General features: G+C 40.1%; 2 protein-coding genes across 7 annotated transcripts; one reads left to right on the forward strand and one right to left on the reverse strand.

Moving 5' to 3' along the window:
- Positions 1-45,303: 45,303 nt before the first annotated feature.
- Positions 45,304-91,858, forward strand: tp63 (tumor protein p63). 4 transcript variants are annotated; one of them, XM_072682994.1, is made up of 13 exons: positions 45,304-45,398; positions 45,782-45,911; positions 70,465-70,713; positions 81,425-81,611; positions 81,710-81,825; positions 81,948-82,057; positions 82,520-82,656; positions 83,508-83,590; positions 83,859-83,983; positions 89,089-89,239; positions 90,196-90,380; positions 90,808-90,901; positions 91,556-91,858. In XM_072682994.1, exons 1-13 carry the CDS (start codon positions 45,319-45,321, stop codon positions 91,856-91,858), a joined length of 1,950 nt encoding a protein of 649 aa, XP_072539095.1. In that variant the 5' UTR covers positions 45,304-45,318. The 4 variants fall into 4 exon arrangements, with proteins under 4 accessions (XP_072539095.1, XP_072539096.1, XP_072539093.1 ...); XM_072682995.1 differs by having other exon boundaries at positions 89,089-89,234; positions 90,233-90,380; XM_072682992.1 differs by lacking the exons at positions 45,304-45,398; positions 45,782-45,911 and adding an exon at positions 61,707-61,745 and having other exon boundaries at positions 82,520-82,644.
- Positions 91,859-92,882: 1,024 nt separating this feature from the next.
- On the reverse strand, positions 92,883-115,609 carry tbc1d23 (TBC1 domain family, member 23). 3 transcript variants are annotated; one of them, XM_072684125.1, is made up of 19 exons: positions 115,524-115,609; positions 109,202-109,316; positions 108,628-108,733; positions 107,098-107,302; positions 106,721-106,844; positions 106,060-106,184; positions 105,864-105,910; positions 105,618-105,721; positions 105,224-105,346; positions 104,853-104,945; positions 103,709-103,879; positions 102,531-102,573; positions 102,148-102,254; positions 100,835-100,974; positions 100,432-100,476; positions 98,375-98,463; positions 97,000-97,135; positions 96,330-96,524; positions 92,883-94,647 (listed from the first exon to the last, which is right to left on the reverse strand). In XM_072684125.1, the coding sequence occupies exons 1-19, from the start codon at positions 115,559-115,561 to the stop codon at positions 94,563-94,565; spliced, it is 2,091 nt and encodes a 696-aa protein (XP_072540226.1). In that variant the 5' UTR covers positions 115,562-115,609; the 3' UTR covers positions 92,883-94,562. The 3 variants fall into 3 exon arrangements, with proteins under 3 accessions (XP_072540226.1, XP_072540227.1, XP_072540228.1); XM_072684126.1 differs by lacking the exon at positions 115,524-115,609 and adding an exon at positions 115,453-115,481; XM_072684127.1 differs by lacking the exon at positions 100,432-100,476.
- Positions 115,610-144,179: the final 28,570 nt, after the last annotated feature.

Genomic DNA, 144,179 nt, shown 5'->3' on the forward strand with positions numbered 1-144,179 from the left:
CCTCAGGTCAGTCGAGTGCCACGCCGTCCTCTCAGTGCCTCTCAGCGTAACTTGTTTATTCAGTAAACACGAGGCACCTGTTGGCGGAATGCAGGTTGCCAACTAGACTAGCCCAGCGGTATTTATTACTCTTAATGACCCCCCAACCCAAACACCTCCCGTTTTTATTTTCCCCTTTCTACTCTTTTCATCTGTCAATCATACAGCTGTGTGTAAGTATGAGCATGTGTCTATGAGCGTGTGCATGGATGCGTGTGTGTTTGTGTGAGTCTGTGTGCAGACCTGCGACTCTGATGCCAGGCTGAAGGGAATATTTTGTTTTTATTTACCCCTCATTGGCTGTTTGTGCCTCAGCTGTCAGTGTTGTGTCTGGAGCTTGTGTGTTGAACTTGGAGGGGAATTGTGCTGCTGGAAACAGCTCAAACTCTCCAGGCCTCCCAGCTATGCAGAATGCAGTGGGGGGAGAGAGAGGACACGCCCTGGATTCTGCTGCTGGAAAACAATAGCTATGGCGAAAATGCGAAGACGCTGTCCCTGTTAGCCGTCATCACCGCAACATTCTAAGCTCGGGTCATCTCGTTTTTCACCAGGGAGGTATTTTAAATGATCCCAAAACCCTAAATATCTTTCTCAGAAAAATGACAGTGATTTTTGGCATGATTTGACCTGTATCTGCTATTGTTTATCACTCAATATTTTTATTTCAAACAACTGACTGAATCCTGGTTAAACTAGTGCACATATTCATAGTAAGTGGGCTTCTGGGCTATCTAGGACTTCCAGGGTGACCTGCAGGCCTAAAGTGATGTTTTAGGCTAAGATAATTATTCAGTTATTAATCCTAATAAGAAATTACTATGCATTATTTGGGAAAAACTTTAGTTTAGCATATCTTGTGGAGTCCCACAGGGTTCTATTTTAGGGTCTATGAAACTGACAATTATGACAGTAATGTAGTTATTAGAGTGAAGAACTGGAGTGTGGGTTTACATACAGTCCCTAATGGGATTTAACCTAAAACCTTAAGGGGGGGGGGGGGGGGGGGTCTGAATGATTTTCTGTTGAGTGCTTTAATATTTTTATAGTTTAAAACAGTCCTGGCAGGTTTTAAATACAAGCATTTTTTAAAATGAAATGATATCTGAATGCCTAAAAAACTCTGATGATTCTTCCTAGAAGGCTAGAAGAATGGCTCTATGGTTACAGCGACGAGTTATTCATCACAGGGTTTTGGCTTCAATACCTGGGTTAACCCCTTTACTCAGAAAGGCTTATTACACATTAAAGTATATTATTCAGTGAAGATTTCAGCCTAAATTATTTTTTATCCTCTGCCCCTGGTTTATGCAAATAAAGGTTCCAAATAACTTCCTGAAACTGCATTACATTTTGCACTACATTATATCCTACACACAACAGAGCATTATAATGTGCTTGATCGTAGATCAACTCAGCAGCTTATCTGATACACGAAAAAGGATGCACCATTCCCTTCTCCTTTTTTTGTTTCCAGAGACACAGCCTCCTTCTCCACCTGAATGAACCAGAAACAAAACAGTTCCCAATCAGCAGGATCACCAACCCAGTGATTATTCTGAGCTCATTCCGAGTGTCCACTGGGTGGTAGGTATGCAGTTGTGTTTGTGTGTGGTTTATTTTGTCACGGTCTTTTTTATTTGCTGTTGTTGTCATGGCCAGATTTACAGTTTTGTTTTGTCATGGACGCGTCTTTTCCCCCCTCCACATTATTGCAGCAGGGAATGATGATAGCACAGCAGCTGGGAAATGAACTGAAACAGTTCCATCTCATCTTGCTTTGCAGAATTCTTCCTGTAATCCATACTTGGGACAGGAGATAACTGATCACATGAATCACGGCAGCTTGCGTAACCTGTCGACTCAGGTGGGGGTGCAAAAGGGGTGAGAGATAAAGAGAGAGAGTGTGGGAGAGAGAGAGAGATAGAGAGAGAGAGAGATAAAAAGAAAGGGAAAAAAACACAGACACACTGTGATTAGATAAAGATCTTCTCAGAGTTTGAGTGTGTTTGTCATTGAGACAGCTGTAGCTGTGTTCTGCAGAAATCATACTCATCTATAATAATAACACAAATAAGGGCATTTGTGGCTCATTTCCTTATGCAGACATTTCTCATTTGTGCCTCTGCAGTACAGTGTGCTGTGGCAGCCTGGTGATCAGGCAGTTCTTCATTAAACTAACACACCATTTATCTGCTCGGTTCACACAGTTAATCTTATAACCTCTCATGATACCTGGTAAACTGCAGATATTAATCTTGCAACTTATTCAGTAACTATTATAAATGAATGAATCAGTAAGTGCTATCAAGCTGAGGAGCTGAAAATACAGACACACATTCAGAACGTAGGCTTTTAAGGGGTTTACAGTGAAATTTGGCAGCCATTAAAATTAGTTTAGTAATTATGAATCATATCAGTCTATTTGTTTTGCATAACAATGAAATAATCACTGACAAAACACTTATTGATATGATATTATATGTTATGCCGAAAGTATAAGATCCTTGAAGAACTTTTTGAGGTTCTCCAGTGTGAAACTGTCAGGGAACCTTTTAAGGTGCGTTGAGGAACCTTCAAGGAACCTTTTTCTTCTAAAAACTTTTTTGTGAAGGTTCCTCAAAGCACCATAAAAGGTTCCTATACAGTTTCAAACTGGAGAACCTCCAAAAGGTCCTCAAGGATCGTATACTTTTAGTATATCACTGTGTAGGTTACAGGAACACAGGTAGAAGAACCCAGGTGAACTCCAGACTTTGTTTAGACAGAATTCATTCAGTTCCACCAGCAGGACGGATTAGATAAACTACTGGGCACCTTCAAACACTCATATATGTGAATGTATTGTTTATTTATTTGTTTGTTTGTTTATTTATTTAAAGAAATAAACACTTTCTGCCCACAGGAATATTTTCTCATATCAGTTCACATATAATTTTCTCAGATGGCTTAAGCCTGTCATGCCATGTATATGTCATGTTATAATACACTACATGGACAAAAGTATAGGGACACATCAAGGGTAGTAGGAAGACATTTCATCTTGCTGTTGCTGGAGTAACTGTCACTACTGTCTAGGGAAGTCTTTCTAATAGGTTTTGGAACATTGCTGTGAGGATCTGACTGCATTCAGTGACAAGAGCATTAGTGAGGTCAGGATGTTGAATGATCACCACACCACCTCATCTCCAACTTATCCCAAACGTAGTGGATAGAACACCAAACATCATTCCAGAGAACACAGATCCACTGCTCCACAGCTCAATGCCAAAAGGATTGTGTTTATTTGCTCCTAGACAAGCTGTGTGTGTGCATTTGCACATCTGTGTCATTCAAATAAGTTCAAGTTCAAGAGTTTTATTGTCATATGCACAGCAGAAACAGACAGTTACGCTGTACAATGAAATTCTTACTTTGCTGTCCCTCCATTCACCAATAGATAAAGATAACAAAAAAGAAATTAACAAATAATAATAAAAAATATGTATATACAAAGTAAATAAAGTATAATAATATAAGTTGAAGTAAAAAAATTAAAGTAAACTTTCCTTTTTACAATTAAAAAAATGAAAATAAAAGTTACATGTGCTAATAAAAGTTACATGTGCTTGAAGAGCAGCAGCTATAAAGTGCAGGTTGCAAGTAAGAGATGTAAACAATAGTGTGCAAGTAGCAATGTAAACAGTGTTCTGACTGCAGCAGTACAGTGAGTGTAAGGTGCAGTTAAAATCAGATAAGAGTTTAAAACCAGTTCAGATAGGAAGGGTTGGAGAGGTAGTGCGTGAGGTGTTCACAAGCCTGATGGCCTGTGAGTAGAAACTGTTTGTGAGTCTTGTGGTCCTGGACTTCACACTCCTGTAGCGTCTGCCTGAAGGTAAAAGTGTGAAGAGTGTGTGCTGGGGGTGTGTACTGTCCCTGATTATGTTGTGGGCTCTCCTGGTGACTCTGTTATGGTAGATGTTCTGCAGTGAGGGGAAGGCTGCTCCTGAGATGGACTGTGCGGTTTTGATCACACGCTGGAGAGCCTTTCTGTCCTGGGCAGTAGAGTTTCCATACCAGACGATGATGGAGCTGGTAAGAACACTCTCAATCATACTCCTGTAGAAGGTGCTGAGAATTTTGGCTGGCATGCCAAATTTTCTCAGCCTTCTCAGAAAGTATAGTCTCTGTTGGGACTTCCTGATGATGATCTGAGTGTTGTGGGACCAGCTGAGATCCTCACTGATGTGAATGCCAAGGAATTTGAAGGTTTTCACCCTCTCCACCTTAGTCTCCCCTATGTACAGGGGTGTGTGCAGCTCTCGCTTCCTCCTTGGATCGACAATCATTTCCTTGGTCTTGTCTGCATTCAAGGAAAGATTGTTGTCATGACACCAGGCCACCAGCTCAGCCACCTCCTTCCTGTACGCTGTTTCTTCCCCACCAGTGATCAGTCCAATGACTGTAGTGTCATCAGCAAATTTGATGATGCTGGTGTTGTTCTGGGAGGCCACACAGTCGTATGTGAAGAGCGTGTACAGAAGGGGGCTCAGCACACAGCCTTGAGGGACCCCTGTGCTTACTGTTCTTGTGCTGGATGTGCGGCTGCCCACTCTGACTGACTGGGGTCTGTCTTTTAGAAAATTCAGCACCCAGTTGCAGAGGGCTGGTGTCAGTCCGAGGATGAGGAGCTTTTCTGAAAGTCTGTGTGGGATGACCGTGTTGAATGCTGAACTGTAATCAATAAAGAGCATTCTGACATATGTGTCCTTGCCCTCCAGGTGTGTGAGGGCTTTGTGAAGAGCAGCGTTGACTGCGTCGTCTGTGGACCGGTTCCGACGGTAAATAAGTAGTCACTATCTGGGCTATCTAGGAGTTCCAGCCAAAAGGGATGTTTTTTACTCATAATAGTAGTGGTCACATCAACCCCTTGAGATCCATATTTTGAAAATTAAAATGCTAGTTTTAAACAGTGCTGGACCCACTCAGTAGCTTGGCTGAGCCGTACCCTTCCACTGACATCCTTTGATTTGTATTTAAAGGACCCATTTCTTAGAAATCAAACTTTCCTCACTTTATTGAAATACGTGTTTGATGTTGTGTGTAAACACTGTCAAAACTTTTCAACTGACTATTCACTTCCCAGTCCATACAGACCATACATGAAAACTGACAATTTGTAATTCATAGTTAATAACACATTTATCCACCCAATGAGTCAACAGCAACTACAGCTCTTTGTCTAGCTGCTTTTCGAATGAGGCGCAATAGTCCAATATGTCCAAATGTTTGTAGACACCCCTTTTAATGAATGCATGAAAGCTACTGTAAGTTGCATCCATTGCTGACACAGAGTGTGCAAATGCACACACACATACAGCTTGTCTCTGTAGAGAGGTAGTGTCAATAGAATAGGATTTTCTGCAGCAGATAAACATGAACGGCATGCCTAAAGCCAGGCGTAGGCTAGAGGTGTAAAGCCCCCCAGCATTGGGCTGTGGAGTGAAACTATGTTCTCTGGAATGATATTTAGTACTCCATTCAATACTTTTGGGATGAATTGGTGAGTTGGCCATGAGGTGGGGTGGTGATTATCCAACATCCTGACTTCACTAACGCTCTTGTTGCTGAATGCAATCAACCCTTCCCTGGACTGTAGAAACAGTTACTTAAACAAAAGCAGGATGAACCTTTTATTTCCCTTGATTTTGGGCAGAAACAATGATGGAAGATAAGGAAGGATTGATTGCATTTAGCAACAAGAGCGTTAGTGAAGTCACATACACACACACACACACACACACACACACACACACACACACATATATATATGCAAATGCATATATATATATATATATATATATATATATATATATATATATATATATATATATGCATATATATACAAATGCAAAACATTGTGCCTTGGGTAAACTTACCCAAACGTACACAAAAATACAAGAGATTGCTTTACATGGGCCTCTTGAAATAAAAATTAAAATACCATTTTGGGTTAATAATATCATAAGTATTGATTGGCTTAAAATGTTTTCACACAAAAGCTAATAAAATCATCCATATTGTTTAATCCAAACTGAATAATAAGCTTTGAGTTCAAGTGACTAAAAAATCTATATTTAAAGAAAAACTACACAAACTTTGCTAGGTCTGACCCGGCCCTGAAGCTTGATGACAGGCGGGTTTAAGGGGGGCCTATCAGGGAGAGAAAGAGCAGATGCTTCTCAGGGGCCCTCCTTAAGCCCTGGAGGTGCGTTCACTCTCGCTCTATCCCTCCTGTGACTCCCAGCAATCTCAATCTTTTTCCCCCCGTGTAACTCAAGCCCTGAAAATGCCCCCCGTCGAAAAACCCCTACATGCCCGGCTGGCTGGAGTGCCTGGCATTCTGCAGCTAACGAGCGGATTGCAATGGAAACGCATTCCGCTGTGATCTCAAACATTTTTGCAGATGTGCAGTGCTGTAAATATAGAGGTTGCATGCCGTGCAGCGCTATGTGTATGTTGTATTCACGGCTGCAGTGTCGTTCCTAACACCTGCATTTTGTGTGGCAGCTCTGCAGCACATCCTATAGCTCCCACTCTTATCCTATGTGAAGTGCCACATATCAGAGTTTCATATATATATGACTGTTTGCCAACAGGGGGCAATGCATACCTTCATCCCGAGCACTGTAATGCAATCCCGTGCAATGCAATCCGGCAGCCGCTTTCTGTTTAGTCAGCAAGAAGCTGACAAGCTCTGTGCCCTCAAGTATTTAAACAAGCACTTATTCTCTTTCACTTTGTCCATTATTCTTGACACTAATATATCTGTGTGTAGAGAAGCTCACCATTTAAGAATGTTCTGTTCACCCTCTGAGAAACGATAGTAAAACTCAATCTATCATCTCCTAGTTTTCTTCCCCACGTAGTTTCAGCATTACACAAGCAGGACCTACAGCCTGTGCATGTGTTAAAAAAAGCCCCTAACTGTGAAAACACCATCCTGCTAACTTAACACCTAAATCCTCTCACACTTTCATAAAACAAAAAGCATACTTTATAGACTTGTTTACATTGTTTACCAGAAAGTTATTGCAATGGTCAAAAACCGATCTGTACCAAGAGTCCTTCCAGCTTCAAGCATGGCTCGGCATGATCCAAAGAAGACAAGCATCCAGGCTTTTTTCTGACCTGGCACCGAAGTGGTGAAACGAACTTCCCCTGGGTGTCCGAATGGCAGAGCCGAAGATGATGCCCAAGGGCCTTCTGGGGTTCTTCAAACATCAACTAGTCTTAAATAACCAAAGCCAAATGTATGCACTTACCTCTAACTTCACTGCATAATCTATAAAATGGACAATGGTACAAGTTTCGACTGCCTAAACACTGGCACTATCCTTAGCAGTTCAATCTCTGGTGACACTATGGTCGTTGGTGGATTGGAGTCCTGGAAAGCATAATTGGCCTCAGTCTCTCTGGGAATTGTTTGACCCCATCACCCAGCTTAGAGCATAGGCAGAAGCTAGCCAACATAGGCAGAAGACCTAGCAGTTAGCATACTCCTCTAAGCTTGTACTATCCAGCAGCAGTTTGAGGTAGGTGTTGTTTTTCTTTTTGGCAATTTCTGTCATACATACAGTATGACTCAAATCATACATATTGGCAAAGCTATTTGATGTCACGCTAACAAGCTGACATTGTTGTGAAGATACAGGCATGCACTTTGCAAAATGATGAACACAGGTGGCTATGAGGTTGCATTATGTATTAGCTATATTAGCGATATTGTAGCTCCACTAAACATCTCTGAGCTGACTGACTGCATTTCAGGTTAGCGGAAGCTGTGTAAATTAGATTTTCGGCTGGTATTCTGGGCTTGCTTTTAGGCAGGTATTTAGTGTTTAGTGATTCCGGCTGGTGCGATGGCTATCCCTGCCCTCTTCAGGTCTAGACCCCTCAGGTCTCAATCCTCTCCTGACAAGTGGAAGAGTTTATGAGCGAGGTCAGGCTGAGTGTGAGTTCAAGCAAGGCTAACCTCAGAGCTCGCCCTGCCACACCCCAACACCCTTACCCTCCCCTCCTCCTGCCCTGGAGCTTCTCCTACTTGACCTCTTGAAGCGGGGCAATAATTTGATGGGTTGCTGCTTAAATGAGCCCCATAGTATACTCACCTTTCTCTCTCTTTCCGTCTTTCTCTCTCACACACACACACACACACACACACACACACACACACACACTGTTACTCCAAGCCTTGTATACCCAATGCAAAACATGTAGGCCAACTTGCTCCCTGAATCACTCTCGCTTTCCCTGTCTTGACCCCATCAACCTCCTCAATCTAGCACAAACTGGTTTTCATCCTTCCTCCTCTCTTTCTCTTTCCACACCCTCTTTTTCAGCTACTGCGCCCCTGCCTTAGTGTCCCCGGCAACCTTTTTTTGCAACTCACACAGACATGTCCTCCTTGAAATGGCTGGCATGTCAGTCGCAGATGTCAGGGGACAGGCGACAGCTGTGGTTTTATGGTTTCACCAGATGTCCGCTGGGTGCTAACCCCTCACTGGGACGGGGCGCTGCCCAATCGTCCTCCTCCTCTGTCCATCTTTGTGCTCACTTAGGACACACTGTAAACATTTCTTCTGCACGGATGGACGGAATGAGGCAGGGACGGGAGGAGGCAGCCTTGACACATTGTGAGCTGCGATGATAAACTGTACCCTCATAACTGGCATTAATGACCTGGGTGGTGCAGAGAGACTGAGGTGCCTTGTTTAAGTAGAATCACATCTGTAAATGACGGGGATTGGGGGGGGGGGGGTGTTGTGGGGTCTTTCTATTATTAGTCTTCTCACTAGGAGCCACCTAGTGGAGTCTGGTCATAGTTTGGCCAATTTGACTTGCACAGATTGCACAGCCTGGCTTAGTTGAGTCGAATCAAATCACCTGACTATGCAGGCATATATCACTGATATAAAAACTGCATAGCCAGCAGGGTCTATATATATATATATAATATTCAATGGCTTTAAACCTTTATGAAAGTATTTGTTGCATGGAATAGTCTATCGGCACTGTCAAATGAAAAACATCTCCAAAATAGCAAGGAAAAAACCTTCTTAACTTTCAATAGAAGTCAATGTAAGAAAATTTTACCAAGGCCTGACCCAAGGCCTGACCCCTGACCTGATTTTACCATTTTACAAGAAGTCATTTTGGAGCATTTCTGTTGGTCCATTTATTTAGAATTAATCACACAGTGTACAGAATATGATATGTGGTCAAAACCTCCATTGAAGTGAAATACTTACTTAGAAGTGGAATAAATTTCCAACACAAAAGCACAGAAGCAAACAATTATACTGGATAATTTATAGAACTGCTGTGACTTCTATGTCCAGCATCTATGAGCAGAGCGGCTGCAGTTTATAGCCTATTACACTTCATAGGCCTATTAACCATCATGGCTTGTTAGGCCTCTTTGTAATGTTATTAAGGTCTAAAATAAAATCTTTGACGGAACTCACACCCTCTTTGACAGACATTTCCCATTCATGTAGTTGGAATTTTGGCTGGTTTAAGATGTGTCCACAACTTCTATGATGATCTATGATGTTTAGGTCAGGGACCTGTGAGGGCCATCCCATGTCGCTTTAGGTAGCAAAATAGTAGATTTGTTGTTTTGTTTGTGGAATGGTTTGCATAATTATCTTGTCATAAAAGCTATTCTCCTCTCAGCTTCAGCCTGTTCACTGATGGTTTGACATTTACATACAGTATTTGGTGTAATTTGTGAAATTCATTTTTTCCTCCTTCTTTGCAATATTGCTATTGCCACTGTCAACAGCACAACCCAAAGCATCACCCCCATACTTCACAGTTGGCAATGTGTACTTTGTATGAAATGCAGTTCTTTTCCTCCTAATGTACCTTTGCCGATTGTAACCAAACAGTTCACAGCACAACACAGCACCCATCTAGCTTTTTTTTTCCCAAAGGATGCAGATAAGTTCCCTTCCTATGGCTCTTTAATGAAGTTAATGTTTGTGCAACATTGCAACTGTGGATAGATGCACCACCCTCTTGACTCAGCAACTTTAAGACATGTTTGTGCCAGTCATCCCCAAGAGATCCATTACATTTATACAAATTGACCAGTATACACAACTTTATTTGTGTACATTATATATGTATATTTTGGTAGGTCTGCCAAGATTAGTTGTATTGATGACGCTGATGCTGAAAATCTTTTTAACATTATTTTAGTTTTTCTGTTTTTCATTAATTGAGCTTCTAAGGTTTCTAAAACATGTTAGTTCAAACAACAAAGCTTTTCTTTATTACCACTACAGAACTGCTCCAATAGGTCAGTCATTTCTGCTTCCAGTCCCATTGGCTCCATTTAAAGCTACAGCATTAAAAACAACGGTGGCTGCAGCACAGTCTGAATCATTTGCGAAATAGGTTTTTTAAAGTTTCCAAAGACCTAAGACATTGAAAGTATGAGACAACCTGAAATTGTACACTGGGTAAAGTTTAGAAGGCAGCCTTTATTAACCAATGGTAGGGAAGCTTGGTAAATTCATCAATCTTGTAGCCGCTAAATGCTTTTGTTATTAAAGCGATATATTCGCTTGTCTGCTACCTTAGAATTTCCAGTGAATACGTGACAAAGAGAAAATGTTATATTATGGAATCTGAGCTTTTATGTTGAATTATGGTGGCAGAGTGTGTGTGTGTGTCAGTGTTCTTTGGGCTTGACTGGATGTAAACCATATCAAATTACTCTATTCAGCCATGATTTTAAGCACATTACTTTGTGTAGGGAATGGCACAAATAAAATACATCACATCCACTTTGATAAGGGGTTTAAAACCCCGCTGCACTGCTGACTGTTCTGCTAAGGTTGTTGTTTAAACCTCCAGTGTTGCACTTAATCTGCAAACCATTATTTACAGTTTTGTCAAAACAAAAGAAATTTAAATGCTCAATTTAAACTTTTTTGAAGAAAAATGAATCATTTTGAATAATCAACTCACTGTTAAAAGTAATCTCTAGATTAATTGATAAGTAGTCGTTGGTAAATGTTGGTTATAACAAAAAAGTGGAAAGTCAGAAAATTTTTATGTCAAAGGTGTCTTAAAAATGTCTCTGGACCAGGCAATGAAGTAGTTTGTGATTAATTGTTGGATTAATCAAGTGATGAATTTATTATTTTTCTCACTAATACACTTGAGTAAAAGTGAACGTGTGAAGATTTAATATTCAGAAAAGTCAAAATTGCTCTGTATTACTGAGTAAACGGAACTAGCTTCTACTCACCTGACTTCCATAAACCGTAAACAAGTCTTTTACTGCTGTTCTTTCACTACTGCAGAATTTTAAGGAATTCATCAGTCTGGTGGTTCTCGCGTTAGTGCACTACCTGATCCTGGTCGTTCTGAGATGACTCTGATAAGTGTGAGAAGGCTTGTTGAAATGCAGAGCCGCTTGATTGATGGCTTGTTTTTTGTCACTGCGAGTAGCACAATAGCAGCAGGCCGGCGGTTCCTGGTGACTCGCAGCACCGTGGGGGCAGCGGTGTGATGACACGAGAGGTCAACTCCTGTCTGCCTGATTCTCATCACCCTCTCACTCCTGTCAGCTTCGCACAATAGCCACTGAGCTGCGCAGGATGGAGAGCATACACTTTCTGCCATACACACCACTCACTGCATGTCAATAGTACATGCACCTATCACTTTACACAGATTGAGCTGAATGAGTAATAGCCGGCACTCCACACAGACCTTTGAAGGGATCTGTCCCGTTGTTTTTTTTTAGTGCATAACCACAAAAATGACTTGAGCTGCCACCAAGACAACATAATGAAAATCTTTGTTTTGAGATGTTTGTGGCGGTGCTGCTTGTTGCTAAAGGCAACCTGTGGATATTCAATGAACGGTGCCTAGGTGTGTGTGTTTGATTCTAGTAGTCAGTACATAAAACACACATTCCCTCTTCATCTTTTTTGGCAGAATGGATGTTGTAGGGTTGACGGCATGTTTTGTTATGAATAAAAGGCTGACTGTAAGTGTTTATGTTTTGTGCTTAGACTTAAACGTCACGCCATTTTGTTCATGAACACGCCACCTGGATCAGGGCATACTGAGAACCACTTAGTTTCCGTGGCAAAAGAACAAAAAGTTGCAAAATCAAGCTGATGGTACATGGAGGTTTCTTGAAAGCTTGACATTTGCATTCATTGCACTCATTCTGACATTCATTCAAGGATGCCAACAATTCGGGTTAGATTTAGCTTGAAGGGGTGACAGTGTTAGTATTACTGCAGCATTGCTTATTGCATATTTTCACCTGTTCACTCATATATGCTCACTGCTATATAGTCCTGTTCATTTTTGGTTACGAACCCACCTTGAATGCCATTTTACAGCAATGTTTAACACAGAAATGCTTTAATTTGCTATGTGGATTGTTTATTCAGTGAACCGTTTTCACATTTGGACTCTGAAATACGGAGAATCGTTGCAGGAGGCACATGGGCTCACTTGGACATTACCAAGACTTTGTACTAGGGGGTAGACACAATAAAGTCTGAGTAATGTCTGATACAACTGACATTTGCATTTGCACGTACAGGACAGAAAGGGGCTTTAATAATACAGACACCAAAACTCCATCTCAAATATTATTGCATACAAGCTGAATTAACATCAAAACTTCGCCATGCTCAAAAGTGTATATGATCACATCATGGCTACATAGATTTATTTAAAAGAATCAGATTAAATGTAATTAAATATAATATATAAAAAGGTTTTAAACAGAACTGGATTAAACCAGAGTCATTTAGCACTATAATTGGTTAAACTTATCCTTATAAAGGTTCATCTAGTAATAGACAAGGAAGGGAGAGCAGAGCACAGCCTTAAATATCAAGTAAAACATGCTTTTAATCACCTTTTTGTATTCCTAAAGCACCAAACTGAAACAATTCCCATCGGCCCAAGTGGAGTTAATCTACTAAAACGTGTTAAACTACGTTAGTATGTGTAACTTTAATCATGAGTTAGTCTGGATCATTATTTAACAATTGTCATGTTACTGATCATGTTTAGTTTACTGAGCAAGCCTTCATATTTCCCTTGTACTTCAGTTCTCGGCCTTGTTTAGTGAATGTTACCTTGACCTTCTTACAGACTGCACATGTGAGTCCTGATCTAATGTACAAATGGGCCGATTGTGACGGACTAGCTAGTTATCCTTACCTCCTTTAGAAATCTGCAAGGCAAGATTCTGTCAATTATTTGTGCTGATGGTTATTCTCACTTATTCTCCCACGTCTACACTGGGTTTTTGTTGTCTGGTATAATGTGTTTTGGTATGAGTTGAACTGAATTGAACTGAACACTACTGCCACATTTCTTGCTTAATGTTGTCTGCTATACCCAATAAGGTTCATTCATTCACATACAAAGACTATATTTACAATACAAATGTGTAGGATTCTCTGTCTGCAGGACACCAGAATGAACCCCCAACTCTCTTCCCCAAGTTTACTTCTTGAGTCCTAGAATGCAGTGACCATCAGAACAGCTCTCCTTTACCAGTTTTAAATAGGATGCTTTTTAGCACAAGTAGCAGCTAGCTAGCGAACCAGAATGCTGAACAACCGTAATGAGGTATGTCTACTAACTTAAGCTGGTATTAGCTATAGCCAACATAGTATGTTTAGCCATTGTAACTCAGAGCGGCAGCCGTATGCAACTTCATCAGTAGTGAAATTCTTTGGTAGGTTGTTTTGGAGGGGAACTAGGGTTGTGGTGAGAGAGTGTGAGCTTTAAGCTATTTGTGTGGGTCTCAATGTATGAGAACTGGCTGCCCTGAGTCATTGCTGCAGCCTTCCATTAACCGTCATTTTGTGTGAAAATAAGCATTTTCATTTCTTCAGTCTTTTCCTTTTCCATGTCCTCATTGCTTCACATGTCTATCTGTACCAGGCATCTGTTCTCTGACATTTGATGATTTACGGACATATTGTGATCCTTCAAACCTGCAGCCCCACTTTTGTTTTTTCCACCGTACCTACATGCTTTTCTCTCTTTGTCTCTCTCTCACACAAACTTATGCAGCCAGACACTGACTCACACATGCATGTGGGTAGTATACACACCAAAGACATTAACACATGCTATGACTCTCACACCGTCATCTCATCACTGGTGCATTCCTACCTTGTCTATTCAGTCAGTGAACCGAACCCCAGTGACAAACACCTTCAGGCCACTCCCACAGCAGAACAAAACGATTTCCACACTTTAAACAAGCCGACTGGCATAGCTGGCAGCATTTTGTAGTTTCTAGCAGTCATTCAAAGAATCTCAGCTGCCACTGACTGGCAGGGGTGGGAAGCACCAAAGTATTTGTACTTTATTATTGTACTTAAGTAAAATTAGAAGTATCTGTACTTTACACAAGTGTTCCTGTCACTTACTACCTTTTATTTCTACTCACCGGGAAGTAAGGGTCCTAAAGCCAAGACCGAAAGGTTAGGAAAGCAGGCTTGGGACCAGAAAGTCACTGGTTTGAGCCCTAGGATCGGAATCCATGGCCTTTCCAATGCCATTGAGCAAGGCACCTAACCCCTAGTAGCTCGCTGGGTGCTGAGGTGGCTGCCCACTACTCCAGTTGCATGTTCTCACTGCCCTAATCAGTGTGTGTGTATGTGTGTTCATTATGGGTTAAATGTGGAGGTGGAATTATGTTGTACTGCTGTACAATGGCCGTAAAGGATGAGCTTAATCTCAATTGTTTTTACTTACTACATTTTCGCCAGGGTGACATGGTGGCGCAGCAGGTCAGTTTTGCACAGCTCTCTTGGGAGCTGGCTGCCGATGGCAAAGCGACATAGCTTGACATTTGAATTCGCCACCCCTGGGCCACAGTGGCAGCACATTAGACCGCTGAGCCAGTCAGAGCTCTGCATTATGACATTTTAACAAATTAGCTAAATGTATTCATTATGCTTCTACATTTATGTAGCCCGGGTTAGGTATGTTCCACATAAATCCATAAATGGATTTTTACTCAAATTGACACATAGCTACCCAATAGTAGTAAACACTAGTTGCCAATGTTTATTTCATGGTTTTTCAGGGTTTCTGTTGGTTCTGTACTTGTGCATGGCATCTTTTGTTCTTATGCTGAGCACCTCCAAAGGTGATTAGAATGATCCGATTACAGTCTCTGAGACGCACAGTACTCAGTACTGTTCACACTTGTATTTAGAGATGGCTATTTATGATTGGATCACCCAAGACACTTACAAATGCCAGGTGTCACTCAAGCCCTCCACGGGATGTAATCTGGAAATCAAGGCTATTTTAGAATTATCTTAGGAATGCAAAGAATCATCTAGTAATAGACAAGAAATGGAGAGCAGAGTACAGCCTAACATGAAGTAAAGGATGGATACTTCATGTAATGTAAACTAATTCAAGTAAAACATGCTTGCAATCACCTTTTTGTTTTCCATAGCACCAAACTGGAACAATTCCCATCAGCCCAAACAAATCTACTAATCTACTAAAACATATTTGTGCCACCAACACACTAAAATCTGAATTTCTCCCCTGTTGTATCTAGGTAGGTACAGCCAGACTAGATCTCCCAAACCAGATTAACCACCAACAGAATTAGGAAGTAACAGAGGAACCTGTTGTGTGATTGACTTTTTTTTATAATTTTTTTTTTTAATTTTACCCTATTTTCTACCCAAACTGGAAGGCCACTTCCCCAATCTCTGTTAATATGAACTCCCCCTATCAGTAGGAATGCCCCAAAACTTAAGAGTGTAAAGACTAGCTCATGTCTCCTCTAGAACACGTAAAGCACAAATGTTCCACTACCTGCTGTCTTGTTCCATCCTGTTAAAGTGATGGTTTGGCCAAAAATCGCTGCTTATGCAGCTTTGAGTAAGACAAGAAAGAAAAGCACGGCTCCCCAACTCTAATACCTGTCCAACATCTGAGGAACATTACACTAGGAGTGATGTGGGAAGAAAGTGCCATCAACCGACTCCTGAAAGAGCCAGGCCAATTGTGCTCTCTGACCCTGGCTGCTGATGGCAAGCAGCATGACCTGGGATTTGAACAGTGACTGTCAGATAATAGTGGCAACGCCTGAGCCCACTGGAGCACTCGAAGCCCTGGCATTTTTGATTTTCACAGCAATCAGCCAGATATGTCACCTGGTTTTTGATTGACTGGGTTGTGTATAACACTTCACTTACTGCTGAATTGTTCATGAACTCTAGGACCTGGAAACAAAGCGTTGCTGTCATGCAAAAAACTTACATCTTTATTTTTCACATTTTTCACATTTTTCTCCAAAATGATGTAAAATGACATTTTGTTCCATTGACTTCCATTGAAAGCTAAGTTACCATTTTTGGAGATTTTGGAGGTTTTTGCATTACAATGCAATAGTTTACATTTTTATTAATAGTACAGATTTTGTACAGGTTGCTTGCACAAAAAGATCCTACCCACACACTACTGCAAAAAAAAACAAACCTAAATGTGCTGTCTCCTGCACTCCCCTACCAACCTTATGTCAAAATAAAATTCTCACTATATCCTAATCCAGAACCAATCACAGATATGTATCTTATCGGGTAACAGCAAGTCATAGCCTTCATTACTTTCTGCACACAAGCTAAGATTCTGTCGTTAATAAATGCCACCAGCCATGACTGTTGTTTGCATTCCTCCACCATAAGAGCCCATATATTCCCACAGCACTCTTTACTGCTGTTATCTCTGATCTAGCTATGCTATCCTGACACACCATGAGTTCAGACAGCAGGCTGGTGAGCTAGATCCACCTCATTTATTGATTCACCTGATTAGCAAGAAACAGAGCGTGTGTTTTTTCCCTGACTGGTATATTATATATGTTGCCCCCTGAGCTTTCTATGTTTGACTGTTTCACGATAATAATACACCCCTCCTTGCCTCAGGACTTTTAGGGCTTTGGAATTATGAGTAACTGTATTTACTGGCTTGAACACAGGGAAATAACGTATGTGAAACGTCAGTTAGTGTATTACGAGGAAGTTAAGATGAGACTTAAGCCGTAAATCTAATTGGAATGTATTAACCCTAGCCAAGACCGTTTTGATGTCATCATATTTGCCACAAAATTGTTACAATCTGAAGATACAGTACCCACAGTAGAAACTGGTGGGGCTGTTGATACAGTATGACATACTGTCCAGATCTACTAGCTATATTTTTAGATAACAATATGGCATGCATTGTCAACCACATAAGTATGTTTGGGATTACCTAAAACCTTAAAACACCTTAAAACACCTAAGGACCATCGGCCAGCCTAAAGTGTTGTTACAAAATTTTATTACCAAAGAATAGCCCTACCAGTTTGTACAGACGTCCCTGTAGTTACTGAGTAATACATCTTAGCATGCAATAAGCCTTGATAACCTAAGGGGTTAATAACAAAATGCAGTTTGCAGCAAGTGTGTGATTCAGGCAGTGTTTAACATGTGGGACTGTATAGCTTTTATTTCTTTCTATTTTCATCTTTCTCCATAACTTTCCCACTAGTTAGTCTGTAATTTTAGAGTTACTTAATAGAATCATTATGTTTGCTGTATTAAACCAGTATAATCATTGCAACTACAGTCCTACTTCATGTTTCAAGTTATTTATTGGAAACAAAAAAAAAAAAAATCTTGAAAGGGACAAAGGAAATTTGTCCAATCAGAATATTTTTAGATACAGCCAAACAAGCTCTCTAATGGGTTAAGCCTTTAGTGGCTAAACAGAAGAGCTCTTACAGTAGATTAATCACCAACACAATTATTAAATGACAGAGGGATCAACTAATCATGTTTTGATTTCCAGTGAGAGAGACCAATCTTTGAAGAAAACAAAATGCCACTCTAAGTCTTGAAAGTCATTTAAGTCAGTGTTTGGGTAGTTAATCCAAAGAATAATCCATTACAATGATTATTACAATTGATAATTACTTCTCTTGGACTGTAATGCCAATGTAACTATCTGTAAACTTTCTGCATTACTAAATATCACATCTAAATGTAATCACGCCTGAACAAGGTTTAAGACATTTGATTAACACAAGTAATGATCCGTTATGAAGATATCTGGTATTTTAGGGGTGGGATGACCTAAACTGCAGCTTTGTGCCATAACTATTTATTCTTAGAAGAATGTTGAATAGTATTGAATAGTAATGAATACCAGTGGTTCACAAACTAGTTGCACATGGGTGAATGTGTTAAAAATGTTTATTTGCAATTAGCACACAAATACTATCCAATTACCATAATCCACACCCATGAATCACAAATGACCACCATTTGAGAAGGTCTTGGACTGAGAAATTTCAGCAAAAAGCCTTCAGCAACAAAAAAAGCCAAAGCAAAAAACTAATTTGTTTACTCGCAAATCTGCACTTTTTTTTTCATTCAATTTACTTGTTGTTCACTGTAGGGGAACTTTATATAACAAGGCATTAGATGGATTATGTTGTTTGAAAACTGATTTGATAATTGAGGTCTCAGAGATTCCTGATATGTCAGGAATCTCCTACTGGATCTTTCCGGTTTCTAAGAGCCTAAGAATATCATCTGGCTCTAAAATTTTGCATAAATGCAAAAGAATGGATCTCGGCAGTTGAAAGCGACTAACTAGCCAGTCTTTACTTTCAGCTAATAAATCTGTATGATCTCTAAAGGTGCTAAAGTTCTCTCCAGAGTTCTGTGTGCCAAATCCAGCAGCAGCGCTAGATCAGCCATTCCCACTGGTGACTATTACACACTTTAAACTCTTTTATAGTCAAATAATCTTCATTATTAACCTGTGCAGGTTACTGAAAGCTGTACTAAACAAACAGGCTAAGTTGTTTTGTGTTTATTTTGGGTTGCTGAGCATAATTTAATTTACTTATATTTTGTGTGTATATTTGTGTATATTTTTTGTTATATTGTTTAGGTAGTTAGTTATTCACACTTTATACATCAGGAGCAGGTGCATATTCTGTTCAAAAGAATAAATACAGGCTTTTCCAATATAAAAAAAGTGTATTACAAGCAATGCCATGCAAATTCACACTTCTTGCATTTTATGAATGAGGCCCAATGTCTTTCACAAGCTTCTACAGTCTACATAAATGTAGCATGGTCAAAAATGACAGTCTGCACCAGCATTAGCATAATGCTAACATTAGGTCTTGTTTTTGACAGAGTTTAGTCATTTAAGGTCTGAACTGAATGCTAATGGGAGTGAATGCAATCATCTGTTCTCCAAGGACTTGAAATGGGACTGCAACATCAGCACCATCATTAAGAGAGCTCAGCAGAGGCTGTACTTCCTGCGTCAGCTGAGGAAGTTCAACCTGCCCAAGGAGCTGATGGTGCAGTTCTACACCACCACCATAGAATCTGTCCTCACCGCATCCATCACAGTGTGGGGCAGCTCAGCCACCAAACATGAAACCCACTGCAGCGCATCATCAGGTCTGCAGAGAGAACCATCGGTGTGAAGTTACCCTCCCTACCGGACCTGCACACGGCCAGAACCAGGAAGCGTGTAGAGAACATCATCCGTGATCCGTCACACCCTGGACATCACCTGTTCCAGTATCGTCCCTCAGGTCGGCGTTTCAGCCAGTTGAGGATCAAGACCTCCAGGCTACAGAGAAGCTTCTTCTCACACACCATCACACTCATAAACAGCTGAACATTACAACACTACTTACTGTATACAGTCTACTACATACATACATCCTATCCAGATGTTCTCTCACTCTCCTTTCTCTGTACTGCACTTTATTTATCTGATAGTGTCTCAGAACAATCTGTACTACCGTCTCAACCAGTGACTCCTCTGTTCTCCATATTTATATCTATTTAATTCAGTCTGCACTGTTCTTTACTGCTGCACTTAGCACTTTACTTTAAATATACAACTCTGCACATGTTAAGTTTACAGGTGTGTCTGTGCATGTATGTCTCTCTGTGTGTGTGTGTGTGTGTGTGTGTGTAGGTTGGGTGTGTTTGTTACCTCTGTAATGTCAGTTATTGTGCACTCTAAGCTACTGTAACCAAAAACAAATTCCTTGTATGTGTAAGCATACTTGGCCAAGAAAGTCAGATTTCTGATTCTGATTCTTACTGTATACAATAGCTTTGCAGCTCCCAATGTGGAGGTGTGCACATCTTCACCTCTGCAAGCTCTTCTTATCCCAAAACATGTTGTCCTTTAGCTGATCAACTATAATTAGGGTTAGGGTACATTTTGTGTGCATTTCATTTAGGCCAAACCATCACTTTAACAGGACTGGACAGGACAGCAGGGTCTGTTGTGGACTGCATGAACCCTAAAGGACCCTGTTTACCAGGTGAGACGGGCCATGCTACTGAGCTGTGGTGTAAATTCAGTAGCTGACGTGTTTATTACTCTGAACTTTGAATTCATCATACCCCCTTTAGGGTTCAGCCTTCGTTCAACTGAACCCACCCAGCTCTGTTCGCCCAAACCAGCTCCATCTGAAAATCAATCTGAGCAACGTCTGAAACATGGCCTGGCTCAGCGCTAGCCTTCTGGATAAGGGGAACGCATGATTACCTACACCAGGAATGTGTTATAAACAGAAGAGAATGAGTTTCACAGCTTGTCCCGTGTCACTTGGAAACTCATACACCTACTTACACTAAGCCAACTTCTCGCTCCCCCCCCCCCACACACACACACACACACACCTACACACACTTAGCTGGCAGCTGGCTATGCTGACTGACAGGTGACGTTATCTGTTAGAAACCTGGCCCACCTAACACTACATACATACAAAACACACACACACACACACACACACATCCTACTTCCCCAGATCATCTTTCCTTCGCTGTTATAGTTACGGAGATTTCTTAAGCTTAGCCAATTAAAATCATGAATTACGTGGCTTTTGCCTCTAATCGAGTCAGCTCTTCTTAGATACAAGACGTGTCTGTGGAGAACAAATGGAAACAAAGTTAGTGTTAACCCTGGTGTGTCCTCTTTTCTTACCTATGACTCATGTTGGAACTTTAACAAAGCAGCATGGGCATCTTTCACAGTAATCCTTTCAGCATCTCTCCCGCCAACTGCATGTGTATTCCTGCGGACACATGCTGTGTAAACAGTGAGTAGTGTTTACCTAATAGAATCCAAGCAGCTGCAATTAATGTTCACCTACTATGACTTGAATATGGATCAAGTGAGGGCACAACTTAATCTATGTGGATCGTTTTGGAAACTTGATTATTAATAGCTGGAATGCACTCTAACCACTTGCAAGATGGTTCAAAATAACATAATGTCAGACCATAATACTTCATTTGACCTCCAGGACTTTACCTTTCAGATAAGGTCTATAAGTCTTAATAAAATACTATGATAACACTTCCTATGAATCCAGTATTCAGAATACATCATCAATGTATTTCTAATGCATTAAATGGTATACATGATAACCCATAAGACTGTCATAAACCTAAGGGTGTGACTTTACAAAGACAGGTTTCATAATGCTTTATAAGATCTGTTCATAAGAGTGTTGTACATACCAATGTTGTAATGCACTATAACACAGGTTTGGTGTGCTGTATTGTTACAAATAATGCAACTCCTTAAAGAAAATCTCAAATTATTGAATGAGAGCACTGGCTTAGTGGAACGCACACATATGGGATCCTTGGAAATTTTTGTGACATTAAAAATGTCTCAAAACATCCAAGAACAATTTACTCATAATTCAAATATGGACTGAGAACATACCAGTTCTACCAAAAGACTCTAAAACGGTTGAATGTTTTTGTCATGGCCCCGTCATCAGCCCAGTTCAACATCGGGACTCTTGCATCAGTATCAGTATCAGTTACAGCATCAGTGTGTGCAATGCTCTTATAATGATCTTATAAAGCATTATGAAACCTGTCTTTATAAAGTTACACACTCATACTATATAAAGTGTTATATATGTTGCTATAGGTGCTTATGAGCAATTACGGGCTTGATGATGCATTATGAATACTGGGTTCATAGGAAGTGTTACCACTACCACTTATACTGTTTTTTAACACTCCTAATGGTCTAGATCTGTCAAGACATATTTGGTGAGCCTTTGTAATAAATTACATTAAGCTGTTAAATAATGTAAAGTTGGCTTGCTTTTGTGGTTTCTGACACTATGTAAAATTCTATTATCTTTAAGCATGGACAAAAGTACAGAGCTAATTTAGACTTGACAATGGCTGTGACTACTAAGGCCCGAAATTTTTGTTGTGTTTTGCATTGTAGCGCCAGCGTGTTTAGTAGTAGCGTAATGTAAGAACACATGTTGAGTTTGTATAGCAGGACTGTACGCTTGCAGAACATTGGTCAGGCATTGCAATTTGCATTCTTGCGTTGAATATGTTTCTGGCCTAACAACCAATGCACTGTCACTATTGGAGCTGAGCCTTCAGTTCTGTGTAATTATGTGGATGGTCAAGCTGATGCGTTAGGTCTTCAGTTCTACCAGTACATTTGCTTAATACCAGTATTAAAATGCAATTGGACACAGAACCCCACCAATTTCCAGAGTTTTGAAACCCTGTCTATTAATTATTGAAGAAAATAATTAGAATAATCTATAATGAAAATAATCATCGGTTAGATATGAAAAAAAAAGCTTTACCTCATAGATAGATTTCTAATATATTTATCTATTTTGAATGAATTTATTTATTCATTCATTTTATTATCAAATAGGATACTTTTGGTTTATATATAGTCATTTCTTTTTGTGTATTTGTTCAATCAAAAAAAACCCTGTTTTTATTCACCAGGTCATTGTATCTGATATATTAATCTGATTGTATCTGGAATATTAATAATGGAGGAAGAAAGAAATTATACTGTGATATTTTCAGAGGCAGTTATCATGTCGTAAATCTCATACTGTTACAACACTATATGTTAGGTACACTGGCATTATAGCTTGAGGGACAACCCAAGAAGCAAACTGTAGACACTAGACATGTCTTGACTGATCAGCAATACTTTGGATTAGTGTAAAATTATGGAAATTGGATTTTGGTCAAACTGTTACATTAACATGACTGGTGATATCAGAGCTGGATGTGTTGTAAACAGAGTGTTCAGAACTGTACTCAAATTGACCCTCAGCATTGTTCCCAGAGTCTAATATAAAATCTCTCAGCATCAGTGCTGTGACTGTCTGTTTCTTTTAGAACTCATTTCAAAATCTGTACAGTGGTTTTAAGGGATTGTGGTGCGTCAGCACCTGCATACTGTGTTTCAAATCAGGTCCTAAAATCAAATATTGGTTTATTAATTGGTCCAAAGATTTGTAACTGTTTACTGCTTAAAGGCACAATAAAAACACTAGCTTAATTGTAAGAGATAAAGAGAGATTAGAAAACTGACATGTAATGAACTATCACTATTTTTAAATGTGGCTTGGAGACCTTATCAATACCTGGAATTCACTCGGAATGATTTGCAGGATGTTCTGAAACACCACAGGCTGAGGCCTCAGAGCTTGATCTCAGGAGACTTCATCTTGTAAGCTTTTACTTCATCTTGTAAGCTTTTACTAGCCACCACAACAATTTGTGACTGAACTGCAAATTCCTATTTGGTTTCGCAGGCCCTCTGTGAACTATTTGCTTGGATTCAAGCATCCCTTCATATCATCTCACCATGTTTTATTTTTAAAACCTATCCAGTGACAAAGGGCACCTCAGACCCTCTCTTAGATTACCCCGGGATGGGTGCTGGTTCATGGGCCTGGGATAAAATGTCGTTGGGATGCCACTGAACATCATAATGTGCTACGCATACGTCCACTTTAACAGGTTGAGGGGCAGACCAATCACACTTGTCACTCCGTTGCCTGGATACGGCTCTCCTGGGTTGCTAAACACCAGGCCTTACGTTTTACATCATGGGCTATTTTTCTGAAAGTTGGAATATCAAAGATAGGGTTACCTCATAGAAGTGCTGAGCTTGGGACACCTGCTCAGATGTGTACGAGAGCTGTTAAAATAGGCCTCTCTTCACACTCTGCACTGTACTCACCCCCAGAACATATTAGCCTGCTCTGCTATGCTCAGCTCCTGCTGTTGTTTTACACCGTCTGCAGTTATTGCTGATACAAATGTTTGCCAGCAAGTGTGTATTGGTGGAATCAGATGTAACATTTATGAGAGTTAATTGAGCTTTTGATGTTGAGGCCTTTGACTTTTTTATCTGATTGGAAAATGTTGGCATTAAACTGAACATATTTATTCAATTGGCTGAATTTAGCAGAGATTCGCTGGTATTCCAGGGAATGACAGAACCACAAACAGCAATGTGCTGCCAAAATTTATAGAGAGATTAAAAAGTGAAGTAAACCAAATCAAAGCCGAAGCCAAATTGGATTTCTGTGACTGATAGCTCGTGGTTGTTGGGCTTTTATTGTACAGTGGGAAACTCAAATGTTCCTTCATGTTTACTGATTGCTAACACACCATAGAAAAATGTCATTAAATATAAGTATTATTATTAATATTATTCAGTTCATTACCTAAAAGCGAGCTGCTGATGGAATGGAGTGAGGTGTGCAGAGAATACAGCAATCTGTATTGTTCATCAGATCAATAACTTTACAATGCATTCTCCTGGATTAGCGAGGGTGGCTCATTTCTCATTTGAGGTAAAAGGCCTTAAGTTATACACAGTCCAGTGTCAACTGATTTTTATGGGAAAGCCTGACACTGTTTCAGCGTCCTTTGAAAAGAGGCATGATGGTCTGAGTTTCCTAAAAAGACTTGAATATCATTAGCACATTTTGGCTAAAGTGTACAAGCAGAACAGTGAATAACTGACTGACTAACTGACAAATGACAACTTTCTCTGACTGATAAAAGACAACTGGGCCTCTGACTAACACTAAATTTCATCTCTACATACTCTACAGTCTCTGTCAGAGCAATAATACAATAACATGTCCCAATAAACCTATTTATGAACAGGGTGAGTGCTCAGTGTTTGTTTTGACTGTGCAGGTTCACACAGTGCTCTAACCAAGGGTGTGGGGATGATAGGGACATGTCCCTACCACATGTTCTTACCAATATCCAGCAATTAGTGAATTGCCCCTGGCAATAATTATGGTCAAAAATGAAAATACAATGGCTCATTAGTGTCTAGTCAATGTACTTGGTACAGGAACAGATAACAGATCTTGTTCCCGCCTCCCTAACCCTCATCGCTACCAGGACTAGCTTTTCCTTTTCTGGCTAAGGTGTGAGAGGTTGTGTTTGTAAGGACCGCCAAAGCTCTGTCTACTAGAAGTGCAAGTAGGCTGAGTGAAAGATGCCATCTAACAGCTGTGTGATCAAACATTGCTTCTCATATTGATTCAGTAAGGGACAGTGCATTTTATTTTTTATTGAGGGTGATTCCATGCGCTATTATAAGGAACTGTTACCAACCCTAAACGTTAGTGTGTGTTAGTCAATTAGAGACATTAGAAGCTACTTTAAGTCAAAATGTGAGTCAAATAATAAAATAAAAATCGAATGTGCAGAGTCAAGGATAATGGTAATAATAATACTCAACAAAACCATAAATGTTTTTGCTCTTTGTTCATATGGCGTTCATCAATGTGTGTATTTTGTCAGGTGACAGAAGCCATCCATGAAAATGCTTTTTAAGTGTGGAAGCAGTAAAAAAATCCTTTGACTGACATTTAGTAAACTCCACACAGTGCAGAACAGGTTTGGCCGCTGACTTTGACTCTTGTTGTTTCGCCCTCTAGCTAAAATAGAGATTCTGATTGGTTCGGCTGCTGAGTTTGACTTTTGTTGTTTCGCCCTCTAGCTAAAATAGAGATTCTGATTGGTTCGGCCGCTGAGTTTGACTCCTGTTGTTCCACCCTCTACCTAAAATAGAGATTCTGATTGGTTCGGCTGCTGAGTTTGACTCTTGTTGTTTCGCCCCCTAGCTAAAATAGAGGTTCTGATTGGTTCTGTCTCTGAGTTTGACTCCTGTTGTTCCACCCTCTAGCTAATATAAAGATTCTGATTGGTTCTGTCTCTGAGTTTGACTCCTGTTGTTCCACCCCCTAGCTAAAATAGAGATTCTGATTGGTTCTGATGCTGAGTTTAACTCTCTCTTTGTGTTTATGCATAGAGGCAGGGACCGGCCAGAGTAATCATAACGCTCAACATGGCATCTGTGAAGTCCCGCCTTTCAACAGAATGAGCCATTCAGCATGCTGGTTACCCAGTGCCTTTTTGAGCCAAATGCTACAAGCTATTCATGGGGCATGTGTCAGATGTTATCAGTGATTGTAGCGATAAATTGACATTCAGTTTCTTACATTTTGATCTCTCCCCATTTATAGAGATAGAGAAGTCTTATATGGCTGGAAATAACTGCCCTGGGCAGCTGTGGACACACTTGCATGTAAGGGCTTTGATAGACGTCAGTGTCAGTAAGGCTTATGCTTAATTCATTTGAAAAGTCGACATTGAAAACATGGTTTCTAAATCAATGGTTTCAAATCATATATTTACATACATCGAATCATACATTTGTAAAACACATAAATACAGGTGTAAGTAAAAGTTTGGCAAAATTCTATATTTTGTTGACTTTTGAGGTAATCTCTACAGCAAATGATTATTTTTAATTTGCAATACTTAAACACCTTTATGTACTTTTTATGATGCGGACATACAGTAGCATTAAATTAAAAATTTATAGTTATATTTGAACTAGGGGAAAAAAAAAAAAAAAAAAAAAAAAAAAAAATATATATATATATATATATATATATATATATATATATAAGTAGTGTTGGCATGTACACATAGGAGTCATTTTGGCATGCAAACAACCCTAAACAAAATGTCAGAACTTTAAATTAACTTGTTTGACCTTAAAATACTCATTAGGACTGGTTAGGCAGGTCAGGAATTATCATTAGGAGCTGATGATAGTTCCTGCTAACACTAAACAACCTTGTTCTCCTCTGAAAATTAAGCTACATTATGGCTGCAAAGAAATGCAGACTGGAGCTTTAGGAATGGCCCTCACAGACCCATGTGCTGTCCATGCAAGACAGTCCACGAACATTGCAGAATTATACATGAAGCTTCCTACAGCTAGCACAGAAAGACTCCTAGCTGGTTACATTTGCAAGCTGCCAAATGGGCTGTTAATGACTAAACTTTTGCACATGCCACAATTGCTATTTCATTTTAGATCTTTTAACGTAAATAAAATAGAAAGTACTTGTGCAACCAGCAGTTGCAGAAGTGTTGTTCTTCAAAAAGCTTGCTGCAGAGCTTGTTTATTTCAGTTTGCAAAGTGAATACCATGTTTTGACAGCCATGGTTAAACAGTTGACCTACAGCAGCAACCAACAAACAGCCTGTTCCTGTTTACGCAGTGGATTAACAGCTATGATCAGATCTACAATCGGAGCACAGTAACTCAGGGAAAACCTATAAAACCAGTTCATCCTTCTTGACAGATGTTCATCCTTCAAGTTGGATGACAAACAAATGACACAAGAAAAAAAGCACACAAACAAGTCTTGTTCCCACCAAATCTTGGCTTTGTGCCTCATTTGGTTGCCAAAGGCAATGTCAATTTTCCCAGAATCAGAGTTAGGTGGAGAAGTCATTACACACCATTGTGTCTAGATTGATTCACAGCAGTGAAAAGGTGTAGTCACAGGTTCATTCAGCTCGCAGATGGCGACGGGTAGAAGGAGGATCTCATACTTATTTGTGTATCTGTCATGCCTTTTTGAATTAGATTCGGCAGGTGTTTCCCACATTGAAAATGTTGATTCAGCAAGTGTTGTCATAATGTGTGTGGTGGTACTGGATTTCACATTATCAGGTGCGACAACCAGCATGTCTTGAATAACAAGATTTACAATCATATTTTTTTTTCAAGACCACAAAAAAAAAATAGTTTTATTTAAATATATTTTCAGGAATGCAAAACGAAGCACTATTTAACGTAATGATAAACATTAAAGTAATAGTAAAAACTATGTAGAGTACTGTGCAAATGGACTGACTGACTGGCCCTGATAATTCTTATATTACTTTAAGTGTCATTAAAAGCATATTTTAGGAAAATGAGTAGCTTAAAGTATAAGTTTTAACTGAAAGTTAAATAAATAGTTATTTTATATACATCAATTTGCAGGCCTCTCTTTGCAGATGCCCAGTGTTTGAGAACTAAAATGAATAAATGCTTTGTTAAGTGCTGTTGAACAGATCTATGCAATGGTTAAGGGCATGTCAGAGATATTTAGTACCAAACCTGTGCGATTTAAACTAAATGATTGTGTTGTTACCTGTTACTGCTTTATTGTGTATTTGCGTTCATTATATTATATTTTGTACAAGCAAAAACACACATTGCTCATATAAATATTTTAAACAGTTTGCTTGGGTACAGTAATGTATGTCTTTTGTGCAGTAATGTATGTCAGTCAAATGCAAATAAAAGGTTGTAGATATTCTGTCTGAATGACTGAATAAGTTACAAGCCAGGACCATGAGGTGATTTACATTTTATTAGTGCCAGTATTTTTTTTTATGTACATATTTTTAGTCTGGAGCAGTTCCGCTCCACCTTTTTGTGATAAAGTTTTAAGAAGTTAGAACGAGTGTTTTTACCCCAAACTACTTTTTAAATAAAGCACAATATGGAAGCCACAACCAACCCACATACTAGAAATTTTCCACCCCACAACACACTACCACACACCCACACACAAACAATGTGAGCAATATGAATAAGACATTTCTTTATATTCTTTTTTACATTTTCTATGCAGTTTCTGTTACTTAATTATCTGTCTAGATCAACATAGAACCTCTGTAAATAAATAAAAATGTCTATACAGTCTTTTAAGGAGAAGAGGTGGTGGGCAAAAAAATAAATAAATAAATTAAGGCACAATATTGGACAGCCAATCAGAACAGAGCTCATTTATGTAAACAAATCTTAGGACATATTAACAAAAACTGTATCACTAATTATAATTGGAAAATGGCCATGCAAAAATAATTGTTTTGTAGTGTGAAACCTCACAAATTGTCGTAAACTGTCTTAAGTGTTTATGGTTATGGGACATTATATAAATATAGTTATTTTATGTGATGTTCAATAAATATAAATAGAATTGCATTCTAAACCTGTATGTAAAAAAGGGTTGTTCCAGATTTCTCCTGAATGTTCCCAACCAGCGTTTGGGTTTGTTAAATTTTATTATTGAACTAACCTGATTTAATCTCATCAGTGCCTGATCTTTAAGCACTGAATATGTGTACTATATATAATATATAGTATAGTTATGTACACTATATACAGTATATTTATAATTTATTGTCTATTATTGCTGTTATTGCTCTTTCAAAATGGAAAGAAATAATTTCATAGCTATTTTCTTGGTCAGGCAAACGGAATTCACTCTCCTCATATTCAACCAGGCGCGTTGCTGTAAACAATGATGGGTTGCTGGGCAGTTTTGGGGTCGTCCAAGTGCCAGCGGCCCATGAATTATCACCCCTTGAACACTGTACCATACAGTGGACTTTGTGACTCATCTGGACATCCCCTTCGTTAATCACAGACAGAAACATGCACACGACACCGTGCAGGTCATGAAGGCTGCTAGCTGGTGTGTATATCGCAAGCTTGTGTATGTTTGACCCCTGTGTTGCGAGGCAGGCCAGACTCAAGGCCCTCCTCTCCAGCTGCCTCCGCGACAACTGCTTGGTGGCGTCCCGTACGTAAACGCCGGACTGTAATAGCCAGTGGCTGCAGTTCACACAGGAAGATGGGGGCATAAAGACGAATTAAGGAAGATGATGTGTTTAATGGCGCATGTGCTGTGTTCGTTGCAGGCCCAGACTGATACAATTACAGATTAATGTGGGTTTAGCACCCTGGCATGGTGCTATGATGCCCTGTGCAGGGATCACTAGTGTATTAGAGATGCGGGTTCTGGACACAGTTCTGGATGTGGGCAACCGCTCACAGTGGAGCCTGACGTAACTGCCAGTGCTCTAAACGAGGACACGCGCCTCGTATGAAGTAATAGGAAAAGGGTGACAGATATCCTACGCCTGCATGTTAAAAGCAATTAACAGCGTAGTGATGTAAGGGTCTCATGTGTCGTTATGAATATCAGTTGTAATCACTTCTGGGCAGCATCAGTGGGTTGAAGGTGGCATGACCTTGTGCTAGAAGGATGGACGTGTATGGTCTCATCCACAGGGTTCAGCTTCAGCCTTGTATGTTGATTGATGTGGCTAAAATGGGCATGAAGGCAAAATCAGAACTGATTTAAAGCAACAGTTTAATAAACAATTCAGAATTTAGCCATTTCCCACAGATGTAGTCAGCTATTTAGTCAGGTTACCAAAGTCTAGTTCTTTACTTTTTGGAGCTATAGGAATAATAGCATTGGTTAGAATCATACAAACTGTGTCAGACTCAGTGTGTTGAGTAATCCCAAATAGACATGCATATGCTGTTTATCATACTGTTAACTAAACAACATGATATACAAGTGTAAACATTTGATATGTATGAACAAATGAATGTATAAAATTCAAGATGACGGCTTCTACTGTTTTTAGCTATGCAGTGTATTAGCTCAAAAGCTCTGGTGCTAAACAAAAATATCAGACTCTAGACACCAAACATAGCTACATTAGGCATAAGAGGTCAGTTATATAGTTGCATTTTTGTCAAACTATACCTTTAAGTGAGGTCTCAGTTTTTTTTACTATGCACAATTTGATTATGCTAATTTCACAGTACATGATTTTAGCCCTGATTCTCAGCTCACAGTCTTTGGAGACTGCCAACAATAGCCTTAGATCAGAGGCAAATCGACATTCACTCAGTGATTTGGGATCAGTTAATAGATTTAATCCGGCAGCTTTCTGATGCCTCTCAGGTGCACAAATATATCTAGCAGGCTAAAAATCTGGACCCATGAGGGAGTCCAAATCTACTAGTATGAAAAGTGTTGTGACCCAGTTGTGACTGGCAGTGAGTGCGGCAACAAGCTCCAACCAACAAGAGCGCATGACATAGGGTGAGGGAAAACCTGTTGTATGTTGTAATTTGTAACCCTTTGTCGCTGATCAGTGTTGTAATGTGCAAACCACAACGACTTAAAGATTCTCGATTACAACACGACAAGTTGTGTAGTGTGTACCACTTTGTATGTCATGTAGTGTTTAAATGGCATTAGCAAGCATAGCAGTTAATGGAGATGACGCACAAGGACTATACTGAAAAAAAAGATATGCTTTATGGACTAAAGTATTGGGTCACATGCTTATTCATTGTTTCTTCAGAAATCAAGGGCATTAAAAAAAGTTATCCTGCTATTGTTGGAGCAACTGTCTCTACTGTCTAGGAGCAAAATCATTCAAGGGAACACTCTACAGTTCCATGCTGGTAGGCTTTACACCCCTAAAGCCTACGCCTGGCATTAGGCATGGTGCCCATTCTATTGTCAGTACTTCTCTTCATACAGTGAGTTGACAAGTTGTGTGTGTGCATTTGCACATCTGGGTCAGCAATGGGGACAACTTAAGTTAAACTCAAGTAACTGAATGCATGAATTAGGAGGGATGTTCAGAAACATTGTATACATTATATTATATACAATTATTATTATTATTATTATTATTATTATTATTATTATTATTATTTCTAGTCATTTTACATGCATCTGGCTAAGTTGACAAGAGTTTGAATCCACAAGGGTACCAGATCAGACACACAAAAACAAACAAAAAAGGGTGGGTCATTGCTGGTCCGGTGTGTTTAATCAGTGAAATCCGGAGTGGCAGCTGTTCCTGGGAACTATCAGTGGTCACATTTATCCAGAGGTTGTTTTGGAGGGGAATGAGGGGTTGTTAACAACGCATCAAAAATTGCAATTACAAGTGTGAAGTGAGAGTGTGAGATTAGAGTAAGTCTTTGAGTAGGTCTCTCGGCTAATGCATGGGGGTTGGCAACCCTGACTCAATGTCTTATTTTTTAGGAACACAGCTGCCTTCTCGGTCCACTCATACACGCTCAACACACGCCTGACCTCCATGATTTACCATCCATCGTCCATGCTCCTTTTGATGTTGGATGGACATATAACAGTTGCTTCGTAAAAGCCATGTTAGTAAATCAGTCACATTCATAAAGCCCTGTGGGAAAGCAACTGGAGATATCCAGAGACAATGACCTCTGAATGATGAAAGGATTACATTATAACCACAGCTGACAGAGAGTCTATGGTTAAGAAGGAACCAAGGAGTATAATGCTGCTGATTGGATTCAAAATCCTAGGTATAAATGTCAATTTTCCATAAACCTTTTAATTATACTGACAAAAAGCACACTGAATCAAGGTGGTCCAGATCTGGTTCTAGTTGGCCAAAGTGAGTTGAATCAGGTGTGTTAATCAGGTGTAAATCAGTGTCTAGGACTGGAGCTGGACACTACTGCACTTTGCACCTAAACAGTAAAGATTGTAAAATAAAAAATTACAACATTCCAGTAAAATAACAACTTTTGGTTCTCCTGTAAATCTTTTAGTGGGTGATTCTTTAGTTTTCTTAGAAAATTGACCCATTTCTCCTGCTAGTTTGCTCAAAGGTAAACACTGTAAACAAAGCTAAGAGGGTGATGCACCACTGTATCTATCTTAGCTTTCTGCAAAATTGGATCTTTTTAATGTAGTTCCGTTTGTTTTACACAACTAGGAACACCGAAAAATGCATGTGTTAATCATGTCCAAGCCATGAACCATTTAGGAAGCTTTTGAGACAGCTGGAGAGCATTATAGCTGTACTTGAGGTCCAGTTCTATTCTGTCTATGGCACAATGTTGGTGGTGTAGCAGCCCAGCCTTTTCTAATTGCTTTTTTAGAGGACAGTACATTCTAGCCAATAACCACTAAAGAATCTTCAGAGTATGGGGTCTACATGCTTACATGTCTTTGCACTATTCCAGTTTTTCTCAATGTTTTCCATCCAGTCATTTAATATCAGCAGTGCCGATATGCACTTAAAAAGATTCTGAAAAGATTTTTCTTTACATTGTGTGAAGGTTAGCCTTTAAAAGGGTCTTCACACTCACACATATCAACAGGGTCTTCAGGAAGCCAAATATGGTTCTTCTGTGTCCTGGATCTTTCTATCAGCATATGCAGTGCTAATGAAGTATTTGGCAGAGTTACTTCATGTATATATAGTGTGCTTGCGGATGTATGGGAATCTGCCACTCTCTAACGAGTGCAGTGGCGGCGTACAGTTCAGCACAGTAGAGCGCGCTGCTTGAGTTGGACTGAATTCAAGAATGGCACTTCCAAAATGAGGACGCACAATTTGCAGATGTTAGTAGGGCTATCTTATCTCCCTTGGCGTGGGCAGTGTGTTAGTGTGTTCATATGTGATGGGTGGGAGATACGAGGGGTCGGACAAAAATAACTCTCTGCTGCCTTGGCATGTGGGGGAAAGATGAGGCAAAGTAGATGTTAGCTGGTTGGTTACTTGGGGGGGGGATTTTTTTTGCACGTCACTTTCCCTCTGAATAGGCTATTAAAAAGACACAGCCGGCCTGCAGCCTGATCTCACTGCATCGGTATACGATGCTGACATCATCAAGGCCGCCAAGGTGCGGTGTGGGTGGCGTGGCACTTCGAGTGAAGGGAGGGCACTAGAGAGACTCTCTGTTTCTGAAAAGGTACAAAAGTCCTGTGTGATGGCTCAAGTTCCCTGGATACTCAGAATCTATTTATTATCTTTCCCCCTCTGTGACCCTGCCAGTTAATTTAGGCCTCTGATTCATCCGCTATTCATTTCTCAAAAAATGCTAAACGCTCCAGCAAGACAAGAGGTGGAGAGGGACTGAGATAGAGGGGGAGAGAGAGAGGGACAGAGGAGGATTTGGAGGTACACAGCTGAGCAGTTGCGGAAAGTTGAGGCCTCCATTCAAACATATAACACCATCCTGTATGAAACCCATATCTGCCCATCAGCACCAGCTTGAAATCGGTCTTTAGAAATTGCAAAGCCTCACAGCAGCAAAGTGTTGTGGCCTATCCACTACGCAATTGTCAGCGGCAAGAGGAAAGAGGTAGATGAATGGAGCTAAACCTTCAGCCCTGGGCTTTAGTCCTAATGACAGATAGACAAACCACCCTAGGCACACTGGGCTGTTTGACATGATCATTTTTTTTCACCTGGTCGCCAGGAATGGTGCTGTAGTAGCTCGGGTGATGCAACTGCAAATGCCTGGTTGACAGCTCTGGGGATTGCGAGGAGAAATTCAGGCAGCAAATGGGTCCTGGAGTGAGTTTTTCAGTACAGTGCTTAGACAGTCATCACTGGGGACATGGCCCAGGAATGGAGTGGGTGGGGGACAGTTTAGGGGTGTTGCTTCATATCAATATCCTAGCAACTGAGGGAGCATGATATCCTGTCCAGTTGTTGTTGTTGGGGATTGGTCAGCAGGCTGGCACTAACGCCGCCCCCCCAGCTTGTATCCTGTAGAAAAAATAACCCATCAAAGCATCCTCCACACTTGAGCCACTCCTGTGCACTTGATCTATCTGCACTTTAACCTGTCTGAAGCAACTTTTTATCGTTGATGTTTGGTCATTTTTTTTATTTATCATATCTGTTGAACGTAGATCTGACCATCACATTGATAGATGTGCTTGGGCCACTTGCTGACAGTTTTCGAGAAGACCACCGTCTGGCAGTATGACGTCCCCCTATGCAGCCGTACAGTTCTACCCAGAGCACGCCTTTCAACGGTAGGGCAGCACCTGTATTTCTGCATTTGTTTCTCCTATTTGTGGCCTGTTGCAAAGTTGCTAAGCTTGAAGAGTTGAAGACTACAAGTTCAGCTTGCATGCAAGGTGGATTTTGAATGCATGCTCAGTTTAGTAGTAGTTTAGGAGTTAGAGGTAACCAGTGTAGGTGGTTGGATGATGGTCTAAGTGAAATGTCTTGTACTTGTGCTTCAAAAAATACAACGGCATTGGCCTGGCAAGCACCTCAGTCCAGAACTGGGGCAGCCCCATGTATTACTTTTCTAGTTCTGTTCTATTTCTGTGTAAAGCGGAAGCTATAGCTGTCTAGTCTGAGACTGTGGAGCAGTGTCTGAAGATGCAAACAGTTTAAACAGTCGTATCTGCGCCTCCAGCTGCTGCCGGGCACTGATATTTATAGACGCATGTTCTTATGGTAACAATGCAAGTGTATGGGAGTGTCTGGCGTTTTGGGCAGTTGGACTAGATACTTGAAACCCCGAAGCTGCTGGGCTGCTTACTGTTCAAACACCCCTGGACATTTTGCCGCAGAATTGACCAGAACAGAACAGCAAGCACAGTTGTGGTGTTGGCCAAAGTGGCCCATTTCTCTAATAGTCTCTAATGCAAGATTTGGGAGGCCTCTTTACATAACTCCTTTTAGATTAACTTGACTTACCTTCGACATGTGTAAAAGCATCAAAGAAGGAATTACATTTATGTGATAAAAAGTGTGAAATAGCATTGAAAGAGAATTGTCCACACCTAAATACACACATGATTAACTGAAATCTTTTTGGGTTCATGAATGTTCAAGTATTATAAATGTGTAATGTGTAAACGTGATTTTTACCTCCTCTTTTCTCTTACACAGATTTGCCCTTTAACTGCTAGTAGCTAGATAAGTTATATAATATCTATAATTATATAATAATATAGTATAATTAATATAATAATAATAATAATTTCTTATATCTTATATCTATATCTTTGCAGTAGCATCAGAGAAAGGGGGACAGATAAAACACCATCTGCAATCTAACCTGGCAAGCTTTTTTTAGGCTAATCAGATACATTACAAACAAAACCAGAATGACTAAAAGCCTATTGGAAGCCCACTCACTCCTGTGCACTGTGGATTGTGGAGGAAACGGACACAGGTGTGTTTTCCGCTGTGTGCTCACACTGTTGAGCATACTTGACCCTGATCACAGGTGCATATACCTGCCGTAGTTGTTTTACTTTTCATTCCAGTTCCAGTGCAGCTGAGTTTTGTGAAAAGAGACCAGCAGACATACACACCCACACACAAGCTGATTTCAGCAAGTTCATAAATAAAAACTGTGTTTATCACACTTATTTATTTTACAGAAGTTTTATTTCTAATAAAGTCATTATTTCATTAAAATAACACTACTGTTACTCACATAAGCTAAAATAGTGTTCAAGGAAGCCATGTGAGTTTTCAAGGAAAATGTTTGTGAGTCAACTACAAAAGCTCAGAAATTGAAATGTGTCATTACAACAAAGCTTACAATTAGTCAATACATGTAAATATCTACATTATTTAGTTGTTATTACATCAATAACTTTGATATGGCACAAAAAACATCTATATTTAAAATAAAAACTCATGTAACGGTATATAACAGGTAATATAGAAAGTCTACATTGGATTTATAATGAATCAATTAACTGGTTGTCTTATTCTTGTAAATTTCTTTATTATCTTATATTTCTTGATATGTTTTATTATTATGTATTTAGCTAGTTCATTAAGGTTTTACAATATTGCATATAAAAAAAACTGTTATTGTTCACAAGGTCAAATCTTATAGAATTTGAAGGGCAATGCACTATGCAATGGAACATATAAAAAAAAGTGGAATATATAAAAAATATTGTTAAAGTTGCATGTTAACTGAATTGCCTCAGGATAAGACCATAGCAATAATAGCCATGTTTTAGGTAGATACACAAAAGTATTAAAAGCGTGGAGAGTGTATTTGACTTTTTTTTTAACCATGATATATAAAGCATCAGAGGAAGGTCTGGATAAACACCATTAATCAGACATGAAGTGGTGTGGCAAAGAGAATGGACTGAATGGATGTGGCGGAGTTGCCATTAGTCTGAATTCATTCAGATCTTTTTCTCCACCTCAGTCAGTAGAACTGAGCCAGAATGAAAGCACGCGACAGAGGGGAGGAGAAACCTTCAGGGCTGCTCTCCTTTTGTTTGAGCCTTCATGTCTGTCCTGCAGCCACTGGTTTGAGGGATTGAGGAGAGGGGGAGCGGTGTGTGGGGGGGTGGGTGAAGTCTTTGAACACACTACCTGGCTTTTGATTAATGAAGTCACAGGAGAAGGCCACCCCCCAACCCCCCAGATCGCAAGGCTCTGTTTGTTTTGATTGCATTTTCATCGCTGGATGTGCCCAACCTGCCAGGAGACAATGGGCGGCCCTGTTTAGCCGCGACCCTTGACCCCGTCCCGTCTGCGAGAGGCCCAGACTGCATTTAAGTGGACGCGGTGCACCTTCCCCCTTAGGCTGAATACATAACTCCCTCAGTAACCGGACACCGGCTGCCCACAGCCCCCACAGCAGCTCCCACTAGAGATCAAACCCACCACACACACTAGAGCTGTGCAGAAAATAACCACAATGAAAAAATAGAGATGAGACCACTATTGTCTCCAAGGAAGTTTTCGGGCTGTTTTGAAAGTGGAGGCCCAACTCAAATCAAACCTAATCGGAACATTTAAACAGCTTCACATGGATCTCATGATTTATTCCACAAACAACCTTTTAATCTGTCCTGTGCAAGGAGGGAGCGGAGGAGTTTGCCTAAGCTATCCGGTTTGAGGTGATGATGGATATGGCTGTCATAAAGAAGCCAAATTCACTGGAAACTGTAGTTCTTTGCATACACAATATGACTCATAAGCAGGGTTTGATCTGATTGTTCTCCCTTACTTTTAGGTTGCTTGCCTTTTTAAAGTCATATTAGTATATAAATAATTCAACAATATGACCTCAAACAAAGCAAACATGAATGTTGCACTGTTTTATTAAATACAATGATGTACTGTCAGTGACATGTAGCCTTTTTGCCTGCCAGAACGCTGTACATCAGATGTGACGTGATTTGCTCCACAGCCCTTAGTGAAAATAGGTAGTTGCTATGCCAACTGGTGGAGAGAGTTTAGATCAACCACAAAGGTTTGCACAGGGTAATGTGAGTAATGCGGCAGTCTGAGAAATTGAGGTTGACAGCTTGAGCAGAACAGCTACATTATTGTAAAATACCTGCAATCGAATGGCTGATCTGATCTCTTTTATCTGTTACCGTAATGGCATTACATCCAAATTATGAAGCACAGTTGTATTTTAATGTATTTTATTACTAGTCTTCTCATAAGCCCCTTTCACATACTTTACCCTGACAGTTTAACTGTAAATAAACTGGAAGGGGTCAAAATCTCCAGTCAGTCAGTACAATTTCGAGAAAATTACTGGGAAGGCTCATTTTTGAAAAGCAGACAGTGCATTCCAAGAGAATACAGCAAAGAGGGACATCTGTGTGACGTGGTTGTGTTTTCAGTTTAGTTTTTAATGTAGATATGGGACATTATTGTATTTTTTGAGTGTATTTTGAACATAATTGAAGTAAGAAGCAGGAAAAAAAACACCTTGCTTGAGAGTGACCGATTTTGTGCAAAAGTGGCAGAGTACAGCCAGCAAAGCAAAATGATCCTGAGAAGCCTTTGTTTTCTCCAGTTGAGTTTTCAGTTCTTCCTCAGAGATAAAAAAAAAAAAAAACACATCAGTGCCATTTTGCATGCGGCTAAGAAATGCTGTTGGACATTTATTCTGAGGATGTCACATCCTGTTTACCAGTGCTTTTATGGTCAGTATGAATCAAGCATCTTAAAAAATAAATCAGTGCACTAGTGATTTCCAGTTGGTTTACTTGCTTTGACTAATGTACAAGGCTTTACCAAGGCTGTGTTGTCCAGCTATACGCTTTTACACATGACATGTCAAAGCCAATATAAACTGAAGACTATCTGTGGACGCCCATGGCAGAGAACCTGGCCATACACTTCTGTCATTTTGCTCTTGTAAATCACACAGTTCGACACATGGATCATATGAAAAAAGGCCTGGATGCTTCTCTGTGTGGGTGCTGTACCTTTTTGTGGGACCATGATGTAGTTCTTGGCCGACACTCCTTGTCAACTGGATTGTGTTTTTGGCGTCTTCCCAGCACTGCGAGGGCTAATCGGGTCGGCACAGGACCTACGCCTCCTCCTCCCGCCTGACTTTCTCTCCACTCTGCATCCTTCCTTTGCTTTGATTGGAGCCCCGTCTCCATCCAGGGGCGATGATGATGATATCATGACACTGGGCTGTCAGTCGAGCTCTCGGATCGCCAGCAGTGAATCTGAAACATGTCCCCCCCACTATGTGACCTGAGAAAGTAGCTACTCAGCACCTGCTAGAGACCTATATAATCCTCATGTTGTCACTGGCCTGAAATGTTGACAATATTAAATGCAATAACATATAAATGAGAAGGACAGACATCTAATCTCTGTGGAGATGGACCTTAGGCCATTTAATAGGCATTACATCCTGTGATATATAAGTATCATTTTGTTTTGCGGTACAGGACACTGTAACACATGGCAGATCCGATTCAGGGCCCAGATCAGGGCCACTCAGGAGTCGCTCAGTGGACTATAAATGAAACCCTCGGCTCCCTGTGATATAAACACTTTGCTTGAATGTCTTACACCTGTTTCTACCCTATGATTGAGACGTTTACTAATGTAAAAGGTTTAGGTGGGTAGTTTTTCAGTTCACTCAGTTTCATGTAGCATGGATTGGTTTGATGGTGCATTGTAGAGAAATGCAGTAACTCTGATGTGATGGGAGCCAGGGGTCAATATGTCTAAGATGTAAATTTGGCATTTTATTTACTTTCCAAAACCAACAGTGGATCTAAAGTTGTATGTGGTAAAATAGTGGTAAATATACCAGAAAAAAAACATTTATTACACAATTACTATGGGGACTACTTTACCTTACAACACCCTTACAACATGTGTCCCTCCACCAATAACAGATTTTAAAAACCTGAAACACTGCCCATGGGCATCATTCATTTAATTTTGTGAGTAAAACACCATAGGAGAGTGTTTTGCACATGATTCTAGAGAAGCATCAAAAATCTACCCTGCGTGAACGCATGGCCACTTTTGTGGAATGTGCATCATGTAGATAAAGTACCTTAGTAGGAATTGGGGAATTGTTCATATTGTTCTTCAGGGATGGCAGAAAGGCTTGAGTAAAGTCAATAAAAAAGCCAAGGTTTGATTTCTGATTTGCTAGTACAAAAATCATGTTATAGTTTAGAACCTTTAAGTAGTTACATCCCATAAGACTAGGATATAACCTTATTTACCCAGAAAACCCTGTGCAAGTCTGCCAATAAACAATACTAATCTTATAATGAAAGAAAAGTGAAGAAAGATGGGGACTGTGGATGCAGTATACTTACTGGCACTGGCGACACTCCTCTGTGCTGCATGACAATATCTAACTGAGGCTTAGAGCACACGTTAGGACTATAGGAGAGATGCTTTCTCTCCCATGACAGGCTTGGCAGCACAATGTTATCTGAGTAATTCAACCCCAGCCTTCACCTTGTGCCGCACCTCTTTGGCTGAGCATAAAAAAGGGGGGATTGACCACGCTTTTCTCCTTGAGCTGTCCTTTTTGGGGAACCTTTTAAGCAGAGAAAGAAGAGTTCTCCATGTTATTGAAGCTGCTCTGCCAGTCTTCACCCTTCATCATTTAGGAATTAGCGCTAATTCTGTGGTATTTCCAGTCTTAGGCCTATCCCTTAATGCTTATTCTGTTGTGGCGTTCAGAAGCAGGAATGACTGCATGTCAGACCAACATGGATTCAGAATCCATGTGTGCATTAATGGTAGTTCAGTAGTTTAAGCTTGTGCCACACCTACCTTTTTGGCTGAGCATTAAAAGAGGAATTGAACACGCTTTTCTTGTTGCCTCTGCCTCCTGCCAAGTCCGGATTGGACAGAGCATGTGCTCTCTTTTGCAGCTGTAGCATAACTGCATCACGTGGGGATGTTTTCCTTAGTAGCCTGCTCATAGTTTGACAGAGTACTAACTATGTATATGGTATGTATGCAAGTTTTTTAAACACTGCATCACATCCGGACACTGCTATTTTGAGAAAGTGTGAGGTTGCGTCCAAAATCACATAAAACCATAGTAAATAGTGTATCAGAATAATACACTGGATCTGTTCCTCAAACCACACCCTTTATGCTTTACAAAGTACACTCTCTAGTGGTGGTGTGCTTTTTTATACATAAAGTGTGGTAGTGGTAAGTTTGAGACAGGGCCTTTGTTAGAAATGCTTTTAATTACTAACCTGGTGTTCTAGTACATAAGTGTGCAGTTTTGGACACAGGAGTATATGGCAACGTAGACCTGCAGAATCGCAATTTTAACTTTTTAAGTTTTTAACTTAAACTTTAAACTTTTAACTTTAGAAGTAAAAATACTTTAGTATCAAGTTTCCCACCATATTTCAGTTCATGATAATGTTCGTTGTTGTGCTTGTTGGTTTAGAGAAAAGAAGTTTAGGAAAATTGGACTGAAAGCTTAAGGACGGATGGGTTAGTGGGTCTTTTTTCACTGTATAATTTTAATATCAATAAAATTACCGTAGAAGGGATAATATTACAATATTGGAAAGGTGTTTTACTATGGTATCTTAGCCAAAATTCACCAGTGTGTCTTAACCAAAAGCTTACTGTAGAAGCTTGATATACATTGTCATGCAAAAGTTTAGAACTTCTATTGCTGTAAGTAGTTCTGTGACTAGAAAATGAACTGATGCTATTTTTTTAAAATAGCTACTTTGCTATTTTAAAAATATAAAAAATGTCAATTAAAAAAGCAATAATCCGCTTAAAATGTAAAAGATCTTTTACTTGTTTAACTATTACAGTAACAGAAATTTCAAACAGAGCTTCATGCCACTGTATATCTGTTGCACAAGCTCTAGAACCTGAGAAAATATTTCTCACCCTAGGCAAAAGACATGTAGCAATGTACGCTTACCCATGATTACCCCTATGGCGAAGCTTGTAGGGTTTTCGAAAGTTGCCGACTTAAAGATTTAAGATTAAGATTTAAAGGGACAGTCAGGAGCAAGTGTCAGTGCACATTTTAGCAGAGATAGCTGACTGCTCTACTGCTCTTTCAGTATAGTGTGAATAATTCTCTAGAAGAAGTGAAGCATTCTGATTCAACACTTTCAGTTAAATTAGTTGAAAGCATGAAAGAGCTCTTAGATTTGAAAAAATTATAATGTGAAATAATGGAATTCAAAAATTTCATTTTCCACTCATCCCAGATGTGGCTACATTTTTTAAGGCAAAATTTTCTTTCTTAGTTGTAAACTGGAGCTCAGACCCTATTCAACTCTTCAGTCACACAGATTTACTGATGAAGTTTAAGGCACAGTGTGACTTACGGTTTGACTGTCTACTACACTGTAACCAGTTTTATAAATGTTTATAGTTGCAAGTTCGCTTAATAGGTACAATTAATGCAACATGCTTTGTTACATTTTATAGTTATTATAAAGTAATTGTTTACTATATGCTTACAGCAAGTGTACATGACCATAATGAAGACCCGGGTTTTGTTTCAGTGGCTTGAGAGAAGTATAAATGACAACTCCATTTGGGGTCAATGGGAAATTGTGAGCATTAGATTTTTCACAGAAGCTTTCATTTAAGGATTTCTGGTCTCTTTCGGGTGCTTTGCATTAGCATTTTCAGCGGGATCGGACAGTTGGCCCACTGGTCTCGAACTCCCTGTGGTTGAGTTTCATCCTTAGGCTACAGTAAGCTGACATCCTGCTTCAAAGTTACTCATTAGGTATGCCTGCATCGTGCAGTGTATTAATATCACTCCCACACAGAATGTGGGGGAATTCCAGCCCTACACCCACGTCCCTGCCTCAGATTATGGCTTGACACCCCCATTCCCAGTGCCCCACACAAACACGCACACACACACATACACATGTACACAAACATTCTACCTCCTGCCAAGCCCAGTTCAGCTGCACACACACTGAATGCTGCAAATCACAGTGGTGGTGTTGCTGTCATATAGCTGGTGGGGGGAATTCCGCCCTGCTCGGGTCGACAGCGTGTGCCGCTCTTCAGGAGAAACAATGAGACGCTGGCCTGTTGCTCGGTGTTTCGTTTCAGAGGGAGAGGGGTCAAGACGTCTGCACTGACAGTCATCCTCTCTTTTGTCCTTTAAAAACCCTGCATTCAGTCTGATTAGTGTTAGAGAGGGGTTTAGAGCTCTAGAAAAATGCTCTTCTTTTGGGTAAATGGAAAGCTCATCTTGCTTTATGCTTGTTTTAATTCTTAAAGATTTAACAGGTAATAATGTAAGGAATATCCAGCAATGGTCAAAGCCAGCTGGTATTTGATGTTAATTGTTTTTGTTTTTAGCTTATTAAAACAGTTTATATATATATATATATATATATATATATATATATTATATATATATATATATATATATATAGTACTGTGTAAGGTTTAGGTACCTGTGTAAATTAAAAAAGAAAAAGCTTCTTCTCTGAGCAGTAGGTGTTTACTTGCTCAGTAAAACACTGATATTAGAATAAACACTAATAACATTCATACAAAATGTAATAATTGTGCATTACTGTATTCATTAAAACATCTCCAAAGCTCTCCTCAAAGTGATCTGATATTCCTTATAGTTATAATCCAACACCTGTTTTGGTAAATCAGTGCTTAAATCTGGTGCTACAACTAAACAAATCGACATGCTAGCTAGGGCTTCATAAGAATAAAATATAACACTTAAGGTGTCATAACCTTTGTACTTGGCTTTTACATGTTTAGATTTATTCTAATATGTTAAATGAAGGAAATAAACATGTGATTGTGATGAACAAGTGCCCAAACTTATGCATAAAACGATGTGCATAATAAATAAAGAAATTACAAAATGAAATAAATACCACAGAAATAATGTGTTTTTTTCTAGCTATTTTTGTCAGCAGTCCAGTCTCAGACCTGTTGATACACAATGTAAAAGAACTGTGGTAAATTTGCTAAATGTGTAATCAATGTAATTACTTTTAAATACATTTCGCAAAAGGACAGTAATACCTTGAGTCCTCTGAGGGATTCAGGATGTTTCCAAGACCAGGTTCTAAAAGTTCCAGGACAAAAGAAAACTGCTACTGCGGTTACACAGATTGTGATGCTGCAGCAGAGTCTTAAAAACTGTACGACTTGCTTGCGTCAAGGTTAGTTTCCTGACAGTCCAGTTCGTCTACATATTGCATCAATACAGTGTTTACTGAGCACTATGAGAAGTCTGTCCTTTCTTCTTGCTGGATTAAGTACAGTTGTTTTTGTAGAGGAACTACTCTTACCTCCTACAGGCAATTAAATGAAAGCAGCCACTGTCGATGGGGGTGTTTGTTGCCTCACTCTTCTCATTCTTGCACTTTCTGTATTTAAACCTTGTTACTAAAATCCAAGTTTGTGTTCTGAATGACAATGGCGTTGGTTTGTCTATTGGTGCGTAAGGTTTAAAGTGATTCCCCCTTAACCCCAAAGGCCAGCCATCCAAGACAATTAGATTCTGTAGTTTTAGCTAATCTAACTGTGGTCAACAGTTTTTGGAAGATTATACTGCTCCAAACACACCTCAATCCCTGTTGAGTCAGTAATATGACATTCTGTTATATTCATAAGTAATGAACACATGAACAAGGCTTTAGGATGGCTGTCAGCATTGCTTTTAACATTGTGACATACTCACATATATGGTATTTAGTTGACACTCTTATCCAGAGCGACTTACAAGGTTACTCATATCACAGAGGTTACATTAGAGGTGGGCTAATGTAGTGTTCCGAGTCTTGCCCAAGGACTCGTATGGGTGTAGTGCGGCACACAGACCAGGAATTGAACCCCAGTCTTGCACATGGTGTGGTAGCTCACTGGCAGGTAGTGGTATTATCTGTTAAGCCACACCAATCACATGTGTGGGTGGTTTGGATGGGTGGCAGCATTTAACATAGGAGCATAGTTGTGCAAATGTACACTTGCACATGCATACGATTCAATCATCTCTGTAGAGGCCTTATACTAATGCTGTATTTCCTGTGTAACATTTTCTTTCAGGAGATTGAGGGAGCCAGCAGCTTGTCTTTCATGGGCTGAGGGTTCGTTCTTGGCATCCATGTCTCAGACGCCAAGCTCACAGGGAACTGACATCCTCGGGCAGGATGTCTTCAACCAGCTGCTGGAGATGCTGGACCAGTGCGTACAATTACACACACAGACACACAGCTTTACACTCAACTACACTGCCGGTCAAAGGTTTTGGGACAATTTCACATTTCGAAACAGCTGTTTACTAAAGCTCTACCACTTAAAAGGTTCTTTACCATCTATTACAAACCCCGGTGCTTCATTAAGCCACAAGCGGTTGTTCTATGGCACCATATTAGCCTTTTAACCATTTTTAACCAAGCACCTTTTTCAGGAGAGTATATTAAAAAATTCCAAACTGATGAAGAAAAATGTAAACATTGCTGTACATGGAGATTTATACTGGTCAGCACTGTGTGAAAGTGAAATAAAAGACTGTAGTTTATGAACTGCCCTGAAGGTTTCCCCAGGTAATTTTTATCTTTTCTAAGGTCTGCGTTCCACTCGGTGCAGCCCATTGAGCTCAACTTCTCAGAAGGTTCAAACGACAGCTCTCCATCCAACACCATTCAGATCAGCATGGACTGCATCACCATGCATGGGTCCGAGGAGCACCTTGCAGTGAGTGAACTCAACACAACACGCTACAGACTTTTTACAAACCTCTTTGCTGCTGATGGGCTTGAACTTTCAACATAGTGAGCCTATCACAGATTTCCTTTTATTTGAGCTAAACTGCTTTATTTGAGGCAGTCTTGCCCGACATGAGTGAAGCAGCAGTATTTGTGGCCTAATTCCTGACACAGCAGCTTCGCTAAAGCCTGCAGCTTTGCAACAAAAAGATTTTGTAAGGCGGGAAGTGGTGGGATTTTTGTTGTTCTGACAGATTGGCAGCTACTGAAGAAGTTGGAAAATGGAAAGAGTGCTAAAGAGCTCGCTTGATAAAAGAATGGCCTTGAGAAAAGTGACTCAAGTGAAGAAATCAGTGCTGATGAATGTTATGATGTCCTTCTTTATGGCACAGTGTTTCACAACTTCAGAACACACCTGCTGTACTTTTTAACCAGACCTTTTTTTTTATATAAGTCATATTTACCCAAGGCATAGTCTGCATTAAGCTGTTTAGAGTTGAAGTTGTAAGCAGAACTTTGCTTGTGTTAAAAAGTTTTTGGGGCATTTATATTAGAATTACCTCATTTTAAAGTGCTCCTATAGGAGAAAATGACTAAGGCAATTATTCCTTTCACTTTTTAAAACAAAATGTGGTCAAAAAGAAGTCCAAAACAGCATCATTTTCTGACAACCTCCCACTCAAACAGATTTTCAGTGGTTTTCTCATCACAGTAATAGCTGTGTTGTGAAAAAAAGAAACACAAAGAAAAAAAGCTCAGTGTGAATAATTTTACATATTTGGTGTGGTTTACAAAATAATATGACTGGTATTTGGTAAAAAAAAAAATATATATATATATATATCTATATATATATATATAGATATATATATAGATGGATAGATAGATAGATAGATAGATAGATAGATAGATAGATAGATAATAATTAACAATAATCCCTCTGTGAAGGATGTGTGTGAAACTTGTGTGTGAGCCTTGTTTGGTGTAACCAGTGAGGTGCATCATTCTGTTTCTGGGGAATTCAGTGGTAAACTCCGGTAAAAGTCGTTATCACCCACATGCACATCTGGGGGCGTTGGTGTTGGTTTGGGGATCCCCTTGTCTGCAAAGCTACCCCTGCCTAGTAACCACTTTTCTGATTGGATTCAGTGGCAGTTACGTTGAAATGTATGAAAGGGGACCAATGACAACTCCTGGAGATAGACAGCTATGTCCTGTTGTCAGCCTATTTATGTGTTTGTCACCATGGACATTTTTAAAGAGCAGCAGAAAATGTTCTAAAATAAGGGTTTAGCTTATGTATCGTACAGCTGAGACAGGTCCTGTGTAGCTTGTAAAATCGTTACAACTTGGGTGGCCAGACTGGATCGATGCACTGTGAAAATGGAGACGATTTACTACAAAACTATCAATCTGACATTTTCTTCATTGATGTAAGTTTTTTCTTCATTTCATTTCAAACCACACTTGAGAAAAGCAACAGAAATACAAGTATTTTTTTATTTTATTTTAATATGGAGACAAAATTTAACTTAAGTTAAATTTGAGAGAATATGAGCAGTCTTTATTTGTTATTCTTGTTTGTTTTTATGATGCCTATACCTGATCTCTGTTCATTTGCCAGCAACCTTTTGAATACTTGTTCTCTGAAAAACATGTGTAGCTTCTTCCAGTTGTTCTTTTCCATAAATACTAGGTGTGAGACTCTTTCCCTAAGGAGAATTCCACTGGCACCTGCTGTTACAGTATTATTTTAGCACATAACTGGAAAGAAGTGGAAAGTGTGAGTTGTACGTGTGTGTAGATAGAACTGCAGCCCAGTCGGCACAGTGTGTGAGCAGCCAGGCTCAGGAGGTGAGTTGGTGGCTCCCCTCCCAGCAGAGGAATGCTGTTGTCCAGCAGTAAAGAGGGAAAAAAGGGAGAGACTCACTAAGCAACGCTGTGATTCTGTACCCTAAGGTGTTGGGCGGGTGGGTGGAGGGGGTTGGGCACTGTCTTTTCTCTTGAGCTGGTGATTAATGCCCCCTTTAGTAAAAGCACCACCCTCATTCCGCCCACTCCCGTCTTCCTTTCCTGAAAGGAGACAGTGGCACGCTAATACTCCAGGCTGCTCTGGCTAACGCATGTTGAGTCCAGAAGACGGCAGCCATGGCAGTCTGCTACTGACTAGAGCAATGATACTTATTTAGCCCTGGTTGTTAGGGACACTTCCCCCCGCAGTCCTACCTTCAGCAGACCAGGTTTACCACTAGAAATGTGAATTCCAATTTACCATATCATGGATACTGTTATGTTGTTGTAATGTGGAGTAACGTGAAGCAAACTCAAGTGTAAACTCAGGCGTGGGCTAGAGCAGTATAAAGCCCCCCAGCATTGAGCTGTGGAGCAGTGGAACTGGGTTCTCTGGAATGAATGTGCCCCATCCAATATTTTTGGGATGAGTTGAGATGTTGGGATTGAGGTGGGGTGGTCCAACATCCTGACCTCACTAAAGCTCTTGTCACTTAATACATTTAAATTCTCACAGCAATACTCCAGCATCTAGTAAAAAGTATTTTCTAGACAGTAGAGACAGCTCCTCCAACAAAAGCAGGATCAACTTCTTTAAAAAATACTTGATTCCAGAAGAAACTATAAATGAGCAGGTGTCCCAGTACTTTTATAATGTATTTAACATTTTTCAAAACTTTGCATTTTCACAATAAGGGAGGGAAGCCTTCTTGATATTGTGATATCGTGATACATTATATTATTCTATTTTTTATTATTTTGTCATTTTTAACAAACGAGGTAACATATTGTGTTATTTAATGTTCTGTAAAAAAAAACCCTGACAACTGAAAGAGCCATTTGCATGTTTAAATGGTTCTTTCCTTGGTCTAAATGTTAGGAGAAGAACCGAGTATTTGCAGCAACTTTACAGTTTGGGTTTCCCCTGGCTCCCTCCCCCCTACCAAAAACACACATGATAGGTTAATTGGCTCTGCTAAATTGCCCCCGAGGTGTGAGTAAATGGGTATGTGTGGTACTTTATATTCTATCTATTCTTATATTCTACATGTCTGTCTTTTTATGTGAATTTACCAAACAAAAACATTTATTGTCCATTTTTCAATGAACCTTTAAGACATATACGGTATGTGTAAACTATGACCTCTATTCTGATTGGCTGCCCTGGCTTGTTGTGTCTCATTCAAAAAGCAATCCAGGCTAAAACACTTCTTGTTCATTCTTATTCACTTTATTTAGCCACACCCATCTTTAAGAAAGCGGCCCTTTCACTTTCATGCTCTGTAAGCTTGCCTGGCATTAGAAAACAGCGAGTGTTTGTCAGTATTCATTTCAGTTTTACGGACTAGACAGGTCTACAGATGAAAATTAGCCCATACGCTAACTTGCTAAACTGTTCTGTTGATCAATTAACAAATGAAGGAATAAATGAAAGGAAAATATCACTGACAATAAAAACTGACACATTCTTTTTAGCATCATTTTTGACAAAAATCCAGCTTAGACCTAAAGTTCCTAATATGACTGTAAGACCGACTTACAGAATAACACACACCTTTATGGACTGAATGGACCGGTGGAGGTTACATTTTGAGTTCTGAAACTTGTAAATAGCCACATTTACATACAACTCCAAAATGCCCAAATCAAATCTGTCCCATAGAGGAAAAGATAAAGATGCCTCCTGGACGGTTCTCACTTTCAGCCTACTTAATCCACCTTTACTGAGAAATCTCGGAAAGCCATGGCAAAATGGAATACCCCCCATAGCGGCAACCCCCTCCCCCCATCTGCCGTCAAATAGACCATGGCGCCTCCTTCCAGAAAGGCGTGCCTGCCTGATGAGTCATTAGACATTGCGCAGCCTCTTTAGCACCCTCAGGGAATGCTATTTGCATTGTGGAGGGGTTTTATGTTTAAATCTGAAATTCCTTTTCTGGAGGTGCGTTCTTTTCTCTAGCCGGAGGGCAACGATTTTGAGCAGCACCTGCCTCATACAGGGCTGCGGTCTCTCCACACCACCCTCATGCTGGGGGAGGAGCAAAGAGCAAAGAAGAAGAGGTGTGGAGTCAGATAACATGGAGGAATGTGACGAAAACAGTGACAGGAAGCGCTGTATTCCAGCCCTGAAGAGCTGATGTCACAAGACTGAGCTGTCGATCAGCTGAGCTGAGCACAATGAGCTTACGGTTCATAGAAAGACGGAGATAGGGTTGGATCATCAGGAACCATTCTGAGGTGTAAGGGTGACACATTGGTATAGGAGAAGCTGAGTGTGCCCTAATTACATGTTTATCTGCGCAATTCTGTGGAATTTCTGTTGTTGTGTTTTTCCAGCTTTCCTTAACTTCCCTTATCTTGTGAACGCTGTTTAGATTGCATCTCATCTCCCTAAAAAGAGAATGCATTGTTCAGTGTGTGTTTGCTTTAGAGTTCTAGCAGTTTAGGAAAGATTTATGTGGGAAAATCCTGTTTGGATCTCACTGCTTGTCATATTTGTTCAGGTTTGTTCTCGAAGGGCCCAGCCTCATGAGCTTCTTCTAGTTATGTCCCGCGCAAAAGCAACATCGGAAATAGGTGCTGACAGATTGGATAGGGAGTGAAGCTCCTGATTGATACGTACATTTAGGGTGTGCGTTTGAGTGAGCTGGGCCCAAAATGTTTTGCCTCAGTATACAAGCTGTGAATGTTTTTTCCTGGCATCGTGTGAACTGTGAAAAGTCTACATAGCGTCTCTCCTGTTGTTTAGTCATTTGCCGTGCTCTTTTCAGCCAGGGCCTGACTCAGCTTCAAGTGATTACAGAGCATTAAGAAGGTGTGTTGCTTACTTCTCGCCACCCCTTTCAAAATTACTGTCTGTTTTACCCACCTTCTGCCCTGAAATGTGCCTTTTCTTCACAGTTCTGCCAAATGGAAGTGCCACAGTACGTTCGTAGTTTGTTTGAGATTTGCTATTTGGCAGGGGAAACCGGTCTCAGATAAAAAAAAAAAAAGCAGATTTAACCTGGAGCTATGTTCCAACTGTTTTCTGGCACTCTCTCCGGCTTGAATCTCAACTGCTAAAAACTGCGGTGACTCTTTTTCACCCCACCAGTTTGCCGGTAGCAACATTAAACAGAGCTTCAGAACAACACTGATTTAGAGGGCTTTGACAGCTGTTCAGTATCTACCGTATGTTCTGTTACTCTTTGCTTGAGGAAGTTAAGATCAATTGTTAAAACATTTATTTAAGTTTTCATACATGTTTAGGGAAAACACTGTTCACTGAGAACTGATTCCCCAGACAAGGATTAAGGCTAGTTCACAGATGTATGATAACTGTCTCAGAAAATTTTATATAGATTTTTTATAGTTTTACGGTATTGCGTTATATGGTATTTGACTATTCTTCCCCTTGCTCTTGTAGTAGTTCTTCTTATTATTATTATTACATTGACCCTCGAAACCGGTTGAACAAAATATTTACTATAGTTACAGCAATTAGTGTATTACTTTATTATTATTATGTTTTTATTATTACTTTTTATTACTATGTTTTTCATAAATAAAACTATATTGTCACTGTCCATTGAAAAACATGTTATCTCCAAAATGGTGACTTTACAGGAAAAGGCACAAATGTTCTTTGTACTTTGAATGAAAAATAATGTAAAAAAAAAAAAAAGTAATTTAGATTTAGATTTCTATTGGTCAGTTCAAACATAATTATTCACACAATGTACAGAGCATCTGCAGGAGAAAGCTGCAGATGAGGTCAAGCTCTTTTGAATTATTTAGTTTCCAGCTAATGATTAATTTTGGATTATTCTGCTGATTATTTTCTCCCTTAATTAATTGATTGTTTGGTTTTTACCACTCTGAAAATAAGTAAGAAATTGATGGAATTTTCTGTTCGGTTCAATGTGTTTTCTAATACCAGTATAAAGCAAATGTACACAGTATGATAACCATCCATTTGCATACATAAAACCGGTATACCACTGCAACCGTAGAGTAAATTTTGCTTTTCATGGGGAATCAAGAATAGGCTTGATCTCTGTCCAGAAAGCCAACCCTAGATATTTGTATTGTGCAAAGTTTATTCCATAGATTTTGTGGTAAAATATATGATCATTTAGAATCAGAAATGCTGTGAAAACAGATTAGAGTAACAATAATAACATAACAGTACACAATGCACAATTCATCAACACAAAGTAAACAGTTGGAACAGCAAATCTAAATGCTATATGGTGCATCAAGGAAACACATCAGTGGGAAAACCTCTTTGGTGCTAGCTTTGATTAATTGCTTTTTAACTCTTCCTTCTTTATGACAAGACAATTACATGTCTGGCTTGGTAGGAATGATGTGTTTGTATATATGTAAACTTGAAGAAAGTTTTTGTTTGTTTACAAGAGTTTTGCCTTGTGAGAAATTGCCTAAAGTGTTGGTGAAGTACTGTTATTATTATTACTATTGATGATAATGAACTACAGTACTGGCCAAACAGGCATCCACTTTCACCAGTTTAAACCATTTCTCTGGAGCCTTATTGTCTTTATGACTGTAAAAACACAACCCAACATTAGAATAAATGCAAATAAACATGGAGGTAAAAATAGCAAATATTTCTTTGTGTGTGTTTTTTAAGTTGAGATGTGAGCAAGCGGAAAGAACAAAGATTTGGTTCGCCACTTCTCCATAATGGCCCCAGTCCATGCATAGATTTGTTTAAATCCACCAGCAGCATCTGTGATTTAACATTGCCTCTTTCCACAAGCCCCCTACTGACCATTCTGTGGATAGAATGGAAATTGACTGGTAGCATTTTTTAATTGATTTAAATCTGCCACCAGACGAGTCATGGTGCATGCATAGTGAAATAGGTCAGCATGGAGAATCAGTGCTTCCCCAATGCTACCATGAATTTTGGGCTGCGTTAGATCATGTAAATTCGGGGTATAAGGGCACACAAAAGTCACAGGTGTGTTTCTCACTGCTGTTTGGTCTTCTGTGCGTGGTCAAAGTAGAGCACAATAGAAAAAAGGCTAAAAACATGTGACTAACTCAGGTTTCTTTTCATTTGATTTGAACAGACAGTTCTGCAAATTACAGTTGGTTCCATCTAGTGTTGTATAGCGCCCCCTGAGGTAGCCAGTGCAGCCACAGGGTGTTAATTAAGCTGTAAAGTGTAAAAGTTAGCATTTTAGCATGTTAAAAGTAGCATGTTTCCACACACACACAAAAACACAGACCCTTCATCCTCGTCGAACCCACCATGATTTCATGAGTTGAAATGAAAAGTTAATGAATGCCAGAATGTCAGTTAAATGCTGGATTATTCTCAGTCATTTCAAATCCAAATTATAAAAGGTGAGACATAAGGAATCAAGAGGGATGAGTCTGAGTCACTCTCTCTACACCTGGCAGTGTACCTGTACCTGACTACATGTACCATTGCACCCCTAATGTTAATGCAACATTCATTACGCTTCATGTTACTAATAGACAGTCGATTAAAGGGCAGAAATGGCAGTCACTAAGGGTACTGCGGAATGGGGTTAATGGCTGTATTAGGTGATAACTGGAAGAAGGATTTGCATACATGTAATATTATTGTTCTGGACAAAGAAGAGCTTACTGCCTAATTACTTTACTTGTACCTCAAGCATAAAATTGCATTAATTAACATATTCTTTTCTTTAGATAAAGTTTTCATATATTTCCTCATTTTCATGAAAGAATGTGAGAATAAGCTTTCCATTTCTGGTAGAATTTAGCTCTACATCATACAATTTCTGAACCTGGCTTTGGTCTCCATGTGTGCACCTAAACAGGATGGAGAGCTTCTAAAGCCAATTATGCCATAAAACAATTCCACACCAGTTTGGTGTGCAGGTGTGGACTGCCCTTTGTGTTTAGTCCACAGGTGTCTGGCCCTTTTAACAGTACTAACAGCTTATTATGTTGAGCTATAACACTGTTCCTCAAAGATCTTGAGTAGACAGCTCCAGAAAGAATAACCTACTTTCTTCCACGAGTCTTCCACGAGATCTCACTGAACAATTATGCTTATTGATGTGTGTTAACCTTCGTCGTAACCAACCTTCGTCACTCTTACACCTCAGTAACCTTAAGTTGCTGTATAAGAAGCCTGAGGTCGTCCATGAATATAAAGGGGTTAAATGCTTCAAAATTCAAATCCGGTCCAGTTAGATCCCCAAGCTGATGTCTTGTCAGAGACAGAGTGCTAGCTGTGTAGAAGGATGTGTTATGGTAGCTCAAGGCTAGTTGCCCTGGCAGCCTCTCTACCTTTGATTTGCCCCGCAGCACTCAGCAACCGTCATCAAAGAGCAAATCCCCCTTTCACAGCAGAAAGAGGAGCACAAAAGCCACCTCATCAATTACACACTAAGCAGGCCATATTAAAGAAAATGACTCATCTAATTCTCTGTCTCTTCTTTACCTCCTCCCTAGCACAAATTATTCTCTTTTTCAGTCACACAGCCGTGCTGTTTTCATTGAGACGATGAAGTCAACAAACGCTGACCTCCTCAGCACATTAAAGTATTTGGTGGCAGGTGGCAAAGCTGAGCCAATGGGACAATGTTGACCCCCCATAGGTAGCTAGGAAAGATTTTTTCCAGTTTTTTTTTCTCCTCTCCCCCTCAGCAGGGGGGTGATGGAGGCTGTCAGCTCCTTGTATAGGTATCTTCCCAAACCCCAAGCACCTGACATACGATACCCCACTAATCCAGCAGCCCTAAGCCCAAACACTCCTCAAAGAGTTACTGCAGCCATCTAAGTGCAACATCTTTTGTGTGAATTGCCGAAAAGCTAACTTTGCCCCCGTTTCCTCTCTCAGAGCTGAGCTCATGTTTATTGCCTCACGACCGGCGCCTAATTCAGCCACTAATGTTTTGTCTGGTTGGGTGTGGATATTCTCTACCTAATATATCTCAAGTGCAGAAATAGGTGTTGTACCACCAACCAAGTGCAACTATGATCACTATTCAGCTCCTCTCTGTGGTCAGGTATTAGCTATCATAGTGCATTTCACACTGATACTAGGAAGTTATTTTTCCGCACATAACGTTATTACTGTATTGGGTGGCCCGCCAAGCAGAGACTGCTGGGAACATTTAAAAATAGACCAGACAAGATAATGTTCAGAGTTAAGAATCACTGCAGAGTGCAGATCTCAGTAGAAATAGGGTAAATCCTCTCAAACCATAAGAATGTAAGCCATTGCAGTAGAAACCACATGAAAATGAAACCTTGTTTAAAATGTTGGCTGTGTTTAGTTCTGTCAGTCTTTCTAGGGTTCTGATATTAGCTTTAAAAATCCTTAATCTGTGTGGAAAATATTCTTGTGGAAATTCCCAAATGTCTCCAGTTCATTCATTTTATGGTTATGCAGTATGTTGGGACACGGAAGTCTAGTAAGGGGCTATTTTTGTGTGTGTCTCTACAGGAAAAGCCATAATTCTGTGGCATACATTCATACAGAAAGTAAAACTATCTGAGGATATTAATTTGTTTGTTTTTGTTACTAAGGCTGCAGTTTTTTTTACTTTTAGTTTGCTTGAATTCCTGAACTTTTATTTTATTTTATCTGTTAAAAATGTTTTTGTATATGTACTTGCCTCTACTGATGACTAGTATTCCCAAGTGCTTTCACTAGTATTTGTGGCTTATACTTAACTATAGTTTCCAGAAGGGGTGCACTTATGTGGGTCATGTTTATACAAAAGCCATGAAATGAAATAAAATGCAGATTTTCTATTACACTAGTTCAGTGCCAACTAACCATTTTAAAATATCCGTTTGATACTAATTGTATTAATAAGTTACTGTGTGTGTGTGACATGATGCCATTGTTATTGTGGGCGCCGAGTTTCCAAAACATTTGGGTGCAAAATACTTGATTGTATTTCTTTTTCTGTCCTTAAGTATTACTGTATTATTATTATTATTATTATTATTGTATTAGATAAATAAATACTGTTTACTCTTGATTTTTTATGTTACTGTTGTTTTACAAAGTTTATTTTTTAAAATTGCTGCTCTTCTTCTTCTTCTTATTATTATTATTATTATTATTATGCAATTTAATTCATATTTTAATATAGTTTTAAAAGAACCTGCCCACAGCTACCCTAATTTATATTTGTGAAAGCCAGGAGACGCTGAGTGCTAATGAGGAAGATGAGGAGCAGGAGTGCAGTGTGTTAGTGAGGAAGAGCAGAAGAGCAGTGTGTTATTGAGGAGCATATGGAGCAGGAGTGCAGTGTGTTAGTGAGGAGGATATGGAGCAGGAGTGGAGTGTGTTAGTGAGGAGGATATGGAGCAGGAGTGCAGTGTTTTAGTGAGGAGGATATGGAGCAGGAGTGCAGTGTGTTAGTGAGGAGCATATGGAGCAGGAGTGCAGTGTGTTAGTGAGGAGCATATGGAGCAGGAGTGCAGTGTGTTAGTGAGGAGCATATGGAGCAGGCGTGCAGTGTGTTAGTGAGGAGGATATGGAGCAGGAGAGCAGAGTGTTAGTGAGGAGGATATGGAGCAGGAGTGGAGTGTGTTAGTGAGGAGGATATGGAGCAGGAGTGCAGTGTTTTAGTGAGGAGGATATGGAGCAGGAGTGCAGTGTGTTAGTGAGGAGCATATGGAGCAGGAGTGCAGTGTGTTAGTGAGGAGCATATGGAGCAGGAGTGCAGTGTGTTAGTGAGGAGGATATGGAGCAGGGGTGCAGTGTGTTAGTGAGGAGGATATGGAGCGAGGTGCAGTGTGTTAGTGAGGAGGATATGGAGCAGGAGTGCAGTGTGTTAGTGAGGAGGATATGCAGCAGGAGTGCAGTGTGTTAGTGAGGAGGATATGGAGCGAGGTGCAGTGTGTTAGTGAGGAGGATATGGAGCAGGAGTGCAGTGTGTTAGTGAGGAGGATATGGAGCAGGGGTGCAGTGTGTTAGTGAGGAGGATATGCAGCAGGAGTGCAGTGTGTTAGTGAGGAGGATATGGAGCAGGAGTGCAGTGTGTTAGTGAGGAGGATATGCAGCAGGAGTGCAGTGTGTTAGTGAGGAGCATATGGAGCAGGAGTGCAGTGTGTTAGTGAGGAGCATATGGAGCAGGAGTACAGTGTGTTAGTGAGGAGTATATGGAGCAGGAGTGCAGTGTGTTAGTGAGGAGGATATGCAGCAGGAGTGCAGTGTGTTAGTGAGGAGGATATGCAGCAGGAGTGCAGTGTGTTAGTGAGGAGCATATGGAGCAGGAGTGCAGTGTGTTAGTGAGGAGGATATGGAGCAGGAGAGCAGAGTGTTAGTGAGGAGGATATGCAGCAGGAGAGCAGAGTGTTAGTGAGGAGCATATGGAGCAGGAGTACAGTGTGTTAGTGAGGAGTATATGGAGCAGGAGTGCAGTGTGTTAGTGAGGAGGATATGCAGCAGGAGTGCAGTGTGTTAGTGAGGAGGATATGCAGCAGGAGTGCAGTGTGTTAGTGAGGAGCATATGGAGCAGGAGTGCAGTGTGTTAGTGAGGAGGATATGGAGCAGGAGAGCAGAGTGTTAGTGAGGAGGATATGCAGCAGGAGAGCAGAGTGTTAGTGAGGAGGATATGGAGCAGGAGTGCAGTGTGTTAGTGAGGAGGATATGCAGCAGGAGTGCAGTGTGTTAGTGAGGAGGATATGGAGCGAGGTGCAGTGTGTTAGTGAGGAGGATATGGAGCAGGAGTGCAGTGTGTTAGTGAGGAGGATATGGAGCAGGGGTGCAGTGTGTTAGTGAGGAGGATATGCAGCAGGAGTGCAGTGTGTTAGTGAGGAGCATATGGAGCAGGAGTGCAGTGTGTTAGTGAGGAGGATATGGAGCAGGAGAGCAGAGTGTTAGTGAGGAGGATATGCAGCAGGAGAGCAGAGTGTTAGTGAGGAGCATATGGAGCAGGAGTACAGTGTGTTAGTGAGGAGTATATGGAGCAGGAGTGCAGTGTGTTAGTGAGGAGGATATGCAGCAGGAGTGCAGTGTGTTAGTGAGGAGGATATGCAGCAGGAGTGCAGTGTGTTAGTGAGGAGCATATGGAGCAGGAGTGCAGTGTGTTAGTGAGGAGGATATGGAGCAGGAGTGCAGTGTGTTAGTGAGGAGGATATGCAGCAGGAGAGCAGAGTGTTAGTGAGGAGCATATGGAGCAGGAGTGCAGTGCATTACCTCTGAAGGGAACAGTGTGAATGCTAATGCTAATGCTAAGTACAACTGTTTCTTTCCCCACTCTGGGGTCTGACTGACTAAGAGAGTGACTGCAAACACAGTCCGTGAAGAGTTTCTTCAGATCATAGTCTGTACAAACAAGCTAAGCTAAGATATTTTCTGAGTAACAGTGAAGCAGTTTTGTAAGTCGCTCTGGAGAAGAACATCTGCTAAATGCTGTAGATGTAAATGTTAAAGTATTTCAAATGTGCTTGAATGTGTGTTATGTAGAGACCTTTACACTTTTACAAGTGTATTTTTGCCTCCACTCCCTTTTAATTGAGCGAAATTTTAATGCGGTACCCTTCCTTTACTTAACGGATAGCTTTACAGCCCTACTTTAAGCCCTGGAAAAATCTCGAGAATCTGATTAGACTTCACCTTTTCTTCACTGCTGTCGCAAAGCTAGTTGTTTCACAGTAGCAGCAAAGGCTCTCCAGTGAGCACCCTATCACCTCCACCACCAGTGTTGTTTTAAGTTCATTAGAAGTTTGTTTAGCTAAACTAATTGCCCCCCATGAAAAGGGCTGTGAATAAGCACATCCAGCAGCCCCAAAGTGAATGCAGGAGTGTTGGCTCGTTGATCCAGCCTTAGACCAGGTGACCTGAGGCTAAATGCCCCCCAATATCGAGACAGGGTGTGGGCCACAGCTTGGAGACGATAATAGTCACAGGTAGTGGAGGGGGTTTGACTGTCCTGACAGCTCTTTATTGGTGCCGCTTGGCCTGAAGGCATTAGTTTTCTCCTTCTTGACCTGGGTTAATAGAATCCCCACCCCAAAGCTATACTCAGACCTTACACAGCTCTGTCCAGCCGCACCTTTCCGGGAGCTAAATAGGTGTGAAATTCTTGTGCTTTGTGTTTTGTGCCACATGCTAAACATGTTGTTGTTAATGATTACCACTACACGCTTCCGAACTGGTATTTTCATGTACTTTAATTAAAGGTGCTTGTGGATGTAGAATGTAATGTTTGATAAAGCTGAAAAAATATAAAATAGCATCAAGCATCAGAACTGCATTTTTTATGCATTGTTTGGGAGGTTAGAATTTTTTTTTTTTTTTTATTTATGTATTATTTATTTATGCATTTATGTATTTATTTACGTATTTATGTATTTATTGCTGGGTCTAAAGAAATAAATCTGCGCAATCATATTTTTTTTTTTCTTAAAATGTGAAATCTAAATATCAGTTCTGGCCCAAGCATCCTCTGGTGCATGATGAGGATGCTGCATTCCATTCCACAACCTGCTGTATAGAACCCTTTTTAAAATGTGCTACATAGAACTACTCACAGGTTTTCCACCAAGCAAAATAACTAATTGAAGAATGGTAAAATTTGGTTCTGTATATCATCATTGGCCTTAAATACCTTCACCATCATCAAGCATGAAGCAATCGCTCCTCAGGAGACATGCAATGACTGATGGGTACTTTCCTGCAGTTCCACTGAATTGGCAAACCGTTCCCTGCTTCTTATGCAGTTTGAAGTTGCTTTCTCACTGAACATTTGCACACTGTATGATTTGGAACCACCCCTAATGTTCATGAATACCCTGCCTAGCCCACATTGCAGGAAACTACTATGGCGAATGCATATCTAAAATTCTATAGAGCTAAAGTGTTTTCTAAGTGTTTCCAAAAATTACTGCAAAATGATCTTTTTCAGGGTCCTGATACAAAACAAGAGCCATATTAGTGTCAACAGAGTGATCTGGAACTTGGATGTATTCTTTAATGTCAGCTCAGGTTGAATTTGTTAATTAACTACACCAAAGCAAATACTGTACTTCTAATAGCTTTACAATAGAGGCATTTTTGCAGTGCTAAAATGTAACTTACATTTGATATAATTTAGAGCATTTCTTGGGTCCATTTATCATGAAATATTCATAACAATGTAAAAAGAAAGTATGATTATTATTTAAATTATGTATAAAAAATAAAAAAAGCAAAATCCAAAAAATGAAGATGCTACTAATATGGTGGGATTTTGTATTTAGTTACTCAGGAACCTATAATACACATCACACATGCAGATAACCATCCATGCCTGCATTAACAACTGCAATCACGTAATTTAAAACGTATTTAAAGTGCAAAGAACAGCAACCAGAAAATAAAATATAATATAAAATAAAATAAAATGAAAAGGGTTAAATACACAGACTCTTATAGGCAACTGTTGTTGGTGATAATTTGGGGCAGAATAATAAAATTTATTGCTGATTGGTTGCTGATTGCTGATTCATTTAGTTCCTACCTTTAATTGTTAGACATTTTAGACATGTTATGTTTGACCTAACTTTGGAAGTTCAGGTTTGCAAAAAAACATCATTACAGTAGAAAATGCAGTAAAACGCTTGCTCATGGTAGGCCTCTTAGAAATGAACATAGCATTTTCAACCTGAGAAAAAATCTGGATTTCATAAAAAATTAACCAAATATCAACTCCAAAACGATAGGGGTCTCACAGGCCTTTATCTGATAATAACAGAATGACTGACAGACTCTCTCTTTCTCTTTCCGTCTCTCTGTCTCCTTGTCTCTTGGGTTTATTCACCACAGCCCTTTTGACATGTAAGTATGGTTACAAAAGAGAGAGGCAGTTCCCCGCTGTCTGAACCAACATTTATGTGTTCAAAACAGATCTACACCAGTCATCTCTGATAGATACAAGCAGTCTACAGCCCCCCTTTTGTTTCTGGAGGGACACTAATAGGGGCAATGCCGGGGGCATGTTGTGGGTGGGAGTGGGGGAGTCCATTCTTATGTAGATAAGGTCAGAAAATGCTTGAGGTGGTCTGAGCCTCCTCTGTGATCTAAATTTTATCCTCTAAAGCCTTGTGAGTGTAAGAATATACAGTATTTTAATATTTTCTGTCATTTGGAATCTGAAACCTTTCAAAATAGTTATTGAAAGAAAATGCACAACTGCAGGGTGTGAATGAAATGAAATAGTTGGGGTTCATTACGGCAAGTGCTTCTGGCTAAAATATTGCGTTTTCTTAACATCATCCAAAGAATTAAAACAGTCATTTAGAGGAACTGCTGTCTTGAGCACTGCTGGCCATTTAAAGTGTCAGTCTCCACACTTATTTAAACCAAAGCTTTGAGAACACAGTGTGGAATATGTTATCAAAGCGCTTCCAAAATTTTTAAGATGTATTGCTTTTTTGCATTTGCGTTTTTAGCTTGTTTTGCATATGACGTGAAACAAAGTTTTTCTGAAGCTTGAATGAAGCGATCTATCAACGCCTGGTGTGTTTTTAAAAGCACTGCAGGGTTGTCCTTGAAGGAAGAGCTAGAAGAAGCAACACCTTCCCAAAAAAAAAGGTGAAGGGTGTGGATTCAGGTATTGGACAGGTACTTTCAGGCCCTCCCCTTTGTAGAGCTTGGTATATATGGCAACCCCATAGAATTCCTATAGAGTTCCTAAGCCTGTCCTTTTCACATTTGTAGCCCACACCACTGTTTTAGGGGACCAAAGGGGAAGAACAAGGGGTAAGAATCCTGGAGCCCGTTGAGCAAACAGCGGCTGCACTGCTCAATCTCAGCGCCAATATGTTGTACCTGGAGACCAGTAACCCATCGTACAGTGAGGTGAGGCCCAATACCGTTCTTTTGGCTTTTCTGGGGATGATGTTACCCAGTCTTGGGTTTGGGTCATTTGGGAGGATCCCACGGAGCGACTGGAAACACTGGACCCACTGAGGCCCGACTTTCTTTGCAACTGTTTTTCTCCAATAATCTGCATCTTTCGGTGCCTGTTCATAGCAAAACTGTTTATCTTTAATAAGTTGCATTATTCTGTGTCTGATTGTAGCAGAATTGTTATATTTGTTCAGTAATTTGAAGCTCAAATTGAGTAGTGCTTGAGTAGTTGGGTTTAATGTAGCTATAACATAAAAGAAAATATGCCATGGCTGTTTGTGGGCAGCATCATTAATCTCTCCATTTGTATTATTTAATTTGTTATCTTAATTCACTTTCATTAATGCAGTTGCTGGCTTAGCGGTTGTAAGCATTTACTTGCTTCTGGGAATGTTGTGTGTCAGTCTCCGAGACTGTGTGCTGAGATTTTCCTTTCTCACACAGATCTCAGTTAGTCCTTGTTTGTGTTGTGACTGCTGACGGAGAACGAATGTGTTTGTTCAACTGCTGTTATGTCTGTTGGTTTATAGCTCTTGTGTTGTCAAGTAAAGGCAATGGGCAAATAACGTGAGTTTGTTTAAGATAGCTGAACCTATTTGCATAGAACAATTGTGCTACAGTCTGGCTAATCTTCTGTAGAGAATGCTAATGTAGGCAGCTCAACTGCCTGTATGGTTATCTGCAGTAGCTCAGGCAAGTAGAAAAACAAGTGTGTGGTTTTGCGTCAGGGGTGTTTACCCCCCACGAGAAATTAGAACAGCATTTATTTTTGAATGCTTAAGCTCTCCCTGACCACTCTGCAGGATCCTAAATCATTACACTTCATTTACAGTAGCTATGTGTGGTAGAATCATATTACCAGATGAAGCTAACAAAGACATTTACCACAAAATTGGGGGGGTCTAACAGCACATAGAACGAGGAACGTGGTTTCAGTTCTATGATATCTGATGTTGTGAGAGATGATTTACTTCGGGAACTCCTTTTTTTAGTAAACGACAAAATTCGGGTTTTTTTTTCAGTAAATGTTCAGAAATTAGTTGCGGTTCAGTCTATTCTGTTTTTATACTTCCAATGATTTTACAGATTTACATCCTTTGCATACTAATTTGTTTTTATTTGTCATATTTCACTGGACAGTAATATCTTTTTTAGTTTTGTGAAGTGATTGCTAGATGGTCTAGGAGGCAGAATGTTAAAGGAGACTAAGTTTTTGAATTTGTGCCTTTTGAAACCCCCCATTGCAGTTGAAGACGGTGAGCGGATCTGTGTGTTTGTTCTCCCAAAGCCCCTCCATTCTTTATTGGCAGGTGGTAGTTGAGTCTGCTGACTTCAGAGCCACCAATCTTTGGCACAAAGCTGTTGTCAACACAACACCGTTAGCCCAGACTCTGACCTGCGCGCCGTTAGAATCGCAGTGCAATCCTCTCTCCCTCCCACCCTCCCTCACGGTTTTTAAAACTGAGCTCAGGTAACCAATCCACAGTTCACACAGCTTTGATTAATGCTCTTAAATGCTCTGTCTCTCTCATCCTCTCTCGCCCTCTATAATGATGGTAGGGGTAATGGGTCCAGAGACACCCGTGTTTGGTGTAAGAGGAGACATAGAGGTGGATAAAGGGTGGATGAGGTTTGTTTCTGAGGAATGTACCTCAGTGTTGTGGGGTTGTGCAATATACCTGGAAGATAACTGGCAGATAAACCTGGCAAAAAATGTATATTTCCAAAGTAATTGGACTTCACTGGTGTAATGCATCAGTTAACGTGCTGAGTTGCAGATGTGTTAGGGTAGTCAAGTAGAGGTTGGTCTATGAGTAGTGTCCATCTCTCTCTCATCAGGGGGATGGGGGAGGGTTTGTGGTAAAACTCCCCCTGCTCTCTGCAACGCTTGGCAGAATCTCCTCAAAGAATGTGTCCATCGAGGCCCTGCAGAGCAGTCTCGGGCGTGAACGGTTAATTGCTTTAACGGTGTTTTGATACAGATACAATCACCCGCTCTGCCTAGCCCAGTGGGCATGAAGAGAACGAAGACACCCCACTCCCCCCCAACCCCCCCACGACCCACCCTATCCACCCCTCCTCAATTAAGTGCCTAATGGACTCTCGCGACGTGGTCACTTGAGATCGTCTCAGAGACATTCTCAGTACCCAGCCCAAGTTACACACTGCCCAGGTCACTGGGACACTCCCCAGAATGGCAGCTATTGCACCCCCAGGCTAGGACTCCCCTTGCTCCTGCGGCTAAGAAAACCTGGTCAGTTGATCTATCAGGTTATCCATATCTGGATCTAGACAGAGGTCAGAACGATTAATTGTTGACTGTAGCCATAGGAATTTTGGCCCAGCTGGTTAACTTGTATGATTGTTATCAGAGACGTGAGCCAGAGATTAATAGCTGTGCCGATTAGATTTTTGAGTGGAATCAAAGGCTGTAATTATGAGATCTGGAGTAATCCATGAGAAGTCTGCCACACTTTTCGATAGCGTACTGTTATAAAACATTCAGAGAAAAACATCAACTTTGTTTTACAATCACACTGAGCCATTTTACACATTTCTTTTTATTATTTTTTTCTTTCTTTGTAACTATTCTAAATATAAGTAATTATGCATTGACATCTTTGCAAATCTAATAAAATGTAAAATGTAAAATGTCAAGTGTTTAAAACAATGTCCCGTTTTGAATGAACCCGTTTTTATACTAAGTAATTAGATTTTATTGAACTCAAAATAGGGTCTCCAGGGTGTAAGGCAGTGTCTATGCGTTTAATACAGCATAGAGTAGTTAGTATAGTCTTAAGCTAATAAAAAAGGCCAGTCTCAAATCTGTATGTAAATCCCATGTATGTACAGTCTGTAGCTATATAACGTCTGTTTAAACAAACTCAGCTCTCCTAAAGCCTGATACAAACGTAATTAGCTCTTGTCACCTTTCCAATGGCCATTGACCACTATTAGCTTGTTAACGTGTACAAACCAGTAGATCACTTATAGGAATATGTAAATGGAGGCTCAAAAACAATACATTTAAATACTTTTTGAGACATTTTAGTCTGCTGTGAAATTGCAGGCAATTGGGTTTTTAAATAAAATACATTTAAGTTACTTTTTTAGCAGGTTCTACTTGCCCCAGCATCATGGAGTGCAACCAGTATATTAAATCCATTATAGAAAACCAGTATAAAGACTAGAAAGGACTATTTACAAAGTTAAAATACATGTGTGCTTCCACAGTATTTAGCATAATCCTACTCTCACCATATATATCATGAGCTTCATTATATGCAAATCACAGCAGCATTAGAAAAATGTTCAAATCCAGCATATGATGTACATTTTAAGCCATTGCACTCAACCGTTATTAGTTTATCCTACATAATAAGGTAGAGTGTTTATTATAAATACCATGTATGGTTAGTTTAGTTTCGTTTATTCAATTTCGACAATGCACATTAATCAACATTTCTGTAAAGGTGATAAAAATATGTAAAAATGTATCAATACAACATATAGAATATAAGAAAACAAAGCATGATGCCAGCAGTTATAATGATTAGCACTATGATCACTATGATTTTTTTTTTTTTTTAGATTACCCTCTAAAAAGTAAAGGTGCTACAAAGGGTGTGTGAAGAATCTTTAAATTGGTAAACATTTAAATGTTGCTCATACACATCTCTATTTTATGGAACCAAAAAATGTTCTTCTTTGGCATCTTATTTTTTGGATCTTAGTACATTATATTTCAGAGTGTAGCTGAAAATAGCTAATTGTAGTGCATTCTCTTATAAGTACATATGGTATGTAAGTTTGAAAATGTAATCTAAGACCGTGTTCTGACGTGTGCCTTCTTTGCTGAAAGACTTGAAACAGTGAGTGTGGAGGTACTTTCCTCTACAAAGGCTAAGAATAATCCGGAGTCTGCATTTACGTGTAAGAAACACGAGTATTGTAACTTCAGGACTAATATGCTAGAAGGTTTTGCATGTTGACAGAAAAACATAGCAGTAATTGATTCACTCCAAGAGTTATGCCAAACCAAAATATACTCAAAGAGAAGCTCAGCCAGAATTGATTGCAACATTTTAGCCGTGGCGCTGTTTGCATTTCAAAAATCCTTGCAATGTGCTATTGCGTTATTGAGATTCCAAGGATGGCATCAACAGGCTATCACTCCGAAGGTCAGTTACTTTTGCTTCTTTCACTCCATCCATCCGTTGGATTGATATGCTTACCCTAGCATCTGTTCACGGTCAGAGAAATGCAGGCTGGCCTAAAGCAGGCCGTTCAACCTTTCACCGGCGTTATTAAAGGCCGCCAGTCCCATCGTGGACAACTGATTTACGGCAGTTCTGCTTAGCATTCTGACATCCCAGAGGTCTACACTCTGAGGAGGCTATAAACAGAGAGGTATTTTTAAGAGCAGCTAAAGTAGTTGTTAGATGACTGTTGTATTATGGAGGATATCATCTAATTAAAGAGAAGATGGAAGAGATCAGGATCTCTCGTTTCTCTGTCTCACTCTTTTCCCTAACGATAAGTGTGCGGATTGTGCACACTCAATCTGTCATATGTACTGTTACTGTTTCACGATTTCTCGTGTTGCATTTGCTTGACTGAATGGTAAGCAGTCTGGCTATGGCTATGGCTATGGTTAGCAGTCTGTAGTAGTCTTTGCCTATATGAAGGTCTTTTTGAATATCATTGGCTGTCAACTGTAATCTTTCCTCCTTTGAGCGTTACCAAATAATATTTTTCTTAATACGTTTTCATGACAAACCATTTATTGTAAGGGAGATGTGTGAAGCACCTTTTGAAGGTTTAAATAAGTTGATGTAAAGGTTAGTTACCAATGTGAAGATTCTCTTTTACAAAAACTAAAAGATTCCTCATGGAACCAAAATTGGTTCTTCAATGGTGGCACCTTTATTTTTAGAGTGTGGTTCCAAATTCACTTGTGAAGTAAATGACTTGACTTGAAGCTTAAAATAACAATTTATGTGTCTTCAAAAAATTTATTTCAACAGAATCTATAGAAAAGCATATATGTCAGGTCAATCCCACATCCATCTCTCTCTTTCTTTGTTGTTGAGAGGTTCATGATGGATGGACCAATAGAAAGGGTCTGAAACTACTTGGAATAAAAACCCAAAAACAAAAAAAAAATGCATTTTACTTTTATTTTTATTTTTAAGTATTTCTTTGCTTTTGTTTGAGTATTAATTTCAGTTTTGTCAGTTATTGGGGGCTTTCCTAATCAGATAAGGCTAATCAGATAAGAACATGAACTGAATTGAACTGATAGTAGAGTTTGTGTAACTCTACTATACACCAACCTGCAGCCTAGGACGTCATATGGAATGACTCAAAGTGTACGGGAAAAATCAACCCTCATAGCGTGATTTAGACTAATTGAGTCAGAGCACAGTTCAATGTCCGCTATGTTACTCTTAATTTGTCAGAAGGTTTATGGCTACCTGTCCACACAGCTTAGAGAAGGGGTTCACATTGCGCCTTCTTGCCTTGGCACGCCTCTACCACCTTAACCTCTTAAACTGTCAGGGCCGTGTGTGAGCTCACTCTGAAGTTTTTCACTCTCTGAACTCTTGTATTAAGTAATAATAGTAATCATTAAATAATAAGCCTGCAGTTAAAGGTGTTTACAACACACCTGAACACCTTGTGCCACAATTTTCTGATTAGCATTTGGTGCAACGGCCCTTCCATGCCACAGCAGAGCTGAGAGGCTAGAAAAAACCCACTAGTGTGTGTGATTAGATCACAGAGTGTTACCAGGTGGGGCATTCCCCTGCACCTTCATGGTGGGATCACACACACACATAGGGCAGTTAAGCTGGCCCCTCTGTCTCTAGAGGACTCCATTATGTTCTAATTGCTCCATTGTAGGAGCATGTGTGTCAGAGAGGTGTAGCTGTGTGGAGGCCGGAGGGGGTGACTCCTCTTTGTGTGAGTGTGTGAGTGTGTGTATTTCAACAATTTGCCCCTTTTTCGTGCACCTGCTGACTTGCTGTGTTGTTCTCATAGACGAGGTCTTTAAAACTGGGGTCTAATTGGTTCTTTGGGGCTGAATAGGCTCATGGCACACATACACAATGACCCCTGTCTGCACAGGTGAAATGCATCACTCTTCCTCCCTTTCTCTCTCTCTCTCTCTCTCTCTCTCTCTCTCTCTCTCTCTCTCTCTCTCTCTTTCTCTCTCAATTGGATCCTCATACCACTGTGGGAAAGGTATGCTGAGGTCAGTGGAACAACCCTCTTTCAGGTGTGCTCATCTGTGTTGGCTGACAGAGTGGGTCTGTGGGCAGTGTGGAGTCATGTGCAAAAGTTTGGACATTCAAAGTAAAAACGTTGGGAAAAAAAATCTGCTATTTTTTTTGTACTGCCTTACAGAATATAACTTAAAAAATAAAAAAATAAAATAAATAAATTAACTCTACCCTACGCTATGCCCTAACCTTCATTTCATCATATGTTCAAGGATAAATGAAGCAAATAAAGGGTAATTCTTTATGACATTGTGCAGAGATGTGCTCTCTGTGGTGGATTTGTACTAATTATAACTTCCAAAACCAAGCAAACATGTAATTTGATCTGGGATGCCCATACTTTTGAATACTACTTTTCCTAGTATTTACCTAGGTACGAATTAATAATCTGGACCGCTAGTAGCACCTGACATGTCTGTGTAAGTGTTATTAAGTTTGTGTGTATGCAAAGTAAGAGAGAGTGAGAGAGAGAGTGAGGGACAGAGAGCATACATGTGAGAAGCGGACAGCTGACTCCGTCCATGCCTGAAATAAACCAGCACTCTAGTAGAGATTAATGACGGTTTGAATAGCCACTCAGCCGTGCTCCCTCATCCAGGAATGTGGCATGTATAAAGGGAAAGGAATTGACAGGGCAACCAGAGGACTGGGGCAGGAAAAGGCTGGCCAGGTGCCAGAACATTCTCCCCCTTCTCAAATGACAGCCATTTTAATTCCTCTGTGCGCCTCTGCAAGAACAACGCAACAGGAGCTGTGTGAACCGCATAGCATCCGTCCGCTGCCGGCCGCTTGCTCTAACCCTGCCGGTTAGTCCAGAGACGAGATGCTCTCCCGTTCCTGTACTGTAATTCAGGATTATGATGCTGTTCAGCATGCTCCACATCCTTCAGCCACACTAGAAGGTCAAACGCATACAGTAGGCGGTTTGGTAATTAAGTTTAGTCATTTGTGGTAATTGGGCCTATACTTTTCAGCTTAGATAGCTCAGCTTTGTCTTCAGACCTTTAGGCCTGAGTGCTTTTCTAAGCAATTGTGGTTCTGCCTTAAGGCTGACAATGAAGTGTAAGGAGCTGCGGTATACGTGCCGGTGGGAGAACTTGTCTTGCTGGTACAGAGGTTGCTCTAGTGTAGGGACATCTGGAATGTATGTACCTGTGTATTAGTTGAGATCCTGAGTGCAGGGTACAGGACAGTTAGCCTAGAGGAATTTTCAAGGTTTCAAGGGGCTCCAGTACTGCAGGGCTTCTTTAGCATGTATTTAAACTGTTTTTCTTTAGATGTAGGAAATTTGGAATATTTTGAAATCACTAAACTTACAAGAATTTGTCTTGGTGAACTTGACAATGAGGTCCATACAAATAGGGACCAAATCTGCAAAAATGCTCGTCACTCTTTTATGCAAATAAAATTACTCAATTACTGGCTTTGATGGAAACCACTGGCTATTAGAGTAAAGTAAAGAGCTTATACATCCTTAAGGTTGTGATTTATGGGGTTTATTTTGTTAGAAGGATTTTTTGAGAGGTTAATTTCCTAGATAGACGGTGCTATATCATCTCTGTCACAATGTCAAAATGGTAACATTACAAGAGAAGGAACTTTCATGTTTTTTATTTTCTCCCCAAAGTTGGATAGCCAAATACCCGACCCACTCGTTAGTACTCTTCCCCATCACATGGAATGCTCCCAATGCTGGGTGAGTGAGGACTGACACATGTCTTCTCTGACACATGTGCAACCAGCCTCCACCTCTTTTCGAACTGCTTCCAATGCAACATCACTGGGCAACTGATGCACTTGGGGAACAGTGCTGGGTACCCAGCTACCATTCCTTATTTTTGCTGTATTGCAGTCAAAAGTATTGTGTCGAGACACCACTGGATTATATTAAAATCTGATTTTGATAGTGTCTCATTACACCCCTGCTTTGAAGGCCAGTGTGTTCCTGGTGTTTGTCTGTTTTTGTCTTGCTTTCGAGTGGACGCTCTACCAGCACCTTTCCTGATACAGATACATGTGTGCAGCCATTGTTTGCTGGTAGAAATCATTACAAAAGAGTCTGTGATTTGCCTTTTTTTACAGTAGCAAGATGTAGATAAACAGAATGACCTCTTGTGTAATTTGTCTTTCTGACTTATGCAAACAAAGACTCATTCAAGCCAGCCACCCAGAAAGCAGGGCTTCACTAAGCCCACCATGACATCATCGTCTGATGTACCAACATCAAAGCTCATCAGACTGGAGGAACAGCTCATTAATATTTTAATATGCATTGTTATATGTCTTCTTATGAAACATTGTAATAACATAGTTTTGTCTTGAGATGGTTTTGCCTTCTAGCATATACAGACTTTTGTTTGTCTTTTTGTTTTGGTTTTTAGTCACAGTACACAAACCTGGGGCTTCTCAACGGCATGGATCAAAATGGCGGCTCCACCTCCACCAGCCCCTACAACAATGAGCATGCTCAGAACAATGTGACAGCGCCATCGCCTTATGCCCAGCCGAGCTCCACCTTCGAGGCCCTGTCCCCATCACCCGCCATCCCCTCCAACACAGACTACGCTGGACCTCACACCTTTGATGTGTCCTTCCAACAGTCCAGCACAGCCAAGTCAGCAACCTGGACGGTAAGACACAGAAACCGTGTTCATGTCTAAAATCTAATCTGTGTGAGATACAGAAATTGTTGTCACTTGGGAACATGTTAGCAGTATGTGACTCACTCAGTATTAGGAGCTACAAAATTGTGTCCTGTATATCACTGCAGTATTGATATGTGTATAAAACAATGTGTATAAAACAAAAATTATTTTTTTGCACTACATAAAAATCTCATGACAAATTGACCAATAGAAAAATAATTTTTTGTTTTATACACTAGTTTTATACACATTTTGGAGATATTCTGAAAGTAGAGCATTTACAGGAATAAAAGAGTTCCACGATTCCCTCTTATGTCCTATTTCAACTGAATTATTTTTACATGGGGGGGGGGGTGCGAAAATGTAATTATTATATACTGTAGTTTCTTTATGTTTTTAGTCCCACCTGAAAGCACACGTCAGTCATTTTGAAGGACTGTGAGCTCCCACGTCCCAGTGTCTTTTATCTTCTGTAAAACAAGCTGTAAAATAACCTCAGGTAATGCTGATCCTATGCGACTCGCCATATAGGTAAATATTCTGTCAAATCCTGTGGAAAAGGAGTTTGAAGAGTTCAAGGAGACACTGGCACAGATACCTCGAGTCTGTGGCAAATGTCAACACTCAAATCCAAAAAATGAGCCAAAGGACGCTTCAGCGACGCAAGACTTCTGGCAAGATTAGTCACTTCATTGTGTAGCATAGGTTTTAGCTTACATATGTGTTATAACCATGTAGCTGTTGATTTTCAAGCTAAAAATGTATTGTTACTATAAGTGGGTAATAAGATTGGTTAACATCCTGTAATCCTTCATTTGGGGACGTTATTTTTGAGGTTATGGCAGTGCGTAAGTTGAGTAGCCACTCCCATCCCAGTCATTTATGCTGAGATTTTATTTTTTTTACAAATTTACAATTGTCCCGACATTACATTACTTCACCTCCCCATGTAAAACTAATCCCATCCAAATAGGGCTCTAGGCAGTAAAGGGTTAAGTGCATAGCTTAAGGGGTACAACTGAAGTTCTCTTTGCCAGGAAATAGAGCATACTACCCTCCAGCCACTCACACAGGCTACATGTGACGTTCCTCCCATTACCCACAGTCTGGTTTTTGAATGCAAATGTTTGAATCTGGACACTTGTGGTATGCAAGGGCTATAGTTTTCTGTTCCTGACCAATATAATGAAGCATTCATCACCACAGTTGATTTACTCTGCCTGGGCCTCTCATGCTTTGCTGAAGAAGAGGATTATTCCTTCTGGAGAAGTGTGAAGTCTTTATCTGTCTGATCTCAGCTTTAGGCTCTTCTGTGATCTGTATGAAAGTCTTCAATTACTGAACTGCACCTGGCAGAGGGAAAAGACCCCTGAGGTTCAAACTGGCTTGTTCTTAGTATGAAGTGTGAACTGCCACCTCAAGTCTCAGGGCTGGCCACAGCTTCAGTTCTAGCTTCCTTGTGGTTTTGCGTAGAGATCTGTAATCAGTATTGGTTGATTATGATCCAACATTTTGACAGTTGACAAACTTCACATAAGATCACCTAAAAGTGGGCTATCATGCTCAAACTGCTCAAACACTCAATGCGCAGCTAATACTATGACATCACAGTGTGATTGAGTGCAGTTTCTCTGAGTTCTGAAAAAGCCTCAGCATTTTGTAGACATCTTCATCAAGCCACTGACATTTTTAACAAAGCTTCTTGGAACCATGTATTCTAGGATTTTCCCTAAGCCCTACGTTAAATGCATCAGTGCAGCATGGGCTATATACATGTGCTATAACGTGTTTATTACCAGAAGGTTCCTACTTCTTGGAGATGTTCGTAAGACTCACAACTGACCCCTGCTGGTCAATTGGCGCCACGCGCATTAGCGGATTTTGACAGGCAGGTTTGCTACGCTATCTCTGTTTAGTGGCAATAGTATACACGAGTGATCATTAAAACAGCCGCTTGTCTGGTTCCCATTGTGGTGTCATTGTGTTTTGCTCCGAATGGTGTCACCGTAAAAACAGACAACCGAAAAAACCAGCTAGTCAAGTAGTGGCTCACAGGGGTTGCCCCAAGGAAGGACCAAATGTTTTTGTCCGCATGCCACACAATGTACTGTTCCATGTTGTTTTTCAGGCAGATTGAACAACAAGGGTCTTTTTAAGGGACAGCGCACCCCAGCGGACGACTGTTAGCACTGTGTTAGCGCTCACCAGTAGGTGGCGACTGTAGTTTTCAGATTTAATGTACCTCATTCATTTGTAAGCTTTTTAAAGAGCTGGATTTTAGTTTGCTTGGTCAGGGTTAACTTAGTGCAGATCCAGATTTTCATGCAGATCCAGATTGTCATGCCATTTAATCATAGGGGTTAAGCTGGAAAACAAGCATCCGATTCTATGGGAATTGATTTTCGTCATTATAATCCTGTGAGCCATTAGTCTCGAATTTGGCACGAGACGGTCTGGAAAAACCTGTGTTTCTGTTGCGTCTATGATAAAAGGGTAAAGCTGTCTTTAAACAAGTGGAGGAAAGGTAGGTTTGTGAGACAGTCCCTTCATGCTCATTGGCTGCGGTGCTCTGTGGGATAGTGACATTTATCCGATTCCCACAACGGCCCTTGTCATCCTCACTCGTGTCGCATGCTCCACCAAAAAACAGCAAACACCTGACTTCACTATTTAAGTGAGGAGAATATGGGTGTGAGAAAAACACGCCCCATTGGCTCATTTCAGGCTGTTCCCATCTATTGGTGTCCCAGTCACCTCTCCAGTCTGCACTGATTGCGGTGAGAAGGAGTTCTGACGCATTCACTCATCACTACCTATAGCGGCCCACTGCAGCCGGTTTGTGGTTATGATATGTAAGCAGAGTATTTGGACAATTTTCTCTCAGAAATCATTAGAGCCAGGATAACACAAGAACACAATCATAGTTCTGCTCATCTCCAAACTTCACGTCATATCCATCTTCATAAGTGTTCCTACTTCAGTTGTTTTTTGTTTTTGTTTACCTACATTCTTAAAAGTAATATTCTTTGAGATGAATCACTTGAAATCCTACCAAACCTGGTAGTAGAGAGAACCAAACAAATTGTTGTTAATGGAACCAAAAGTGATTCTTTTATGGAATTGCTCGAAGAACCTTTTGTAGCACCTTTACTTTTAAGAGAATAGAAGGTTCACTTGTTTAAAATGAGGACATGCTGCTTATATTGGGTAAAGCCCTTCTCCTTACAGACACACCTTTCCACAGGATAGATCTCACTGAGTGAGGCTTCGTTGACACACACAAAAACACAGACATTTCCTGGTATTGCATCCAACCACTCCTCATTTACAGGAACACTTTTGCAATCGTGGCTGTCTTTGGTAAGATGACTCCAGAGATGAGTCTCCCGTCTCACTTTCCAGGTTGGAGAGAAGAGAAGGGATTGTTTGCTGGCCGTGACGTATAGTGTGCATGATATTATTTAAGTGTAAAGTCTTCCATTCAAATTCACCATCAACCCTTCAACAGTGCTTTTGTGTGCTGAGCCATCAGCTTTGTATGCTGCTGACTTGTGTGTGTGTGTGTGAAATACGCCCATCGGACCCCTCTGTAGGCATCCCAAGTAGTCTCCGCCAAAGGACAAGGGGGATTAGGGGGAATGGATTGATAATACTCGTGTAAATACTCTGTGCCTCTTTTCTGAACCCTATCGTGCTTAAGGGCCAATCACTGCACCCTGCTCCCTGATCTCTAAGTTCTCTGACTGCATGTGTTACTGTGCCGGAGGAGAAGGCCGGGGGAAGAGGAGGGGGTGGTTGCGGGAGGGGGGAGGGAGGTGGGGCTGGCAAAAGAACTCAAAGAAGCGAGTGTTCCAACGAAAGGTGGCAAGATACAGCTTGTCCAAGAAACATCTGTAGGCCCGTCCCATGCCTCGTGAGATGGAGCCACGGCTTGTTTGTGTCAAGATGCCTGTCGAGACTCGTCCGACTTCACAGCGTGAAGCTCTAAAACCTACTGAGGAAAAAAAAAGAAAGTAAAGGAAGGAGATCTTCGCTTTTTTCGTTTTCAAATGAGCTGTGGTTGACAAGATTTTTGGCCAAGGAATTAATTTCCAAGTAATTTGGATTGTGAGAAAAGGCCAGTTCTCAGACCGGTTTTGGTGAGAGAATGGGTTTTCTTTTTCTGCATTTGGCCACTTAAAAAAAAAAGGCAGACTGCGCCTGACTGGGAGCATTCAGGCAGCCTGCACCACAGTGGAAGCTGTGTCTGCTTCGGCTCATCCAAACAATCCTAATCTCCATCTCCTTTAGCTGCCCTCTCAAAACAAAGCACTAAAGGTTTCGGTCCAGCTTCTCGTCCATGGCGGAGGCTAGCCATTTAAATTCCCCACCTTTTCAGGAGCTAAAACCTGTCTTTTGTGTGACACGTTTTCTTTTTTTTGGGTTTTGTTTGAATGAGCACACAGATGCAGAAGAAAAGCCCTAGAAAAGACTTGAAAAGGGGCTTATGAGATGGAAGAATTTGGCAGTGCTCAGGGCGACCATTCAAGAAAACTCGGGGAAATCCAGTGTAATTACACTGAAGCTGTCACACATTTCTGGGTGGGAAAGATCACATTTCGAAAGCATATAATTTAATAAAAAGGCCATTAAGCAGTGCCAGGAAGCGCCAGTGGCTTCCGTTTACAAGGTACGAGTGTCATGAAGAGTGTGATGAAGGGCATCTGAGGAAAGACCAACCAGAAGAAGCAGGCTTGGTCTTTGTGGAAAACCCACTACACAAGCTAAACTATTCTACAGCCACTCAACCACTCGCAGGCGAACCTTTGGTCAAGCCATTCGAGCGCCATCCCTTTTTATCTGTGTGGCGTCATCATTAATCACAGTCTTATTTTTGCTTTCGTTCCGCCTTTGTCAGACACTGAAAATATAAACACATGCTTACACCAAGCCTGTTTACACATTTAGAGACGTGTTCAGGTGCTACCGGGCGGCTCTTCCTGATTGGCTGATGTTTGTGGTGCAGCATCCGCCATCTGCTTACAAGCAAGTGTCCTGCAAGATAGGGAGTATATGTAACTGTACTCATGCAAATACACACTTCATCATTGTGCAGCATCAGCTCACTTTTCCTTGGTCAAGCTGATCGTGCATTGATTGAATATGAACACACACTCATCCTTTGCTGCGCATATTTTATATTAAATAACTAAACACTACTTTATGCTTTTCTCAGTGTATCAGGGAGACCATCGGTACTTCTAGAGCACTGACCAACTACCTGTTTCAGTACAAACAGCTCAATTAGTCCTACTGCAGTGGATTTAGAGCAGTTCAGTCAGTGACTAATACTGCAAAAAATATATATTCATAATCATATTTTAAAATGTATTTTTAAACTGGCTATTTTTTGTCAATTCCAACATATCAGCAGTCAAACAAAAACATATTGGGACATATTGTGTATTGAAAAAAGTCTTGATAGACATAAAAAAAAAGTGTCATGATATAACCTAGTTGCCATTTCACTAAAACCTCACTGTAAATCACTGACATATTAAAAACTTGTAAGTCTAGTTTGCTTGGTTTTTATTTGGGTGTTTGATATTGTGTGAACATTTTGTGGTGAATGAACCAATAGAAATGTTTCATAACTACTTGGGAAAAAATCATTAACATAAAATAACACTTTTTAACACACAAGTTTTTCCTTCTGCTGTAAAATTACCAATTTAAACCAAGGACAATCCTCATCATCACTCAGTGTCCCATACCTTTGTTAAGAGGCCTCAGCATCAACTTAGTCTTCTCATCTTTGCTGCGCATGTGTAATATACCTATTTGTTTATTTGAACACTGCTTTACCCATGTCAAGTACATTTTACTTCCCTGAAATCAGCTCCTCTAGTTCTTGTTATGTGTGCGATTTTCCACGCTACTATATGCAAATGCAAATATCAAAGGCTGCTTTGGTTTTTGAGCACTTTGTTTTTGTCATTATCACAGCAAGAAGCTGTGAAATGAAATTATATATATATAATTTTTTCCTTCCTACTGTGAAGGGGGGGGGGGGGTGAAAAAGAAACAGCTCCACATTTTTGTCTAGTGAAGCAGGTTTTGGAGCAGCGTGGGGCGTGATGGTACATGTCAGCTATGAGGCGGGACAAGACCGGAGGCGCCAGAGCACTGGGCTACCCGCCCCATCCTGCCTGAACCCGCAGCCCTGCTCTGCTCCAACACCACCGCTGCAGCTGCGGACCTGCCCTGACACGCGCATGCCGCCCGCTTGTGTGTGTTTGCGTGCGTGTGCGCATGTTTTATACACACGCTGCATATGTGCAGTGTACGGATTGTAACCACTGTAATGTCTGATTGTAGACTTTACTGCATAAGACAGAAACAGAAATGTTGTAAATTAAACGAATGAATAAACCTAATTAAAAGGACGCATATCTTAAGTTTTTCTTATGTTAAACTTCCTTCCAGAGCTCCATTTATGTGGCTTTATATTCCAAAACATTTAATTCCAAACATCCTTTAAGCCTGTAGACTTAACCGGTTTGTTTTTCCTACTGTGCCTGTAGGACTGACGTCTTTAGCAGATAAACATGAACCTGTTGGCACCATGTCTAATGCCAGGAGTGGGCTAAAGGGGTACAAAGGGGTGCATTGAGCTGTGGAGCAGTGGAACTGTGTTGTCTGGAATGATGGTGCTCCATCTAGCACTTTTGGGATGTTGGGCCGTGATCTTTACAACCAGAGTTGATCTTCTATAGCATCCCTCAAAGAACCCTTAGTAGCACCTTTGGGTTTTTTTAAGTGTATGTAAATGACTTACATTCTGAATGCTGGACTGATACTCTCCTTATAGCTATAATGGAAAAGTTGTAGGCTGACTTGGTGACATCACAAAAACAGTGAAAAAAACAGGCTTAGTTTCTATATATGTGCTGGGATGTTTGCATGTTTACATAGGATATTCATTTTTCTTAATTTTAGTTTCTAGAAGTGTGTAAAATTTGGATTTCCATGGCATGGGTTCTTTAATTAAACCATACATTTTCATTCAGTCTGAATGTGTTCTATGACATCAGTGCAGCGTTTCTATACAGAATTGCCTCCAGATTACACAGTATTTGTATCTGGTTCACACTTTCCCTTGATATACTGATCACTGGAGCCAATAAATCAGTGGCTTCGGTTCAGTTAGGCCGGCTATTAGATCCCAAAGCCCAAGTGTTACGGCAGAGCTTTGAGAGAAATGCCACACACTGAGCGTCCTGTATTGTCCTGTTGTTTTCTGACAGGCCAGTAGTTCAGCAGTACTGCCCATTGTCGACTGTGTCATTCTGACAAATCCTCAGTCACTGTTCAAAGAGTGATTCTTCCACAGCTTTTGTGTGCACTACATTCTCAAACTGTGTAATTCACATTGTGGCCAATGAATGGGAGATAATTACACGTTAGCGGCGTACGCCCCTCCCTGTGCAAAAGCCACCGACTCCCATCCATCAGATCACCGTACAGCTCCACCCTGCGTGTGTGTATGTGTGTGAGTGTGTGTGTATGTGTGTTTTCCTCTCTCAGCAGCTCATGCCTGGCCCTGAGCAAACACTGCAGCCTCCACACATATTTTCACATTGGAAATGTGTTGCTTGAGGGCTGGGATTGGTGCCTCTGTTTTCTGCAATCTGTGCGTGCGTATGTGTGTGTATGTGGTTGAATGGAAAAGGGAAAAGGGAAAGTCCAGTTTGTGTTTTTGTGTTTACAGTCACCTTTACAAAAAAGGGACGTATAGCGTCTTAGGCGTCATCTTGCCTGTCTTGACTGTCTGTCCCTCTGTGTGTCTCTGTTCTGCGTTTCGGACTGTAGTTTGCAGCTCCCACCTCGCTCTTCTGCGTGTTGACAGAAAACACCTCTTTGTTCTCGAATGACACATCCACGTCCGCTTCTCTATTGGGTTTGTCAGCAGTGTGTCTCTTGTCACCTTTGTTTCAGCCTCTCTGGCTCTCTCTCGCTCTCTCTCTCTCTCTCTCCGGACAGCTTTCAGCATGTATGAGGCCGAGAGCAGCTGGACAATTACAGCTATTGCTTTTTAGTCCTCTCTGCTTACATTCCACGCACCCCAAGAAAACCTGAAAGGTTTATGACTGAAAGCTTCCTGAGCTTATTTGGCAATTTGCTACAGTATTACATATGAATGTAGAGATTGCTCTGTCCTTAATTAACTGCTTAATTAACACTTACACTTTTCTTGTATAGATATATATTGATAGCAATAACCTCAACTGCAAAAGCAGCCCCAAGCTAAAAACACTCCTTATAACTTCGACATGAATGGGTGGAACTAAGCTGCTGCCAGCAAAACAAGCTGATCTATGTAAATATGTAGGTTTTTATGACATCATGGAAACAATAACTAAAAAAAAACTGTTTTGCAGCTTAGATGCAAGATGTGGAGACTATGGACTGCGGAAGTAAATAAATTAGTCAGTAAATGTGATTAAACTAAAATATCAAATATTTGGGGCCACATACAGACCTTTAGATGTTAGGGTTAACCTGAAAGCTCTCCATGCTGTGGGCCCTGCTGTTATTCTTACATATTCTGGGCAGTGAGCTAGCTTTTCGTAATATTTTTTTTTTTTCTGTTTTCTTTATCCTTTCAATCTCTCAGAGGCGGTTAATTACAAGTCCTAAGGGAAATGGCAGGGATTTTTGTGTGTGTGTGTGTGTGTGTGTGTGTATGTGTGCGTGTGTGTCCTTGCCAAGCTTGTGTAATACTCAGCGTACTAATAGGCAGGTGTTGGGATGGGCTCCTCTCACTGGAACACTTCAAATCAAAAGTTAATAGAAATGGAATTTAATGTGCCATTGTTCCTCAAAACAGCCTGGAGTGATGTTCTCTTTTTTTCCCCTCTCTCCATCCTCCCCACCTTTACAAGTGAGTTTGAGAGGAAAGTTTTATTTGCAGTCATTGCCATGGCACTTGAGCACCGTAGGGTTACATTCAGGAGAAAAGAGTTGGGATTCTGGCCGTGGAAGGATATTCACACGCTTGCCAATAATGCCTCATGTCTTTTTACAGTCAGCGAGCTGGAACTGACTGTGAGGAGACTTTATAGCACACACTGCAAAAGTTTGTAATGCACTGCTAGTTGCGTTAAGGCTGTTCGACACTAAGTAGATCACGCTCCGCTGCAGTGGTTCGCTGTTTTATCCTTCCTCTTCCATTTTCATTTGATGTAACATGCATGCATGGCCCTACTCTGGCAACATGAGTGAACTAAGGTTTAGTCCAAAGCCATGCTGTTGTCTTTGCGCTCTGCCCTGCATTGACTTGCCTGCACTCAAATGTCCTAGCAACGTATTGACTTATGGCATCACTGTAGTTTATTTAGGCCCTTAGGGCTGTGCAATTAATGGTATAAATCAGTCACTACATGTCAGGCCTCTGCCATATTCTAATTGTAAAAGGCTGTGATTATTGCACTGCTTTTAGCATTACAATGCATCACGTGCATCAATATCAAGCCTTACTATATAAGAAAACATAAATCCTTAAACCTTCTGCATAGGCCCACAAATCAGTTCTTCACCCTCATAACAGCATCACTCTCAAAATGAAAAAAAAATTGACTATACCATAAAATAGAACCTGGTGTTTTTTATGGTTCACAGAAGTAGAACTATACACAGTCCCACAAGTGGTCGGCATTTATTTCATTTAATCTACTTTTTTCAATCAGTAGCATCACATCTCATTGATGTTACTGCATTTGATAGCTCATAAAACAGCTCTGATTCTACACACTGATAAACTAATAAATTATTAAGAGTTAGTATTCTACTGCATGTTAACATGCTGATTGCAGTTTCCGGATAGTTACTAGAGTGTTGATCAACATGTTTTGCAACCGCTTCCTGTTTGTCTACTCACTCTGGGTAACAGTGGTCAGAATTTACAGGTGATGCAGTGAGTGTGAGTAAGCCCTGAGTCTCTCAGTGGTAATGTCAACTGCTGGTCTTTAAGGTGAGTCAATCCTAGTGTGTGATGCAAGGCTGATTTCTGCGGTCAGTGGCACAGCATTCTTTCTATCAGTGTCAGGCTGTGTTAATTACAGATGCAGGGGGTGTTGGGAAATGCTGTCCAAATGACCATCTTGTAACTGAATGGTTATGCTATACTTTAGAAATAAGGGAACTGTGAAACCCTTGTTGCATACGAGTTCTGTCCACTTTCTGTAAAGATACAATGGGATGCTATTTTTTTTTCTCGGGTCAGAGTTCTTTAAGGCCATCACATTTCAAAGTACTTCTGTTTGTGTGTGTGTGTGTGTGTATGTGGCCATAATCACAGGCCTGCTGGAAGCCCCTCAGCTTCAGGGCAGGGGCAGAAGTGCTGCAGCCAGTAGCCAGCTGCTGCTCCCTGTTTAAGGCTTTTATATGGCTCTCTGTCAGCTAAACAGTCGCCATGCTGCAGGTGTTTCATCTCCACTCCCCCTGTGGCCATCATAAACACATCCTATCCACGTTTGATGTAGTGTCGTTGAAGGTTTTATTGGGCTGGCAGCAAGGTTGTGATAAATGACATACTGTGGGCTTTTAAGGATATTAGGCATAGATTTAAGGTTGTTTTTTTGCAGTGTTTCAGAGAAAGATGCTTACTGTTATGTTGGACTGCTAGTAAACTTTTCTTTTCTCTTCTCTTCTCCAGTACTCCACAGATCTTAAAAAGTTGTACTGCCAAATCGCAAAGACGTGTCCCATCCAGATTAAAGTCCTGACCAATCCACCCCAGGGAGCGGTCATTCGCGCAATGCCAGTATACAAAAAAGCGGAGCATGTGACTGAGGTGGTCAAACGATGCCCCAACCATGAACTCAGCCGGGAATTCAACGACGGTAAATAAACCCTCTAAACATTGTGTTAGTGTGATTTGAACATTTCGGGGTCAAGTGTCAGTGCTCAGGGTCTAACTGTTTGTATACATGTTGAACAGGCCAGATCGCCCCACCCAGTCATCTGATCAGGGTAGAGGGCAACAGCCATGCCCAGTATGTGGAAGACTCCATTACTGGGCGTCAGAGTGTGCTGGTGCCATACGAGCCACCTCAGGTGACCCTCTCACACAAACACACCCATTCTCCCAGCTTTCCTCACATATCTTCACATGCTTTATTAATTAGCGTTGGCTCATATCTGGCTGCATTAGTGACGTGGCTGCTCTATTCCAACAGGTGGGAACAGAGTTTACAACGATTCTGTACAATTTCATGTGCAATTCCAGCTGCGTGGGTGGAATGAACCGACGGCCAATCCTCATCATTGTCACTTTGGAAACCAGAGAGTAAGATCACTGTGTTTATGTCGGGGCTGGACAATGTTTAACATAAATATAGAACAATATTTTCTTTTTAAAAATGGAAACTAACGATTACAGTTCAGTGTATGTTACTGTGTGGTGTTCATCCCTTTCAATGATGGGCAGAAAACCTACTTAAGTCTTTCCATAGTTTGAACAACAATAAAAATAGAATTAAACCTTTCGTGCAAATAGTATTTAAAATACTTGGCAAGCTGTTCAAAATAATATACGGCTTATCTAGTACACCATTAGTTTTCTTTCCCAACATGGAGGATTATCATCTGTCAAGGATAAGGGTCGGGTTACTTGTCAGTCATTGCAGATATCCAGTTACATCAACCTATTGCCCAGCCCTAGTTTATGCACTGTGTGAAGTTGCATTTAGCTATGTTAACCTAAAGTGTGGTAGTTAAGGTGGTTTTGTCTGTGTATTTGGCTCTCCAGCGGTCAGGTGCTTGGCCGGCGGTGCTTTGAGGCTCGGATCTGTGCGTGCCCAGGGCGCGACCGCAAGGCAGATGAGGACAGCATCCGCAAGCAGCATGTCAGTGACGGGACAAAAAGCTCTGAGGGTACGAAACGCCGTAAGTAGTGCTGGGGGCTGGTGATGGGGCTTCTTCATACAGACACAGAGTCGCAACTTGTCTTACTTGTCTTACTGTATGGGGTTTTCCATGGATCTGCATATTACACCTAAATCCAAATGTGTTTACCTCGTTAGCTCAGTATGAGCTGCATTTTGTGTAAAAAAAAAAAAAAGTTTTCAAATCATGTTTTTGTTTTCCTATCTCTATGGATAATTTGGTGCACACTGCATGATGCTTGTCTAGAACTTGTTGTCACTGTCAGGCAAAAACCTTATATCTCCAAAATACTAATTAACTTTCAATGGAAGTCTATGTAAAAGATTTTATTCCTTCAGTCATTTTGGACATTTTGGTCATTTGGACAAAAAGCTCTGAGGGTAAAAAGTTTGAGGTAATGTAAAGAACATCTACCAAACTATGGTTGTCAAAAAGTAAAAATCTGCAAAATGGAGATACAGGGTTTTTTTTGCACAACAGTGACAATACACTACCTCTTCAGTGCTGTGTGATATAGTATATCAGCATGCCAATATTGGTGTCACACATTTTTGGTTTTAGCGGAATTGATAGTTGATGGAAGCTTCAAAATTACTTTAAATGAAGAGTTCAAAATACATAAAAATCAAATAAATATGTCCACTGTTTATTTGTGTGAGACCACTGGATGCTGAATTTTATCAATACCGCCCAGCACTATCTCTATCTCTCGCTTTTTGAGCACTCTGTAATCCGTAGTGCGTCCCCTCTCCCTATACCTGTGCTTTAGCTTCATGTCTTCTACGTCCTTAAGCATCCCTCAGCTGTCTCACTTCACCTCTATCTTCTCTTTCTTTCTTTTGCTCCCACAGCTTATCGCCAGAACTCTCACGGAATCCAGATATCCTCCATTAAGAAGAGAAGATCCACTGATGAGGAAGTGTTTTGTTTGCCTGTGAGTAGCCCTGGATTCTCTCTAATAATGTCATTCCTACACAGAAAGTAGTGTAATGAAAAAAAAAAACAAATGTAATAGTGTCATTTCCACTATTACTCAAAAAAAATGTACTTGAGTAAATTTTTTATAAAATTCAAAAATTCATGTGAAAATATTTATAGCAATGCAGTTCTTGCTGTAAATGTACATAACCGCAGCAGGCGCCAGAGGAGAAACAGCTACCAGCACCCAATCTCACCTTGCTCTCTCCTTCTCCACCCAACAGATTAAAGGCCGTGAAATCTATGAGATTTTGGTGAAAATCAAAGAGTCTCTGGAGCTCATGCAGTTCCTCCCTCAGCACACCATAGAGTCGTACAGGCAGCAGCAGCAGAGCCTCCTGCAGAAACAGTGAGTACCTCATATTCAGGGAGTTTACTCTATGAAGTTATGCTCCCTAACGGAGGGTCTATTTCTGTGGTTTTCAGTCAGGGGTGTAACGATACACAAAATTCTAAATTCAGTTCAATGCACAAACAGTCTGGACACATTTTTACCAAAGAAAGAAGAAAGAGCCTGAATATGTGCCCTGTGTTTATGTTACTCTGATATACTTATTTCCAGGCACATATTCAATTTAATTCAATTCAATTCAAATTTATTTATACCATGATTTTTTTACTACCAAGGTTTTCACAAAGCAGCTTTACAAAGATCATGGCCCAAGCCGCATTGTGAGGACAGATACAATTTCTAATTCTGAGGTTAAATTCTTTTATAACTGATCTATTAAATCCTATTCATTTGAAAGTGGATGCATCCAAAACACTTCAGCCCTCAGAAGTCCTCAGAAGCCTTCTTTTGATCCTTGGTTTTGATCTTTTGGTTTCCACCAAAGATGATACATGATCTTCAGAAGAGATGAAGGGTGTATCAGCGATACACCGAGTGAGTTTTCAGTTATATATCATTTTTTGATACTCATTAAAATAGTTACACCCTCATAATATACCAGTAACAAGTCTTGAAGAAAGTTTTTGCTGGGACTCATTGGGAATAGACCCTTCATTTGTGAGCTTAGTGACTGCTACTGCAGGCAGCATACACACAAGCAGGCCACACACACAGTACCAACAAGGTTCACCCTGACGCTTGTTTGGAGTGTTCTGTCAGTGTTTTAACCTAAACTGATTGTTTACCAGCACGCCTTTCTTTGTTTCTTTGTTTCGTTGTTTCTTCTGGCCTTTTTTTTATGGATTTAATCCTTTTCTCCGCTAAGTTGGCCGTGACATTGGGACGGATATGTGTTTGAACAGGCATGCACTGCAGACCAACCCCATTTGCGCTCCTTTTGTGTCTTAAAGTCCAGAGCTGAAGTGTTGCATGGCAGCTTGAGTGGAATATTCCACTACACTGACTGTGTGATTAGTGCATGAGCGAGCGCTTACGTTTGGATTGAGGCTGGCAGGAGACGGATTTGTGATGCTTTTGGGCTTTAAAATGAAGCAAATGCCAAGCTAAACCTGTCGAGCTACTTACCCAGTGTTCTAAACTAGGCCTAAAGCTTGGCCTGCTTTCTGTCTTCTGCCCACTAACGAAGGGTGCACCTTGCTTTGATGGTGCTGTTTTAATACATGCCTTAATTCAGATTAGTCTCTGACAGGTTCGTTTGGCTTAGTCTTTGACAAGTTTAACGTTGCTTAATTGCATTCAGGGACAGCAGGACCTGTGTCAGGTTTGCCCAGATACTGATCGGTTGGCCGGTCATTATAGGAGAATGACCAGTTCTTCTTTTCTCAGACATAAAGGCTCTGTACCTGCAGCTCCAGCGTAGCATAAAGCAATAAACAAAGCGAAGGTAGAGAGCTGGAAATTATAGCTCTGAATAATGCGCTCCGACGCCCTGCGATAATTACTGCTTTTGTTTGCTCTCCTCATTAAGAAACTGACAGGTGAGGTAGTGTCTGTGCACTCCTCGTTTGGCCTTTTCTTTCCCCTCTGTCATTTGGTCCCTGCCCTTGCTGGGGTGAGAAACTGTGCTAGGGAGGGTCGTGGTTCGCCTCTGTTTTGACACAGCTGAAAATCAGCCGTTTTTACAACTTCAGCTCTCTGCTGTGGGATACAATGAGTAGGTGAAGAGTGACCATTATCTTCAAAACTTGTCCGCTCGTGGGAGAAGTACAGGGCTCAAAGTGTCAAACAGGCTGTTAAAAATGCCCCCACTGGCTTTTGGATACTAGTCTTTGAGTAGTTTCTGATTACTTCTGATTTATTTATACTCATTCAGTTCAGTACCTTTCCCTTCTATCTTTCTGCATGCGTTCACTTTCCTCACTATGTATCTTTTTTCTCATATGTTCTGATTATTTGTCTAACCTCTGCCTTTTTCCGTCCTGAATAAAATAATAAAAGACCTCTGCCTGTTGTCTGTGACTCAGTGGTTCAGGCCTCTTTATTTGGTCCATGTGCTTTCCTGCTTATCTCCTTCCTTACCATGCTTTTGCCCTCAAGGCATAGCTCCATATGGTTGTGTAGTACTGCCACACAGTGTGCATCTTTGATACTGCAGGGATTTCTGTCTTTAACTCTCAAGCTACCCCTGTCCAGATTCCTTTAGCTAAAAGTAAATGGTTTTGAAGGACCAAAAATCTATATATGTATAATTTGAATATAATATAATATATTATATTATAATATAATATAATATTTGTTGGGGTGTAACAATTCAGTTACAGTACAGTAGTGTTCTCAGTTCCATACATTTCTGGCAAAAATGTGGTGTGTTTTTGTATTTGAAACAAAAGCAGCACTTCAGTGCCCTGATTTGCCATAAGATAGCCACTCGTCACACCATATTACTGCATGCTTTGATACTATTTAGATATTGTAGCAAAACAAGATGAATAACATGTGCTACATTCAGCAGTTTGAACACATGTTAAGGGTTTATTAGAGTCATCCATTCATCCAGTCCACTTCTGAATGGTTTATTTACACTGAGCGGTTAGTACAGAACTTGAGGTCACAATTAACACTATGTTGAGAGGTATTAATGATATTTACTGAGCATACATTGGCATTGTATTAGTGTGTACCTGCCAATATTGTTATGATTATTGTTTCTTTAGGTTTACAACAGCCTGTGAGTCATTACTGCCACATTATTACTAATATCAAGATTTCTATTTTAGTTTAGTTATCACTAATTACATAACTAAGTTTTTGATTAGTGAATTTACATCACACATTCAATACTTGAATCAAGTTCGATTTCTCTGCATTTGGCTGTTGAAAATTACGCACTCACATAGCTCATAATGAATAAAGCTCAACACATAGCATTTAAAATGATCTGTTTGGGCTTTATTGAACTAAGAAGGCCTTAATTACTCTTCTGTACATGTTCTTTAAAATATGGTATTACCAGTTGATTGTGAAGACAGGCAAAATAAATGAAAAGATGTGAATGCAGTGGTATCTGGTGCAAAAAAAAGCTCCTGCCATAGTAAGAATACTAGAGAGTCCCTGTTGCCCACTGGTCATTCACACTTTCTGCTGCTTCTGGTTTTCCACTGTGTTCTGCTCTGTATCCAGCCCTTCATCTCCCTTTATCCTTCTACCCTCTCTCTCTCTCTTTCTGTTGCTTTCTCTGTCTTCATACCTCTCTTTCCCTCTATGTTTCCCTCTTTCCTTGCCATCTCTCTGTCTCTCCTCTTTCTGCAGTCTCCTCAGGGCCCGTCTGCGTTCTGAGCTGTTGGAGCCTTTAGCTGAGCAGAAGAGACGCTTCAGTGCTTCCTAAAAGCAGGAGTCACATTCCTCCTCCTCCTCCTCCTCCTCCTCCTCCTCCTCCTTCAAAGCTTCCCTCACTACTCTTTCTCTTCTTCGTTTCTTCAGCCCTACCTACACCCTACTACCTACCTCCTCTCCAGGGGGGTTGCTTCCTGCAGCCACACTTTAGATATTGAAATAGGTCAAAGACTTTGTGTCTGCCTCCACCCAGACAGCTGTTTTCACAAAAGGAATCACTTAAAGACGTTTTGAGATTGTTCAAGAAAAATGCATGATTTTTATTTCCCTCAAAAGAGTATTGTCTGGATTAGGAGTGATCCAGATGATCAGCTTGCTTTACTAATTTGTGTAATGACGTTCATCCTACACTCTGACTGGAGTGTATGTTCAATTGACCGACAAGTCAAAGACCTCGTATTCTTGTGTGTAGTTGATTTTTTACATTTTATTTTTTTGTGTTCGGTTTTTTTTTTTTTTTTTTTTTTTTTTTTTTTTTAAGGGCCCTTATTACTGAGCTGGCTGTTGGTTTTAGAACTTGTACTGACATATCTGCTGGTATTGCACACAGACACATTGCACATAAACAGTAACAGCCTCTCAGCTGACCACCTCATCTCTCTCTCTTTCTCTCTCTCTTCTTACTTATTGTCCCTCTCTCATTCTTTCAATCTCTCTCTCTCTCTTCCTGATTGTCTGAACCAGGAACCAAGCACATGTTTTTGTTTAGATTTTTTTTCTCCAATGGGACTCATAGCATTCTTTAAGCTCTTGAATGTTGATGTTTTTTTTTCATGTGATTCTTTGTATTATTGGAGCTGGACTCATGTGTAGTTGTCTGTGGGTTTTGTTGAGGGGGGGAAAGACTTTATTGATAATCTAACATTGATAATGCTGGTCATGTTTTATAAAGTGCACTGCAGAGCAGTTAGGATCTGTGTTGCGAGTGACTTGGTCACGTGTACATTTTCTTAAGCGAAATGTATTTTTTGTCTCAGAGTCTGAGAGAATGAGATATAATGAATGCTGTAGTTGGCCAGTTGGTTTGCTTGTCCCGTGTGAAACCAATGGTGAATGTATAACTGACGGCTCCTGCACTTTTGTCTGTTATTCAATAAATGTCTTTTCTGCTTTTGACTTTCCATTCTTTCTGCCTTTCTCTTTTTGTCCTGACCCTCGTAATGACTATTTACTTTCTGTCCTCTCTGTTTTCCTTCACTGTATTGGTTATAAAAGTAATATAATGGGGCCAAGCCAAAGCACTGTAAAGACACAGATAAGCCCAGTCTCTCTCTCTCTTTCTCTCTCTCTCTCTCTCTTTATCTCTATCTTTATATATATTTTATATGTTTTGCACCCTATCTGATACCATTCAAAGCAATAAATATCAACAATTCTTATTAATGCACCATACATTTCTGAGAGACTCCACACATGAACTTTTCGGGCTCTCTGTTTTCCACTGCACCTTTTTGTGTTAGTGTAAAACAGAGCATGACCTTCCCATTTCATCCTAATCAGCTCAGTCTGCTTTCCTCCTCATTTTCTTTTTTTGGTTTTGTTAATGTACTACAACAGCTAACACAGTGAGATTTTACAGTATGACTTCTGCTGCCTGTGCCCTGATCATTGGTCCCGGTGAACTAATAGCAGGGCTTCTTCTGTTGTTTAAGATGGGATTTGTCAGACGATCAGAATTACAGGCCGTGTCCTCCTCCTCTCTGCTCCAGGAGCCCCCTGCCCCCCCAGCCTGCCTACGGCTCCAGCTCTCCCCCACACGGCAAGGTCAACAAGCTGCCTTCGGTCAGTCAGCTCATCAACCCTCAGCAGCGCAACACCCTCACCCCGGCCAGCATTGCCGGAGGACTCACTGACAGTAAGGCTTTTCTCTAAGAACGCTCCATTGATGGCACACCTGAGTCACTGATTTTACTAGATTCTATTACAGATCTCAACAACTATAATTTATTATAGTAGTATTATAGTAAGAGAGTGTGAATCTAAATAAATATGAAGTATTTTGATATTATATGCTCTATTTACGAGTGTAGAAATGAGAAATAAACACTAAATTCTACAGCTTACCTGGAAACAACCTGGGGCAACCAAGGTGCAACCTAATGAATTGTCCTGGATGCTAGATTTGTAGAGATAGTATTAATAAAATCAGACAGGCAAGGGTAGGATTAAGTCTAGTAGAAATGTTTCATTGAAAGGAGAATCTAGTCCCTGGCTAGGCTTAATTCATGTTCAGGGAACTTGCACATTATAAATTGTAGATTAAACTAACATTAGATATTCCGGCGGGGTTCATATTCTGAACTCTGTTAAACTCTGTAATTATTTATTGCTCCTTCTCCTTCAATGTGCCCCCCACCTGCCCCAATTTCCCAGTGGGCTTGAGCTTGTCTGAGCATGACAGGTTTTGAGTACCACTCTGTGTCTCAGTGTCTGTCTGACAGTCAGTTTCCTTTCCTAAGTGAACTGGATCTTTGTGGGACAAAGCTCTTTCTAATCCCCAGGGCTCAGTTTTGTCATATCATGTGAAACTGACCTCACCTGTCCACTATAACCAGTCAATCCGTTCCTGTATTGCCACTGGCTATAAGCCTAGTTCCGACTAAGCTTGCACATTTATCAGTGGCTTGACAGTTTAAAAGAGATGGCTGTGGCACTACTCAACTAGTCACTAAATCAGAGACTAATAATATCAACAACAATAACAATAATTCACATTTTTGCCATTTTTAGCATAATCTTAGTGTAACCCTAGTTTACCACAGGGAAGGTAGTATTGTTACCCACTATGCTTCACCAACTGCTAATAACACTCAAAGCTAACTGTATTCTCCTTCTTGGTTCCTCTGTCTGCAGTGACCCCCATGATGAGCGCCCATATCCCCATGAACACAGATTTGAGTTCACTGAGTCCCACGCATGCCCTGCAGCCTCAGTTACCCATGGTGCCTTCCTCTCACTGCACACCCCCACCACCCTATCCAGTGGACAGCAGCATCTCCAGGTACACTTCCACTGAACTCCACTAATGCATGCTTGCAATATCAGTACTGGTATTGGGAATCGGGTGATATCAGCAGAAAATGCTGAAATAGCTACTGAAGAGAAAAGAGTGACTCCTAAACATGGTAGTCTAGTTGTTGTGGATCTGAAATAGATTCCTTCAATTACGAGTAGCTCAATTTAAAGCTCAGTGTTTTTTAAAGACTGATCACTTCATTGGAATTGGTATTGGCCAAAACCCAAGGTAAAGGAGTAAAGATCCAGTTCATCACCTAATTATCAAACCTTTCCTGAGCTGGCTCTGGTGCTTTGAGGCAGGAAAGTGGGTCATCTTTAAGAGCCACTGAACTAAACCACTTACAGCTTGTGTTGCAGAAATCATTGGTCTGCAAAAATGTTAATTTAGTATGTAAATGGATCTGTTTCAGCTTCTTGTTACGGCTGGGCTGCTCTTCTTGCCTGGACTACTTCACTGCCCAAGGCCTTACCAACATCTATCAGATTGAGAACTACAACATAGAGGTGAGGAGCTACATTTAACCTTTGTCAGCCTTTTCTGTGTGTTTGTAAAGAGACTTACATTCAACACCACACCTCCCTTGTACTTCCACTGACCGGATACTCTATGACAGGGCTCATCAATTCCAGTTCTGGAGGGCCGGAGCCCAGCACAGTTTGGTGAGTTCCCTGCTCAAACATGCCAGCTTAAACTCGTCTGTTAACTACCAGGTTTAATAGGTGTGTTTGAGCAGGGATATCACCTAACTGTGCTGGACTCCAGGCCTCCAGGACCAGAACTGATGACCCCCTGCTTAATAAGATCCACCTACCTTTTAGGTCCACTGCATAGGTGTATAAATAACATTGCATGATTACGCCCTCCACCGTATACATGATTGGGCAGTTTCTTATCATATACATCAGATATCATTTGGGTGGTGGATCGTTAACATGGTAGTAGTGGCTGTGGCATGATTTTTTTTTCAACCAATAGAAGCCATATACTCTGTCGGAATAGCAGCATTTACCATATTTATACCCTCTCATTTCTAATAAAGTGGCCTGTGAGTGTTTGCTAGACGGCTTATATACATAAATGGGGCTTAAAGATGTTTGTGTGTGTGTATGCTGTGCAGTAACTGCCATACTGATAGCCCTGTATCTGTTGCATTTCAGGATCTCACCAGGCTGAAGATTCCCACTGAGTTCCAGCCTATGATCTGGAAGGGTATTATGGAGCACCGGCAGACCATGGAGTTTTCTCCCCCACCGCACATCCTGCGCACGTCCAGCGGTGCGTCCACAGTCAGCGTGGGCTCCACGGAGGCCAGAGGGGAGCGTGTGATCGACGCTGTGCGCTTCACACTACGCCAGACGATCTCCTTCCCACCAAGGGACGACTGGACCGACTTCTCCTTCGACTTGGCGCCGGACTCACGCCGCAACAAACAGCAGCGCATCAAAGAGGAGGGCGAATGAACAGCTTACACTTGTGCACATAAAACATCCACACATGCTCATGTATGTCACAGTTTCGTCACATACACATATACATATACATATACACACACACACACACACACACACACACACACACACACACACACACACACACACACAAAAATTGTACAGTTTAATCATGGGCTCGATTTCACTTAAAAGTATGGTGAAAATGCACTTAATGACTTTTTTTTTCGGGTGTATTTTGGTCTGGTTGTCATTTCAAGCCCCTAGTTGGATGCAAGCTACTGTAGCTTAGGGTAAGCGGTGCTTTGCCATTTTTGAGTTATTACATAATTTCAATTTCTTGAGATACAGCACTTAAGAAATGCTGCCATTGGTCCTAGTTGAGCTGTTGCCATTCAATCTCTACTGAGATAAACTGATCTTGTGTGGGGGGGGGGGGATTCTTTTTTGTTTGGTTGGTTTTACCTGGCCCAGGTATATTTTTGGATTGTAAAGAACTTCTTTTACTCCAAATAGGATTCATAGTATTATACTGTTTGTTAATCTGTTTGTTGTAACAATGTGTTTCAGTCTGACAACACTTTTGATCTAAACGGTGAAATTTGTCAGGTTTGATTGTAAACATTTTATTTTGGTTTCAGCCAAAGTTTTCCTTGTTCTAGTGTTCTTTATCCATGTATGGTTATGGTTTAAGACTGAGGTCATGTAGCCTCCAAGTACTACTACTGTATCCTTTAGTTTCAAGCAAAAATAATGTAATACTGCCACGTCAGGTTTTTGACGAATGCAAACTTAACATGCCTCAGTATTTCAGTTATTTCTCACTCACGATATAAGTTTTGTACAGACGTGTTGTGTTGACGTATTTTTCTCGTACGGTACAAAATGTTGAGATGTTTGTAAATACGCAATGTACTTATTTTGATACATTATAAACAAAAAAATAAAATTATCTTCATTACGCTACTGGATGGATGTGTTTTGGTTTGCTTCCAATGTGGAAAACTGGGAACTTGGAAATGACCCCAAGCAAAAATTGTACACTACTTCTAAATTTATTAAAACAAAAGCTTTTGTTGTTTTTGTTTTAAACAAAGAACAATAATGTGGTTTCAGCAGAAACTGAGTGAACAAAGAAACTGAGATTTTGCGCAGAACATGGAGAAACATTATGCTGTAAAGCAAACCGTTCAATTATCCCACGTTAAGAAATCACTCTTTCTTAGCCTGTTCTGCAGTTTGGTCATCAGACAGAAGATGTTAAGACACAAATCACAGATAATGAGCTGATATAATATTGGTGGTCTTTTTCTTACACTCTAAAAAACAAAGGTGCTCAAAAAGGTTCTTTGAGCAAGGTCATAAAAGAACGATTGCTTCAATGAAGAAAAAAAAAGAAAGAAAAACATGTTTGTAAAAGATCTGTAAAGAACATTTACATCAAGTCAAAGTTCTTCAGACCTTTAAACATGTTTTTTTTTATGAGGCCAAAGTGGTTCTTCTATGGAATTACTCAAAGAACCATTCAAATCACCTTTCATGTGTGTGGTGGCATATCTTGTGGTTACACCCAAAACCATTCCATTAATAGGAAATACATGAACTGCAGAATATGATCGTCACTTGAGGCTGGTCTTGTTAGTGTGGTAGAAACCCTCTGTGTCCATTCATAAATACAACTTCCAGAAGCCTATAAGCAGTTTTACAGTATTTACACAAATCTTTTACCCACAGATCTTTCCTATTTAGCAGTTCTTTAAGGCTGCAAGCAGACAGAGAGAGCAGCATGAGACTTCAGTGGGTTATTTATGAGATTTCAAACTGTATCTGCAGGACAACCACAGAGCAACTGAAGTGTGTAGGTGTGCACGCATCCGTGTCTACGCCACACATTGCCGTCTGGAGTTTTTTGTGCAGTTCTGTGATTACAGTACAAGGGCAACAGCCATTCATAACAACAACCACCATCACCAGGTTTTGTGCTCCCCCCATGACCCACAAAAGCATGGAATATACACAGCAGCTTTTTAGTGGTCCTGAACTCTAGTGACCGTCCTTGCAGGCATAAATACTGCTCTGATAAAATATCATATCTTTTCTCAATAACCCATCAAAAATGTACTGCAGCAGTTAAATGGCTAAACAACAAGTTGAGTATATCCATAAATTAAACAAGGAAATCAAACACTGAGCGTTTTCCTAGACTGGACACCCCAGTGTCTTTTTTGTTGTTTTTAAATCTCACCCCAGGGTCCCCCTCAAGTCCCTTGTATAAAAAACAGTGGATTAGGATTAAGGCTTGACACAGATATCCGAACTGAGACAAGAAGTCCAACTTATACCTACAGGGTGAGATTTCCTCGATATAAACAATAACAAGAGCCAAAGGCTAAGGAGACAAGGCTTTTGACATCTGAATGAGTCAGGAGTCCCATCAAACTGATGTGTGTGTAAGCCCAGCGTCCTGAAGAGGCTCAAATACTGAACGTCAGTACTGTCCTGGTAGAAGGGAAGGATAGACGGGTTGAGAGAAACACAGGGACAGAGAAAGAGAAGCAAGGAAGTGGGGTCGGGTGGGAAGGTGGTGGAAGAGAGATCAAGAACAAGTGTGGGAACAGTCCATCCTCTTCACTCCTCTCTGCACCTCTGTGCTGACCGGGTTAGAGCCGTGGCAGTCCCTCTTGTGGCCAGAGTCCAGTGTGCACAGTCCAGGTCTCTATGAGCTCTCCAAAGCGTCCAGCACCTTCATAATTTGCTGCTTGATGGCCTTAGTTGCATCCCCAGCATTTGGGATCAAATACCTGCAGAGGAGTCAAGAATGTTAGCAGTTATGGTTGTGAGTTATGTTAGAGTTATTTAAAATTCCAGATTGGATGGATAACATTCCTGATTCGGTGCAACTGTGCACCTTTTTGATCCAATGTGCTCTGTCTATGTAACAACAGATTTTTTAAAAGTAATTTTCTCCCATAGGAATGAATAGGGTGCAGTTTCTTATATCACAATAATGCATATACACTTGTAACACCCAGTAACACTGAGAGGGCAATGTTTATGGCTGCAGCTCTGATGACTTTCAAACTAGATAAAGGGTAAAAAGTTGATGGCTGTGCCACCGAGAAAGCTAATTACTACTCTTCCTGTTTAAACATAAAATATAAAATCAGTACAGGCTTAAGTAAACACCATCATGGAAAGTATGTGCTACACCCACACACATCTAAAAAAAAAAAAAAAAAAAAAAAAAAAAAAAAAAAAAAAAGCCCATAGATATTCCACTGCCCTAGTATGTTGGAGGACCCATGGATATCAAGACGCAAACCATTATCATATCTTTTGGGGATGTCCAAATATTAACAATTGGAAAGACTAAATTTGGCTTTACAGCATATATCAAGAAAGGAGAATCCTATGAACAGTAAGGCACTCCATTTAGGTTATATTCACCCTGATGTTGGACAAATTTATAAATATTTAATGTATGTGCTTTTAGCAGTCTGTAAAAAAGTCAGGGCCAGAATATGGTTACAACCAGAAGGACCAACTTTAGATGACTGGATAAAAGTAACTATATGAGATTTATATAATAGAAAAGATAACTGACTCAGTAAATTGTACTGTACTGTATTCTTGGTATGCAGCATATTTCCTGAATGTGCGTAGCAATAAGATACTTGACAGAGGCGTCGTTAGTCAAAACATCCACCTAAAAGATGTTTGTGGCACAGAAACACTATGCTTTCCAAAAGCATTCAGCAATCTGGCCTGAGCATTTCTCCCCCTTTCTCCCTCGGCTGGGAAGATACTATCTCTCTACTATCTTTCTCAGGAGAGGGTCTATGTCTCAGGCACACTATGAGATTCACTCCAAAAGGAGAGTATTTTCTAGATACTGGATGCTTTTTCAAATTTAAAACAGCTATTAATTAAAATAAACATATCACTCATCAAATGTGTGTGTGTGGGGGGGGGGGGTGTGGGGAGGTTCATGACTTCATGGGTAAATGTTACTACCCACGCTGACTGCCTTTGTCGAGCAGGAAATCCCTGTGGATCCAGCTGTATTATTGCTTAACAATGACTCTAAATTAAATCTAACAGGAAACAAAGGAAGACATGGCTCACTGGTTTAACTTAAGGTTGCATCTCCCATTTAATCTATAATCTTTGAACGGCTATTTCCACTACATGAAAGTTATTTTAGAAATCGCCCAGATCAACCAATACAGTTAAAACATCTACTCATGAGACACGGAGATGTGATGGAAAGATTGTAACAAATGATACGAGGCATGTTCTATAGGCTAACCTATATACTTTGTGTTAAAGAACTGTTGATTAACAGAAAATCATTAAATTCTTGCTTAGTCAACATGCACTAAATAACAATCAAGACTAACCAGGTTTAAGATGACATTATATTGGGTTTAAATCTATATATCCCCCCCCCAAAGAGACTTTTGCTTTTGAAGTCTATGTCTACCTTTCTACAGCCACAATTTCCACTCCTGCTGCATTGTTGTTGCCAAACTTGAATGTTATCAGCTCAGGATGCTTCTTTTTTGAGGTAATCTTCACCACGGAGCTTAAGGCCTGTCTGGATTGGATGTAGGCGAAACCTTTTCGAGAGGCGATCTCCCTCAGACAGTACATGTGTGTCGCTGTAATCAGGAGGTGGCTGTGGATGACAATGATAAACCTTAAAAACATGAGTAATGACTGGCCCACATACATACAACAGTAATCACCTCCCTGTGTAAAGCTGGGGCAAAAGGCTTACCAAGCCATTTCACTTCTTACAAGTTCACCATAAAAAACTGCTTCCTAACCATTTTATCAAGCTTTTGCAGTAAACAGAACATCCCACACTTAAACTCCAATGAAAATATGTGGGATGAGCTCAGAATGAAATCTAAAAAATGGGGACACATGAGTCATTTAGGAATGTTCTCTGTTATCTGACTGACCTAGGAGCATATCCTGTCTGCCAAAAACATTAAGGTTCAAGTAATTTCCATTTTAAAGAAGAACATTTTGTTTGTTTGTTTGTTTGTTTGTTGCCTCTAAGAGCAAAAGTCTCAGTCACATTTTATGGTGTTCAATACATACAGTAAAACCTTTACTCCAATAAATGTGCTCTGATTTAGTCTCACCTGGGGAACATGTGTCCGGTCTCTTTCACCTCGTTACATGGAATGTGGTGCTTCACATCTGGCTTGTTAATCCATGTCTGTATGTTCACAATCTCTTTGCGGTCATCATCCGACATTGAAGAGCTGTCAATTTCATCTGAAAAGAGACAAGAAAATGGCAACTCGAGAACTTTGTCGCTAATCAAACATTAAACACAATATTATAAAGTACATATAAGGCACTTCATAAAAACAATAAAAAAAAATGTGGCCTTCAAACCTTGTTCTAACACTAATCATGAGTGCCTACAAGGCAGACAGGTCAAATGCTGATAAGACAAAGGCTAATCAAACCTCCATATGACCGCTAAGAACCTGCATGAAATCTTAGCTCAGTCAAGAGGTTAATGCACCGTTCCACTATGCTGCACTGCTTGCACAAACATAACCTTTATGTCTTCAGTCATAAGAAAACTCACATGACCTCATCCCAAACCTCAACATCTAAAGTATGCAACAGAACAGGCCAGATGAGCTTTGAAAACAAGTGCTGTGGGCCGATGTAAAAAGACCTCTCTGTCCACAATTAGGAAAGGTAGGGTTCTCATTTCATTAAAAAATTGATAACTGTGAATTGTGGTGGTGGATCTATCATGCTTTAGAAATGTGCTGTTTGTAAATAAATCTGTGCATGTGAGCTGTGAATGCAAGGCAGTATTTTCAAGCATTTTCAAGCTATGGAGGGGGTGTTACCAAGTCCAGAGTTTTAAGGTGACCAAACTTTTGAACAGGCGCCACTGATGATTTTCATTTACATTAGTTAACATTTAACTGGGCATTAGGATTTGCAGACAATTTTGCGGTATATGTTTGATTAGCTGTGTGGATAAAAATATTGTGATTCATGGTTTCTTTCAAAATTAAGGGCATTAAAATAGCATATCCTGTTTTTTTTCTGGAGTAACTGTCTCGACTGTCCAAAAAACACTTTCTACTAGATTGTGGAGCATTGCTGTCATGATTTAATGGCATTTAGTGACAACAGCATTACTGAGGTCAGGATGTTGGATGACCATCATTCCACCTCATCCCTACCTCCTCCCCAAAATTACTAGATGGTGCAGAATCACCCCACAGCTCAGTGCTGGAGGTCTTTATACCGCTCTAGCCCACACCTGATGCCAATAGGTTCATGTTTATCTGCTCCAGAGTCATGTTGTATTGGCAGTACTTCTCTGCAGGGATTAGACAAGCTCTATGTGAGTGCATTTTCCCACCTCTATTTGCAATGGGTTCAACTAAATTCAATCACAGCTTTAAATCTATATTTTACAGGGTGGTGTAGATACATGCATCATTATGATTATTAACACAAAATACATCACAAAATACCTACCTGTGTCATATTCCTCCTCATCACCGATGCTGAACACAGGCTTCACACCTCGATACGGTTTACCCACTCTATCACTACTGCTCACATGCCTGTAACAAGACCACAACATTGCATGATACAGTCCCTTGGGTACACACAGACAGACACACACATTCCGCTGGAGCTACAGTTAAAAAATAAAAACACATAACAATAAACATCAGATATAAAACAGCGGCATATCTAGGAGTAAAAAGGTGAGTAGTGTTAGTTGAAAGAGACACAGGTTAAGAAACCAAGCAGCAATTTCCAAGATGATAACCAAAGTGTGGTGGAGCCAGGCAGACCTACATGCTTTAACAGGCATCACAGTTTAGTAGTGCTGGTGTCCTCTGCTTAAATGAATGAAATACTGACCACTGTCCACAGCTTTGGTCATCACCTTTTCATTAACACTGAACAACAGGTGAGATGAGGAGTCTGAAAACACTCCTAACAGCTCAGAGAGGGAGGCACAGTAGGGGGTTTCTGGCATTAAACACGGAGAAAGACAGAAGAGCCATGTTAGAGCCAGCACAGCAACAGTGACCAACATGATGACAGCGAGAGCTTTAGAGAAGTTTTGTAATTCAGCACAGTCCACTGAAAAGATACTTCTGACCAGGTATGCTTCAGGTTTGAATCATACATTCAAAATGGGGGGCAAAAATAAAACAAAACAAAACACAACCTGTATGGCTTCTTTGACTCTCTTGTAAATCTGAATTTTGCCATTGGGCCATATGGTGGCCCTGAAGAGTTTCACCCACTGACAGAAAAAGTCACTGTCAAAATTTTCTCCTCTGTGCGAAAAACTAACCAATTCCTTTTTAGCAAATCCCATGATTGGTTACTTCTTACATCACACACACTGATATTCACACTTGGTGCTTTCCACAGCAGGTGTTGGTTGTGTCTAGAGGTTAAACTTTGAGAAGCACTTTTCCACAGGTGTGGCAACATTGTGGCAACAAAGCTGTTTACTCTATGAAGCAACATCATGAAAATATGAACTGTGAGAAATTAATGGGTTATTGGCTTCAACATAAAAACACAAAGTCACACTAAAGCTTCTAAACAGGTAAAACGAATTGTTCCAAACAGTTAGTTTGGGAAATTCATGCATAAAGAACAAGAAACAAGAAACTACAGTTTGAGTTTCTTCGGTCAGGTTCTCATTCCTAAGATAAGGCATAAAAGATACAATATATGTCCAAATGTTTCTGGACACCTCTTCTAATGAATGCATCTGGAACGATGAATGGTGCTCCATTCAAAAATTCTAGGATGAATTCGGGAGTTGGGAATGAGGTGGGGTGGTTATCATCAAACATCCTGAGCTGTTGTACTGCTGTTGTACTGCTCCACAATCTAAAAGTCTGTCGTCCCTGGACAGCAGAGACAGCTACTCCAAAAAAAGGAGGATAAACTCATTTGTAACTTGATTTCGGAAGAAACAATAAATAAGCAGGCGTTCCAATACCTTATACAGGTAAAAGAAATTTAAAGCATTGGTTACAAACCCAGTCTGTCTGCTGACTTAAGAGAGTGTTCCAGACCAATTTAACTCCTGGCCATATGGGGGGCCTCATTCATCTTTCAACACATATCCGGTATTAAGAATCAAAGTTGCCAATCACCATATGAACGCGAACCTACAACGTTGATCAAGACAACGGATACTGCAACATCACAGTCAAATCACCCATCGTTGCTTTCAGCTCTGTCCTGCTGAACATGCATGTGAGTAAGCTTTACACAGCCCTAATAAAGCACCTGCACATCTCATAAAAGGCATAAGAAAGAGTCACAGAACAATTCTGAAAATAATCCTAAGCCTACAGCATAAAGAATGCACAAGTGTTAGTGTGCTACAGTGCATGCGTGAGTAAAGGAGGGTAGCTTGGGCTCTGCCCGTTGCCCCTCTGCAGTGAGCCAGGACAGGCAGTGCCACCCTGAATGGGTGTGTAGATGGCACAGTGACCGGTGGCACTCATGCTGGTAAAGGTACAGACAAACAGACAGATGCAGGGTCTTACCTATCAGGTATCCCCTTCTCTGGCCAGGGCAGAGTGAAAGATATTCTAGTGTGGAATAACAGGGTATGAATGGGGAGGAAGGGGAATGTTAACAGCACACAAGGGCTGCAGGAACTTAAAAGCTTCATTTAAAAATAATAAAAAAAGCAATTAATGCCACAGAGGGTTACTGTTTGGGTAGAGTGGTGTATAACGAAACAGATTACTCTGTTGTCAGATTGGTATTGAAGAAAACAATCAGAAAATAATTACCAAAATGTGAAAACAATGTAAAATAATTAGGGGTTTAACCCACTTAAAGACACTTCCACAGACACACAGAACAAGGTAAGAGAAACGGGCAGAACCGGGAAAGTCGAAGAGATGTGTTGAGGTGTGGAGGTGGGTTACAAAAGGTCCTCACCTGTCCACTGGTGTGGATGTATTCTCAATAAAGCTGATCACCTTCTCCTTTACATTTACTGACTTGGACTTGAGGGCGAAGGTCATTTTGTTGACAAGAGATTTGACACCTTTGCCATCTCCTGTGCTATTCAGCTCGCCCTGCGTGAAAGATATGAAATACCTGAAAACAGCTAAAATATAACAACCATCACATACAGCAAGATGCTTCAAAATCACTCCTGGAAGGTCAGCGTCTAGCACAGTTTGGTGATCTTCCAGCTCAAACACATTTACCTACTTCTACATCTAGAGAATGTGTTGGACACTGACCCTCTAGAGCGAGATTTGAGGAACCCTGGCATACACTATGGTGCAGAAAATGATAGGACAGTTCATGTCAGCTCTGTTAAGTTGTACCCATTGCTGACATAGATGCACACACACAGCTCGTCTAGTCCCAAGTAATGAACAGTGCAAACATGAACCTGTTTGCACCAGGCTGACTGCCAGATGTGGGCTAGGGGGTATAAAGCCCCCCAGTATTGAACTGTGGAGCAGTGGAACTGTGTTCTTTGGAATGATGGTGTCCCACTCAATACTTTTGGGATAAGCAGAGTTGAAGACAAGGTGGAGTGGTGATCATCCAACATCCTGAACTTACCAACACTCTTGTCACTCCAAAATCTAGTAGAAAGCCTTTGCTGAACGGTAGAGATAGTTACTTCAACAAAAGCAGTTACTTCAATTAAAGAGCATAAACTCTTTAATGCCCTTGATTTTGGGAGACACAATAAATAAGTCGGTGTCCCAATACGTTTGTCCATATACTGGTGTAGGTATGTGACTTTGGTTGGAATTAAAATGGGTGTGTAAAAGCCCATCAAATGGTTTTTTACAATTTTAAAAAAGAATTTTGTCCAACAATTTTGTCCAGTCTAAAGGTTTGTGTTAATTGGTTGAATCAGATTTTCAGTTTTTTTGGTTGTTCCAAAGCAAATAATAAAAAACAAAACAAAAAACAAAACAAAAAAAACATGTGAATACCAAACATTTGTAACTGCAACACCTTAGTGAAAGCATAAAAAATGTGAAGTAGCACTTGTAGTTGCTGTAGATGTCCATGAGGTGGCACCATATCACTTGATTTGTTATTTTTTCCCCTCCATCCTTGTCACAGTGAGAAACTACATCACACTTCCCATCCTTACACCAGTAGTTCTGCCCCAGAATTACATTGGGTCTTGATATTCATCTTCCATTAACATCTGCTGTGAAATATGCACACCTATGCCTGAACAATCTTGCTCCCACTCATTGACAAAAACAACTCACGTCCGCTGAGCCGAGGCTGCTGTGGGATCCCGAAGTACTGACGATCCAGTGAACATAAACGTTGTCTGGACCCTCCACATTGATGTCTGCCAGGTGTTGCTGCAGTGCTGGTCACAGACAAAACACAGCAAAGAGACTTCATCGCTATATGAACTCAAACTCTTCACCTGTAGTTTATTCTAATACTGCTTATGTTGGTGCAGCTGGTATGGGAGTTATTTAGCTCAGTGGGGCTGAAAGGGGAGTTTCAGCTTAAACAATAAATTCCTGGACAATGCCACAAACGCGTGTGTACAATTGTGAACGGAAATGAACAGAAAGAACTTCCCGCCACAAGCACCCTGGTATTGTAAGGAAATAAGAGGCACATTGTTGTTACTTACCCATAAATCCACCTTTAGCTATGCTGACATACTCTTTGTTTTTCTGCCAAAACCAAAAGAAGACAGAAAGAACACAAGTTGTCAGATACGCACAGTACACCATTCACAACAGCTGTTTTGAGAATGCAAGGAGGAGTACTGAGAGACTATAGAACAGGTCTAAATTCTGCAGGGAAACATAAACACTGTGCAAAACATGACCCCTCAAACAGAACATTAAAGCCAACAACTGGGAGTCACTTTGTGTACCACCTTCAAGCAATTCAATGTAAGAGACAATATCAGCAAATATTAGCCAAAATTGTCATCAAGGTTTGTAAATTGTACACACTTCTGAAATGGGCACATTGTAACTCATTTTTAATCCTTTATTTCACATTTTCTACCCAATTCCGAAGGCCAATTACTTAATCCCCCTAAACTAAACTCCCCCAATAACTAGCAACGGCCCAAACACTAGGAGGGTAAAAACTATGTCTTCTCCATCACATCTAAAGCCAGCCACAGCCTCTTTTTGAACTGCCTCTGCCTCTGCCTTTTGAACTGCCTCTTTTCTGCCTTTCCTCTGAGCATGGTAGCCAGCATGCTCAGAGGAAAGCGCTGCTCTCCAGTTCTGATTCAACAGCCAACAGATACCTGGGCTGACCAACATCACACTAGAAGTGATGTGAAAAGGACATGCAATCAACCCACCCCTGACAGAGCAAGTCCAATTGTGCTCTCTCTGACTCTGGCTGTTGATGCAAAGCAGCATCCTCAGACCTTAGTGGCAGCGCCTTAGTTCACTGGACCAATTAAAAAAAATGTGCTAAATGGCAATGGTGGTGCTGCAAGGCTTGGCAGAAGGTACCAGTGTGCAAACAAAGAAAATAAAACGTCTTTGTCTCAGGAGGACAGAAGGTGCCTGCAGTCGATCTTGAGCCAGTATTTAGTATACAGTATTTCTGTTTTGTCTGCACAACCCTTTGTGATCCAAAATTTCCAAATATTTAAATAATGAGAGCCTGCCCAATGTTAGAGTTTGCTCTGTAGAGTTAATCGAAATTTCTCAGAAGCGTCTTTTATTAATGTTATGTCCCCACTGCAAGCTCACTGTTTAAAGACTGGGGTTTTAATGCAACCAGAACACATCTAGTCCAAAACTGAAGTGCCCTTATCTGCAAGTACTTGTGTCTGACCTGCAGGAAATGGGCCAACACCATGTTCATATACATGTCCTCCTCCTCTCGCCCGCTGCCCATGAAGCACAGATGCTCCCCGCTGGCCACCGAGCCGGACTCCAGAGACTGCTTCTGTGCTTCCAGCAGGGACTTCACAGACAGGGAAAACTCGGCCGGGTTGTGCAGCATCTGAGGATCATAGCAATATTACAATAGTAGATTTCACATTTTGCCTCACATTAAAATATCATATCTTTCAAAATGGATAACAGCATAAATAAAACTTGAATGACTGCTACTGTTAATTTAAGCTATGCAAGGTTCTTTTGTCAATATTCCGATGTGAAGCTCTTGAAATATTTAGATAAAAACAATGCATCTCTATTTTTGCCATTTTTTATTTTATCTTCACACTGTGTCAAAAAAATCTTAATACATGGACCAACAGAAATGATCTTGGAATAAAAAATGTTTGAAGTAATGTCCACAGAAAGTTATTTCCCCATTCTGTAAAGTTTTGGAAAGGACACTATATGGACAAAAGTCTTGGGACACCTGCCCAATTACGGTTTCATCTAAAGTCAAGGGTATTAAAATATTTAAGCCCACTTTTGTTGGAGTTAGTGTCTTCACTGCCCAGAGAAGAATTTCTACTAGATTTTGAAGAATTGCTGTGAGGACTGCATTCAGCAACAAAAGCGATCACCTCATCCTGAACTCAAATAGTCCCAACAGTATTGGATGGAGCACAATCATTCCAGAGGACACAATTCCACTGCTCCACAGCTTCTTGCTGGGGGGCTTTATACCCCTTCCCTAGCATTAGGCATGGTGCCAACAGGTTGGTGTTTATCTGCTCCAGAGAGTCCTATTCTTCTGGCAGTACTTCCCTACTTGGACTAGACACAGTGTGTGTGAAAATTAGTGTCAGCAACGAGTGAAACAAAGTAGCTGAACGATTCATTAGAAGGGGTGTCCAAAAACATTTGAACATAAAGTGTACTAGAATCTGTCCAGCTAGCAAGGAGTGGGAGGCTTTGGCCAATAGTACATAGTGTACATTGTCTTTTGTTGATCCTTTTTCAGTAAAGAAAAAGTACCTTTTTGCAAAAGAAAAAGAAAAAAAAAAAAAAACAATGAAAAAAGAAACGCAAACTCCTACCAGGTCAGAGTCCAGGTGGAAAGCAGTGGACAGGTGTCCAGCATTGTACTGCTCTGCAGGGCGACAGTCCACTACAAAGAAGCGCACTCCTTCCTGAAAGCAAGCAACAGGACAGCACATCTCACACATTCAGTGGCTGTGTATAACCCAGAGCTTGACAATCATAAAGAAATTAGAGGGTTGATTGTCTAATAGCATGGAATAAAACAAATACTTAAGTTAAGAGAATGAGGTTAGTACCAGAGTACCAGTAAATGCTGAGAGCATTAGAAGACTAAAGTTGAACTAGCAATTTATTGAACTACAGGTTCAGTGTTTAGAATGATAGTCGTCAAGACTTGCTCAGAAGCATCTAAGGACTGTGGACTCACTGGTTGGAGCTGATTGGCCTGCAGGATCTCTGGTACAGACACGGGAAGACACAGGGCTTGACTTAGGTCCATGTCTTCCTCTTTTAGAGCAACAAGACTGCTGCCAAACAGGTTCTGGTTTTCCTATACACACACACACACACACACACACACACACACACACACACACACACACACACACACACACACACACACACACACACACACACACACACACAAAACCTCACAGCATTATGTAGAGATTCACTGCACCACAATACAGCAAAAAATCATTTATCAGTGTCAATCCTGCTTATCTGCTTTAGGTAAGAAAATTATATATATATATATATATATATATATATATATATATATATATATATATATATATATATATATATTAATGAATGCTCACTTTTCTGAGAGAGAGGGGTGTCTTGCTTTGGTAATACTGAGCCAGTGAAAACAGATCCTCTATGTCCTCGGCCTCCAGCAAACTTGGTGACTGTTCTAGCATTTCTAAAGACACACACACACACACACACACACACACACACACACACACACACACACACACACACAAGTCAGTGTGACAAAACATGTTTTCATGTAATCTGGATATGAATGACAAATAAGAAAAAATAAAACACCAAAAACTCACTTAAGAGCTCCTCTTTACTTTCTCCCTCTTGGGCTAGAATCATGTCTCTAGAACCACAAGCAAAACACAATTCACATAGAAGCACAGACTAAAATATGCAATCCTCTATATTGAAGCAAAAGCCGTGCAAAACCATAACTGAGCAAATGTTGAGGTAATTGCAGGTTTTAAAACTATATACTGTTGAGTTACGCACTTGGCATTGACAAGAATGACAAGCATGAGGAAGAAGATGAGAAAGGGGTCGGCCTGTTGGAAGTAGACGTCCCACATGGCCTGGGTGACCTCAGGAAGACAGTGGCTGGAGAACAGACTACCCAACTACAGAAATACAACAAAGAACACCATTTCAACTTATGGGCCAACACACATAGATCTGAATCTGGACAATGAATTGAAAATTAATCGTAACAGACATTCAGAATTCAGAGTTTTTTTTTTTATCTGTTACCCCTAGCGACAGGTGAAAACGGGTTACTTGACGCCAATAGCTGTTTCCCCCCTAAAGACTGCATAATACCAACCAAAATTTTTGGTGAAGTAAGCCTTGTAAGCCAGGTAAAACTTGGTTTCAGATTCACATTCCACAGTTCCAGTGTGGGAAAATTGTGGCTTTAAGCAGAATGAGCAAGGTGAGCCCATTAATAGTAACTGCAATATTATGCTATTTTATGATCATTATATCACTAGTATTAAATAACATATCACAATTATTTTTGGGAAATAGAAAAAAAAAAAGAAAAAGCTGGCAGGCATATCGTACAGCACTACTCAGATACATTTACGTTTACGTTTATACAAAGCCAAAAACATGACAGAAAACAGAAAGTGTTTACTAGCAAAGAGAATAAACTGACCCAGTTCATGGCGTAGGAGTCTGGTGTGATTTTTTTGGTGTCCAGGAATGAACAGAGCTCAGGCTCATGGTATTGCAGCAGGAGTCTGTAGAGGTGAAACGGCCTGCCTTTCGGAACACAGTCCCTACGGAAGAACACTAGGTCAGGTGTTGGCACAGGCATATCTCAAACACACAGTAACACCATCAAAATAAAAAGACTAAAAAAGACCTCCTGAACAACTGTAAAGGTTTCTCTGCAGACAGAGCTGCTTTGGACTATGATTTCTAAATACTAGAATTTCCCCTGGTTGCCATTTAACAGGTCATGATTCAAGCCACACACTGCAACTGTTACACAGAGAAGCTTTGAAGAAGAAAAAAAACATAAGCTCTTACCGGGGGATGTATTTATTCATGATGGCATAAAAACAGTTGTACAGGTCACTGCGGGGGAGCTGGAGTCCCAACAGGGGCTTAAGGAGGTGAGGCCAGCCCAGCTCTGCAGTGAACATTACATTTCTGGACTTGCAGTAGAAGGTGATCACCGCCTCTACATCTGCCACGAGGTCACGACCGTCCTCCACGGGCAGCACTAGCTGGTCTGCAGAGGTCAAGAACAGAAGTACAGACGTTTCTATGGGTTCAGAATCATCATTTTCCAAAAAGGTTTTCTGCAACGAGCTCTGACTGATAAAACCATGTTTTTATTTAATATTTCTTACAGCTGTTAACACTGTGAATAACAGTGTTTTTTCATCTTAGAGAGCTTTTTCTTGTCACTGTTGCCCTCAGCTTGCTCATTAGGGGTTTGCATTAGCGTTTTCAATAAAGCCACATGGGGACAGTGACTGTTATAAAGTCTGTCTGTCTCAGTTTCTGACTTCAGTCTTGCTTTGAGCCTAGCCTGGAAGCTGAAGCCTAGAACTTTGCATGTCCCAGTGCACAGAAACGAAGTTATTTTTCTGGGTTAGCTCCCTGCGGCGGCTGCTATACCCCTGAGCTCTGGAAAGTCCCTGAATAGAAAACAGCCTGCTGGAGTCAAATAGGGGTTTGACGGCTTGAGGTCGATGCTGGGGTTAGATAAGGTGATGAGTAAAGTACTGTTGAAAATTCCGGGCTTTATCTTGCTGTTGCTTCCTCACATCTGAATGTTTTGCTAACTGTGTGATAACACTGTCTATTCTCGCATTATGGTCTTGATACGGGTAGAAAAAAAAGGAAGGTGTGGACTTCTGGAGCATAGCACAAATTCCTGAACAATTAGAACGTTTCAATGTACAGGCGTCTAAATAAAGTAATGTTTTGTTGCTGTCATAGCAAAACCGCATCTCTCTGAAACTGTGACGTTATTGGGGATGGAGAAAAAAAAAAAAAAACAACACACCCATAACGTGCGTTATTTGTTTCTGTATTTTATTTCTAGTGAAACGTAAGAAGCTGCTTTCAAATGATGTACATATGACAGGCAATTAAACATGTCCAGATGTTTGTGGACACCTCTTCTAATGAATGCATTCAGCTACTTAAAGTCGCACCCATTGCGGACACAGATGTGCAAATGCACTCACACAGCTTGTCTAGTCCCTGTAGAGAAATATTGCCAATAGAATCTCTGAAGCAGATAAACATGACCCTATTGGCACCATGCCTAATTCCAGGTGTGGGCTAGAGGGATATAAAGCCCCCCCAGCACTGATTCTCTGAAGTGATGGTGCTCATCTAGTAGAAGTAGATCTAGTAGAAAGCCTTCCCTGGACAGTAGAGACAGTTACACCAGCAAAAGCAGGAAAAACTCTTTTAATGAACTTGATTTTGGAAGCAACAAGGGATGAGAAGGGTGTCCCAATACGTTTCTCCAAATAGTCCAAGTGCAACAGTAGGAGGAATATTACATGATTAAAAGAGAATGTGATTTAGATTATTCACCAATGAGCTGCTGACTTCGGTTGTGTATGAGTGTCTGTTCTGGCAGATCCAAAGCTCCATCCCACGAGGACAGACTGTCTCCTTTACCTGCCACATTAAGAGCAATCTGAGAGAGAGAGAGAGAGAGAGAGAGAGAGAGAGAGAGAAACAAAGAGGGCAGAAAGGTTACAGTGATGGGGGATGTGGAAGGACAAGGGTTTTGAAACAGAGATGCAGCACATGCTTTGAAGGGAGCCCTTATGGTGGTCATAAAGCTGCAGTCTGTAGCTCTTCCCTGCCCACTGTGCATGGCTCAGATTTCTCTAATGAACAGTGGATCAATAAAGAGGTTCTCTTCGCGACTCAGGGAACAGCTGGAGCTGCTGCAAAGCTCTCTCTCTCTCTCCCCAGCATAGCTTCAGCAAAGTGCTTTTATCAGTTTGGCTCACCATGCAGGTTACACAGCAGTTGTGTAGCTGTCTATATACAGTCATATACACACCTATTCACAGGAGCCAAAATATTATGATAGATATTACGAATAATGTAGATGATCTCATAACAATGGCGTTTGTATGGCACAACATACACTTACCATCCAAAGCTTGGCTCTCTGGGGGGGTGGTAGGTCTCGGACTTGGATGATGCCATCCTGCTCGGTGTCCAAATCACCACCCACTGAGTCCAAAGCCTCAGCTAGGTCATGGTCCCTATGGAACACAAACACAGTATTAGGTCAGTCCATCATGATATCTGGATTAATAGGGGTGGAAGAAAATAGAATTATGTGAAATTATCATGATCTTGTGTTCCGCAATACTGTACATTCTCAAAAACACAGTACTTTGTGTTGTGTTAAAACCCCAATTGCTAGATAGCAGTGTTGTACTCTTCAGATCTCAATGCTCTGATGGCATAACAAGTGACGTACTACTTAGATTTCATGCATATAAAAGATGTATTTTTTACTTTTAATTTCCTAAAAAATTAACTAAATAAATAAATTAATGCTTGAAAGAAAACGCGTATGCGCTACTCTAGAAATTGTAAGGCTATAATTTGAGTTTTTAAAGTGATTAACTGTGCCAGTGTGTGTGTTATATCATATCTGATTACTCTATTGCTGCACTGCACTGCTGAGTATTATGCTCAAGTTCTTGTTTAAATCTACAGTAATAGGTTCAAATGTAAAGCTTTATTTAGGTTTTTGTAAAAAAAAAAAAAAAAAAATTTAAATATACTTAAGGAAAATTAATTGTTTAGATTAATCAACAAAATACTTACTTCATAGAAAAGCTAATCTAATCAATAAGCACACCCAATCCTTAAAACCACAAAAAAGGTAAAAATACAACATCTACAACATCTAAAGACATTTCCACGATATGCAATATTTATCATGAAACATATGACAGTAAAAATGCATCAGTAACGACAGAATCTCAAACTACTAGCCAATACTCTCCTATGCGGAGTACAGTGGTTTTATTCAAAATGTGCTGCACTTCATTCAGTAAAAATGACTTCTTTGAGCAATGATGATATCCTTGATTTGGGGGGGAAAAAGTGAATCACTATAACAAAAATGATCACAACACAATAAAATAGAGGGAGAGATACTGAAAACAAGAAACCAGCTCATACTTCATCACAGCCAGCTGTGGAAGGAAGCTTTTACAGGGGGACACATGCAGGTCTTTAAGTAAAGCCCTGTTGATTTACTGACAGGCGGCTGACAAACATGATGATGGAGGAGAGGATGGTGGGTACGAAACCCCAAGCACTGTGCATTTAGCAAAGAAAGCAACAGGGTATGGTGCTTCCAAAGCAATGCGAACTCAGGGTACTTGTTCAATATCAAGAAAAATCAGAATGAGCCTTCTCTGCTTGTGTAAAGTTTAGGATTTAGGACGTATGCAGATATTTAGACCCTCATCTAAACGAACACAGAGTTTACCACTTAAAGTAAAGTAAACACACTTTCCAGGGAGGTGATTTTTGAGAACTTTTCAGTGTTTTCATGTGGACAGGCAAAAAGCAGCTTTTTAAAAGCACTGGCTTTACAATGTTAAATTGCACATGGTTGTTGCAACCATGTGCAAGAGTCATTTATGCTTGCTTGTGTGGACAGAGAATTTTGCTGCTGGAGACAAAATGATCCAAATACACAAGGACGAGATATTAATATGGCAACTTCATTGGCAACTAAAGGATGCATTTGTTGTTAATTTTCTGATGTAATTAATTAATTAGAGCCATGCTGTGTATATATAACCCATGGAGATGCTGTACCTAGCTTAACATACTTACAGACACTGGAGAAAACAAGATTAGTTACCACTAACTAACAAATAACTTTAGATTACTCCGAGAACACCCCCCCCCCCCCCCAAACAGCTTTGCATGGATAAACAGTAGTTCCATTTTCATATAACTCACTAATACTCCATTGTAGGGCTGGGTGATACGGTAAAAATACAATATGAAGATATTTAAAGACTTTTTAATATTTATCACGATACATGTAATAAGAGAGTCGCAACAGATTCTTATTAACTGCTATTCAGATACTCTGCCGTTCTGAACAGTGATTTTTAACATCTGCTGAACTTTATCTAAATAAACCAGTCCAATTACACTGAATGTAATAAAAACCTGCAGCTGATCAGTGTTTATTAAGCACTAACAATATCCTCGATATGCTTAGATATGCTAATTATGAAGATACAATAAAATATTGGTCATACTGCCCAGATGAACAGAAGTGTCATAAAAAGAAGCAACAGAAGGCAAGACAGGTTTGTGTGTATAGCACCTTTAAAAACACAGCGACAAGACAAAGTATAATAAATAATACTATAATAACAAAATAATTAATAAAAAAATTAATTTATTAATATGTAATGTATAGCATCTGTAACTACAAAATAACTGCACTTCTAAGTTAGACCAACCTCTACGCTGTTCCTTGGGATACCCATGCTAGCAAAGGTTTAAAGCCTCCAGTACGTTTTAATGTACTACAGTAATTTCCAGCACCCTAAGTCAGAAAAAAGAAAGCAGAGTACAGGGTCTCAGATCTGTGTAGTCGTGCATACATGCTGCCAATGTTCAGCGGACAGGGCAGAAGCAGCAGTTGAATCATGCCCACACTGTTCTGCCTATCAGCTTCTCTGAAACAGAGAGGCCATTAAGAGACCATGGCATTCTTTATTGTTACAATTCCCATTGCACTGAGGGTGACGTTTGCTTGGCATTACCTTAGACCATGTCCTTGAGACTTTCATTTTTTTTCCTAACATGTGCGGCTTTAATATTCTGATGGGAAGGCCTTCATTACATGGAGTTCCACAGAGTACTCTACAGGATTAGAGATCACCAGAACCTGGACCACCCTGACAGAGTAGTGCTAACAAAGTACTTAAAAGCACATAAAAGTTTAAATATCCATCCGCCTAAACATACAGAGCTTTAGAGAAAAGACCTAGGCTATGTGAACATGTTCTAGGACGAACGTGTTCCACCATCTGCCAGGATGCTACTGGGCTAAACAAAAATCCAGTTACAAAGACGCTCCATCCCACACGCCTTCTGGCTCTTTCTCACACTCGCATACAAACACACACAAAATCACCCATTCTGTAGCGAAAACAATGTCCATCACTCACAGTTGACAAATTGGTTCAAACATAACAGCAGTATCCTAAAAGCCAACAAAAGGGAAACCATTGTCGACTTCAGGAGGCTGAGAGGGACTCAAACAGCAATTGGTGCTGATGGAGCAAGAGATAATCTTAGGGTCTTCAGTTTCCAAGGACCCATCCTTGACCCAAAACATCAACCATCCAGAAAAAGGTGCACCTGTGTCTGTGCTCAATACACCTACAATTTGTTTGCTCTGTTAGAGTTTTTCTTGGTTTGTTTTGTTTTGTTTTGACACAAGGAAAAATTCAAGTGCACCAAAACGCTTAATTACATTCTCTTTGCTGTTGGTCAGACCTGTCTGGGGCAGGAGCAAAAAAATAAAATAGAATAAAATATCTTTGTTAACTGTTGTTTTGGCTGCTAACTGGTAACATCGCTGCACCATTACAATAAAGCTCTGTTTTTGTTTTGCTTATCAAAACCAAAATAATGTTAGAAATAAAAATCTTAATAAGATTTAAGTTTGTCTGCAGCAGATAAGGATCATGTTTATTAATGGTGCAGAGTGAATGCCAGATGACACTCTGATACAGCAAATCTAAGAATTGGAGCCTTAAAAGAAGATACCTGGCCCTCGAGTCACTGGGTCAAATATATATATATATATTTTTTTTTTTTTTTTTTTTTTTTTTTTTTTTTTTTACACACACACATACACATACATACACACACACACACATACATACATACACATACATACATACATACATATATATATATATATATATATATATATATATATATATATATATATATATATAATAAAAAAGCTGACCTACTGAGGTAGAAAGATATTTTTACTGCTACTGAGCAAAAAGGAGCTTGGGACAGTAGCAGCAGGGTATGAATGGAGCTACTGCGAAACACCACCACAAAGGCAGGCCTCAACTTGATTCAAGAACTGAATCATATCACAGATTCAATCATTTTAAGCCACATGAACATGTTCTAGATCTTCTAGGATGAAAGCTCTCCATCATCTGCCAGACAACCACTGAACAAAACTAATCTCCAAGCTAACACACTAGCCACAAGCTAACCAGCTAGCAAGCTAACCAGCTGTCCTTTGAAAACTCACTAGTTACTATATCTTCAGAAATACACAGCCTTGGTGTAGTCATGGATGATCAGTTACAGTTCTCAAGTCATATTGCAAATCTGACTCGGTCATGCAGATTTCTTCTTTTCAACATCCAGAAAATTTAATCCTTCCTATCTAGAGAGGCCACCGGGTGCCTGTTCAGTCTCTTGTCACTTAAAGATCTGATTACTGCAACTCCCTTCTGGCTGGTCTTTCTTTGCTCATCATCAGACCCCTGCAACTAGGCCAGAATGCAGCGGCACGGGTTGTTTTCAACATTTCTAAGTTCAGCCATGTAACTCTTCTCTTCACAGGCTTCCTATAGCTGATGCCTGCATCAAAAAACCCTGGTGTTGACCTACAAAGCCAAGAATTATCCAGCCCCTCCATACTTGATGGCAGTAGTCAAAAGCAGAGTAAGTAAGTCAAAAGTACCAAGAGCCCGTCAGGTATGGCTCGACTTAACCCGCCATCGCTTAAGGTCCACAGAAGACATGAATGCACCAAAATGCTGACAGAAAAACACTGGCGTACTCCCCTAAAATACATCTTCCAGAGCAATGTAAAAGCAAATCTGGAAAACAAGAAAATAGGCAAACAAATTGGCTGCACTTCTTAAAAAGTCCAACTGGCTCAATATAATATGCTCACACATGTGCATACTTGCTCTATCTTCCTCCATTATTTCTCTGTGAGCAAGAGTCTCTCCATTCTTCCTGCTTGCTGTTCCTCATTTAGGAGAGGAAGACGACACAAAGAGGCGCCCACAGGAGCTGCTGGCCGTCTGTGTACTCCCAATGGTCATAGACCCAATAACCTCAGATCTCAGCTAAACTTTTTTTTTTTTTTTATACCCATCAATATTATTACCTACTAATTACATACTTTATCCATTACTGTTATGGAAAGTATGATTACTGCAGCTACAGTGAGAAAAAAAAAAAAAACAGAACCATTAGCGTTGGGTTCTCTGACTTGATGGCCCTCCACAGACAGGTATGCAAAGAAGCAATAAAGTCCTGGCAATATCACAATACACACCCAGTTTACTAGACGTTACGTGTCCAGAAAGATCTCTGAAGTGGAACACTGTCATACGAAAAATCTCAAGTGACAACTTTACAGGAGAAGGAAAAAGCCTTCCTAACTTTTAATGAAAAAAAAAGAAAGAAAAGAAATGTCCACTCAAAAGCAGCAAAAAATGATCTCTCAGTACATTATTAATGCATACCTGAGGGAGCACACAAAACATATAGACAGGTCAATTAAATGTCATTTTAAATAGTATATAAAGACATATCAATACAATATAACTACACACAGCAGTTGTTTTTAACTACCTGAGTTTAATACTGATCGTGTTTTGGAGATTGTCAAAAAAAGGCACTAAAGACAGACCCTTTATTTACACCCTGTAGCTCTTCAAAAGCGCCCCTGCTCACATTCTTACGGAAATCTTCTTGACAAGACCATCACAGTGACCTTTGGATACCAAGAGCTGATTCTTGGCGTTTACCATCTTAATGCTATGTGTGTTAGTGTCCCCCATTTCAGACACATCAGTGCTTATACTCAACGTTTTACAGCAAGCGACCACTTTAATTGAAACGACTCGTAATTACAAGACCACCATGCCTGTCAACATCATCCAGTGCTATTACAACTGAAGCGACCATTTATTGGTTACTTTACAAATTAGCTATAGCTGTCAGTCGCCGTTAGCCAGGCAGCTAAATCCTACACTTATTATGTTGTTATGGAAAGCTAACAAGCTAACACTGCCTGGTACTTAAAGCTGTGAAACTGTCTGTAGAAACCCAAACTAAACAGATCAAAACTACTAAACAAAAATAAAACAGGTGGTTGAAAACATAGCTAGCAACACGTCCTCAGTCAAAGAAGTGGAGCTAAGCGGAACCGCTTGGCTAGCGAACCGCTGTCTATGTTCATAAGCCCAGCTAGCTGTTAGCACAGCAGCGGTGAGACTCAAAGCCGCTCAAATCCCACCGTCCTCTCACTGTGGTCACTAGTTTTAGGACAGTAAGATGGTTTCCGCGTACATGCTAGGTAAAAGGACCTCACTATGTGAACCCCGTCTGTCTCCAATAAAGCCCGACTGACCGTCCCTTACCAGCTGCCCTGAAGAACTTCCTCCACAGAGTCCGCCATTGCTGCGTTGACTCTTCACTAGTGATGGGTCGGTCGCGAACGATCCGGCTCTAAGAGCCGGCTCTTTGAAGTGAACGACATGAGCCGACTCCTGATTGTGAGCCGATCTTTTTCCTGTCAAAGCCCCACGTGATTGTCTGTGTGTCTACGTTGAGCTAGAGGAGAGGGAAGGGAGGAGAAGGGAGGAGAAGGGAGGAGAAGGGAAGGGAGGGGAGGGGAGGGGAGGGGGTGCAGACACACACAGCGGCAGCACAGTGAGCGCTCTACAAAGCTCTCTCGGGAGACAAGAGAGAGTGAGACACTTTGCGCTTTACACAGTCAGACAGACTACATGCTGGAACTGTGAGGGAACTGTGAGGGAACCGAGTGACAGGATATTAAGTAACGTTTAAACACATTTTATTATAGACTGAGCAAAATCAAAATTTTATTTTTATTTTTATCGAGCAGGCTCCAAAAACAACCTGCACAGGCATATGCAAACTGCGTGTATGAAAAAAAGCAATATAAATATTTACACTAAATGCCATGCCATATAAATGTTTTACATTAGTAATTAGTTGTACACATAATTTGGTAATAATTTGATTTAGGCACCAAAAAATCTGAGGAGCCACTTGAAAGCTGAAAGAAACGGCTCTTTTTAGTTTTTTAGCCAAAAGAACTAGTTCTGTAAAAAGAGTCGGAATTCCAACCACTAGTCGTTTAACTTTTACACTCCACGTGAAGCATAAGAGCGCAAATATATTTTTTTTCCAAGAACTGACCAATTACAAACGACATCCTGTGGAAGATGTGAGGCTTCCAACACCATTTCATTTCAGAGCGCCTAAGCAAAAACTTTTCCAAAATGCAAGTTTTAGTGAAGAAGACAAAAAGACGGAGATCCCAGAGTTTGAAAATTGTAGCTACGTGATCAGAGTAAGAGAGACGTCCTTTCATCTTTAAAGTCAACGTAAAGCCTCAAAAGACATAAAGTTTAAGTGAAAAACTTTACCAGACATAGAAATATAATTACGACGATCACCAGACAATCATAAATCAGCATGTGTTGCAGAAAATATTATAATGGTTTTTGGTAATGCCTTAGAGCTTATGACCATAATAAACTTTAGGGGCTGCAGCCAAAGATCTTGAGCAACAAGATAAGCCACTTTGATCATGTCGTGGTCAGCAGTGAAAAAAAGTTAAGCTCCCAATTGACATTAAATTTCTCATTTCATGGCAGAACTCCTGACAAATTTTTAATTTGATGGAAACATTAAATATGATGGGAAATTATGGTTTTCCACGGTCGTGGTGAAGACGGAAAATATCACTTTTTGTTCCACTCCGCTGCGTAGACTACATAAGAATTATATATAACTAACCCAACCTGACAGAGTTTCTTTTCATGAAGCGGAACAAAAAAAACAAACTCATATCTTAAAGCATTCAATACTGCGGCGTCCGCCCTCTACTGCACATGCGGGGTGGTAGACTGATTGGCAAACAGCACAGAACATTCACAAACCAGTATATACGGCATTTCAAACACTGTAATACTGGCCACCAGCAGCAGACAGTTATGAATCATAATGTGCTGCGTTTTAACACTGTTTTAACAAAACGTTATTTTAAAACTCTGAAACATACAAAAACAGTGAAAAAATCTGATAATGGTTTTTGGTAATGCCATAGAGCTACCAAGGACATATGAACATAATACACTTTGGGGAGTGCAGCCAAAGATCTTGAGCAGCAAAATTAGCCAATTTGATGACGTCATGGTCAGCCATGATAGAAGTGAGGCTCCCAACTGACATTAAATATCTCATTTCATGTCAGAACTCCTGAGCAAAAACATTTAGAGAATGTTTTGAGTGGAATTTAACCTTGACCCTGAAACTGAGACTGATTTTCTTTTCATGAAGCAGAACAATAACAAAAAATGTAAAAAAAAAAAAAAAAAAAAAAACATATGTCAGCCCTTTACTGCACATGCATACATAGAGCACCAAACATTCACTAACCAGTATATACGGCATTTTACACACTGCTTTACTAGACAGCCAGCACCATACCGGTATTAATAATTAAACGTCATTAACACCGTTTTAACAAAACATTTTGATTTAAAACCTCAAAAACATTGCAAAAATACATTCATGGTTCTTGGTAATACCAAAGAGCTACCAGGGACATAGGACCATAATACATTTTAGGAGCTCAAGCAAAAGGTCTTGAGCAGCAGAATTCACCTCAAAAGCCAATTAGATAATATCATGATCAGCAGTGAAAGAAGTGAGGCTCCCAATTGCATTTTATTTCAGAACTCTTAAGCAAAAACGCTTAAAGTACCTTTTGAGAGAAATTGTAAAGAAACCTCATATCATTCATAATTGCGCCGTCCGCCATCTATTGGGTGGTGTGGTGCTAGTTGTCATCATTTGCTCTGGACCCATCTCAATGAGGCACGGTACCGAGTCTTACAGCCAACTCTAATCGCTGGATGTCCAAGTGGTGTTTGGAAATCATGTGGGCTTCATAGATAATTGGTTAAAGTTTGAAGGCAAGCCTGTTTTTTTAGGTAGGGATGGCATTCACCCCACGCAGGAGGGTGCTGCCCTACTTTCGTGCAGCATAACTCATAGTTTTATTATTAGTAGTAGTAGTATTATTCAAAAACACTAACACCTTCACTTCTTTTGAGATTAGCTACATTATTATATTAAATCCAGCCACAAATAAAAAATACATTCACACTAATTAATATTTATAGGCCTCTAGGGCCCTATTTTGAATTTTCAAAATAATTTAGTGATTTTGGCAGTGTGCAGCGACAAAGTTATAATAATAGGAGACTTTAATATTCATTTTGAAAAAGCAGACGATCCATTAACAAAGGCGTTTGTATCGATCTTAGATTCTGTTGGCATCACATAAAACGTAACTGTACCCACACATTACTGTAATCATACCCTAGATTTAGTCCTGACCCTGGGTGTTAGCATTGATCATCTAAATATTCTACCTCAGAGCTCAGTAATATCTGACCATTATCTAATCTCCTTTGAGCTACATCTGAGGCAAAATGTTAATTTGTCCCCCGACACTGTCTAAAGCACGCAATAACCCCAATGACAGCTGTACAGTTTACTGAAAAACTCCCACCCCTATCGACCTTAGCTTACACTCCGTCAGACCAAACGAAGCTAGTTAAATTAACAAAAGATCTAGAAAATACTCTTCGATCAACCTTAGACAAAGTAGCACCGTTTAAATGTAAAATGGCAAGGCAAAAAAGGCTTGCACTGTGATCATACAGTGATCATACTCATACCTTAAAACAAACAGTGCGGAAACTAGAGCGTAAATGGCGGACGACCAAACTAGAGGTGTTCCACTCTGTATGGAAGGACAGCCTTAGTCAATACAGAAAGGCACTCATTAAAGCTCGGTCAGCGTATTTCGCCTTGCTGATCGAGAAAAACAAAAACAATCCCAGAGTACTTTTTAGTGAGATCTCTAAACTTACTAAAGGCCAGGCAGATACTCAACCCCAGATTCCAACATCTTTAACCAGTAATGTTTTTATGGACTATTTTAATAATAACAGAAAATATTAGACAACAAATACAACCCTACTTATTAAATCAAACTTGGCCATCTGCTTTAGAACATAACTTAGTTGTAGAACAAAGGCTGGAAGCCTTCTACCCACTTCCACAGCCAGAACTAGAAAAAAAATATTTCCTCAGCAAATTGTACAACCTGTAGGCTTGACCCAATTCCCTCTAAAATAAATACTCCCAATCATAATCAGACCTCTTTTGACAATTGGAAACTCATCCCTTAGCTTAGGGCATGTACCCAAAACCCTTAAATTAGCAGTCATAAAACCTTTGACCCAAACCCAAATCTTGATCCTAGTGATCCCAAATCTTGATCCTAGATCCTTCTTACTACTATTTTAAGTGCCTTTATCATGCTGCTCTCTTGTTTGATTTTGCTGCTGTAAAAACTGACTTTCCCCGTGGGATAAATAAAGTGATCTATCTATCTATCTATCTAGTGTATTGTCTAATTACAGACCCATCTCCAACCTGTCAGGCAATCGGTATCGCGCCTTCCCCCGGAGTGATTCCGAGCCGCCGCCCACAGGCCTAAATAAGAACTTCCACCTCGTTTGTGTTCACGTGTGGTTTGGTTCCATCATTTACATTCATGTGTTTGATTCAGTGTGTCGTTTTATGTTCATTTGGTTCATGTGTTTTACCTGGGATTGGGGGGTACTTAAGGATCCTCAACACCGCCATATGGTGCTGAGAATTGTACGTACTCGAGCCTCCAGAACGCCCTGAGGTTCTGCGTTGTTTTAGAATGGCTCAGGATTCACCCACGTTCAGGAGTCTGTTTCCCGGCTACTCATGTATCAAGTGAGGCTTGCTCGCTTCATGTTTGAATGAAGAAGGTACCCATGCTTCATGATACAATAGATCATACTATATTACTAGAAAGATTAGAGAAAATGGTTGGAATCACAGGAACAGCCCTAACGTGGTTCAAATCATATCTAACTGAACGCTATCAGCTTGTAAAGATAAAAGATTTATCTTCAAATTACACAAAAGTAAGATATGGAGCTCCGCAAGGCTCAATTTTAGAACCACTATTATTTACATTATACATGTTACCACTGGGCTTAGTTATAAGCAGACATGGCATTAATTTCCATTGTTATGCAGATGACACACAGCTCTATATATCAGCCAAACCTGATGATAAATTTAGATTATGACTAACTGACTAACTTGACTAATTTCCTTCTTCTTAACAGTGACAAAACAGAGGTTCTCCTTTAAGGTCCAAAAGACACTAGAAATAAACTCAGACTTATTGTTATACTTGGCTGATGCTTCCATTATTCCTGGTCTAGCAGCTAAAAATCTTGGCATCATTATCGATTCAGATTTATCATTTGAGCAGCATTATAGCTAAAATTAGTAGGACAGCTTGTATGCAGCTTAGGAACATCGCCAAACTAAGAAACTCCTTATCTCTACAGGACGCAGAAAAGCTAGTACATACCTTTATTACCTCAAGGCTAGATTACTGTAATGCACTTTTGTCAGGTTGTTCCAGCAGGAACCTCAATAAACTTCCTCAATAAACTTCTATCAGCACTTCATTGGTTTCCAGTTAAATTCTGTATTAAATACAAAATTCTTCTATTAACATATAAAGCCATACCTGGACTCCCTCCTGAGTACCTGTAGGATCTTATTACATATTATGAACCATCAAGATTACTTAGATCTGAGGGTGCTGGCTTCTTAGTAGCTCCAAAAATTCAGAAAACCTCAGCAGGGGGAAAAGCATTTTCTTATAAAGCCCCCCAACTCTGGAATAACCTTCCAGATAAGGTTCGGGACTCAGACACAGTCTCAATCTCACAGTCTTAAATCTAGGCTGAAAACTCATCTGTTTAGTTTAGCTTTTGGTAATTGATGATTCCCCTTAGATAAAGGTTGTAGGTCCAGGGGTTCGGGGACACAGGGAGTTGTAGTACACTGAGATGCTGGAGCTGTTGTCTCGCTGCTTGCACGTGATCACTCAGGTTTGTGGACGGTGGAGCAGATGGACGCTAGCGTTTCAGGGAGCTTCCGTGTCTGTGTTACTTTCTGGCTTTCTCCTTTTAATGAGGCTGTTTTAGTCAGACCTGCCGGAGTCGTCAGACACACTCTGATACTGCTCATCATTCTCTGCTCTCTATAAAAACCTCTCAGAACTAACTCTCTCTGATCTGCTGAAATATTGCCCACTGAGGTTCCCTCTACATGCGTCAGACCAGATGCAACCTACCATCAGGCACCACCCCCATCACCACCCATGCCTGACCAGTGGCACACCCTCCTACCGCTGGTACCTGGCCATGACTATATTAAGTTATACTACGCAATGATTAATATATTATGATTATGATCAGAGCAGTTCAACAGTATAGATGGTTTGGTAACTTGTATTAATGATGTGTAAATAGTTCTAACCAGAAGAGGATGGGTCCCATGTGTGAGGGAGTTTTTCTGTCTTTTAATAATGATTCATTATGTAAAGCTGCTTTGTGACAACAATTGTAAAAGGTTCTATAAAAATACATTTGACTTGACTAGTGTGATTGATAAACATACAGCACCAAACATTCGCAAACCAGCATATAAGGCATTTCAAACACTACACAGCCAGCATCATACCGGCATTAATCAGCATATGCTCTTATTAACACTGTTTTAACAAAAGATTATGATTTAACAACTCGAAAACATACAAAGACGTTGCAAAAATACGTTTATGATCATTGGTAATGACAAAGAGCTACGAGGGACATATGACCCTAATAGACGTTTGGGGCTGAAGAAAAAGATCTTGAGCAGCACAGTTCTCCATAAAAGATTAGGCAATAATATCATATGATGGTCAGCAGTGAAAGAAGTGAGGCTACCAACTGCATTTTATTTCATAACTCCTAAGCAAAAACATTCAGAGTATCTTTGGAATGGAATGGAATCCTTACTGAAACGCTGGCTTAACTGAAGATGACAGTCAGATATGGAGTTTTACCTTTCCTGGGTTCGTAAGAACACAGACATCTTTAGAAAGATCCCACAAATCACGGTCAACCCCTATCGACGAGCCTTTAAATTTGCTGGAATATGAATGTTATTCACGGTCCTGGTGAAGACGGGAAAATCGATTATCGTTCCTCTCGGGTGCGCAGACTACTTAAAAAAATCCATTCAGTTATCTAAACCTGACAGATTGTCTTTTCATGAAGCAGAAAAAGAAAAGAAAAAATCTTTAAAGAAACCGCATATCATTCAATACCGCGTCATCGGCGCCTACTGCGCATGCGGGATGTTGGTCTAATTGAAAAACATACAGCACCCAAAATTCACAAAACAGCATATAAGGCATTTCAATCACTGCAATACTAAACAGCCAGCACCATCCCGATACTAATCAGCATATGCTGTCTTATTAACACTGTTTTAACAAAAGATTATGATTGATGATGATGATGAACTCGAAAACATACAAAGACGTTGCAAAAATACGTTTATGATCATTGGTAATGACAAAGAGATACGACAGACATATGACCCTAATACACGTTTGGGGCTGAAGACAAATATCTTGAGCAGCACAGATCTCCACAAAAAATTAGGCAATAATATCATATGATGGTCAGCAGTGAAAGAATTGAGGCTCCCAACTGCATTTTATTTCATAACTCCTAAGCAAAAACATTGAGAGTATCTTTGAAGTGGAATGGAATCGTTACTGAAACGCTGGCTTAACTAAGGACGACGAGAAAGCAGAGTAGCGATGGTTGTAAACGGTCAGATGTGGAGTTTTACCTTTACGGGAAACAGTAGAACAGAGACACACATTTTTAGAAAGATCCGACCAATCACAAACATGCCTTCTCGACGAGCCTTTAAATATGCTGAAATATGAATGTTTTTCACGGTCCTGGTGAAGAAGGAAAATTCGTTTTTCGTTCCTCTCGGGTGCGCAGACTACTTACAAAAATCCATTCAGTTACCTAAACCTGACAGATTGTCTTTTCATGAAGCAGAAAAAAATTAAAAAAATCTTTAAAGAAACCGCATATCATTCAATACCGCGTCATCGGCGCCTACTGCGCATGCGGGATGTTGGTCTAATTGAAAAACATACATCACCCAAAATTCACAAACCAGCATATAAGGCATTTCAATCACTGCTATACTAGACAGCCAGCACCATCCCGATATTAATCAGCATATGCTGTCTTATTAACACTGTTTTAACAAAACATTATGATTTAACAACTCGAAAACATAAAAAGACGTTGCAAAAATACGTTAATGTTCATTGGTAATGACAAAGAGCTACGAGAGACATATGACCCTAATACACGTTTGGGGCTGAAGACAAAGATCTTGAGCAACACTGTTCTCCACAAAAAATTTGGCAATAATATCATATGATGGTCAGCAGTGAAAGAAGTGAGGCTCCCAAGTGCATTTTATTTCATAACTCCTAAGCAAAAACATTGAGAGTATCTTTGGAGTGTAACGGAATCGTTACTGAAACGCTGGCTTAACTGAAAATGACGAGAGGGCAGAGTAGCGGTGGTTGTAAACGGTCAGCTATGGAGTTTTACCTTTACGGGAAACATCCGACCAATCACAAACATGCCCTCTCGACGAGCCTTTAAATATGCTGAAATATGAATGTTTTTCACGGTCCTGGTGAAGAAGGAAAACTCGTTTTTCGTTCCTCTCGGGTGCGCAGACTACTTACAAAAATCCATTCAGTTACCTAAACCTGACAGATTGTCTTTTCATGAAGCAGAAAAACAAAAAAAAATCTTTAAAGAAACCGCATATCATTCAATACCGCGTCATCGGCGCCTACTGCGCATGCGGGATGCTGGTCTCATTGACAAACATACAGCACCCAAAATTCACAAACCAGCATATAAGGCATTTCAATCACTGCTATACTAGACAGCCAGCACCATCCCGATATTAATCAGCATATGCTGTCTTATTAACACTGTTTTAACAAAAGATTATGATTTAACAACTCGAAAACATACAAAGACGTTGCAAAAATACGTTAATGATCATTGGTAATGACAAAGAGCTACGAGAGACATATGACCCTAATACACGTTTGGGGCTGAAGACAAAGATCTTGAGCAACACAGTTCTCCACAAAAAATTAGGCAATAATATCATATGATGGTCAGCAGTGAAAGAAGTGAGGCTCCCAACTGCATTTTATTTCATAACTCCTAAGCAAAAACACTGAGAGTATTTTTGGAGTGTAACGGAACCGTTACTGAAACGCTGGCTTAGCTGAAAATGAAAGAGTAGCGGTGGTTGTAAACGGTCAGCTATGGAGCTTTACCTTTACGAGAAACATCCGACCAATCACAAACATGCCCTCTCGACGAGCCTTTAAATATGCTGAAATATGAATGTTTTTCACGGTCCTGGTGAAGAAGGAAAACTCGTTTTTCGTTCCTCTCGGGTGCGCAGACTACTTAAAAAATCCATTCAGTTACCTAAACCTGACAGATTGTCTTTTCATGAAGCAGAAAAACAAAAAAAAATCTTTGAAGAAACCGCATATCATTCAACACCGCGTCATCTGCGCCTACTGCGCATGCGGGATGTTGGTCTAATTGAAAAACATACAGCACCCAAAATTCACAAACCAGCATATAAGACTTTTCAACCACTGCTATACTAGACAGCCAGCACCATCCCGATATTAATCAGCATATGCTGTCTTATAAACACTGTTTTAACAAAACATTATGATTTAACAACTCGAAAACATACAAAGACGTTGCAAAAATACGTTGATGATCATTGGTAATGTCAAAGAGCTACGAGAGACATATGACCCTAATACACGTTTGGGGCTGAAGACAAAGATCTTGAGCAGCACAGTTCTCCACCAAAAATTAGGCAATAATATCATTTGATGGTCAGCAGTGAAAGAAGTAAGGCTCCCAACTGCATTTTATTTCATAACTCCTAAGCAAAAACATTGAGAGTATCTTTGGAGTGTAACGAAACCGTTACTGAAACGCTGGCTTAACTGAGGTCGACGAGAAGGCAGAGTAGCGGCGGTTGTAAACGGTCAGATGTGGAGTTTTACCTTTACGGGAAACATTAGAACAGAGACACACAACTTTAGAAACATCCGACCAATCACAAACAAACCCTCTCGACGAGCCTTTAAATATGCTGAAATATGAATGTTTTTCACGGTCCTGGTGAAGAAGGAAAACTCGTTTTTCGTTCCTCTCGGGTGCGCAGACTACTTAAAAAAATCCATTCAGTTACCTAAACCTGACAGATTGTCCTTTCATGAAGCAGAAAAACAAAAAAAAATCTTTAAAGAAACCGCATATCATTCAATACCGCGTCATCGGCGCCTACTGCGCATGCGGGATGCTGGTCTAATTGAAAAACATACAGCACCCAAAATTCACAAACCAGCATATAAGGCATTTCAATCACTGCTTTACTAGACAGCCAGCACCATCCCGATATTAATCAGCATATGCTGTCTTATTAACACTGTTTTAACAAAAGATTATGATTTAACAACTCGAAAACATACAAAGACGTTGCAAAAATACGTTAATAATCATTGGTAATGACAAAGAGCTACGAGAGACATATGACCCTAATACACGTTTGGGGCTGAAGAAAAAGATCTTGAGCAACACAGTTCTCCACAAAAAATTAGGCAATAATATCATATGATGGTCAGCAGTGAAAGAAGTGAGGCTCCCAACTGCATTTTATTTCATAACTCCTAAGCAAAAACATTGAGAGTATCTTTGGAGTGTAACGGAACCGTTACTGAAACGCTGGCTTAACTGAAAATGACGAGAGGGCAGAGTAGCGGTGGTTGAAACGGTCAGACGTGGAGTTTTACCTTTACGGGAAACATTAGACCAGAGACACACATCTTTAGAAACATCCGACCAATCACAAATATGCCATCTCGACGAGCCTTTAAATATGCTGAAATATGAATGTTTTTCACGGTCCTGGTGAAGAAGGAAAACTCGTTTTTCGTTCCTCTCGGGTGCGCAGACTACTTAAAAAAATCCATTCAGTTACCTAAACCTGACAGATTGTCTTTTCATGAAGCAGAAAAACAAAAAAAAATCTTTGAAGAAACCACATATCATTAAACACCGCGTCATCGGCTCCTACTGCGCATGCGGGATGTTGGTCTAATTGAAAAACATACAGCACCCAAAATTCACAAACCAGCATATAAGACGTTTCAATCACTGCTATACTAGACAGCCAGCACCATCCCGATATTAATCAGCATATGCTGTCTTATTAACACTGTTTTAACAAAACATTATGATTTAACAACTCGAAAACATACAAAGACGTTGCAAAAATACGTTGATGATCATTGGTAATGTCAAAGAGCTACGAGAGACATATGACCCTAATACACGTTTGGGGCTGAAGACAAAGATCTTGAGCAGCACAGTTCTCCACCAAAAATTAGGCAATAATATCATTTGATGGTCAGCAGTGAAAGAAGTAAGGCTCCCAACTGCATTTTATTTCATAACTCCTAAGCAAAAACATTGAGAGTATCTTTGGAGTGTAACGAAACCGTTACTGAAACGCTGGCTTAACTGAGATCGACGAGAAGGCAGAGTAGCGGTGGTTGTAAACGGTCAGATGTGGAGTTTTACCTTTACGGGAAACATTAGAACAGAGACACACATCTTTAGAAACATCCGACCAATCACAAACATGCCCTCTCGACGAGCCTTTAAATATGCTGAAATATGAATGTTTTTCACGGTCCTGGAGAAGACGGAAAACTCGTTTTTCGTTCCGCTCGGGTGCGCAGACTACTTAAAAAAAACCATTCAGTTACCTAAACCTGACAGATTGTCTTTTCATGAAGCAGAAAAAAATCTTTAAAGAAACCGCATATCATTCAATACCGCATCATCGGCGCCTACTGCGCATGCGGGATGTTGGTGCAATTGAAAAACATACAGCACCCAAAATTCACAAACCAGCATATAAGGCATTTCAATCACTGCTATACTAGACAGCCAGCACCATCCCGATATTAATCAGCATATGCTGTCTTATAAACACTGTTTTAACAAAACATTATGATTTAACAACTCGAAAACATACAAAGACGTTGCAAAAATACGTTGATGATCATTGGTAATGTCAAAGAGCTACGAGAGACATATGACCCTAATACACATTTGGGAATAAAGACAAAGATCTTCAGCAGCACAGTTCTCCACCAAAAATGAGGCAATAATATCATTTGATGGTCAGCAGTGAAAGAAGTGAGGCTCCCAACTGCATTTTATTTCATAACTCCTGAGCAAAAACATTGAGAGTATCTTTGGAGTGTAACGAAAAAGTTACTGAAACGCTGGCTTAACTGAGGTCGACGAGAAGGCAGAGTAGCGGTGGTTGTAAACGGTCAGATGTGGAGTTTTACCTTTACGGGAAACATTAGAAAAGAGACACACATTTTTAGAAAGATCCAACCAATCACAAACATGCCCTCTCGACGAGCCTTTAAATATGCTGAAATATGAATGTTTTTCACGGTCCTGGTGAAGAAGGAAAACTCGTTTTTCGTTCCTCTCGGGTGCGCAGACTACTTAAAAAAATCAATTCAGTTACCTAAACCTGACAGATTGTCTTTTCATGAAGCAGAAAAACATAAAAATTTTTTAAAGAAACCGCATATCATTTAATACCGCGTCATCGGCGCCTACTGCGCATGCGGGATGTTGGTCTAATTGGAAAACATACAGAACCCAAAATTCACAAACCAGCATATAAGGCATTTCAATCACTGCTATACTAGACAGCCAGCACCATCCCGATATTAATCAGCATATTCTGTCTTATTAACACTGTTTTAACAAAAGATTATGATTTAACAACTCGAAAACATACAAAGACGTTGCAAAAATACGTTTATGATCCTTGGTAATGTCAATACAGCTACGAGAGACATATGACCCTAATACACATTTGGGAATAAAGACAAAGATCTTCAGCATCACAGTTCTCCACCAAAAATTAGGCAATAATATCATTTGATGGTCAGCAGTGAAAGAAGTGAGGCTCCCAACTGCATTTTATTTCATAACTCCTAAGCAAAAACATTGAGAGTATCTTTGGAGTGAAACGGAACCGTTACTGAAACGCTGGCTTAACTGAAAATGACGAGAGGGCAGAGTAGCGGTGGTTGTAAACGGTCAGATGTGGAGTTTTACCTTTACGGGAAACATTAGAACAGAGACACACATCTTTAGAAAGATCCGACCAATCACAAACATGCCCTCTCGACGAGCCTTTAAATATGCTGGAATATGAATGTTTTTCACGGTACTGGTGAAGACGGAAAATTCGTTTTTCGTTCCTCTCGGGTGCGCAGACTACTTAGAAAAATTCATTCAGTTACCTAAACCTGAAACATTGTCTTTTCATGAAGCAGAAAAACAAAAAAAATCTTTAAAGAAACCGCATATCATTCAATACCGCGTCATCGGCGCCTACTGCGCATGCGGGATGTTGGTCTAATTGGAAAACATACAGAACCCAAAATTCACAAACCAGCATATAAGGCATTTCAATCACTGCTATACTAGACAGCCAGCACCATCCCGATATTAATCAGCATATTCTGTCTTATTAACACTGTTTTAACAAAAGATTATGATTTAACAACTCGAAAACATACAAAGACGTTGCAAAAATACGTTTATGATCCTTGGTAATGTCAATAAAGCTACGAGAGACATATGACCCTAATACACATTTGGGAATAAAGACAAAGATCTTCAGCATCACAGTTCTCCACCAAAAATTAGGCAATAATATCATTTGATGGTCAGCAGTGAAAGAAGTGAGGCTCCCAACTGCATTTTATTTCATAACTCCTAAGCAAAAACATTGAGAGTATCTTTGGAGTGAAACGGAACCGTTACTGAAACGCTGGCTTAACTGAAAATGACGAGAGGGCAGAGTAGCGGTGGTTGTAAACGGTCAGATGTGGAGTTTTACCTTTACGGGAAACATTAGAACAGAGACACACATCTTTAGAAAGATCCGACCAATCACAAACATGCCCTCTCGACGAGCCTTTAAATATGCTGGAATATGAATGTTTTTCACGGTACTGGTGAAGACGGAAAATTCGTTTTTCGTTCCTCTCAGGTGCGCAGACTACTTAGAAAAATTCATTCAGTTACCTAAACCTGAAACATTGTCTTTTCATGAAGCAGAAAAACAAAAAAAATCTTTAAAGAAACCGCATATCATTCAATACCGCGTCATCGGCGCCTACTGCGCATGCGGGATGCTGGTCTGATTGACAAACAAACAGCACCCAAAATTCACAAACCAGCATATAAGGCATTTCAATCACTGCTATACTAGACAGCCAGCACCATCCCGATATTAATCAGCATATGCTGTCTTATTAACACTGTTTTAACAAAAGATTACGATTTAACAACTCGAAAACATACAAAGACGTTGCAAAAATACGTTTATGATCATTGGTAATGACAAAGAGCTACGAGAGACATATGACGCTAATACACGTTTGGGACTGAAGACAAAGATCTTGATAAGCACAGTTCTCCACAAAAAATTAGGCAATAATATCATATGATGGTCAGCAGTGAAAGAAGTGAGGCTCCCAACTGCATTTTATTTCATAACTCCTAAGCAAAAACATTGAGAGCATCTTTGGAGTGTAGCGGAACCGTTACTGAAATGCTGGCTTAACTGAAAATTAGGAGAAAGCAAAGTAGTGGTGGTTGTAAACGGTCAGATGTGGAGTTTTATCTTTACGGGAAACATTAGACCAGAGACACACATCTTTAGAAACATCCGACCAATCACAAACATGCCCTCTCGACGAGCCTTTAAATATGCTGAAATATGAATGTTTTTCACGGTCCTGGTGAAGAAGGAAAACTCGTTTTTCGTTCCTCTCGGGTGCGCAGACTTCTTAAAAAAATCCATTCAGTTACCTAAACCTGACAGATTGTCTTTTCATGAAGCAGAAAAACAAACAAAAAATCTTTAAAGAAAACGCATATCATTCAATACCGCGTCATCGGCGCCTACTGCGCATGCGGGATGTTGGTCTAATTGAAAAACATACAGCACCCAAAATTCACAAAACAGCATATAAGGCATTTCAATCACTGCTATACTAGACAGCCAGCACCATCCCGATATTAATCAGCATATGCTGTCTTATTAACACTGTTTTAACAAAAGATTATGATTTAACAACTCGAAAACATACAAAGACGTTGCAAAAATACGTTAATGATCATTGGTAATGACAAAGAGCTACGAGAGACATATGACCCTAATACACGTTTGGGGCTGAAGACAAAGATCTTCAGCAGCACAGTTCTCCACCAAAAATTAGGCAATAATATCATTTGATGGTCAGCAGTGAAAGAAGTGAGGCTCCCAACTGCATTTTATTTCATAACTCCTAAGCAAAAACATTGAGATTATCTTTGGAGTGTAACGAAAAAGTTACTGAAACGCTGGCTTAACTGAGGTCGACGAGAAGGCAGAGTAGCGGTGGTTGTAAACGGTCAGACGTGGAGTTTTACCTTTACGGGAAACATTAGAACAGAGACACACATTTTTAGAAAGATCCGACCAATCACAAACATGCCCTCTCGACGAGCCTTTAAATATGCTGAAATATGAATGTTTTTCACGGTCCTGGTGAAGAAGGAAAACTCGTTTTTCGTTCCTCTCGGGTGCGCAGACTACTTAAAAAATCCATTCAGTTATCTAAACCTGACAGATTGTCCTTTCATGAAGCAGAAAAACAAAAAAAAATCTTTAAAGAAACCGCATATCATTCAATACCGCGTCATCGGCGCCTACTGCGCATGCGGGATGTTGGTCTAATTGAAAAACATACAGCACCCAAAATTCACAAAACAGCATATAAGGCATTTCAATCACTGCTATACTAGACAGCCAGCACCATCCCGATATTAATCAGCATATGCTGTCTTATTAACACTGTTTTAACAAAACATTATGATTTAACAACTCGAAAACATACAAAGACGTTGCAAAAATACGTTAATGATCATTGGTAATGACAAAGAGCTACGAGAGACATATGACCCTAATACACGTTTGGGGCTGAAGACAAAGATCTTGATAAGCACAGTTCTCCACAAAAAATTAGGCAATAATATCATATGATGGTCAGCAGTGAAAGAAGTGAGGCTCCCAACTGCATTTTATTTCATAACTCCTAAGCAAAAACATTGAGAGTATCTTTGGAGTGTAACGGAACCGTTACTGAAACGCTGGCTTAACTGAAAATGACGAGAAGGCAAAGTAGCGGTGGTTGTAAACGGTCAGATGTGGAGTTTTATCTTTATGGGAAACATTAGACCAGAGACACACATCTTTAGAAACATCCGACCAATCACAAACATGCCCTCTCGACGAGCCTTTAAATATGCTGAAATATGAATGTTTTTCACGGTCCTGGTGAAGAAGGAAAACTCGTTTTTCGTTCCTCTCGGGTGCGCAGACTACTTAAAAAAAATCCATTCAGTTACCTAAACCTGACAGATTGTCTTTTCATGAAGCAGAAAAACAAACAAAAAATCTTTAAAGAAAACGCATATCATTCAATACCGCGTCATCGGCGCCTACTGCGCATGCGGGATGTTGGTCTAATTGGAAAACATACAGCACCCAAAATTCTCAAACCAGCATATAAGGCATTTCAATCACTGCTATACTAAACAGCCAGCACCATCCCGATATTAATCAGCATATGCTGTCTTATTAACACTGTTTTAACAAAAGATTATGATTTAACAACTCGAAAACATACAAAGACGTTGCAAAAATACGTTTATGATCCTTGGTAATGTCAATAGAGCTACGAGAGACATATGACCCTAATACACATTTGGGAATAAAGACAAAGATCTTTAGCAGCACAGTTCTCCACCAAAAATTAGGCAATAATATCATTTGATGGTCAGCAGTGAAAGAAGTGAGGCTCCCAACTGCATTTTATTTCATAACTCCTAAGCAAAAACATTGAGAGTATCTTTGGAGTGTAACGGAACCGTTACTGAAACGCTGGCTTAACGGAAAATTACGAGAAGGTAAAGTAGCGGTGGTTGTAAACGGTCAGATGTGGAGTTTTACCTTTACGGGAAACATTAGAACAGAGACACACGTTTTTAGAAAGATCCGACCAATCACAAACATGCCCTCTCGACGAGCCTTTAAATATGCTGAAATATGAATGTTTTTCACGGTCCTGGTGAAGAAGGAAAACTCGTTTTTCGTTCCTCTCGGGTGCGCAGACTACTTAAAAAAATCCATTCAGTTATCTAAACCTGACAGATTGTCTTTTCATGAAGCAGAAAAACAAAAAAAAATCTTTAAAGAAACCGCATATCATTCAATACCGCGTCATCGGCGCCTACTGCGCATGCGGGATGTTGGTCTAATTGAAAAACATACAGCACCCAAAATTCACAAAACAGCATATAAGGCATTTCAATCACTGCTATACTAGACAGCCAGCACCATCCCGATATTAATCAGCATATGCTGTCTTATTAACACTGTTTTAAGAAAAGATTATGATTTAACAACTCGAAAACATACAAAGACGTTGCAAAAATACGTTAATGATCATTGGTAATGACAAAGAGCTACGAGAGACATATGACCCTAATACACGTTTGGGGCTGAAGACAAAGATCTTGATAAGCATAGTTCTCCACAAAAAATTAGGCAATAATATCATATGATGGTCAGCAGTGAAAGAAGTGAGGCTCCCAACTGCATTTTATTTCATAACTCCTAAGCAAAAACATTGAGAGTATCTTTGGAGTGTAAGGGAACCGTTACTGAAACGCTGGCTTAACTGAAAATGACGAGAAGGCAAAGTAGCGGTGGTTGTAAACGGTCAGATGTGGAGTTTTATCTTTACGGGAAACATTAAACCAGAGACACACATCTTTAGAAACATCCGACCAATCACAAACTTGCCCTCTCGACGAGCCTTTAAATATGCTGAAATATGAATGTTTTTCACGGTCCTGGGTTACCTAAACCTGACAGATTGTCTTTTCATGAAGCAGAAAAACAAACAAAAAATCTTTGAAGAAAACGCATATCATTCAATACCGCGTCATCGGCGCCTACTGCGCATGCGGGATGTTGGTCTAATTGAAAACATACAGCACCCAAAATTCACAAATCAGCATATAAGGCATTTCAATCACTGCTATACTAGACAGCCTGCACCATCCCGATATTAATCAGCATATGCTGTCTTATTAACACTGTTTTAACAAAAGATTATGATTTAACAACTCGAAAACATACAAAGACGTTGCAAAAATACGTTTATGATCCTTGGTAATGTCAATAGAGCTACGAGAAACATATGACCCTAATACACATTTGGGAATAAAGACAAAGATCTTGATAAGCACAGTTCTCCACAAAAAATTAGGCAATAATATCATTTGATGGTCAGCAGTGAAAGAAGTGAGGCTCCCAACTGCATTTTATTTCATAACTCCTAAGCAAAAACATTCAGAGTATCTTTGGAGTGTAACGAAAAAGTTGCTGAAACGCTGGCTTAACTGAGGTCGACGAGAAGGCAGAGTAGCGGTGGTTGTAAACGGTCAGATGTGGAGTTTTACCTTTACGGGAAACATTAGAACAGAGACACACATTTTTAGAAAGATCCGACCAATCACAAACATGCCTTCTCGACGAGCCGTTAAATATGCTGAAATATGAATGTTTTTCACGGTCCTGGTGAAGAAGGAAAACTCGTTTTTCGTTCCTCTCGGGTGCGCAGACTACTTAAAAAAATCCATTCAGTTACCTAAACCTGACAGATTGTCTTTTCATGAAGCAGAAAAACAAAAAAAATCTTTAAAGAAACCGCATATCATTCAATACCGCGTCATCGGCGCCTACTGCGCATGCGGGATGTTGGTCTAATTGGAAAACATACAGCACCCAAAATTCTCAAACCAGCATATAAGGCATTTCAATCACTGCTATACTAAACAGCCAGCACCATCCCGATATTAATCAGCATATGCTGTCTTATTAACACTGTTTTAACAAAAGATTATGATTTAACAACTCGAAAACATACAAAGACGTTGCAAAAATACGTTTATGATCCTTGGTAATGTCAATAGAGCTACGAGAGACATATGACCCTAATACACATTTGGGAATAAAGACAAAGATCTTTAGCAGCACAGTTCTCCACCAAAAATTAGGCAATAATATCATTTGATGGTCAGCAGTGAAAGAAGTGAGGCTCCCAACTGCATTTTATTTCATAACTCCTAAGCAAAAACATGGAGAGTATCTTTGGAGTGTAACGAAAAAGTTACTGAAACGCTGGCTTAACTGAGGTCGACGAGAAGGCAAAGTAGCGATGGTTGTAAACGGTCAGATGTGGAGTTTTACCTTTACGGGAAACATTAGAACAGAGACACACGTTTTTAGAAAGACCCGACCAATCACAAACATGCCCTCTCGACGAGCCTTTAAATATGCTGAAATATGAATGTTTTTCACGGTCCTGGTGAAGAAGGAAAACTCGTTCTTCGTTCCTCTCGGGTGCGCAGACTACTTAAAAAAATCCATTCAGTTATCTAAACCTGACAGATTGTCTTTTCATGAAGCAGAAAAACAAAAAAAAATCTTTAAAGAAACCGCATATCATTCAATACCGCGTCATCGGCGCCTACTGCGCATGCGGGATGTTGGTCTAATTGAAAAACATACAGCACCCAAAATTCACAAAACAGCATATAAGGCATTTCAATCACTGCTATACTAGACAGCCAGCACCATCCCGATATTAATCAGCATATGCTGTCTTATTAACACTGTTTTAACAAAAGATTACGATTTAACAACTCGAAAACATACAAAGACGTTGCAAAAATACGTTAATGATCATTGGTAATGACAAAGAGCTACGAGAGACATATGACCCTAATACACGTTTGGGGCTGAAGACAAAGATCTTGATAAGCACAGTTCTCCACAAAAAATTAGGCAATAATATCATATGATGGTCAGCAGTGAAAGAAGTGAGGCTCCCAACTGCATTTTATTTCATAACTCCTAAGCAAAAACATTGAGAGTATCTTTGGAGTGTAACGGAACCGTTACTGAAACGCTGGCTTAACTGAAAATGACGAGAAGGCAAAGTAGCGGTGGTTGTAAACGGTCAGATGTGGAGTTTTATCTTTACGGGAAACATTAGAACAGAGACACACATCTTTAGAAACATCCGACCAATCACAAACATGCCCTCTCGACGAGCCTTTAAATATGCTGAAATATGAATGTTTTTCACGGTCCTGGTGAAGAAGGAAAACTCGTTTTTCGTTCCTCTCGGGTGCGCAGACTACTTAAAAAAATCCATTCAGTTACCTAAACCTGACAGATTGTCTTTTCATGAAGCAGAAAAACAAAAAAAATCTTTAAAGAAACCGCATATCATTCAATACCGCGTCATCAGCGCCTACTGCGCATGCGGGATGTTGGTCTAATTGGAAAACATACAGCACCCAAAATTCTCAAACCAGCATATAAGGCATTTCAATCACTGCTATACTAAACAGCCAGCACCATCCCGATATTAATCAGCATATGCTGTCTTATTAACACTGTTTTAACAAAAGATTATGATTTAACAACTCGAAAACATACAAAGACGTTGCAAAAATACGTTTATGATCCTTGGTAATGTCAATAGAGCTACGAGAGACATATGACCCTAATACACATTTGGGAATAAAGACAAAGATCTTTAGCAGCACAGTTCTCCACCAAAAATTAGGCAATAATATCATTTGATGGTCAGCAGTGAAAGAAGTGAGGCTCCCAACTGCATTTTATTTCATAACTCCTAAGCAAAAACATGGAGAGTATCTTTGGAGTGTAACGAAAAAGTTACTGAAACGCTGGCTTAACTGAGGTCGACGAGAAGGCAGAGTAGCGATGGTTGTAAACGGTCAGATGTGGAGTTTTACCTTTACGGGAAACATTAGAACAGAGACAAACGTTTTTAGAAAGATCCGACCAATCACAAACATGCCCTCTCGACGAGCCTTTAAATATGCTGAAATATGAATGTTTTTCACGGTCCTGGTGAAGAAGGAAAACTCGTTTTTCGTTCCTCTCGGGTGCGCAGACTACTTAAAAAAATCCATTCAGTTATCTAAACCTGACAGATTGTCTTTTCATGAAGCAGAAAAACAAAAAAAAATCTTTAAAGAAACCGCATATCATTCAATACCGCGTCATCGGCGCCTACTGCGCATGCGGGATGTTGGTCTAATTGAAAAACATACAGCACCCAAAATTCACAAAACAGCATATAAGGCATTTCAATCACTGCTATACTAGACAGCCAGCACCATCCCGATATTAATCAGCATATGCTGTCTTATTAACACTGTTTTAACAAAAGATTATGATTTAACAACTCGAAAACATACAAAGACGTTGCAAAAATACGTTTATGATCCTTGGTAATGTCAATAGAGCTACGAGAGACATATGACCCTAATACACATTTGGGAATAAAGACAAAGATCTTTAGCAGCACAGTTCTCCACCAAAAATTAGGCAATAATATCATTTGATGGTCAGCAGTGAAAGAAGTGAGGCTCCCAACTGCATTTTATTTCATAACTCCTAAGCAAAAACATGGAGAGTATCTTTGGAGTGTAACGAAAAAGTTACTGAAACGCTGGCTTAACTGAGGTCGACGAGAAGGCAGAGTAGCGATGGTTGTAAACGGTCAGATGTGGAGTTTTACCTTTACGGGAAACATTAGAACAGAGACAAACGTTTTTAGAAAGATCCGACCAATCACAAACATGCCCTCTCGACGAGCCTTTAAATATGCTGAAATATGAATGTTTTTCACGGTCCTGGTGAAGAAGGAAAACTCGTTTTTCGTTCCTCTCGGGTGCGCAGACTACTTAAAAAAATCCATTCAGTTATCTAAACCTGACAGATTGTCTTTTCATGAAGCAGAAAAACAAAAAAAAATCTTTAAAGAAACCGCATATCATTCAATACCGCGTCATCGGCGCCTACTGCGCATGCGGGATGTTGGTCTAATTGAAAAACATACAGCACCCAAAATTCACAAAACAGCATATAAGGCATTTCAATCACTGCTATACTAGACAGCCAGCACCATCCCGATATTAATCAGCATATGCTGTCTTATTAACACTGTTTTAACAAAAGATTACGATTTAACAACTCGAAAACATACAAAGACGTTGCAAAAATACGTTAATGATCATTGGTAATGACAAACAGCTACGAGAGACATATGACCCTAATACACGTTTGGGGCTGAAGACAAAGATCTTGATAAGCACAGTTCTCCACAAAAAATTAGGCAATAATATCATATGATGGTCAGCAGTGAAAGAAGTGAGGCTCCCAACTGCATTTTATTTCATAACTCCTAAGCAAAAACATTGAGAGTATCTTTGGAGTGTAACGGAACCGTTACTGAAACGCTGGCTTAACTGAAAATGACGAGAAGGCAAAGTAGCGGTGGTTGTAAACGGTCAGATGTGGAGTTTTATCTTTACGGGAAACATTAAACCAGAGACACACATCTTTAGAAACATCCGACCAATCACAAACTTGCCCTCTCGACGAGCCTTTAAATATGCTGAAATATGAATGTTTTTCACGGTCCTGGGTTACCTAAACCTGACAGATTGTCTTTTCATGAAGCAGAAAAACAAACAAAAAATCTTTGAAGAAAACGCATATCATTCAATACCGCGTCATCGGCGCCTACTGCGCATGCGGGATGTTGGTCTAATTGAAAACATACAGCACCCAAAATTCACGAATCAGCATATAAGGCATTTCAATCACTGCTATACTAGACAGCCTGCACCATCCCGATATTAATCAGCATATGCTGTCTTATTAACACTGTTTTAAGAAAAGATTATGATTTAACAACTCGAAAACATACAAAGACGTTGCAAAAATACGTTTATGATCCTTGGTAATGTCAATAGAGCTACGAGAGACATATGACCCTAATACACATTTGGGAATAAAGACAAAGATCTTGATAAGCACAGTTCTCCACAAAAAATTAGGCAATAATATCATATGATGGTCAGCAGTGAAAGAAGTGAGGCTCCCAACTGCATTTTATTTCATAACTCCTAAGCAAAAACATTGAGAGTATCTTTGGAGTGTAACGGAACCGTTACTGAAACGCTGGCTTAACTGAAAATGACGAGAAAGCAAAGTAGCGGTGGTTGTAAACGGTCAGATGTGGAGTTTTATCTTTACGGGAAACATTAAACCAGAGACACACATCTTTAGAAACATCCGACCAATCACAAACTTGCCCTCTCGACGAGCCTTTAAATATGCTGAAATATGAATGTTTTTCACGGTCCTGGTGTAGAAGGAAAATTCGTTTTTCGTTCCTCTCGGGTGCGCAGACTACTTAAAAAAATCCATTCAGTTACCTAATCCTGACAGATTGTCTTTTCATGAAGCAGAAAAACAAAAAGAAATCTTTAAAGAAACCGCATATCATTCAATACCGCGTCATCAGCGCCTACTGCGCATGCGGGATGTTGGTCTAATTGAAAAACATACAGCAAACAAAATTCACAAACCAGCATATAAGGCATTTCAATCACTGCTATACTAAACAGCCAGCACCATCCCGATATTAATCAGCATATGCTGTCTTATTAACACTGTTTTAACAAAAGATTACGATTTAACAACTCGAAAACATACAAAGACGTTGCAAAATACGTTAATGATCATTGGTAATGACAAAGAGCTACGAGAGACATATGACCCTAATACACGTTTGGGGCTGAAGACAAAGATCTTGATAAGCACAGTTCTCCACAAAAAATTAGGCAATAATATCATATGATGGTCAGCAGTGAAAGAAGTGAGGCTCCCAACTGCGTTTTATTTCATAACTCCTAAGCAAAAACATTGAGAGTATCTTTGGAGTGAAACGGAACCGTTACTGAAACGCTGGCTTAACTGAAAATGACGAGAAGGCAAAGTAGCGGTGGTTGTAAACGGTCAGATGTGGAGTTTTATCTTTACGGGAAACATTAAACCAGAGACACACATCTTTAGAAACATCCGACCAATCACAAACTTGCCCTCTCGACGAGCCTTTAAATATGCTGAAATATGAATGTTTTTCACGGTCCTGGTGTAGAAGGAAAATTCGTTTTTCGTTCCTCTCGGGTGCGCAGACTACTTAAAAAAATCCATTCAGTTACCTAAACCTGACAGATTGTCTTTTCATGAAGCAGAAAAACAAAAAGAAATCTTTAAAGAAACCGCATATCATTCAATACCGCGTCATCAGCGCCTACTGCGCATGCGGGATGTTGGTCTATTTGAAAAACATACAGCAAACAAAATTCACAAACCAGCATATAAGGCATTTCAATCACTGCTATACTAGACAGCCAGCACCATCCCGATATTAATCAGCATATGCTGTCTTATTAACACTGTTTTAACAAAAGATTATGATTTAACAACTCGAAAACATACAAAGACGTTGCAAAAATACGTTAATGATCATTGGTAATGACAAAGAGCTACGAGAGACATATGACCCTAATACACGTTTGGGGCTGAAGACAAAGATCTTGATAAGCACAGTTCTCCACAAAAAATTAGGCAATAATATCATATGATGGTCAGCAGTGAAAGAAGTGAGGCTCCCAACTGCATTTTATTTCATAACTCCTAAGCAAAAACATTGAGAGTATCTTTGGAGTGTAACGGAACCGTTACTGAAACGCTGGCTTAACTGAAAATGACGAGAAGGCAAAGTAGAGGTGGTTGTAAACGGTCAGATGTGGAGTTTTATCTTTATGGGAAACATTAGACCAGAAACACACATCTTTAGAAACATCCGACCAATCACAAACATGCCCTCTCGACGAGCCTTTAAATATGCTGAAATATGAATGTTTTTCACGGTCCTGGTGAAGAAGGAAAACTCGTTTTTCGTTCCTCTCGGGTGCGCAGACTACTTAAAAAAATCCATTCAGTTACCTAAACCTGACAGATTGTCTTTTCATGAAGCAGAAAAACAAAAAAAATCTTTAAAGAAACCGCATATCATTCAATACCGCGTCATCGGCGCCTACTGCGCATGCGGGATGTTGGTCTAATTGGAAAACATACAGCACCCAAAATTCTCAAACCAGCATATAAGGCATTTCAATCACTGCTATACTAGACAGCCAGCACCATCCCGATATTAATCAGCATATGCTGTCTTATTAACACTGTTTTAACAAAAGATTATGATTTAACAACTCGAAAACATACAAAGACGTTGCAAAAATACGTTTATGATCCTTGGTAATGTCAATAGAGCTACGAGAGACATATGACCCTAATACACATTTGGGAATAAAGACAAAGATCTTTAGCAGCACAGTTCTCCACCAAAAATTAGGCAATAATATCATTTGATGGTCAGCAGTGAAAGAAGTGAGGCTCCCAACTGCATTTTATTTCATAACTCCTAAGCAAAAACATGGAGAGTATCTTTGGAGTGTAACGAAAAAGTTACTGAAACGCTGGCTTAACTGAGGTCGACGAGAAGGCAGAGTAGCGATGGTTGTAAACGGTCAGATGTGGAGTTTTACCTTTACGGGAAACATTAGAACAGAGACAAACGTTTTTAGAAAGATCCGACCAATCACAAACATGCCCTCTCGACGAGCCTTTAAATATGCTGAAATATGAATGTTTTTCACGGTCCTGGTGAAGAAGGAAAACTCGTTTTTCGTTCCTCTCGGGTGCGCAGACTACTTAAAAAAATCCATTCAGTTATCTAAACCTGACAGATTGTCTTTTCATGAAGCAGAAAAACAAAAAAAAATCTTTAAAGAAACCGCATATCATTCAATACCGCGTCATCGGCGCCTACTGCGCATGCGGGATGTTGGTCTAATTGAAAAACATACAGCACCCAAAATTCACAAAACAGCATATAAGGCATTTCAATCACTGCTATACTAGACAGCCAGCACCATCCCGATATTAATCAGCATATGCTGTCTTATTAACACTGTTTTAACAAAAGATTACGATTTAACAACTCGAAAACATACAAAGACGTTGCAAAAATACGTTAATGATCATTGGTAATGACAAACAGCTACGAGAGACATATGACCCTAATACACGTTTGGGGCTGAAGACAAAGATCTTGATAAGCACAGTTCTCCACAAAAAATTAGGCAATAATATCATATGATGGTCAGCAGTGAAAGAAGTGAGGCTCCCAACTGCATTTTATTTCATAACTCCTAAGCAAAAACATTGAGAGTATCTTTGGAGTGTAACGGAACCGTTACTGAAACGCTGGCTTAACTGAAAATGACGAGAAGGCAAAGTAGCGGTGGTTGTAAACGGTCAGATGTGGAGTTTTATCTTTACGGGAAACATTAAACCAGAGACACACATCTTTAGAAACATCCGACCAATCACAAACTTGCCCTCTCGACGAGCCTTTAAATATGCTGAAATATGAATGTTTTTCACGGTCCTGGGTTACCTAAACCTGACAGATTGTCTTTTCATGAAGCAGAAAAACAAACAAAAAATCTTTGAAGAAAACGCATATCATTCAATACCGCGTCATCGGCGCCTACTGCGCATGCGGGATGTTGGTCTAATTGAAAACATACAGCACCCAAAATTCACGAATCAGCATATAAGGCATTTCAATCACTGCTATACTAGACAGCCTGCACCATCCCGATATTAATCAGCATATGCTGTCTTATTAACACTGTTTTAAGAAAAGATTATGATTTAACAACTCGAAAACATACAAAGACGTTGCAAAAATACGTTTATGATCCTTGGTAATGTCAATAGAGCTACGAGAGACATATGACCCTAATACACATTTGGGAATAAAGACAAAGATCTTGATAAGCACAGTTCTCCACAAAAAATTAGGCAATAATATCATTTGATGGTCAGCAGTGAAAGAAGTGAGGCTCCCAACTGCATTTTATTTCATAACTCCTAAGCAAAAACATTCAGAGTATCTTTGGAGTGTAACGAAAAAGTTGCTGAAACGCTGGCTTAACTGAGGTCGACGAGAAGGCAGAGTAGCGGTGGTTGTAAACGGTCAGATGTGGAGTTTTACCTTTACGGGAAACATTAGAACAGAGACACACGTTTTTAGAAAGATCCGACCAATCACAAACATGCCCTCTCGACGAGCCTTTAAATATGCTGAAATATGAATGTTTTTCACGGTCCTGGTGAAGAAGGAAAACTCGTTCTTCGTTCCTCTCGGGTGCGCAGACTACTTAAAAAAATCCATTCAGTTATCTAAACCTGACAGATTGTCTTTTCATGAAGCAGAAAAACAAAAAAAAATCTTTAAAGAAACCGCATATCATTCAATACCGCGTCATCGGCGCCTACTGCGCATGCGGGATGTTGGTCTAATTGAAAAACATACAGCACCCAAAATTCACAAAACAGCATATAAGGCATTTCAATCACTGCTATACTAGACAGCCAGCACCATCCCGATATTAATCAGCATATGCTGTCTTATTAACACTGTTTTAACAAAAGATTACGATTTAACAACTCGAAAACATACAAAGACGTTGCAAAAATACGTTAATGATCATTGGTAATGACAAACAGCTACGAGAGACATATGACCCTAATACACGTTTGGGGCTGAAGACAAAGATCTTGATAAGCACAGTTCTCCACAAAAAATTAGGCAATAATATCATATGATGGTCAGCAGTGAAAGAAGTGAGGCTCCCAACTGCATTTTATTTCATAACTCCTAAGCAAAAACATTGAGAGTATCTTTGGAGTGTAACGGAACCGTTACTGAAACGCTGGCTTAACTGAAAATGACGAGAAGGCAAAGTAGCGGTGGTTGTAAACGGTCAGATGTGGAGTTGTATCTTTACGGGAAACATTAAACCAGAGACACACATCTTTAGAAACATCCGACCAATCACAAACTTGCCCTCTCGACGAGCCTTTAAATATGCTGAAATATGAATGTTTTTCACGGTCCTGGGTTACCTAAACCTGACAGATTGTCTTTTCATGAAGCAGAAAAACAAACAAAAAATCTTTGAAGAAAACGCATATCATTCAATACCGCGTCATCGGCGCCTACTGCGCATGCGGGATGTTGGTCTAATTGAAAACATACAGCACCCAAAATTCACAAATCAGCATATTAGGAATTTCAATCACTGCTATACTAGACAGCCTGCACCATCCCGATATTAATCAGCATATGCTGTCTTATTAACACTGTTTTAACAAAAGATTATGATTTAACAACTCGAAAACATACAAAGACGTTGCAAAAATACGTTTATGATCCTTGGTAATGTCAATAGAGCTACGAGAGACATATGACCCTAATACACATTTGGGAATAAAGACAAAGATCTTGATAAGCACAGTTCTCCACAAAAAATTAGGCAATAATATCATTTGATGGTCAGCAGTGAAAGAAGTGAGGCTCCCAACTGCATTTTATTTCATAACTCCTAAGCAAAAACATTCAGAGTATCTTTGGAGTGTAACGAAAAAGTTGCTGAAACGCTGGCTTAACTGAGGTCGACGAGAAGGCAGAGTAGCGGTGGTTGTAAACGGTCAGATGTGGAGTTTTACCTTTACGGGAAACATTAGAACAGAGACACACATTTTTAGAAAGATCCGACCAATCACAAACATGCCTTCTCGACGAGCCGTTAAATATGCTGAAATATGAATGTTTTTCACGGTCCTGGTGAAGAAGGAAAACTCGTTTTTCGTTCCTCTTGGGTGCGCAGACTACTTAAAAAAATCCATTCAGTTACCTAAACCTGACAGATTGTCTTTTCATGAAG

The sequence above is a fragment of the Salminus brasiliensis genome, chromosome 7 (genome assembly GCF_030463535.1).
Source record: "Salminus brasiliensis chromosome 7, fSalBra1.hap2, whole genome shotgun sequence".
NCBI classification, from domain to species: domain Eukaryota; kingdom Metazoa; phylum Chordata; class Actinopteri; order Characiformes; family Bryconidae; genus Salminus; species Salminus brasiliensis.

Coding starts and splice junctions, on each gene's coding strand:
- tp63 (XM_072682994.1), top strand. CDS start 45,319: ATGTCTCAGACGCCAAGCTCACAGGGAACTGACATCCTCGGGCAGGAT. Junction 81,612..81,709: donor CAGCCGGGAATTCAACGACG/GTAAATAAACCC, acceptor CATGTTGAACAG/GCCAGATCGCCCCACCCAGT. Junction 82,058..82,519: donor GTCACTTTGGAAACCAGAGA/GTAAGATCACTG, acceptor TTGGCTCTCCAG/CGGTCAGGTGCTTGGCCGGC.
- tbc1d23 (XM_072684125.1), bottom strand. CDS start 115,561: ATGGCGGACTCTGTGGAGGAAGTTCTTCAGGGCAGCTG. Junction 109,317..115,523: donor GAAGTTCTTCAGGGCAGCTG/GTAAGGGACGGT, acceptor TGTGTTCCATAG/GGACCATGACCTAGCTGAGG. Junction 108,734..109,201: donor AGAGAGCCAAGCTTTGGATG/GTAAGTGTATGT, acceptor TCTCTCTCTCAG/ATTGCTCTTAATGTGGCAGG.